At 38.1% G+C, this 108,824-nt stretch overlaps 1 protein-coding gene across 1 annotated transcript; it reads left to right on the top strand.

The window, feature by feature from the left end:
- Nucleotides 1-22,232: 22,232 nt before the first annotated feature.
- On the top strand, nt 22,233-87,874 carry LOC139745228 (mutS protein homolog 5-like; the record flags this gene model as incomplete). Its single annotated transcript, XM_071655635.1, has 20 exons — nt 22,233-22,411; nt 23,330-23,370; nt 26,118-26,239; nt 50,373-50,482; nt 64,319-64,440; nt 65,211-65,256; nt 70,523-70,661; nt 73,533-73,595; nt 74,550-74,621; nt 76,487-76,543; nt 78,037-78,109; nt 78,753-78,862; nt 79,761-79,841; nt 80,251-80,296; nt 81,096-81,234; nt 82,228-82,444; nt 84,249-84,398; nt 85,200-85,418; nt 86,044-86,181; nt 87,683-87,874. Coding segments are annotated over 20 exons (2,316 nt in total), but the record flags the coding sequence as incomplete, so codon positions are not given.
- Between the last annotated feature and the right edge of the window lie 20,950 nt (nt 87,875-108,824).

The following is a 108,824-nucleotide window of genomic DNA, read 5'->3' as shown; positions in this document are numbered from 1 at the left end:
GTATCTGTACGGATTCTTTGTTAGGTGATCCGAGTATCCTCTCGGATCACCTATTGTATCTGTACGGATTCTTTCTTCTTCTTCTTCTTCTTCTTCTTCTTTCTTTATTTCTCCCCAAAAGTTGTGCAGAGGTTAGCTCAGAAAGTACTATGCCTATCAAGTTCAAACTTATACCATGTATGTATCGTGTCCCAAAGGCGGCAATCGAACTAAAATCAAAGTGATCAGTCGACCGTGACGTCACTATGACGTCATTATATGAAAACACATTCTCAATCATATCTCATTAATGGAATGAAGTTTTTCAATGAAATTCACGTCACATTTATTTCAAGTTATGCGCATTCTACTCATATTCTCAAAATTCACATTTTCTCTTGGTACGTGCGCGTACGCGCGCGTTGAAATATTTGTATGCTCAAATCGAGCTCAAATTTTTTTTGCACACGTTTCAGACCATTTAGAGCATTTTTTGAAAAATTGAAAAAATCGGACGGACGCGTACGCGCGCGCGCATATACGCACGCACAGCTCATATGCAATAGAAATTTTCAGTTTTTTCACACGGATCGGATGTCCACAATGTCAAGGAATATTTCTATCAAGTTTCAAGTCGATCCGACTCAATATGACATCATACGGGCCCGTCAAATTCAAAATTCCGCGCGTGCGTCAATGGGGATACACTGTGCAACTATGCCAAAAAACCGCCAATTTTAAATCGGATTTTACTCGTCAGGATGGACGATGACCCCCCATTTTCTTGACATATTCTAAAAGCTGATGAGTTGTACATGTCATTTCATGGGTTGGCGATACTGAAAAAATGATTAAAAGATATCAAATTTCTTAATAAAGTAAACAAAGTAAATTTTCCAAATGACGTCATCAAATTTCAAATTCACTCGAGCGTATCTCACTTAAATTTCGCCAATTTTCACCTAGATTTCAGTATGTTGTAGCTTATGAAATGTTCTTTCATCAATGTGATAACAACATTTTGATTGGATAACGTCATCACCTCGTAAAAATGGATTGAAAGTATCCTTGTAAAATTTGACCAGTTTACGTGTTATCTCTATGGGAGTGCAGTTTTTCTGGCAGTGAAAATTGACATGACTCTCTTTTTCGAGCACTAGCTCACTTATGCTTCGGTGAATTTCTCCCAGATTTTAGTATGTTGTAGCTGAGACTTTGGGCTATCGTAAGTGTGCCCTCAATTTTTTCATACAACGTTGGTATCACATCGAAAAACTTGATTGAAAAATTGCATGTGGCTTCGATGCAGCGTCATTTTGCTTAATACACAGGGCCTATGGAGCATGAAATAGGTCATTGCATAGCGCATCCGACTCGTAATCCTAAGGTCCCTGGTTCGATGCTCACCCCTGCCAGTTTTTTTTTTTTGAACACTTTTTTTCCTTTTTTTTCTTTAGTTAGTCTTAATCTCCTTTCCTAACTTTATCTTTTTCTGATTTTTTCATGCTTCTCCTTCAAATTTCTATAAAAATAACATAATTTTTTCTTTATTTTTCTTTCTTTCTACTACTTTCTGTGCAATAGATGAACAACAACAATGGCTATTAATCCCATATTTTGCACATGTTTTGTTCATGTCACGTACATTATTTCATAAAATAACAATTACTTGATCGGACACCATCTTGGGTATGTAAATTAGGGTCAAAGGTCATAAATGTTTTATCCTGTATCTTGGTGAATACATGTCCTATCTCTCCCATATTTTGCACACACAAAGACCATGTTACAAGAATCATTTCACAAAATAACCACTTTTTGCTCAGATGCCATCATGTCTGTGCAAAGTGGGGTCAAAGGTCATATATTCTTTCTGTATCTTCATTATGACGTGTTATCTCTATGGGAGTGCAGTTTTTCTGCGAATGAAGCTATGACAATCTTTTTCGAGCAATAGCTCACTTATGCTTCGGTGAATTTCTCCCAGATCTTAATATGTTGTAGCTGAGACTTTGGGCTATTGTATTTTACCCTTCGTTTTTTTCATACGATGTCGGGATCACGTTAAAAAACGTGGTTGAATTTAAAGCTTATCTTCAATGTATTGAGATGTTTCTTTTCTTTCTGCAACTTTCTTTGCAATAACTCAAGAAAAACAGCATCTATCACCCTCAAATTTTGCACATGTTTAGTTCATGTCACGTACATTATTTCATAAAATAACAACTTCTTGATCAGACACCATCTTGGGTATGTAAATTAGGGTCAAAGGTCATAAATGTTTCATTCTGTATCTTAGTGAATACATGTCCTGTCTCTTCCATATTTTGCACACGCAAAGACCATGTTACAAGAATCATTTTACAAAATAACCACATTTTGCTTAGATGCCATCCTGGCTGTGCAAAGTGAGGTCAGTGGTCAAATATACTTCATTCTGTCTCTTTATTATGACGTGTTATACGGAATATGGTACCAAAGATGGCAGATCTGACTCGCTTTTCTAAATGAGATTCCGAATATCATACGGCGAATGTCCCTAAACACAGATGAAACCTGTATGGTCATGCCTAAATTATATATTTGTTGCTGTATCTTCGTTATCTAGTGTATACAGAATTTGGAACCAAAGATGACAGATTTGACTCCCTTTTCTAAATGAGAATCCAAACATCACACAACCAATGTCTCTAAACACAGATGAAACCTGTATGGTGTTGCCTATTGCGATCAGACCTCGAATCATTGATTAAAAAAAAATCGGATCACCTTAATTTGTCAGTGATGACAAATTACAATCTCTAGTTGTAATTACTTTTGCTGTTACATTGCAGTGTAGCACAGAGCCCCCACCCCAGTGAAATAATCTTATCTCTTTGTTGAGAAACTGTCATAAAATATGCTTGGTTGCATGTGAAGTTGAAGTTTCTATAATAAAAACTTTGTTGACATGGGCTATTGCTAACACACTCTGGAGTTTGCTAACAGTGAAAAAGAGGTGCATTGGATTTACATTTTGCTGTTTTTTTCTTTTGTCAGACCAGACATAAAAAGGAGTTTCAGGTGTTTTGTTTTGTTTTGTTTTTTTGCTAGAATTTAATCCCTAAAAAATTTCCTATTTGTATGTTTCAACAATAACTATCTACCAGTATTAATTTATGACCTATTTTTATAGGATAGACGTGATAGACAAGCAAAGTAGAGGATTGTAGCCATGTTGTTTTTCAACATTTTACATGCTTTTTACCTGCATTTAGCCATGACAAAGACCCTCCCTTACAATTTCCTCTTCAGTAAGTGTGTAACCCAATACAAGATCCCTGAAATCTCCTGTTTGGGAAAAATCTACAGTGTGTATCCAATGACAAACAAGATTAAAGTACACAACAGGGTGGGCAGATCCGTCAGCAAATACACTTATCACTAAAATATATCTTTTCATAGACACGTGCAGAAATGCTGCAACAATATTTATTGTTCATTGTAAAGAGAGAAAAAAAAAGAATTATAATGAATAAAATTCTACAGTTCTAGCGTAGTCCCGGTTTATGTATGTCAATAGACATGGGATTGATGTTAGCTGATAAAAATCAGGACTGTTGTGTGTGCAACGCAATCTACTCTGGAGACAACACCCAATGTTTGTGCTTCGGACTACACTCTTTTATCAGATGTTGACATCTCGATTTAAAGGGGTTAATTAGAGCTGAATAGGTTTGATGTTTTGTGCCCAGTGTTCTGTAACAGTGTAGTCTCAAATGCATGCATCTGAAAATGCTGAAAACATTTTTTTTTCTTTCTTATGAAATGCACTGTTTTAGTAAGTTATGGTGTGACACAGTGTGTATTTGTTCATCATTGAAAAGAAGTATTCACTCATATTTAAGGGCAAAACAACTTCTAATGTGAGTGAGGAAAATCCTTTTTTTTTTAAACAAACGGACTTAAAGGGATAGTTTAGTTCTGGTTGAGATGGGGATTCAAATTTTAACATTTTTGTGAGATATTTAGAGCGACTTACATGAAATATTAAAGAGCATTCAATTCTAAGAGCAATTAAATGTTTGTTTGATGAAAATTGTTTTTGAAGTGGGTGAGATATCCAAAAAACATAGTGGTCCTTATAAAAGGTGGGTACCACTTTTTATTAGGACCACTTTGTTTTGCTTTGTTTTTTTGACATTTCAGCCATTTCAAAACCAATTTTCATCAAATAAACTTTGAATTCCTCTTACAACCATATGCTCTTTTATATTTCACATAAGGAGATTCTATAATTACCTCACAAAAACGTAAAATCTGAACTCCCATCTCAACCAGAACTATACTATCCCTTTAATTTCTGCACAGCATCTATATCTGTATGTTAAATTATGTTATCATTTTATTATTATTCAGAATGTGTATATATGCCAGGCAGGTTTCATGTATATTAATAGTTGATGTCATTGTACATGTGATGGAAGTTTACCAAAGCATGTGATAAGCGCCTGTGAAACTTAATGAATGTTTGGACGTTGTATTTCTTCAGAGATATAAACAAAAACATTTTGCAAGTTTGATATTCTGTATTCTCAGTGCTTGAGCCAAATGACTCAAATAAAATTTGATTGCAGTTTTTTCTTCTTTACTTTTTTGACTGAAAAGACCCTACAAGTTTACTGCTTTCTCAACAATTATCTACAAATTGTTTGCTCCATGTAATGATATCCTTGTAATTTTTGTCTTTTGTAACAAAACTTCATTGTTGTCATATCTGCTGAGTCCTTCACAACACAGAGATTTTGTTGTGTTCTTCTTGAAAGCGTTGAAACATACCATGCATGTTTTTCTGAGCTCAGAACATCATGCCCCTGATCAAAAATTAAACTTGTTCCAGCCCTATCAAATACAGATAAGCCGAGATTTAATTGCCAATCATCTCCCTCCAAGGGTGGAAACACACACAGAGCAGTCCCTCTTTGCACCCCCATTTAATTAATCCTCCCCCAAGGGAGGTTATAATAAAATGAAGCCGGGGAGTTATTATCCACAGCAGTTATATGGCCCAGTGGTAATGGCTTGTCAACTCTGGGGGTTGTTGACAAGATGGGTCTAGATTGTTGTTCTGTTTAGTCTGTGGTTAGCGGCTGTGACTGTATGGGGGCAGTGTTTGTGTAGCAGTCTGTTATTAGCTACAGTATGGTCTGATACTGTTTACCTCCTGAAGGCAGTTATAATTCTTATGGTACACTGTAGACAGTTACAAGTATGACAATCAATTTTCTAGAAGATGTATAATTAAGGGTTTACTAGAAAAGTTTGGTTTGGAGGAAAGCAGTTAAATGGAAAACAACTTTTTATAAGTCTGAGCAGAATTGGCCAATGATATTAAAGTTGATGTTTGAACATCACTATACTACATACCAATGTTTTCTGATCATCTTTGAAATGGCCAATTTGGTCACATGATTATGGAGTCCTTAGTGTTGTGGTAATCCTCATCTGCTTTTCAGGCAAAATTACTGTTAAAGACCACAATATATTTGGCTGGAATATACTAACTTCGTATTACATGTATGTAAAAAAATAAATAGATAAATAAAGACAAAATATTCAAGGTGTGATGTATGCTCAATTATGGCAAAGATATCTTACCAGAAATACACACCAAGACAAATCACACATGAAACTAATGATATGTGTGCATATACCGAAAATGGTGGTGGTTACTATTGCAACAACATCATCACTGCTACGTGCCTGAAATAGCTGTAGAAGATGAAGTTATATGTCTACAGACTTTCATGAAGAGTTTGTTCTCTGTTTGAATAGTGATGGCCACAATTATCAATATTATGGCAAATTTGATGTGCTCATTAAACAGAGAGAGAGTGAGAGAGAGAGAGAGAGAGAGAGAGAGAGAGAGAGAGAGAGAGAGAGAGAAACCTATCAGAGTCCAATCTTTTTCACCCACTTTAGGATTCTGTAATTGCAAATCAGCAAATGTACAATTTAGGTAGGTGTTATATCCTTATGGTAGCAAAGACTATCATTATTATTCCCATTTAAGTTTCGATTCACTTCTCAAGGTTTTGACACTTTGTCTCTTTATTCCAGCATGAGTTTGCTCTCTAAAGTGTGTCATGGTTATATTCAGCACTTTTTTAAATGATTGTCTTCTAAACTGATGAGGTCCTTCAGGAGTAAATGGATTGTTTGCCATCTATTATCTCCTAATCGACTCATAAAAAGCAGCCATTAGTGAAAAGGTTGCATCTCAATTGTCTGGCTGTTTGCGCATTTGTCCAAATTTTTGATTGACAGCAGGTATGAAGTCTTATTTGTGATGCTCCTATTGTATGATTGTGAGAAAAGCACAAACAAATGCGGCAGATGATGGAAATATTTTTTTTTTTTGTTCAGCAAGAATTTGAAGTATGTCTATTGTTGCTGTTTGTGTCCGTGAAATGAAGACAATGGCAGCTGTTGTAAACAGATTAGTGGTTATATTTGTGAAGATCTTCTTTTACTTTTCTGTGAGTGGGGTTGGAATTACAGTGGTTTCAACATTTTGATTGACACCTTGTTGAAGTTCCTTTGCTGAATTGCACAAACGTGTGATGTAAATACCCTTCAGAATTGTAAATAATGAAATCTGTATTATTGTGTTTTGAAACAATTGGCCTTGATTAGCTTGCTTGTTGTTACTGGTTCTTTTTTAGCGATTATAATGTTCTTTTACTTTTTGACTATTTTGTGACTTTTAATGTTTGCTAACAATGTTGTTTGGTAAGTAAATTTCATTTTAAGATTTTATTTCATTTCATTTTATGATGTGTCTATGTATACGTGCCTTTGATTCATGTATATTACGTAGTTCAAATTCACGTGTGACATTAAATTTAATTGAGTGTATGTATGTACCAGAATGTCTTTGCATGGGTTCTTTGATATTTAATGTTTAGAAAAAAAATATCAGAGCACAAAAATGAGCTGTTTCAGAAGTGAATATTACATTAAAAATGTCAGAGATATTGATATTTGGATGATAGAGAAAAAGAAATTCCAGTCATAATACATTTTCCTTCACTCCAACATCATGCAGCATTTGGAGTGCCCCCTTTTCCTTTCAGGAATTTTGCCCGGTTCTGAGCATGCATGGCTAATCCATCACATTCCAAGTGTTAGTGAGTCCCTGCAAAATGAGATATTTTAAACAAAATTCAGAGATACAAATGTACAAGTGCATGTCTTGTCCCTGAGGGTTTACTTGGACTTTAATCCTTCCATCTTTCTGAGTCCTCCATGAGACACACACACACACTGACACATTTACAACAAGAATTCCCATCATACCACTTTTCATATCTTGTTCACACCGGTACAATCACTCCCACCTCCATGTCAGGATATTATTTGGAAAGCTTGCATGGTGTACCCTTTCAGCATTTTGCGTACTTTGCATGGGGTTTTCAGTCATCATTCTCTTGAAACATCATGAAACACCATGAAACAGTAGTCAATCTTTCAGTTCCATGCACCAAACATGTTTTTTTGATTAGCTGCCTAACTAGGATTCATTGCCGTATTTTCATCATCTTTTTTTTTTTCTCTCTCTCTCTTTTAATGTTGTTTGTTGTTCATGGTATTTATTGAACTGTTTTGCTCAACCTATCCTCTTACCCGGAATTGAGGTAGACGACCGCTGAAGAGTGGCAAACAGATTTACAGCAATGCACACTTAATGGTGTTTGTTCCTCAATCTTCATAATATCAGCTCTCAGATAAATAAGTATTAATGAGGCAATTCATCATGTACGTCTGAATTTCTAAGCACGATCAATACCGACTTGTTTTTTAAAGTTGGGGTATTTTTAAATGCAACTATCTCTCCCCTATTATATCTAATTATTCTTCCCCTTCATTCTCTCTGTCTCTCTCCCCCTCCCCTCCCCTCTCCCACCCTCCCCCCCCCCCAACAGTATTTTTGTACAAGGCTGACTTTACAATTGCGGTATATTCTAAAGATGTCACAGTAACAATAGTTCTGTGGTTTTGACTGCCGCTACTTTGGCAAAGATCATCCTGCATAGCTGGGACTAGACACCAGAGTACTAAACTCTGTGGTTTGGGGGATATCTAACAATAATTGTCATTATCCTTTCTTTTCTTATTTTGGTCCACACCTGGCCCACGGAGGAGTGTACCTCATCCCGGCATTACATGTTTGCGATGGCATTTCCTTTGTTCTGATCCCTGTAAACAAGTATTTGGACGTAAATTGTGCGTATGTCACCGCATTGATCAGGGGGATTGAACCAATAGTGGGGTTTTGTGGTGGTGGCGGCAGTTCCCCCATCCTGAATCCTGTAGGGCTTCTATTCTCCCGTAAGACTACCCTGTCCCGAGGATTAACAGAATTAGATTGTTGTTGTCCCGTTGCACTCACAATGCCAATCATAAACAAAATCCTACATGGTATGCAGTATGGCTGTTCAAAATTGGGACCACCTCACTCGATTTCTTGGCAAACATATGTGAAAAAAAGAAGGCATGTTTTTTTTGTTCGTCCCTGCTCTTGCAATCAATGGCTATAGTTCAATGACATGGATTTGGAAAGTATTGAACAAAAACTATACAATTTGTTATTATTAGCATGAGACGAAGACATCCCAAAGATCGATTATCTGTAGTTGCTATTGTCCTGTATTTAGCAAAATATCGTCTTTGGTGTGATCAAAGTTGGTGCATTTACTTTCGTTCTGAATTGACGAGGATTATATTAGGAAGGCTTTATTGTTGACAAGTAAACGATGCTGTTAAGAACCCAACCAAACATGTTTGTTTCAGCTGCAGCATAGCAGATCCTATGAGAAAAATACCGTGCTTTTGCCAATCCGATTACAGACTTTATTTCAATTATCATCAATGACATATGACATGTTCTTCCAAAGTAAATCTTGAGTGGTTGTAAAGTGGGGGTTTATACCTTTTCATTTCCGGAAAACGTCCCCGCTTCACAAACTTCCGGAACCAGGAAGGAACAAAAACGCAAAAGGGACTTGAGCAAACACTGCATTGTTGGCATCCCAGCGAACTTTGAACACACACGCACACACACACACACAAATCTTGTTGGTGCAATAGGTTGTGAATACCTCATTGAAGAAGTTTTTGGAATTCAACCAATTGTTTACTCGCTTCGTTGCCTAATTGAAAAAAAAAGAAAAAAAGAGGTGGGCAGCTTGAGAAAGGAGAAATGGACTCAGGAGTGTGAAGTGATAAAATTTGAAGTGCTAGAAATTTACCTGTAGGTGTTGTTCAAGCTGTTTTTGTTTTTATGTAGTTGCAGCTGCACATACATTCAAAGTAATCCTTTTGTATTTTTTGCATATTTTTTTTTTCACACATTCCATATGGTATCCAAGCACACAATTTTCTGGAATTGGATGTATAGTTTGATTTTTCCCCCTGAGGTGATTGAACTGAATGGCAGTACTATGTTGGATTGTTTGGTGTGACTTTAAGTATTGTAGAAGTGCAAGATAATCGAAGTTCAGTATCTGTGTTTGATGGAAAGTCAGGCTATTCATCTTAAAGCCACACAATTTTTTTTTTCTTCTGGTACTTTTGTACCATTTCTAGATTTACAACAATATATAAATCAATGGTTTTACTACCCCCCCCCCCCCTGCAGAAAAAAAAAATAAATAAAAAGCTTTTGTCCTGCAAAACTGTGCAGCTGGTAACTCAGGTGATACTGTAGATGTGTGTTCATTAGTTTGGGCTCTGGTGTTAGCACCACCATTGTGTATATGAACACAATGCCACCGAGTTTTTTAGACATGCAGTGATTGTACAGGTGGCCTGGAATGTGGTATTTGTTGAATGTTTTGACATTAGACCAAGGTCCCCCGTTCAAGTGCAAAGCCGCAAGTATTTGATTGTGCATTGTGATAGACAATTTACAATGCACGTCCGGGGAAACCTGAGCTTTCTGTGCAACAGAGGCTCTGATGGAAGAAATGACACTCGGTTCTGAGAAACAGACAAATACTGCAGCCTTGTGGGGTCATCCACCTCATTTAAGCTTGCCTCCGCCCCCCCCCCCCCCCACCAAAAAAAAAGAGAAAAAAGAAGAAAGGAACCTAGCTTTCACACGTACCAAGAGTGCTTAATTTGAAACACAATTTCATTGATGCATCACTAGAATTGTGTTTCAAATTAAGCATTAATCTTACCATGTGAATGCAAGCTAGAATTGTGGAGGGTGATTTTTATCGTAATTCCAATCGTGTTTCAAATGACAGTCCAGAGATGTTTTCTAATCACGTTTCTCCAGAATTAGGTAGCGAAACGACCACGTGAATGTAATTGACTTCCAATTGTGTTTTGGGGTTGAAACTTAATAGGGTGACCTTGCAACCACATCTGCAGAAAGACCGCACTCCTCAAATGCTCGCACTGCAGTCAAAACGCACGCTACTTATAGCTCAAGAGTTTGATAGGAACTTGAAAAGAAGCCAAACCTCCCCTCTTAGCTCTGAAATTAAAAAACCACAGAATCTGTGAATCCTTCCTCGGTTATGTGAATGAATGATGATTCAAATCGTGATTGCAATCGTGTTTGTACGGAATTCAGTGTTTAAATTCAGCACTTTCGGTACGTGTGAAAGCAAGGGAAGACTGGCGAAGTGTATCTGACCTGAGAAGAAAGGCCAGATGCTCCTGGGATTTCTGCCCACCACAAGATGCTTCCATCTTTCATTCATCATGGCCGTTTGCAGGAAGACTTATTTAATTATGAGGCAAAACAGACCAAGAAGAAAATTTCAATCAGCAGTGTTTGACAGACGAGGGTGTCAGTTAATTGGACATTGGTCCTCACTCAACGCGACATTGTGCAAATTTATCCAAGTGAATCAATTTGGTGCAGATGTGTGTGTGTGTGTGTGTGTGTGTGTGTGTGTGTGTGTGTGTGTGTGTGTGTGTATGCGTTGTTTGTTGTACGACAGTTTTCTCTGTGTGTATGTGATGTCACATAATGTCAAATTTTTTATGGTTTTTGTCAGGATAATGTTTTTTTCTAATCTTGTTAGATAGTGCCATTTATCACAGGTTTATGGGCTCTTAGCTAATGATTTTTTTATTATTTCTTATTTTGCAAGGGATGAGTTGTTAAATTGGTTTTACATACAAGCATGATTAGATGCATAATTTTATCAGTGCAGTGAGTTTTAATGTTAAAAACACTTTTATTCGAGCCTAGTAACAAATGATGAAAGATACTGTATAAGCTGTTATTTTCACACACAAATATTTTCATGAATGAGGAGATCATGGACATTTTTGTGAGATGTTGTTTTTCGTGAATTGACAGCGATGACACCGATGCTATTACATGTGCACTATTACCTTAGCACATAGCGACATTTTCGCATAATGTTAAAACCGCGGTCCAACAGTGATACCAAAAATTCGCAAAAATTGAATAGCAGCTTATGCACTACCATCCTGTCCTGTAGAAATTGACTTTAATAACCTCAGAAATATACAATGCCTATGATTAATTACTGTAAAAGTGGAAATTTCTGCACATTTTGCATGACTTAAAAATAGCACAGACATAAAAACACAAGGTTTTTTGTTTGTTGTATGTAGTACTACATATTTTGATTCTGTGGAATTAAAAACAAACAAAATTCATGTACCAGGTTGAGCCCAAAAAAAAAAAAAAAAAATGCATGTGTGAAAATGTCTACTTTTGCATTATTTGGCACCCCCTGCATGTAGTAAGCAGAGGGATAAACCAGCCCATAAGTGTTATTGACGAAGTGAGTAGGTTTTGTTGTATACATTGCAAATTGTGTGGTTCCCTGGGTAGCCAAGAAGCAAGTTTGTTTGCAGACATGGAGCAGTTGATATTGTGTTGGTGATCTTTGTTACAATGTGATAATTTATGAGTGGGCAGAACTTGCCCTGTGTCTGGCAGTCACTGTGGAATGTATTTGTTTGTATTTGTTTTTCACAAATTTTGGCGCAAATAATGAAAAAAACAAAAAAAATACAAGGATAAAAACAACTGGTGTTTTGGATGGACTCTTGTGCTGGGTATTAGTAAATTGCAGTAAGAAGTAATTCCTTATAGTTTATTTGTTTGATGAGTTGCTGCTCGTCAAACTGATAAACTACAAGAAGTTATTTCTTACTGCAATTCAGCCAAAAAGGTCCATCCATATATAAAATCACGGCTATCTTATTAATATTGTTTTTGCTCAAAGTTTCTCATTGTTCACCATAGCCCAGTTTTTTTTTTCTATATTTCTTATTCAAGTTATAGTCAAGATTGATTGTACCTGCTTAAACATATCTACCTGTGAAAAGATAATTGCACACTTTTTTTTTTCACTCCATTAGAAAGACACCAACCCAGATTAAACAAGACGCAAATGTGATTGGCAGTTTTATCTGATTGCAAACACAAACTGATACCACAACCCATGTGGTGCCAGAAACCGATGTTTCAACACACGTCTTGACAAGTTCAGCGTACGATAATGTACTTGAGCTCCAGTGTGTAATGACGTACACTTCGCACACGTATGCACGTAGTACCTCGCCATGAATGAAATTTCAAACCTCGGTTGGAGCATTAATTGCTAGGTTTAAAGTCCTTTCTCAATGTCTACAAGCAGAACAATGCAATTTTCAGAAGTTTTTCTTTGGTATACACTGTGATGACATCACAGGCAATATCAAGGAATGCAGTCATTGTTCTGTGTAGGCCTACTGAACATAATATTGCCATTTTTGTGGGGAGGGGGTGGAACAGGGGTGGGTAATTTCCTTCAGTCAAGGTAGGATACATTTTCTAAATTCCTCAACTATAACCATGTAGGAGAAGTGATTTGCAATTATATTGATGTCACTGTTGTGAACAAATAACATTTCTTATATTTTTTTTATACTGTGACCAAAGCAGGAAAAGAGACCTTGCATTGCTTTTCATGAAATTTCAATAAATTGTAGCATGATGAAGCTTCAAACACAGTACAATACTACTTGACAAATACTAAATATTTCTAATGAATATTCTTTCAAACATGAAACTCAATTTATTTCACAGACAAATGTTCATCAAATGTTTCTATGAGCCTTGTGTGGGTTTTGTAGTGGAGGGAAAGAAGTAGAATGAAAAACATACAATTTTTGCTTTAATTTCGTTTCAGTCTCTGCTAGTGCCTGGGACATCGTCAGGTGGGTGTATAGAGGGAAAACACCTATTTTTCTCATATATTTATTGCATCATATGAATGTTCAGTAATGATTATTTTCACTGGAGTCATCTTTTTTTTGTGGTTGTAATGTACAATATTATGCTGAAGTTATATACTGTAGTGTTCTGATTAGTGGTAGTCTTTGGCATGATAGCTAACAATGGGAGAAATGGCAGAAGGAAGAAAAAAGAAACATATCGAATTGATTGATGGAAACTCTCCAATAATTCCTTGGAATAAAACTTATTAAAGGCTGACTTTAGTCATCACTTGTCACTTCAAGACCTTTCAATCACAGGAAAGGTGATTTTTTGTTGTTGATATCATTCCCTATCTCTTGAAAATGATGGATGATAGAACACAGAAAAATTCCCTCTGTTTCTTTTCATTTTTTTTCTTGTGTTGACAATGTCTTAGTAAATGATATATATGAATGTCTGTTTAAGTGTTTTATTGTCTTAAGAATCAAAAAGTTTGTTAAAAGCTCACTTATAGGCAGTCATGACAATGTAGCACAACAGTGTAATATAGAAAGAGCTGGAATCATTTAACAATTACGTGCCACCATCCACACATGTATCCACTCACTTCCGGTAAATTCCCCTACATCAGGAATGGGTTGGCCTGTACGAGTGATCGTAAAGGACTCGATCGCTTCTCTATTTGGTGCTGTAACTATCAACATGCCTGCAGTGTTTGCCGAGGCGCGGACTTTGAACCCGTGACGACAAACTTTGAAAGCGTCCTGTCGTCGTCGGGACTGGCATTGTGTTGTGATTGTCGGGCAGACAGCATTTGGCAACGAACGAATGAACGAACGAACGAACAAACGAATTCCCGCCTGCTCTCTCTAGACTTTGGACCCTTGTGACGTCGGCACCATTAGGCAACGGCTTGATTTGCCATTTGACGCGGCCAAAAGACATCTGGTTCTGTGACCGCAGACTGAACTTGATGAGACAGAACATTGAATGCCAGAATGTAGGACGGATGAAGGATTTCAAACACAGTTGGCAACAGTTATCCTTGACTTTGAGAAATAGAAGTACCAGTATATAGGTTGGGGCTGTCTTTTGTTGCATGTTCAGAATGGAGGGGTGGGCTTGGGATTGCAGAACTTGAATTGATCGTTTGCTGTGTGTTTAGAATGGAGTGATGGGATAGGGTGGTAGAACTTGGATTGATCATTTGCTTTGTCATGCCTGAAAACCTGTACATAATACTGAATCTCACTGCAAAATGTAGAGTTGGAGTTGACATATGAATAATGGGAAAATAGGACTCGGTGAACAGATCCTCACTATTGTGTCTGCCAGTACAGTTGTATAACTCCAGTATAATATCATTATATCAAATGTTTGTAATAAAATTTGAAAAGCTTATATAATTGTTCTAACTCAAGAGGGTTAGTTGCATAGATGAATGTGCTACGTGCACTGAAACAATTACATTGATACATAGATACAGGAAATATTATTGTTAGAATTCGTATATCAGAGATACTTTTCCATCTAGAAATGTCATTTACAGGCGACTCCCATTATAACAAAGTCCTCTGGACCGGCAGTTTTCTTTCATTGTGTCGAAATTTCATTATGTCGAAATTTCATTAATGTCGAACAGATAAAGTGTAGAAATATATATAAATGTTGATTTTTTTAACATGACCCTTTTTTCATTATTACCAAAATTTCATTTTAACCTTGTTTGTTATAACGGAAGTACACTGTACAAGTTAAACATGCAAATTTCATCACAGTTCACATCCTCTGTCCGAAGCTAGTTCATGGCTGTGCACTGTATCATCTTCACCAAGCATACTCAAAACAGTATACACAGTCTTTCTTGGCATGGAGGTAGATGGCTAAAATTGAGAAATGCTAAATTTTAACCCTTTGAGCCCTGGGGTAATTTTGCTGCAGAAATCAATCCTCTTGCCCTCATTCAACTAGCACCTCTGGATTTCATTGCATATCGCATGTATTGATAGTGGCAAAAGATTACATTGGACCAGTCTTAGGTACTATTAAAGTCAGTGCAAAACTGCAAAGAAAATTACCCCCAAAATGCCAAATTTAGAGAGAAACGGGAAATTTGATTCTTTTTTTTTTTTTGGTGACATTTTACCAATACAAGAATTAGTTAGGAATGTAACAATTACGTAGAGAGATTTATGAAACTTCTTCAACCAATACAGACTATTTCTTATGAACAGCGAAAGGCCCATCTAAAAGATGTAGGCCAATATACATATTTATATATGATATATATATATATATATATATATGCTCTTTCTTGAAAAAAACCAAGTACAAGAAGTAAAGATTGTAATAGAGAGATAAAGTGCCAAACCTAAGATATGTAGTTTCTATGACACAATGGGTTATTGTCCATAGAGTGTGTTATGTGATATGATTATTAGAAGAGGCTGGTGAGTGGATATCAAGGAGAGATCATAAAGCAATGAGAGAGAGAGAGAGAGAGAGAGAGAGAGAGAGAGAGAGAATGTAAGAGGGAGAGAAACAAAGAGATAAAAGAGAAAGAGGAAGAGGAAGAGAGAGAGAGGGAGATAGGACACTATGTCCAAATTAGAAAGAGAAAAGGAGGTGACCACTCTCATGACAAGAACACTTCCGCAGGAAGATGCTTCTTTTAGCTACACTTCAAATGATACGTGATGGCAAGATACTCGTGGTTGGATTCAGTTTAGACTCGTGATAAGATGGAGGCTGTAGAGTAATAAGTAATAAATCAAGTATCGTATATATATATATATATATATATATATATCATAATGCCTCATTCAAAAGAATGAATGAAGAGATTTGTAGATGATTTGTGTATATGGCTTGCCCTTAATGTTCTGAGAGATTAAGATGAGGTATATCCATAGATGTTTCAGATGTGTCATTCAGATTTATTTTTTAATGATATGACATTAAAAAATATTCTCCCAACTATTAAAGTAAACTTAGTACAGCAAAAGAACAGCAGATTTGAGAAAATTAGAAATATTACAGCAAGGAAGTAGGCCTACCTTAATGCTGTACTATAATGGATACACTATCTGCCCCTCTGCTTCACTAATTTAGATCCTATCTCTTTGGTCCAAAATCATTTTGGAAAGTAGGCCTATAGGTTTGATTCTGGTTCCAGCAAATGAAATGTATGAAAATATATATTTCTAACTATATATCACTGTTCGCTCTCTCTCTCTCTCTCCTTATTCATTCATTTATGTATCTGTATAGAACTATATGAATACATATTTCTAACTATGTATCACCTTTATCTCTCTCATTCAATTATGTATCTATATAGAACTATATGAATATATATTTCTAACTATCTATCCCTTTCTTTCTCTCTCTGTTTACTTACTCTATGTTCATATTATGTCTATTTACCTGTCTATATATCCATCCATCCATATACAATGTATCTGTCTGTGTAATTTTGCTGATGTTCTTATTTAGAAGAGAAAAATCACATTTATGTTAGCTCACCCAAGACAAGTCTCACTTAAGTTACCACTGTCACTTGTCTGCTTTACCACATGTTCTTAGCTTGAATGTGTTCACATTATTACATACTGTGCTCACCGGCGGCGTTAGACCTTAACGAAATTTGTTTAGGAACCACCCTGAGGAGATATATCTCAATCAGTGACCCCTCGTAGGTGGGGCCAAGTGTTCAAAACTAGCTAGATATCACATTTCTCTTGCTCTATATCAAAAACTGTTTTAAGCTAATAATATGTCGGTACGTGGGTTGGAATCGAGGGGGGGGGGAGGGAGAGAATGATTTTTTTTTTTCTTTTCATGGGTGGCCTATAGATTGTCTTGGGTGGTCTTGTTGTACTCTTATAGAAGGAGCCGGTGGAGGGGGTTAAAATAAAAATCAGCATTATTTACATCATTGTCATATTCCTTCTTGGTGTCATTGTTCTTCTCCTTACCTACTCTTCTCTTTTACTTTTGCTTTTTAATTATTAAACTTCTCTTTCATGAGGAGGGGAAGGGGTCATCTTTTACTCCGTGAATTCTTCACCACCTCTCACTCTACCCCATAGCTCTTGTTGGCTCTTCTTTGATCCAGCATTAACCACATATCGGTGGCTGCTTCCGCAAAGAGGTGCCAATTTTTTTGTGAACGGCGTGCAGTCCACACTCTCAGAAGACACTAAGCTTTTACCAATCAGGAAGTGAAGAGAATTTGGTCAGTCATGCATGCATTCACCTGAGAGGGCGCTGTAACTCTTTGGAAAACAGATGAAAATGACAGAGCTGATTCTTGCAGTGTCCCACGCAGCGTGTTTGAGTGATGTCCTTTATTTCTGTTTCCATGAAGTGAAAAAGTGTTGTGATGAGATGCTTAGAGACAATCAGATAACTGCCTTTACTCCAACATACTTTTTATGGCAAGATGCCCATGATGCCAATTATCTCTGGTGCTGGAATTGTAATTTCTACATGATCAAAAGAGATGTTGGAGGAGGGAAATGCAAGGGATTTTTTTTAAAAAAAAAGGTAGGTGGTGTTGTTTATGGAACTGCTGACTATAGTTGAATCTTTCACCCCCAGATTACCAAGCAAGAAAGGAATATTTGGAATGGGTGTGTATTTTCCAGAACTAGAAGTTCACCAACATGATAAAAAAATGACAACCCCCTCCCCCCTCAGAGCAAATGATATCAACGAAAACATCTGATGAATGTGAGGGAGTTTTTTTAAAAGGCTCTGGCAGAATATTGTGCATGCATATGATTTCCACCCTCATATTTAACCCTATCTGTGCCAGGGACTTTGGACAGTGCGTACAATGCTATGGGGTTTTCTGTGCCAATCATCACTCATAGCACACAGAGGGTTAAATCATACCAAACATCATGCTTAGGGTAATTCACTTTCCACTTGTGGCCATGTGTGCCATTCCTATTATGCTACTGCAGGGAGGTGGAACACCCAACTCCCTGGATACAGGTAGACCCCTCTTCCATCTACGAATGACCGCCCCCTCTTCTCCCTCCTCCCCCCCCAAAAAAAACAAAAAACAAAAAAACAAAAAAACAAAAACAAAGAAAAAACAGAAATAAAATCCTATGATTCTGCATCCGACTGTTAGGCAGTAGCTTTCATAAGACTGTATCCTTTATTAATCAGCAGTTATTGAGAAACAGCAAAAGGGATATTCTCTCTAATCCTTTAGGGTCAGGCAGATGGTCATTCCATGAAATTATTTTCTCATGCTACAATTATAGATGAATGAATAGATATATAAAGAAATAGATACATAACACATGAATTATTGAATAGATGAATACATAAATAAATAAATAAAAATTAATTAATTGATTAGTTCAATGAATGAATAAATAAGTATATTGTGAAAAACTGGCTTAATTGAGTTAAGTCAAGTTAATTCATTGTGCGGGTGAGAAATTTTTGAATTCGAGGGTGGCATGTATCAAAAGAGGGGATGGTTTGTAAAGCAGATTTTCTATTTTTTTATAAGGAGAATCGTCAAATTTTTAGTTAAAGAGATAGGATTGTCAAAATTTTAGTCAGATTGTTACAGTTTGTAAATTCATGACTTTGCTCCCGCCATTTGCATTCCATCTTTCTTTCTTTGTCATTCTCCTTCTCTTGCTAGCTGTTTCCCACAATACACACACAAAGTAGAAAGCAGTAGCAAAGTTAGTGCAAATGTCTGATGCAAGTATAGGCTTTAATAATTCATTCACAGTACATGAAGAAGAAACTAACATATCCGATAGCATGAAATCTCCTGCTGTACATCAATTAAACTTTCGGTCGCTCAGAAAAGGTCAAGTACATTCAAAGAAATCCCACATAGCCAATTGGGTCAACTCTGGGAAACCATCTGCGTTGTCGAGTCACTTGTCAGAATATTGGGAAAGAGTCTATTGCTGGTTATTTGTTTAACATCGCATGATTGCAGCACCAGCCTCGTCGGATTCCACAATGGATTTTCAGCGCCCCATTCCCGTTCCCTGCCTCATCCGTCGAATTCGCCCCTCCTGGATTGCTTTTGAGATCCCCGAGATCTAATCCAGATTAATCCAACAAATCCAACTAACAAATGCAGGGAACAAAAAAAGAAAAAAGAAAAAGCCCAGAGATGTACACGATAATGATCTGATGAAATATTACTGAGATTAGAAACCCGGTACGGTAATTCTTCAAGAGATATGGAATTCTACTGGTATGAAGAGCTTGGGCGAAAAGGTCAATCCAATGATTTTTGTGATGCTTTCTAGATTAACCTTTTTGCAAGGATATGGGGTAATATCAATGTTTTAAAAAAAAAGAAACAAAGCACCAATAGCAGTAACAACAACAACAACATTAACAAACCAACGCAAACTCTGTATATGCATTTAGTAGAGAGAGGTAAATATGTGGAAAGGACAGTTCCTACAAATATTGTAATACTCAATATAACAAGTTTTAAAATTCAGCATGATTTGCAGCACATGCTTGTTTTACAGATGAACTCAACATTATACATTTTTCAGAACAAATGCTCCACCTCTTCCCCCCCCAAAAAAAACAAACAAACAAAATGCAACCCAAAACAACAACAAAAAGGGAAACTGTAGAGGCCTTCATCAAGCACAACATGTTGTAAAGACAGTTCCAGTATTTGAAACTTGCCTGGGTGCCTTGTTAAATAGACAAAGGTGAGGAGGTATCTTGTTAGACTTGTTGAGAAACTTGACTTTTTGTCTCAAATATGTGCATAGAGGAAACATTTGACAAGTCACCTTCTTTAAACTTCTCTACTAACCAGATTGTTGTAACGCTATTTGAAAAGAACATGAATGACACAAGTAGGACGTTGCACCAGTTCATCAATTTCAAATAATTTAGGCTCCAGTAAAAAAAAAAACAGGTTTGGGAAGAGGCATTTTGGTTTAAACGCTTCTGAGAATTGCCATTCCTGCAATGCCAGATTTTGCACGATGAAAACATCTGAAAATGTTCAGGAAGGTAATTGACATGCCCTTGGTCATGCTATCTTTAAGTGATTAGAGAGGGCACAAATGTTTGTTCAGACGTGAAGGGCACTTTGAGCTCTGGAAAGTAACAAATATAACAGTTATCTATGGTAATTCATGAATTTGGAGAGCTCATTCATTAAAAAAAGACAAAATCACAATGATGTTTTCAGATGGCGAATGCCATATATTATATCACCCCCAGAATGAAATGGTGATTGGCCAGCTAGTGTTAAAGGGACTGTATAGTACTGGTTGAGGTGGGGATTCATGTTTTGAACAATCTTCAGTGAGATAATGAGAAACCTCTTATAATATATGAAAGAGCATGTAATTCTAAGAAGGATTCAATGTTTATTTGATGAAAATTGGTTTTCAAATGGCTGAGATATCCAAAAAAGTGATAATGATAAAAGGCGACATGCCACAACTTTATGAGGATCTCTTTGTTTCACCTTGTTTTTGGATATCTCAGCTATTTCAAAACCGATTTTCATCAAATAAACTTTTGATACCCCTTAGAATTGCATGCTCTTTGACATCTCATAGAGTGGTTTCTGAATATCTCGCAAAACGTTAAAAGCTAAATCTTCACCTCGACCAGAACTGTACACACCCTTTAAGAAGATGAAATGGAATTTTTTTTTTCTGCAACAATTATCTCCTGTTTTTCTGTCTCTGCTGCAATGAGACAATCTGCAGGGTCTGTTTCCGGCAGTGATATGTTCAAGATATTTTGAAGGGCAGGCTGTTAAGATTGGCACTTTTTCCACTTCCATGTAACAGAGGAGAGATACACAAGAGGATAGATCAGGGTAGTTGTCTTTTGTTTTGATGCTATGAACAATGTTAACATAATGACAGGTTTAAGAAGAGGGTGGGGCAGATACAGAATGTTCTATATGCAGGGCTTAGAAATGTGATTTAGGGAGTTTAAAACCTCCCAAAATAAAGCCTCACAAACTTTGAAGTATGAACATATGTCTGTCTATTCCTGAAAACGGAAGTCATCACCTGTTACATGACATGTGTTTAGTCCAATAACTGTTAAAATGCATGAGTACATCCAACTTGAAGTTTTTGATGGTAGTCATTTTTGCACAACCAGCGGCATACAGCTTTTGAGCATGTGTCTCGTGAATAAAATACTCCAACTGTATCACGCACTGTTCCTGACAATCATATTTCTTCATGTGTTGTAAATTTTCGGTTGTTCAGTTTCCAGCAGTTTATAGATAATAAAATGTTGATCTATCATATGCACTTAAGATGTTGTTGTTCCATAGTTTAAGATTGATTTGACATTAGTTTGCACAACATTGTATTCCCATAGAAGAACATAACATAAAAGTTCTACCCATGGACAAAGAAAACAGGTGACATTGTATGATCACGTGATCATGTTTATCCAATCGCTTACTGGTACGTGATTTGATAAACCCATGTGATATGACAGTGTGTCGACCTCAATATCTTGGAACTTCTTTTTGTGATCTACGCATGAAAATCCCGGCATATGTTCGACATTTCCGGCTGCTTCCCACCTCGCAGTGTCGCTCAGACAATTTGTGCTGGATTTACTGCAGGAAGGCGGACATTAACAGGGGCAGGAGTGGGAAACGGGAGCCAAGGCGAGCTAGCCTGCTGCCCTCGAAACCCTTTCCCCAAATTCACTGGATGTTCTGAGGAGCTTGTAAAGCCATCTCTTTAGCATGTGCGGGATTCCAGAGAAGGATTTCCTTTCAGCTTAACCTGTTCTCATGGTTTCAAAGACAATATTGTCACGCTGACCAGTTTCATTGCAGTTCACACATGTCATGTAAAATGACCGAAGAAGTCTAAAATGCACTAGACTACCAAGGACAGTAGATTAAAACAGGTCTTTCCTGCAGGACTAGGGAGGAAGATAGAAAAAAATTACAGCAATTGGATGTATTCCATGCTTTTTGTTTATGGTTCTTTGTTTTGATCAGCACACTGTTGGAGACAAGCATCTAAGCCACCGAGAATTTGGCTCCCGGCACAAGTTGGCCGTCCAAAGAATGAGGTACAGCACCGTTAAAGGAAGCTATATTGAATACATCCATTTCTGTTGGTTAGAAGTCTTCCTGGGTTTGAAAGAGGTGCCGGATGACTGCGCAGATGACATGAGGTGCGGTGTGCCACGTTGATGTCATATTCTCTCGGGATGCTGGGGAGACTCCCGGAGGCTACTAACGCTGGAGGAGTGCCAGTGTTGTATTGCCTCCTAGCAACTGTGTCGTTTAGCATCTGTTCTCTTGGTTGGTTCCATATCAATAAATTCCTCCCTTAACCCCTTGCTTACGGGAACCGACTATGCCATGTATTGACCTCAGCTAGTTCTGTTTCAGTAAATTATTCCCTGAACCCATTCTGTACGGGAACCAATTATGTCGTGTTTAGACCTCACCTAGTCCCGTTTCAGTAAATTCTTCCCTGAACCCACTGCGTACGGGAACCAATTGTTCCGTGCTTAGACCTCAGCTAGTCCCATTTTAATAAATTCCTCCCTGAACCTCTGACATTCGGGAACTGATTGTGCCATGTATTGACCTCACCTAGTCCCATTTCAGTCAATTCTTCCCTGAACCCATTGTGTACGGGAACCAATTATGTCGTGTTTAGACCTCAACTAGTCCCTTTTCAATGAATTCTTCCCTGAAGCCATTGCATACGGGAATCAACTTTGCCTTGTATTGACCTCAGCTAGTCCCGTTTCAGTCAATTCTTCCCTGAACCCATTGTGTACGGGAACCAATTATGCCGTGTTTAGACCTCAACTAGTCCCTTTTCAATGAATTCAGTTCTTTCCTGAAGCCATTGCATACGGGAACCGACTTTGCCATGTATTGACCTCAGCTAGTCCTGTTTCAGTCAATTCTTCCCTGAACCCATTGCCTATGCCTGGGAACCAAGTGTGCAATGTAATTGACCTCAACTAGTCCCGTTTGAATAAATTCTTCCCCCAACCCATTGCTTATGGAACCTATTATGCCATGTATGCCTATTAACCTCAGCTAGTCCTATTTCAATAAATTCTTCCCTGAAGCCATTGCTTACAGGAACCACTATTGCCATATGTTGACTTTAGCTAGTCCTATTTCAATAAATCCCTCAATTGACCCTTTGCTTACAGGAACTATTTGTGCTATACATTGACCTCACCTAGTCCCATTTCAATGAATTTTCCCTGAAGCCATTGCTTACGGGAACCACGTGTTGACTTCAGCTAGTCCTGTTTTAATAAATCCCTCAATTAACCATTTGCTTGCGGGAACCATTTGTGCCATGTATTGAAGTCAGCTAGTCCCGTTGCAATTAGTTTTTCCCTAAACCCATTGCTTACAGGAATCAGATGTGCCATATTTTAATTCCCAAGGAAATCGCAAGATCGTGAATGCAAAGGGTTAAACGTAATTGAGTTTTTTTTTTCTTTTTTTTTTGTGGTGTGTGAAAACCTGTTTTGCAATTGTAAAATAAGTGGTAAAATGTTTTACATGCTGTGATGTAAGCTTTTTACGTGGGTATACATCTGCATTATTTTAATTTTCAACTGCTTAGTATTGTAGTGTCTCCTAGCAACTGACTTCAGCAGACTCTTTTCAATAAAACAATGTGATGTCACTGGTGTACCCCATCCTATTCATATCAAGCTGCCTGTGAATCTACTTTGTATCTGTTACATCAATGCCTTCCCTTTGGTCATTTTCTTCTTCTTCTTTTTTTGTCATGTTTGTAAAGAAATGTTTACACCCATTATCTGCAGCTTGCAATGCATCTTTTTAAATGATGATATTGGTTTTTGCTATTAAATTTTCTTGAACAAAGCTTTTTGTCCTTAAAACCAGTTGTTTTGTTGACCTACAGGATAAATACTTGTATGCCAACAGAGAAAAAAACAACAAACAACCTCACAAAATAAAAATCTGATTGGCTTGCCAGAATTGCCAAAATATGTTTAATAAGTGGAAAGTTTGCAGTGAGATGCTACCACGGAACTATACTCCAAATATACATTTATTATGGGTAGTTGTACCACGACAAAGAAAATGATTTACCTACAACGTAACATTGTAACTTCACGCGACAAAGTATAGCTAAGTCAGTGCCAGTTTTATTTGTCTTTGAGTTCTCATGCACATGAGGTTGCTCATGATCATAGAAGAGAAGAAAGTATCTTTAAATCTTATTCTATGGCAGCATATTTTTGATAGTATGCATTCATGAAATATATTGCCAGCACAATTAAGACTGAAGTGTTTAAGGCTTTAAAACTCTATGCCCTCAGAAGGTTTAAGACCTCACCATTTACACAGACGAAATATAATATCTGTGTTTCCGGTGGTGTTAAGGACTTAATTGCCAGGGAGCATTCAGCTGTAACTGTATCTACCAGTGTTGATTTCATCTTTTCCTGACTGTACAATAAAACTGGTGTGTAATTAACCTTCAACGACATCTGTATGTGCATCATTTGTACCAGTATATTTAACGTTGGGGATATATTCAGTTTACCTTTGTCTTTGCTCGTTTCTCAAATTGTTGGTGCTTTTTTTTAATAATACTGTACAGAGCCATTATTTGTAATGGCCCTATTGATATTAAAGCTCGTCTAGATGAACTGTTTCACTTTCCATTTGACTTCTCTCTTGTGTTGTGTGTTGTGTTGTGTTGTGTTGTGTTGTGTTGTGTTGTGTTGTGTTGTGTTGTGCTGTGTTGTGTTGTGTTGTGTTGTGTTGTGTTGTGTTGTGTTGTGTTGTGTTGTGTTGTGTTGTGTTGTGTTGTGTTGTGTTGTGTTGTGTTGTGTTGTTGTATTAATTGGTGTTTATCCATTGTATATATATCTATCTATCTATCTATCTATATATATATATATATATATATATATATATATATATATATATATATATATATATATATATATATATAGCAAGAGAGAGAGAGAGAGAGAGGGAGAAGGGGATAGATCATGATCATGTGGCCAGGTAACAGATAAAGAACAATTATCATCAGTATTTTTCACAAAATCCAAACAAGGGCCTACATTTTCAGTTCTAGAGCAAGAGCAATGTGGGATAAAATCTCCTAGTCAGCTGTCAGTGTGTATGACTTCTATGTGATTTTCATCATTTCATGCTTTTTCATCATCAAAAGTTCAACCACAGTTTGACATAATTGGAGCTTGTAGTAATTAACATTGCTCCTATCAGTTTTAAAATATAACATTTGAATAGTTCTGAGAGAGGAATAGCTGTTTTCCCCCATTCCCCCCCCCCCCCCCCCCCAGCAACCCCCCAGCAATATAAAGCAAGATAAATCTAACAGCTTTACGATACAACTATGAAGATATTTTTAATTTAAACTTCTACGTTCTTTCTCTCTATCACCCCTCTCTTCCTTTTTCCCCTCTCTTTTCATCCCCTTCATTCATCCCTTTCTTTTGCTCTTTCCTTTTGTCTCTATATCTATCTATCTATCTATCTGTCTATCTATCTATCTATCTATCTATCTATCTATTTATCTATCTATCTATTTATCTATCTATCTATCTATTTACCTATCTACCTATCTATGTATCTATCTATCTATTTACCTATCTACCTATCTATATAAATATATCTATTTCTATCTCTCTTTATATTTATCTTCCCATCTATCTCTCTGTCTATTTCTATCTCTCTCTATCTGTCTATCTCTATCTATCTATCTATTCTATCTATTCTATCTCTATCCTTCTCTATATCTATCTATATATCTATCTATCTATCTATCTATCTACCTATCTACCTACCTATGTATGTATCTATCTATCTATCTCCTATACTTTTCTCCCCCAGCTCTAGAGGTGTGTAAGAGAAGAGTCCTAGCGATGAGTCTTCCCTCCATCCCGGACCACTTCACTGAGGCAGAGAGGACGATCCACCTATCGGCCCTTCTCTCCTTCGATGCTACCTGCATGGTAAGGCCCATGGACTGTGCCGCTATGCATCCCAGTGCTAACCTACTGCATATGCCATATATGTAGTGAGTCTAATTTTTTGCGAGTCGGAACTTCCCAACAATTTCGCAAATGGTTGCATTCGCAATCGTGGCATACAGTTATAAAGGGAGACCCCCATGTACGCATGTATATATGTTGCAGTCATGTCAAGGTAAGAGTTGATAATGTTTGTGTGTTGTTGAATTCACGAATATCACCAGACTTGTGTAATTCACACAAATAAAAACCTCGCAAAATATATGGGTATGCAATACCTTGTGTGTCTATGGTAGCGCTGTAATAGAGACTGGAACATATACAAGCCTATTGCTTCTATGTGTTCAAGTGAACTTTGGTGAATGGAATAAAATCAAACAAACAGAATCGTAAATGTTGGAAAAAAAAAGGTTTTAAGAGAAAGTTAGGTATGCAATTTCAAAATTTTGTGTGTATTCACAAAACCACACCTCAGTCACCTGAAGAGATGATGTTTTTGCCTCATGATATACTCTTCGGTTTCTGCATTAATCTTCAAGAATTTGTCTTCTTCATAAGAGGCTTTAACCTCCTCAAACCCACTATGCCCAAATCCTGTTTAATAGCATAGTATACATTCACACATATGTGTTACTCTGGGGGACTAAAACTGCGAAAAGTCTTGCTCACATGAACACCCGAAACAAACAGTTTTTGAAATTCAATTTTAGCAAGCCCCACAATGTTAAAACCATTATTTCCAGTGTGTGGACACAGTAAATAATTGTAAACATCTCACAATATGTGTTGCAATGCAAAAATTTGTCAAGCTTGATTGTTTTTTTTCCTACTGCTGTCATAATTTGTCTGCACTGTGTGTGTGAGGCAATGACTTCACCTCCTAAGCTTATTGGCACATGTAATTGTTGCAAATGTTATTGTTTCTTGAAAATATGTGAGAATGTATTTCCAAGCTTTCTTTGTCGAGTGTGTAATTCAGCATTTACTGTTCTGCTGCTTAGTTTGATTTGAACTGATATCAAAGAGTCAACTTTGATAAGAGTGGAGTTTCTCCTAACAATTATGATTTTTGTTGCACATGCATGACAACATTTGAGTCTATATCATGAAGTATTTCCATTTCGCAGATTTAGATTAGATTTCTTTTCTTGTGAACTAACCAGTAGACGGTGTCAGTGTTTGAAAGTGGTAATGTGAAATTCTCATTAAAAAATCTCTTTATCCTCACTGCTTAAACCTGACGCTAAATATAGCTCAATTTTGTTTCAGTTGCGCAGGGCTATCCCAGTTGGTTTGATATTTGTGAGAGTTTTTGCAAGAATGGATAAAACAGTGTAAATACGTCCTCATTGGCATTAACCTTGTCAGGAGAAAAACAAAAAACAAAACACAACTAGTAGGCAGCACCGGCAAACTCGATAGGACTATTTGCCATAAGAAAGCGTTCAAGTCGAGGTCACGTTTCAGTTCCAATCCGAACTTATTTGAGTGCATGTTGTATGCGGTTGCCAGAGGCTTCTCAGCTCTCCTGAAACACGAGAGATTAATTTTGTCGTCTATTTTGCCAGCAAGGTCGTTAATTGCTCTGCTGCAATCTCCTTAATTCAAGCCCGTGGAAGGGGGATTCTCCCATGTGCTTGAGAGTCAAGGTAACCACAGCCTTCTAAGTTGAAAGAGAAAGAGATATGGAGAGAGAGAGTGCGCGTGAGAGAGGGATGAACTAACATGTTTTGTGTGAGCTTTAACCCAATAACTCCCTATTTTTTGGGGAGGTATATATTTCCCAACAGGTTCATTCTTCAGAAATCCCTGGCTCAGAAGTCAGAGGGTTAAACAACTTCCCCTCGTATCAGCCTGTCTTATCCGGTGGCTTTACACCATTTCCACACTGAGTCCGTTGCATCAACAGAGCACCAAGCGCCCCCCCCCCCCCTCCAGTGGACCCCATTCAATGATGTTGGTTGCTAGAGGCAAGGTTGTAGGCCCTATCCTGAACCTGTCACATGACCTGAGGGGCGATGTAAGCCGAGACATGTGCTCCGGTAGATTTGGCCCCGTCACATGACCGATATACGATTTGCTAATCTCCCCTCGCTCTCTCTCTCTCCCCTCCAGAGGAAGTTGCCGTTCTCCGCGTGCGTCCCGCGAACTTCGCGGCAGGACCGACTGTCTCTGTCGCGAGTATTTTGTTGAAGTGCTACCCGGGGATGAGACATCATATCTCTGTGTGTGATGGTAACCTCAGTGAATTGCAGTTGTTTGTTGACTCAGCTTATTAGCTTCAAAAAAATGAGCCACTGAAGTGGATATGAAATATGATATGTCAACATCTGATTGAGGCAGTGCATTCCTCACATGAGAAAGTGACATCATGTGAGTGAGCTTTGTTTTGGGGCCATGAGTTAGCTGGATCTTCTAACCGTCTAGGGCAGTTGTAGAAACTTGAAAAAAAAAAAACGACATCAACAATAGCTCAAGTGAAATCAGGCTCCAACACTTTCATCTCCATATACTGTATATGCCATGGATTATAGGTGCTTTAATTTTCCACAAAGTTTCTGAGTTGAATGATGTTTGCAAAATATACAACATGCCAAACTGTTTCTTCTCATTATCTGAATGCAATGTATGTCCTTTCAGAGCCAGGAAATACCAGTCCTTCTCCCATTTGGGGGGTTAAATTTGATACTAATTTTTAACATTGTGTTCCTGTGGTACACAATCACGAATTTAATGATGTGTGATATTGTCCTACAAATCCAGATGGAAAAAAGTATACACATGGCAGGTAGATGAAGCCACAGACCAAGAAAGACATGGAAGGAAGGAAACATGGACTCAACTCTGAAAAATGAAAGCCAAAATGATAGGCATACAAAGAAAAGTCCAGGCAGACAAACAGGCATACATCAGTATTTTTCCTGAAGTGGTGGGAAGATGACCAAAAATGGATAAAGGAGATCATTTGGAGATGAGTTAGAAACAAAGGCAAATGAAATTCTCAGACATTTCTGGGATTTTTCATATCCATTCAAGGACAAAATTTGCACAGAAAACTCAGAACTACAGATTAGTGCTTAATGTGCAAATGAAAACAGCATCTTTACTTTAAAAAGGTGAAGCAGGCAGTAACAATATTTCAAAAGAAAAATTTTGCAGGAAAAGTATCATTGTATGACTGCAGACTTTAGGAAATTAAATTGATATGAATAAATAAATAGAAATGCAGAAAAATTAATCAATATGCGAGAATGTGGAAGTGTTCAAATAACTATTAGTGAGCTAAATGAATAGAGGAAACACAAGGAGAGCATAGAAGATAACTCAGTTCAAATTCAGTTCAAATTTCATTTCATATTTCCATTTTCTCAATGATGAGATTACAAAATTATTGACAACAAAACAAGAATACAAAATATATACAATCATGTCTTTTGATTGTAGAAGAAAAAGAAAAAGAAATATACTTGACACAAATGTACATGGTCATATCATGTGAAAATGTCACTAGTAAGTATAAGAAATATGATGGGGCCTACATAAAAGCTTTAAAGCTTGTAAAACTGTAGGTTCCCGATTTCATAGGCATATGATTTTACACAGAGAACGGATATGTTTGTCTTGACCAACTAAAATTACACCAGTACAAAAAATCGATAAGTAATAAACTAATGAACCACATAGACTCATAATGACTCATATGCCGTGTATATAGGGAACAAAACAAAACAAAAAAATAAGACAAAACAAAGCAACAAAATAAACCCTGTAGGGTTCATTAATGCATGGCGATATTTCAAGTGTACGGGATATCTTCTATCAGTTCCCCCCCAAATCACCACTTCCACACCGTCACACATCACCTGGAGTCAGCTGGCAAACTGTCCGCTTGTCAAGCCAGGCTTCCTCCCTCAACTCCTTGACATGGTAACGTCCTGTTTACGAAAACCATGTGCAAACCCTCAAACAACCAGAGCTATTATAACCCATTGAGGACGGACTGATTTTGCTATAACAAGCATTTCCCATAGACACCTGCCCGAGTATTCTTGGGACTCGTCTTCAACGGGTTAAAGAAAAAAAAAATGAGAGAGAGAGAGAAAAAAAAAACCCAACCATCCCTCATCGCTCCAAAGTTTCAATCCCTGCATTGCATGTATAAATGCTGCCTATAGGGGGCGCTCCACCTCTTACTAAGAGTAGGTGTCAATGTACCCATGGACCTACCTGTTGTAGGTCCATGGTGTACCAGACTTCCATCGCCCTAAATCACGTATCCCCTCTTTGTTTGGTTGTTTGTTTGTTTTTTATCTCTCACTGGGAATGGAGCACTTTCTTGACCCTTATCACTGGTGAAATGAATTATAGACTCGGTTCTGAGTTGGAACAGTTTACCTTGATTTCAGCTGACACCATTCCCACACTGTGATCTTTCATTGATGGAATGCGTGGTAAAAATGGAACCTTGCATCACTAAACCAACCAAGAGTCATCAGATAAGATTGCTCTTATTTCGTTCAGGTCAGGGTTTGAAAGCAGAGATTCTCAGCTCTAGAATTGTACGTCACTCATCAAACTGAGATGTTCCTGAAGTAAGTCTTGGGAAATCGCTAGGAAAGTTACTTCTGAGAAGAGGTGCTTTGTAGTTACTGTGCACAGAACTAAAAAGAGGATTAAAAACTAGATAGCATCTTGCTATGAAGGGATTATCAGATTAAGATAGATAATCATCCTCATTAAGCTCATTATACTAATGATACTTGACATGAACATTGCTGCTCACTGTTTTGAAGAGTTTGTGGGGTGTTTTCAAACAGACTTTTGTGCACCTCATAGTAAAAAATGAAGAAAACCACAGTCACACCCAAAATATAGTATTATAAATACTATAAAGACATTACATGTGTCATACTTCTTACTTCCAAACTTCAGATGCAGATGGAATTGGTTTACTCTTCTAGAGATACACTAGATTATTGAAGAAAAAAAAGGAAAAATTAGTCATGTAAACCTGAGACATGTTTTCAGACCTACTGGAAAACTGTAATATACCCTACTTCTTGTGGGTTTGTGATGCAAGGTCACACACATATGTACACAAATACTTTGGTGGATTTTTGAGGTACAGAATGCATCAGAAACTTGACTGATTTTTCCTCATTTCTTTTTTCAGTTGACATTGTGATGTGGACACTACATAGATTGCGGCAACAAAAGGGTATCAAAGTGTCAGTAATGACCATCTTTCAAAACCTTATGGTCAGTTTTGACCATGACTGTGCAGCGTGCAACCGCAATAATTACTTGATTAATTAGATAATCAATTAGACCAGCATGAAATTTAAGAGAGTTTCAGACAGTTTTTGTTTTGCTTTTCTTATTCGTATTCCAGTGCTGACAATTGTCAGTTGAGCCCAGCAGTGACAAATTCTACACCCCTCCTCCTTCCCCAGTCCACCCCCTCCTCTCCGCGTCCCCCTGTCCTCAATATCATTGAGGGTGAGTTAGTGCAGCGCTTCCCAAGTCCGATTGCATTGATCCTGTCTAGACTTTTGGATTTACATATGAATATATTCATTTCCAGTCAATCTCCACAGACTTTTCAAGGTTGTGAAACATAATATCTTAATTGTCATTGAGTTTTTGGATGCAATGGTTAGTGTTTTGATGAAGAAAAACACTTCCTGAGACGAAGCTATTCTGAAATCCCCAACAATTTCATGAGTGGTTGATTTCACAACAGAGGAATATACGAGTATGCTTGAACGTCACATTCATTTCTGGATCAGAGTTCATATTTTTGCATGTTGTTAAATTTGTGAATGGCACCTGACTCGCGAAATTGAAATATACGGCTTATACAGTACATAAAGATACTGAAGTCTTAACATAGAGAGGTACTTTTGTAGAAAGAAAGATATATTGCTGATTTGGGAGAAAGAGAGAGAGGAAAAGAGAGAAAGATTGGGAGAGAGAAAAAAAGACAGACTGCACTAAACTCTGTATATAGGAAGGAATAAACCGTTAAATTGATCGTATCCATCGTATGTAATCAGCGAGACTTAATCATCCCCGCCAGCTTTCATCATAACTTCGGGGCAGATTCGCAGTAAACGCGCAGTCGCATGTCACGGGGTGTAGGGTTGATAGAAGCATGAGTCTTTTCATCCGAGTGATTAACCCACGGAGCTGAATCATGTGTGTGGTGTCATCAAGTCCTAAATGAAGACTTTTAGTGGGTTTGTACGAGTGCTAATAGTTTTATTTTAAGAGCTGTTTAGGGGGAAGAAAGTTAATCAGAATGAATCACATTCCACAGAGAAGTGACTGTGGTTGCATTGATTAAAAAATTTTGTGATGTTTCTTTCTATGAGTGCATTTTTTTTTCCACAATTAAAATGCACCTGTTTTTGAGTAAAATCTTTGTGTGTGTGTGTGTGTGTGTTGGCATATGATTGACATTATAAATGATTTAAATCGTCACATCTGTTTGAATGTTTGATTTGCCTGTGAAGAAGAAACTTTAAAATCATTTCTGTTGATGAATGATTTTTTTTTTTTTTTTTTTTTGTGCTGAAAACTGATGAATAGCCCGTATTATGAAAGACTGGTGTATTCAGGCAGTGATTATATCTATCCAAAGTCGCTTCAATTACATGTATTCTAAAACAAGTTGATTAGCCATATGTATGATTGATGCTGTAACTTAATGAACAAAGTATGCCGACCAAGCCATGGCAGAACTCGCCAATTATCACCTCCAGGGTCGTCTGTTTGTCTAAGAATTTTAGCCGGGGCAAAAAGCTCGTCCCAGAGTTGTAATTGCCATGACGCATCGCCAGCTTAGAGTCGGCAGGCTTGGAACCTTGCCACGGCTGCAGTGGAGGGGTAGGCTCCGTAACTAAACCTCCCACCTGCGAATTTACGCCGAGTATTTTGGAGATGGCTCATTCAAAGATTTGAGTCAAGTGAAGGAGTATGAGTGTAAGATTCGTTAGATTGTTTTTGAGCTGATTCTTTCTTGAAATCAAGTGTGTGTTCATTTACTGAAGAAGCTTTCAGAAGTAGTATTAACCTATTGAAGACGGACTGATTTTCCAGTAACTCACATTTCCCATTTACCCCCTGGATTTACCTCTAGACTGAGAATACTTGGGACTTGTCTTCAATGTGTCATATGCATAAAGAAATGTGCAACTCCATGCAACCCTCCCCCCCCCCCCTAAAAAAAAAAAAAAAAAAAAATCCTGCTACAACACCTGAATCTTTGATATATAAATAACAAGAAGCATGGTTTTCCATTTTCCGGTCATGGGCCATAAGAAATCTACTTGTGGCGAGATGAGTTGTCATCGTTTTCCTTTTTACATCAGATTGTGATGTTTTTTTCTCTTCCCATAGGCTGAAACAAGGTACTAGGGTATCCATTCATCTGCCATTCATCTCGGTAATATTTAGGCTGTACGTTCGTGTATGGAGGAAAATACTTTCCCTGTTGTACGATACTGGGAATGGAAGATGTTTGACGTCGATGTACTATGCAAGGGTTTGTAGTTTTGAGATTGATGATGCGATATGACGTTTCTTTGTTTGCTGATATCCGCTTTCCTTCTTCGATCAGGATACGGCTGATGGTATTCGAGATAAATGTAGGCCTACGTGATGTCACTGATGTTCACGTAGTCATGACAACGCCTTTGATGTAACAAAAGCACGTCATACCTTAACTTTAGATGTAGGGGATGTCCCAAAAGTTTGAAGTAGCTCGAGCAAGTCTTAACGGCCCTGTGGTATGACGCATGTATGGAACAAAGCTGCGTGGGTATCGGTGAGTATTTTGCGGGATTACTCGTAGTAGAAGGCGTAGGAGATGGGTCTATGGGGGTGAGACTACTTGTCAGTGTATTGTTCTTGGAGTGTAGCCACGGCGGTGGTAGGCAAGTTGCGTGAGTAAGGTTGTCCTCTCGGCCAGTTGCTGCAAACTAGGACTTCCTGAGTTAGGATGCGCTGCCCCCTCCCCCCCCCCCCCTCGTCCTCATGCGCAGACACTTGCCGCCTGCTGACGTAAGCCCCCCAACAACTGGCGAGGCATGAGTCACTGCAGCAACCTGTAGGTGGTTCCTGGCCCTTCCTCTCACTGCTAACTCTTGTCATTCCCCCCTCCTGCCCCCCTTGCCCCCCCCCCCCTTGCCCCCCTCTTCTCTTTCTTCCTCTTCTTCCTCTGCCCCAGAATGCCATAATGATTCGGCAGCTCGACTGCAGTAACTTTCTTTCATTTCGCATTGCTTTTAGACATTTTTATTATTGTTTTTTTTTTATTGAGGACACCATACTCCTTTTTAATGATTTTCCTTGATTTGTTACACTAGTTTTTTAGTTCACACCAACACATCCTTGTGTTTGTTCTTTTGTTTGTTAATTTTTTTCTCACAGTAATTGTGGAAGTGGGAGTAAAGCATAACATGTTGAGTAATGGGTTATTCTTGCTTATGAGGAGCTATTAAGTTGTGTGCTTTCTTGTGAGTTTACGAACTGTATGTGAATGGTATACAAAACTGTCATCACACCCTCTACTGGGCTTAATTACCAATGATAGTCACCTAATTACCAGAAATGGCATGGTTTGACGTTACGCGAGGCTACCATTCACTCTCTCTACCGCTGATTACAGAAATCAGGGCAAATGGAAGAAAGAAATTATTTCTTTTAACACATGATCCCATTAAACTGTCCTCTGATCTTTTTTGTTGTTGTTGTTTTGTCACTCTTTTTTTTTAGTTATTTTGCTTTGGTAAAAATGCCGCGTCATGTTTAGATGGAGCCTCGAAGCCTTCGAATGTCAGATGCCCTCCTTGTAACCTTTGGATAGCGACCCTAGATTCTTACACAAGCCTGTTTTGTGACGCGTCATTCTATTTTTGTGTCAAAGGAATAAAAATTCATGTCACTTTCTTTGTAGTCATTCCATGAAGCTCTCTTTTTTGCAATTCAAGGTAAAAAAATAGAGTATAAAAGTAAATTATTCAGAGAGACAGGGTCAATTCAATCAAGATAATGAAACAAGAGCTTTAGTTGAGAAGAAAAAATCATCCAAAATCGAACAAATAGTGCCAATGTATAACCATTTCAGTGTCAGTTTATCATCTAAAATAAGGTCCAATGGTTGTAACGAAAGTCAGTGATGTAATCATTTGGATGACACCCTGACATAGAAGATGGTTTTCACATGAATATCAAACATACACTTAGCTTGAATTTGAATTGTGTGAATGGTTTGCTCCACGTTGCCACTAAGAAAGTATCTAAGGTTCAGGTTAGGAACTTTGAGGACATTTTTAATGTGGTTGCAGCTCTCAATTTAGTGCAAGATTGTTAGTTATTACTTTACTATTTGGTTCATCAGGCAGTATCTTCATCTGAACATTACCAGCATATAATCATGCTGTTTGATACTTTCATGACTCTATTATAATGTGCTGCAAAATGCCCGGCGTACCAAGATGTGGTGGAGTGAAGATTTTCACTAAAGAAACACTTGACATCATCATGAGCATCACGATGTCAATGTATGCTTGTGTGTACATGTATGTACATGCATTTGTGTATGTATGAATGTGTGTGTGTGCTTGTTTCTCAAAGCTGTATAGGCTGTCTTGTATCATATTTAGAAGCAGATGTGAGCCTGTCAGACCATGCAGATAGAAAGGGGGGGGGGGAGGGGGAGGGGGGAGGTGGAGGTGAAGGGAGGTCATTCACCTGCTGTCTGGTTTAGATGTGAACTTTGACCACATGGCACACCTCCTTACCCTTACCCTGACTCATTCAGCTGGCAACCCTCTTGTTTTAAGGCTACTGCTGCCCTTCTATTAAAGAATGTCATTTATTATGGCAGTTAACATGATATACAGTACTTGAAATAGCTTGGAATCAAATCAACTGCCTCCATTTCCTCTTCTCTGTTTTTTGCCAATAATTTATGCCAATACTTCTTGATCTTTCAGCTACCATGAGGTAGGATGACAGAAGTATTGAGTTTCATACCACCCATGCCCCAAGCCCTGACTGCCATGGATTGGTTCCGACATAACATAAAACAGTCTTTACCCAATCAGCCTTTAAATCCATCTCAACATTTTGCAAATGATAAGTAAATCAGCATACACACCAAAAAGAAGAAAAGAAGAAAGCATATGGTACAAAAAAGAATAATGCATCCTTTGGTCACTCTTTCTTTTAAGTAAATTTCTCTCAGATGAGTAAGTTTGTTATAGGATTTCAGAGAGTGTGATAGCCTCGGAAGTACCATCTGCCTGATCTGATTAAACTGGTCTAATTCACTATTCGTGCCAGCACATAGTGGACAATTTGAGTTACACCCATTTATGGTTTCAAGCTGCCAATATGCCCTCCCCCACCTGCCCCCACCCCACCTGCCCTAACCACCTGCTCCACCCCTCCCTTCCTCCCCCCTCTTCTCATCTTTGATTAAATGTATTGCTTCAGATGCCTATCTTTTCTTAAAGCGGTGACTAGGTGGGGTAATTAAACCCTTACTGAACTCCCCCCCCCCCTTTTTTTCCCCTGTTCCATGTGGCTAATGCTTTGTTCTCTGGTATATCAAGGCAATTACCCCCATGAGTGATTACCCCCCCCCCCCCCCCCCCATACTCGTTAGTGATAAGGTTAGAGTAAAGATTAGGGTTAGGTTTAGGGTTCAGAATTTGGGTTAGGATTAGGATTAGGATTAGGATTAGGATTAGGATTAGGATTAGGGTTAGGGTCATGGGAAGGGTCCTGGGTAATTGCCCAGGGGGGTAATTGCCCTAGACCCAGTGTATAAGGGATGTTCTGAATCTGATTGGAAGAGGACATGGATAACAATATAAGCCACGTCCCTGAAGTATTTATATATTTATTCATTTATTTTTATTTTTGTTTTTTTTTTGTGCAAAGGTCTGCCCATTTGTCTATCACAATGTTGCATCTGTTTGACTTCTTCAAAAGTCGAAAGTTTCGGGGCAAGAACACCTAAATGGAGATCATATAACAAGGCGTTTTAGAAGTAAGGCTGCGATTCCAAATCATTTTGATGCCTCGTCAGCTGACCTCACTGAGGGCAGCAACCTCCAGCTAATGAGGGCCTCCTCCCAGAGGAGATCCTCACCTCCTTGATGTCTCTATCCCCCGCACACCGCAAAGATTTGACGGCTTGGCCGCAAGCACATGTCATAAAACAATATCAAAATTAGCTGTCTTTCATTCGTTGTAACCTTGCAGCCCCCCACCCCTCATTTTTAACCCATCATGTTTGAGGAATTTTATGGCAGAATTGTCTCATGTTCTAATCATCAAATTTGCAACACTGAATTTCACTGCACATCTTGCATTTCCGTAATTGGCAAATTGGCAACTCTGAATTTTAGTACATATCTTGCAGTTCCATGACATTTATATGCTCCTGCAACAGTTGCTCCCATGAAATATCTGCACACTAAGCCAAACATAAATTCAACCCATAAACATTTAACCCTGACTCTAATCATAATCCTCACATCGAACTAAACCTAAAACCCTATTACAACCCTAACCCTAAGTCCTTGGAGAAAATAGGACTGGAGCAACTGTCGCAAGAGCAAATATCATGTCACCATGTCTTTCATCAGGGAAAGATTAGATGGGACTGGTTTTGTTCCTTTCATCTGCACATAATTAGAAAGAAATTTGCAAAGTGTTGTCACTTTCTGAGGGGAAAAAGAACTTAAATCTTCTAAAATATGTCTCCAATTTTAGAATCAGTCATAACTTTAGGAATTGAGCAATTTTGAAAAATCTGCAATGGAAACAAACAAGTACATGTCAGAAATGAAGAGCTCAAATATTAAAAAAAAAAAAAGTTGCTGAACTTTATGAAACACTGAACTGACAAAGAATAGTTTGACTTAAATCAAAAATCATATATGGGACTTGATTAGTTAAACACTGTAGAAAAGTTAGAAGTTAGTGCAGTCATTGCTGCACTCCATGACTGCAAATCTGACCCTTCACAAAATTGTTGGAAAATCTGATTTCCAAACAATAAAACTTCATAAATAATCCAGTGAATTGGTACAAAGGCACTAAGCTCATTGATTGACATTGGGATTTTAAAGGGGCAGACATGTCAGAGAAGGAATAGAGGTAATTCTGGAGTGTTTGAAAGAAGACAAACAAATACACTCAGGCATATCCTCGAGGAGTAGGTTAGAGTGCTAAAAAACCTTTGAGGAAAGGAAAATTTGCTAAAGGAAGAGGATTGCGGTTGAACCTTGGGGAGATCCTGCAACGTGAACACAAATGTGACATGATCATGAAAGTCCTGTGGAGTGACAATCTTTTTTTTTTAATGCAATTTTTAATGATTTTTTAAATGTCTTTTCTGTGGATACTTTTAGCTTTTGTTTTAATGAGCTTCCCCTTGTCTCCCATGCATCCTCTTGCCATCCCAGCAACCAAACACTCTCCGTGGTCTAATAAACCCAGTCAGCATCGATTAGTGGTGACATCTCTGTCAACTCCGCTGGCCCCGCCCCGGACTTGTCACCCAATATTTGATAGCTTCCCCCGCTTTGACCATATTCTCACCACCCTATCATAGAAGGACCCCCAAGAGAGAGTCTGATGCAGTTAAACACACTGATCTTTTGGCCATTTAAGCAAACCACATTGTGAACCGCATCGATAAAAGATGATAAAAGTGAGCCTTTCACCAAAGAAAGACATCAAAACATTGTAGTGAATAGTTTTGTTTATACGTAGCCTTTGAAGCAGGCTCATAGATGTATTGTATTCCGGGGCGGGGTGTTTGCATGCTGTATGATATCTCCTTTGTGCTCCTATAAATACATGTACAGTTTGCAATTCTTCATATGTGGCCACATGTGTATCAAGAAATATGAAGAGTTATCTTTAAATGTCAGAGATCTTTAAATCTTTGAATGTTTTGATACGAAATATGCTAAAATATTGCTCTTGAAGCGATATGCAAATTTGATGATGTAATAGTGTCATTGATTCACAAGTTTCAGATTGACTTGCACCTGGCTAAGCCACTTCCAAATTTCCCCTTTTTAAAGATTTCAAATCTTGTAAATGAAATCATATCCTCTGTGTCAATATATATAGTCATAATAACTTTGCAATTTTGACTATCGAGAGGGAGGGTGTTGAAGTTGCTGAATTTATACTAAAAGTGATTTTTTTTTATTCTTATTTTGACCGTCTAGAAAGCCTATGGACAATTTGTGTAGCAATGACGTATTAATTGTCTCATCTTATGTAAATACTGTAAAACGAGGAATTTTCGCGTGCATTTTAATTTCGCGAATTTCGCGAGCGCCAAGATTCGCGAATTTCGCGAAATTAAAATGCACGCGAAAGTTCTTGTCTACACTATAAGATGCATTGAATGCCAGTGGCAGTTCGCGAAAATTTCATGCCGCAAAAAAGGCTGTCGGCTCCAATTCGCGAAAAATTCATGCCGCGAATATATCATGTTTTGCAGTATATATATTTTGACATAATATCTAATGTGTCTTAACCACATGTGAGACTTTTAATTTTCACTTAAACTACTATGGATGTGTTCTTATGAATTGCACTCTGTTTAACGACAGTCAACTTGAGAATAGGGGTGGTGCGTCACTTTGAAATTAGTGAAGTGGAGGGGCTTAGTAATCATGTGTGCAAGGAATCCACAAAATGTCCATAAAAGTGAACAGGTGGGACTAAACACACATTTGTGGTACAGTATAGGAAGCATGACTTTGCAAGCTGGACAAACCCATTTGTTTCTTTATGCTTCTAATATCTCAAGTGAGTTCTACTGTGTGTATTGTTGTCATATAGCCAAGCAGATCTCTGGGGGGCTCCATAAAGTCTGTTCAGAGGCCAATTTACATCAATATGTCTCTGTTCCGACCCAGACTGTCTGGGCGTGCTGTTCCCATGGTAATTCGTGGTATTGGTTAGTGGCAAAAGGTGCCTGCCTGGGCCAGACAAAATGCTTGTAATTTTGCTTCCAGGTGGAAACCCACTAGTCTATGTAGCCTTTTGATACAGACCCAGTACTTCTCTCATTACCAGTATGATACTGTAAAAGTGGATATTTTCACGTGAGTAATTTTTCGCGCTTGGCCGGGTAAGAAGAGTTTCGCCTGTTTTTAATTCCGCGGAATCAAGACATCACGCACAGGAACATATGGCAAGCAAAATTATTTGTGTGCTTTTATTTTCGTGCTAGTTTCTGGTTGCGCGAAATGCGCGAAAATTTCCACTTTTACAGTACTCCTCTCCTTTTCTGATTTAATCCTTAACCCTTTTTTCCTTTTTTTTTTTGGTCAACATACTGAGCTGAAATTTAGAAGCCTATTTCAGTTATTCAGTTCCTCTTGATATGCATTTATTCCCCCTCCCCTGTTTTAATCCCTTCCCCTTTAACCATTTTTTTTTTTTTAACACACAGAGCTGAAACTTGGAAGCGGTAGCCTATGTAACAGTTTTTCAGTTTCTCTCGATATCCATTTATCCCCCTCCTTCCCTGTTTTAATCCCTTTCCCTTTAACCATTTTTTTTTTCCCTGGGGGGGTCAACATACTGAGCTGAAACTTGGTACGGTAGCCTATTTTACAGTTATTCAGTTTCCTTCCAAAACTTGGCCATGATTTGATGTAGACACATACCTGCAAGTCACATGGATTGACCAATCAAAATCTGCCAGCTTACGGGTATGTGCGTATTTGGAATACCAGAACAAAAAGAAGTGGAGGGAACTACCAATCACCTTGATCTGTGGTAAGATGTGAGACAGTGAAAGGATCGAGAAGGGCTTGATGTGACAAGGAGAGTCTGACTGCGAGACTAGGCATCCAATGTCTACACTGTGTGGAGGGAGTGCTGTGATTGGTCAGAAGTAGGCCCGCTTGGGATAGTGAAATTCACATGGTTCTGTCACTATTATTGTCATCAGTATTATTTGTAGAACTGGTCTAAGTAGCCCAAGTTGAAAGGTATCATTTACTGCTTTGAGTTAAGTATCATTTTTGTCCACAATTCAGGAAATCCTGTAAAAAAGTTGGTAAAATTCCCTATCAGGGCATCACTGCCTGTTATCTTTGCATAAATCAAGAACTCACATCCCAATGATGTTTGGGAATGCTTGATGTGAATTGTGATAGAATTTGGCAAAAGGTAACAATGCAGGAATTGATCCTGTAGGATTAACACAGCTACCCACTGGCTTTCAGTTGCCTACCTGTTAACTAATCAAGGATCATACCTGTGACCAGTCATTCCTCTAACCCTTTATATGAACTAAGAAAAAAAGTATAATCTGTTTTAAAAAGATGAGCTGAGTGTGAATAAGAAGGGCATTAAGGAGACCAATCAAGGTTAATTAAAAGTACAGAGACCTTCAGATGAGTCAATGCAATTTCCTTATCGTGTTAAGATGAAGTGTACATGGTGATATGGAAATCATGGCGTGGTGCAATACAGATGTAAACATACGATGAGCTGCAAGGAACCAATCAGTGAAGGTTTATGGAGCTATCTTTAACCGTGGGGGATCACCTACCGCTACCTTACCCGTGACGGTGTCATTATTGGTCAGTCGGGGTGCATGTGTGTGTGTTTAGACCACCCTCTTGATTTGATTTTGACCCTAACCTGATTAAAGGGTCGCAATTATGCAATTAACAACTTTGAGAAGTTGATGAACTAATGACTCATAAACTGCACCTGTCCGAGGGTCCCCCTTGACGTAAAAAGACAGGTTCATTGTCATGATTGGCCCGGACCCTCCGCGATGACTCCAGCTTAACTCACCCCGTGGTTTAAATGGGGTGTCCCTCCCTTTGGTTTCCCTTGACTTGGCTGTGACAGATGGTGTCTGGTGGTGGGACGTAGGCTGCCGAGGTGTGGCATGATTTGATCTCCCGAGTTGTCAGGAATTATCTGTGAAATGAGTACAAGAGATTTTCTAAGAGACAAGTTCTGTTCTTTCGATTTCTTTCATTTCACTAGGTTTGATTTGTATAGAACGCAATCGGGATCAAGTAGTACAAAACTGGAAAGATTTCTTGTGTAACTGCAATAAACTGGATTTTAAAGCATTGGTAATTTAATCTCCCATGCACATGTTTATATTCATAGACTATCTATCTATCTATCTATCTATCTATCTATCTATCTATCTATCTATCTATCTATCTATCTATCTATCTATCTATCTATCTATCTATCTATCTACCTACCTATCTATCTATCTATCTATCTACCTATCTATCTACCTACCTAGCTATCTACTATGTATCTATATACTGTGTACCTATATCTATCTACCTATCTATCTTCCATCTATCTACATATTGTATCTGCTATCTATCTATCTATCTATCTATCTATCTATCTATCTATCTACTATCTATTTATATTCTATCTATCTATCTATCTATCTATCTATCTATCTATCTATCTATCTACTATCTATTTATATTCTATCTATCTATCTATATATTAGTCTATCTATCTTATTATCTGGATACATTAATAGCTTTATATACTTTATGATAGTGTACATGCATGTATGTATGTATGTATGTATGTATGTATAGGGGCCTATGTATGAATATGGCTATAACTACTAAAGGTTCTATCCTGCTAATGCAAACCCAAAATGAGAATGTAAACTGAAATGTGGCATCGATTCATATCTTATAGGGGAAAATGAGGATACCTTGTTTCATTTTTTAAAGTACTTTTTACGGGAGGAGGCATCAAAAATATACTTAATTCAGTGTACTGTGATCTGATGTTGTGCTTCATGTATTTTGATGTTTGTTGTTATTGTTGTTTTTTTTTGCAGAGGCCTTGAATTAAAAGCAAAACAAAATAAGGACATGATGTGTTACATACTGTAGAACTCCTTTCATATAATGTTGATGAAATATCTTTTCAAAGACATACCTAGTCCGCAATATTTTTCTGTCATGCCAATATACTTATATGTATATTACATAATCAACACTGTATATGAATGTGGTTACCATGGAAACAACAAACAACTAGCACATCAAGTCAAAAGTGAATTAATTTGTTGGTATAATGCTATAGTCTTTCAGAGTTTGGATTACTCAAGCGTGGAAGAAGATCTTCTACAAAAATATCAATATTATGAGTGTTTAAGGGAACATACGAGCTCCTCTTGCATTACAGGCTTATCATAGTTGGGAGAAATGATATGTCCAACATGTAAAATGATTTGTAGCCTTTTCACTTATGTCTAGTTCCCATCATGTCTGTAGTGTCACAAATTAAAGATATGAGTTTGATGTAGCAGCATTCAAACTGTCAAGCATCAAGCATGATGGAGGCGATAGTGGAGAGCAAGGATTAATTTCTGAATCTGATTACATTTCCTCCGATTGTGCGGGGGGGGGGGGGGGGGAACAGAGTGAGAAGAGAAAATGAGACTCTACTAACACCCTTACAAACAAATTGAGATTTCTGTCACTGAGACTGAAGTGCAGATGGAAATATCCAAACACTTGTTGATGCAAAGTTAACGGAAAGGGACAATACGACGTGAGAAAAATAAAGCAGTTTTCCCCACTGCTGCTAGGATGCGAAGGAAGTGGCAATTATTGTATCTAACTGTTTACAGGATGTTACATTTGTGAGCCCAGTTTTATTTTCTTTCACTTTTTTAGCATAAATTCTGATTCTGTGCCAGTGAGCAAGCTGCAACGAACTCTTCTCCTAGTACTCCCGACAAAGATGTTGGGTTGTGGGAGTGATTTGTTTGTTTCTTTGTCATTCATTATTCCCTGACAATGTGATGATTGTTGAATTCCGGTGTCATTCAGATGAGGATGATGAGGATAAAAGGGTTTGTATCACTCGTCTCTTCCAGCGTTTGTGATACCACTGTGCAGGGAGGAAAAAGAGCTTGATCCTACCCCCCCCCCAAAAAAAAAAACCTCCATGTATACCAAACGAAACAAAACAAAGCAATCATGGCTCTTACTCATATGCTTCTCATGTGTACACAAGAGAGTCCCTGGGTATAAGATACAACAATGAGTAAGCCAAAACTTAGTGAGGTATTATCTGTGCTTCGTGAGATCAGGGAGGGCTTTGCAAAGCAAATTTTAACATCTTCCCAATGACAGATGGTCTAAGAAGAGAAAAGAAAGTTACATGATGCGATTAGGATGTCTGAAGGTGTGGATGACAGCATCATTAACGTCTCAAACACAATAAACTAAAGCTGCGTTTCCCTCCCCCATCCCTTCCCCCTCCCCCCCCCTCCCCCCCCCCCCCCCCCCGTGCTTCCCCATGATGTCATTAAACAACAGAGCTACCAATTTGGGAACCCCCCTCCCACGTACGCCGCACCCCCGTACACCACGCATCACCACGTGTGGGTGAGAAAGGGAAACACCCCGTAAGAATCACCAGGTATGACTGTGTTGAGACGGGGGACGCCCCGCGTGTTAATTGGGCTTAGGCCCGATTTAGTCACGTACGGATCAGGTATAATCAAAGTCTGATCGCCGGAGTGGTGACAGCGATACCCTGGCATCTGGCCCTTTGAGGTGGTTGCATCATTACGCTCATTAAGAGTGGAGCCTCTGTACCACCGTGACTTATCACTACCGGTATACCTGCCTCAACGAGGAAATGAGAGGAAAATACTCTCCCATCTTGTTTGGTTAGGAGGAGTGCAAGCTTCTCAACAGCTCATGTAGGCTTTTTGTTTGTAATTACTCTCTTCTTGAAATGCTTTCAAGGTCGGCAAACCTCTAGAAAGCATCATGGGGTTTAATTTGCAGAAGAGATTACATTGCCATTTTATTTCAATATCATTGCTTTATGTGGCTAGCTGACATGGAAATTCTTCCATTATAATGAGAGAATAACACTAGGGGTAGATGTTCATACTGTTAACAGCTAAATAATCCCAACATTGGTTGAAAGCAGATAGGACCATCATACGCAAAGACTGTAGTCTACTTGAGATTATAATTGATAAGAATAATCAAAAGCTCTCCAAATTTGATGCAGTTGAGGGAAGCCAAAATTCCATATGCATGCTATAAAATAATTTATAGTGTAAAGACTAATTTGCCCACATGAGACAGTAATATGGCTCCATTTTCCTTCAAAGAAATGATGGTATACTCTGGTAAAGACTTTTAATCATTTCCAGTATGCAGTCGTTATCTTGTTAGCCACAGACCTACCAAGTCTCTGCAAATCTCCAAACTTAAACATCTCTTCATGTTCTAACAAAAGTACCATATGACCAGAAAATTTAGCATGCTATGAAACTTTCACAAATTTCGCAAGGGCCGAGGAGCCTCAAAAATATTGAAATGCAAGCAAAAGCTCTTGTCTACACAATAGACTGAATGCCAGTGGCAAATCGTGAATGTCTGATTCAATGACATGCCATTGTCTTCACTTTGTGAAAGTTTTATGCTGCAAATGTTTCTGGTTTTACAATATAAATGAAGACTTGCCTGATGTGGAGATTATTTCCACCTACATCTAGATGCATATAACATGCAAGAATATGCCTGATTGCTATTTGGCACCCCCTCATTCTAACGTGTTGATGGTGGCAGCTCTAAAGCAGTCAACTTTTACTGTAACTTCTCAGAGTGGCGTATTGTTTGCAAGTGGCAGAAATAGTTTTTCGTTTCAGTAGTTGTTTTTGTGTGTGTGTGTGTTTTTCATTGATGTAATTGACATGCTTGTCTCACTAATTACAATGGAAATATTTGGTGTTATTTATTGTCACTGGGTGACAAGGCATCATATCTACAAAATGTCAAATGTTCAGGAGAGCAAAAAAAAAAACCACCAAAAAACAAACAAACATAGCATCCAAAGCACTGTATCAAATGAGATAGCCTTTCCTTTGACATGCTGTGGTGGCTTCGTTTTTTGGGGTAAGACAGCTAGGATTTGGACAGGACATCACTTAACTGATTATCTGACCATTAATCCAAAAAAGTCGTTTTCACCAAAATTTGAGATACAAGGTCTTGTCACCCCAGCTTTGTTATGCCACTTGGTTGTATCTATAATCTGAACCCAGCCTGACTCTCTCACAGTAGGATGCAAACCTTGAAAGGGTCTTTTCCCACCCTTCAGAAACTTTTACCTTTGAGTAAAAAACAAACAAACAAACAAACAAAGCAAAACAAAGAACTTGTGTGAAATTCAATCGTCCAAAGGATTATGGCATAGGATGCATTTGTAATCTTGTGACGGCTGCATTTGATTCAATAACCTTACCCATGTTTAATTGACAAATTCAAGTTCTGCTCATTTTGTTCCCACTCTATCCCCCCCCCCCTTTCTCAGCATGTGTTTTTGTGTGTGTGTTTGTGTGTGTGTTTGTGTGTGTCTGTTTGTGTGTGTGGTTTCTGTGACTTCTCACACTCTTTCGAAGGACCGCACACCAGTTTTAGTTTCAGTTGCATCAGGGAAGAGAGAGAGAGAGAGATATCAAATCCTTCAAAAATAACAGAGTTCCAGTTCCCGATAATTGAGTTTACAGAGCTACTGCTGCTTGTCCCTGAAAGCCAGCGTGGGATATAATTGTTTCGGAGAAAAAAAAATTGTGAGAAATAGGTATCTGATATTCAGAGAAAAAAAAAGAATGGTACAAGTGTCAAATCTCTCTTTTTCGACCTGTGTGATTCACATTTAGACCGAAACTTCTAGAGGGAAGCGTCTTATTAGAGTTGTATCAACCTGACGTCAGCAATGAGAGACAGCTAGAATGATGAAGAAACGGACAGACAGACAGACAGACAGATGGATAGAAAGACAGATTTCTTGCTGATGATTCACATTTAAACAACCATGAGCATGGAAGAGGAGATGATAAAAATAAAGAAAAAATGATGAAGAAGGTGTGAATGAGAAGGAAATGATTTGCGCAAACTAGAAAATGAATGAAGTTATGAAAATGACGCTACCTGTGAAAATATTGCATGCCGGTGATTAGCACCATGATTATCCAGTAACATCCCCATTGATTATGCAGGTGAGGTGGTCATGATGTTGACTGTGCTTTTAGAGTTTGATTTGTGAGATATAGCATAATCATATTAATTGCTCAAATTTATGAAATCAATAGAAATGACTGGGAGGGAGGCACAGCTATAATGAAGTCATTTATGATGATTATGGAGATGATATTTTAACAGGAAATAATCCTCTTTGTGAGCAGTCTTGATGCTGAAGATTTTGACACTAATGGTGGTGATGATGGTGGTGATGGTGATGATGGGATTGGAGATGATGATGAAAATAATGATGATGAGATATAGGCGATAATGATAAGAATGGTGGTGGTTATGATGATGATAATGATAACTGAGATGATAAAAGTGTGGTGATGGTTGCAATTCAGTGATGATGATGATAATCGCGAAGAAAATTAACGATTGCCATGATGATGGATACTATGATGGCCAAGATAATTAAGAAGATGTCTATGATTACACTGATCATTTATGACATCTTTGACAATAGAAAGTGATTATGATGAGAGGAAGGAATGTGGCCGAATGATAAAAGAAGACAGTGGCAGAGTAAGGTAGGTTTGTGATCTTGGCATTGTCCAGGTTTCTGCTAAGCGCCCTCGTTGTCCACAATTCTAAAATGACAAACTCAGCTGGACAAGAGGATGGAGAGGAAAAAGAAGAGGAAAGTATCTCCAGATTCCAGTTTATTTCCAAACTGTCCTCGAGCGTGCCATCAATGTCTACTTTTCTCATCCTAGATAGATACAATCTTGTGATGCTGAGTCATTTCGTTTCCAGTTCTTTAACAGAGAAAGAGAGTACCATATTCTTTCTGTTACTTTTTTGTCTTATACTCCTTTTTTTTCACTCGGCATTTTCTGTGATTGAGGGGGCTGGCTGGACTTCCCGTATAGTTTCCCCTCTCCGCTGCGAGTGTGTCACGGCGGATTGCAGGAAGCGTTTCCCTGTATGATGGCGCAATTTAATCGAGAGTTTACACGCGAGCGTCAATCACGGCTATAGCATATGGCCTACTGATGGATCGTGGCAGGAACTTTGTGAGAAAGAGAAAGGGCGGGAAAGAGGGAGAGGGGGAAGTTGAGAGAGGGAGGGGGGGGTGGGACAAGAGAGAAAGGAAGTAAAGAAAAGAGGGAGAAAGAGAAATGAGGATGGGAGACAGATAAAAGAGAGAAAGATAAAGAGGAGATATGTCAAACAGATGGGATGGTTTTCATTTTAATTTTGTTCCTGTGAATGGACTGATCTTTAGTGTGCATCATGAGAAAATCTATCATTATGCTTGTCATTTTGCTGAACTGGAAATTCACTCAATTTCTTCAGTTGACTTTAAGAGACAGAATATAATCAGACACACATGCCTATAAGCCATTTATAATCACTTTTGTTCATGTTAACCCATTGAGAACGGGCTCATTTTGTTCCAACACGCATTTACCATAGACACCTGCCCAAGTATACTCGGGACTAGTCTTCAACGGGTTAACTTTAAACAACATCTTTCATGATTCTGTCAGTTACCCTGTAATAAATTCTGTGTGTCCTGCCTTTATGATATTTTGTTTTTGTTTGTATCTTCTTATGAATGCCACATCATCCCCACAAACATATCGGTTGTTCTTTTTAGGGTCTAACGTAATCATTGGTTATTAGTGTCTAGATAAATGATCTTGACATTTTTTTGTTTTGTTTTTTTGTTTTGTTTATTTCACAGACAGTCTGTGTAGGGAAACATTAATGATAATTACTGTATTAATGCGTGATTGGAAAAGCACAATCAAAGTGTGATTGACTACCAATTTTCAGAATCTGCCTTTGTTTTGTTTTTTTATTTGCAGGGCAGGTTTTTTAAGCGTGGCAACATGAATAGTAGGCCTACTGTTGAGCCATAATTCCCACATATGGATAAAACTTCAACAAGTTTTGTAGAAAGTTGTTTAGTGTGTTTTTTTTTGTCATGATTATTGTTCTTAACTCCTAAAAGAAAAAAAAAGAGACTTCTCTCAGTGTCATGCTGTGCATACTTGAGTATGCCAAATGAGCTGTTTGATTGACTGGCAAATACAAAGGGGCGTTTCTGTCGTGAGACATGGCATTCTTCCGTTGACTGTAGCTACTACTACCTTACTGTACTCTTTGAGGCCAGAATCTTGAATTTGATTGTGCGTTGCTACGAGGGAGAGTTAAAAAAAAAAAAAAGTGTCGGGATTGGGTATTGCGAGGAATAAATGAAATTGAATTATTAGACCCCTGTGGTTTCATCACACGAAGACAGCGGAGGATATGTCAAATTTTGGAGTGATTTACCCAGAATTAGGTACATCTCGTCCGGCTGTCTGCATGGCTAACAAGGATGCCAGCACGGGTGATCACATATCACTGTCACTGTTCTACACTTCAGCCTTGAACATAGTAATCACTGTAATTTGTGTTTGGGATCATCACTTGGCTGAATTGTATACCAGAGCCTGTTCCAGCTTGATCAATTTATTCCTTTCATTGTCCTTGACATTTTTTTTTCGGGCTTCTACTTGGTACTCTTCTCTTTCAGTCTTTTCCCTCTTCTTTTTCGGCATCTGTTTCTTTCTTTCTTCTTCTTCTTCTTCTTTTTTACTGCAACTTGTTCTTTCTTCTTCATCTCTCTTTTTCTTCTTGTAATTTTCTTCTCATTTGCACTTCTTCATCCTCCTTCTGCATTGTTTTGTCTTCTTGTTCCTCTATGCAGGATTTTTGTATTGTCTAGTGTTTTCTGCTTCTTCACATCAATATATCTTTACTTTCTCCTTTTTTTTGGACTGCTTTACAGATCAATCTCTCCTTCTACTGCATAATCATTTTCTTTTTGAATGTGTGTTTTATCTCCCCTCGCCTTCTTTTCCTTTTCCTTTTCTCCTTATATGTTTCGTCCTAATTTTTTTTCATACACCGTTTCTCAAAACTGCAATGTCATCTTTGCGTCAGTATGGGCTCGAATGTGTGAAATTCTTACATTAAGATTGTCTTTGATTCTGCTACAGATCCGAGCACTCGGAGGACTGTTGAAGTACCTAGACACGAGGCGGATCGGGGTGGAACTGGAGCATGCCGACGTGAACGTACCGATCCTGACTGTCAAGACCTTTTCACTGCAAGTATTTCAATTCCCCCCCTTCCAACTGGAACTTTTACAATAACTTGCCATCCGAGTTCATTGCTCTCATGCTTGGCCTGTATGCACATGGGTGAACATGTGTCCTGTCTTCTCACGACATGTTTTGCCACCGTCTGAGAGGGAAAGTCTGAGAAAATCATATTTCCCCCCTCCCTCATCATGTATTGTCTTGGCAATGACGATGGGTAGGGGATGAGATGAACATATTATAAAGAATATCACAGAAGAAAAACAACAACAGCACGAACCCCAAAGCAAACAAAACCCAGGCCATAGTATACCGGGAGGATGCCCAGTTTTGCATCATCAATCTTCAAATGACTTATTAAAACTTAAAATTTCATATGCTAGACATCTGACCTCAAGGTTTCTTTGATAGAAACTGCTCTATGACAAGCATCATTTGTAGAATATGTGTGAATGGCTCCGAGCGTTTAAGAATTTAGTCAAGTGTTGTAGAATGAAGAAAGAAAAGGGGCAATCACACATATTGGAGAGGATGATAGATTCTTATCATTTTATATTGAAGATAATATAAATTGTAGTAATAATTATTTCTTCTATCAGTAATAATGATGATTATCGTAATGATGATGATATTGATAAGAAGAAGAAGAAGCTCTTTTTAAGGTACCATTAACCCTAATTAGTCTCTGTCCTTGCAGAGGGGCCTGCCATTATGATTACCTCAGCATTGGTACAGCGTAGGTAGGCCTACTCATTTCTATGCCTGGGTCAAGATGAACATTTGTGGGCAAAATATCTTCTCCTAGGTTAAATGCACCAGACTAAATTTGAACTTAAAGCCTTTTGCTTAAAATTCTGGGTTATAACCATTACACTGTGGTGCTTGCACTGGAAAATGGCACGCATGATTTTCAATAAAAGTCTGGTTCTAATTTCAGGACACTATAGAATATTCTTGCTTTATAAATGCTGCAGCTAAGTTTTATGTCTTGACGCTATGTGTGTTGTGCATTTTAACTATTGAAATATGATGACAACAAGAGAAAATTACATAGAATGTAGCCAAATGTGTTTCAGTTGACAAACATTGGAGAATGTACACTCTGTGGTGATCTATTGAGAAGGTATTGGCAGTTTAAGGCAGAAGTGGATCCTTCATTATATCCTAAGACAGTCCTGTTATGCTACTGAATAGGAATGTACTGATTTCGCAAATCAGTCCTTTGAACCATTTTTTCCTCTTGACAATGGCCATGTCCACTTTTCTCTGAAGTCTATTCTAGTTTGAAGATTGAATTCTTGAAACGATATCGAGGAGGGGAGTTGAGGAGCGTTCATATCAGTCATTATCCAGTACAAATTGTTGTTCTCTATTCTGTCTGGTTCTAGTTAAGCTAAATTTCAGACTGTCGCCATGCCTGGTTTGTAGTCCCACTATTAAAAGGCCCTGTCCGTCAACAGAAATGGAAGGACATTTCAGATTCTTTGGCTCACATCCACCAACTGAATCTAAGAGTTAAAAAGACCCCCCAAAATGTAACAAAAAACAAACAAACAACAAAAACAAAACTGCAAAACCATCACCATGTGTTATTCTCTCATCATACTTTTCCAATTTTCCCAGTTTGAGAAATTTCCTTTTGAAGAGGCTGCCTCAAATCATACTAAATGAATGACTTTTTATGGTTTAAGATGGAACAGAACTTGGCAGGGGAGGAATTGCCGAATGCCAGCCTGGTAAAGATGAAATAGAATCATCAGCATGTCTGATGAAATTTGTCCAGAGAGACAAAAGTGGCACCAGACCCCTCTCCCACCCCCCACCCCCAAAACTTTTTGCCATCTCATCTTTGAGTAAGGTCGGGGAAAGTCGTTTGGAGAACAGGTGGGCTTGTGTTTTAATCAGATTGATTGACATATTATCTTAATTCCTTGAGAGAATGTCATTGTGATTGTATTTAATGACCCTAACAAGTGATTTGGCATGGATGCTGTAGTTGTTAGGTGATACGCTATCAGCGTATCACCTATTGTGATTGTCAAAATTTCTCTTTTTTTTTATTCTTCTTTCTTTCTGCCACATTTTGTGTCGTCAATATCTCAACAATGACATTACGGAATAACATGACATTTTCAGTCAACATGTCTCATGACAAAATCTAGCCACAATAAGGTTTTCATGACAGTAACATATCTATGACGTCATCTAGGCGCCATTTTGTGATTTTCGGACCTTGTCACATGATCGATCATAACTTCATAACTGGATATCATTTCTGTATCATTTTCGGTGGACATAAAGTTCAGGTCACGCTCTATCTTACTTTTTAACGCTAGTTACCCAGGTCTTCATTACGCGCGCGTTTGCGCGCGTCAAAATTTTAAAAGGCTCAAAACGACTTCCCAATGGGAAATCTCGAAGTTTCAGACAATTTTAAGCGTTTCAAACATTTTCTCGCGTGCGCGTCCGTCCGCGCAATTTCGCGCGCAGAGGGCGTAAGCAACATGAAAATGCATTTTTTTTTGACTGATTTGGATTCCTGATACTTTGAGTAACAATATCCATTGATTTCCGATCGATGTTGACCTATAACAAAGAAATGCACTGGCGTCAAAGTTGAAATTCCGCGCGCGCGTCTTTCTGCAAATATAGTGAAAAAACATGTCTTTGTTTATTTCGGCATAGCTCTTTAAATCGTCCATTGACCCTATATTTCTATTGCATATTACAAAAGCATATGAATTGGAAATAACGTTTCAAGTACCAATATTGCCAGGAAAACTCATGACGTCATCATATCATCATCTGAAATCAAAAAAGTGGAATTAATTTTTTTGAGGTACTGTTTCTGTCATTCATTTACTCGTATCTCTGTTGTTTAAGCTCAATATTATCCCAAATTCAGATATGTTGTACTTTGAACATTTGCCTTTTAAGTCCATATCATGCTTTTGATATTTGATGACGTCATCATACCTTAAATTGTGATTAAAGGTAAAGACGCAAAATCGGACAAGTTTACGTGTATTGTCTATGGGAGGTGAGTTTTTTTTAAACCATGCATTGACTTAACAACGTTTAAGCACCTTTATCTCAGCTGATTTTGTTTCATTTCCTCTGAAACTTAAGTATGTTGTAGCTGTGACAATAAGCTGCAGTAATCATGCATTTTATTCTTTGAAATCTCCTCATGAGGTTGACAATTTTGCAATTTAAAACTGAAAATGAGAATGGAATGTGGACGAAACGATTCCTGATTCATCTTTCACGTACATAAATCTACGTTCCTCTAATTTTCTCGTCGAGACGTATGGCCGAGTGGTTAGAGGCGTCGTCTCAGAAACGTGAGGTTGTAAACGTACGGGTTCGAACCTCACAAGAGCACGAAAGAAAATAATTATTTTTTTAATTTGTTTTTTCTTCAATGGAGTACTACACCTTCGTCCATGTAGAAATCACGTTCGCATGTAAACACAACTATACGCACACACTCACTTAGTATCCCTTTGTTTTGCGTTGGAGACTGCATTAGTTCGACTGCTGCAAAATTTTGCAGGCTGGGCTTTTCAAACTGATTTAAAATATCGTAATAAAATGAAATTTGTTCATATCAATTCAGTAACACAATGTAGTCGTGGTTACTTTGTGCTGATTTATACATGGAACAAGCTATACATTGTAAAAAAGGTATTTGAATTGTTCCTTTAAGTCAGTCTTCTGTATTGATGATTATTTGTCAATTAGTGGTTTTTGTGGAGTTTCAGATAGTGATAAAAAGTATAGATGATAAGTACAGCGATAATTCCTACAGTTAGTTCAAAGTTGTGTTACAGAGGTTTGATACATACATTTAGCATTGTGTGTGTGTGTACGTGTGTATACAGGTTGGCCATATGACACATTCTAGACAATTAATCTTAATTAATTAGCAAACGTGATCAGCTATGGAACTGAATATGGTACTAATGTATGATGTTAATGATTCTAATTAAACTGTGACGAGTTTAAAGGGATAGCTTAACTGTGTGTAAAAATAAAGCAATTATAAGGAAATTTTAGGGGAATTTGATAACCATGCCTATAATAATTTCATACAGGTACTAATAGCTGCCTCATGTTCATGTGATCGATCGTCATGTCAATAGAAATATAAAATGTATATTTAGTAGGATAAGAAGTAGCACTTTGAGTTCTGTTTTGAGGGATTTTCAATATAGATTATTGCATGGAATAGTGTACACAAATTATCAATTATTTCAGTTTAAGTTCGTAAATGATAATTAGGTGATACGCTTTTAGCGTATCACCTATTGTGTTTGTCAAAATCTTCCTTTCTTTCTTTTTATTCTTCTTTCTTTCTGGCACATTTTGTGTCGTGAATATCTCAACATTGACATGACGGAATAACATGACATTTTCAGTCAACATGTCTCATGACAATATCTAGCCACAATAAGGTTTTCATGACAGTAACATATCTATGACGTCATCTAGGCGCCATTTTGTGATTTTCGGACCGTGTTACATGATCGATCATAACTTCATAACTAAAGGTCATTTCTGTATCATTTTCGTTGGACATAAAGTTCAGGTCACGCTCTATCTTACTTTTTAATGCTAATTACCTAGGTCATCATTACGCGCGCATTAGCGCGCGTCAAAGTTTTTAAATGCTTAAAACAACTTCCCAATGGGAAATCTCGAAGTTTCAGACAATTTTAAGCGTTTCGCGCGTTCGCGTCCGTCCGCGCATTTCCGCGCACAGTGCGCGTAAGCAACATGAAAATTCACATTTTTTTGACAGATTTGGATTCCTGATACATTAAGTAACAATATCCATTGATTTCCGATCAATTTCGACCTATAACAAAGGAATGCGCTGGCGTCAAAGTTGAAATTTCGTGTTCGCGTCTATGTGGAAATATAGCGAAAAACATGTCTTTGTTTATTTCGCCATAGCTCTTTAAAACGTCAGGTGACCCTATGTTTTTATTCCATATTACAAAAGCATATGAATTGAAAATAACGTTTCAAGTATCAATATTTCCCTAAATACATTATGACGTCATCATATCATCATCTGAAATCAAAAAAGTGGAATTAATTTTTTTGAGGTACTGTTTCTGACATTCATTTGCTCGTATCTCTGTTGTTTAAGCTCAATATTATCCCAAATTCAGATATGTTGTACTTTGAACATTTGCCTTTTAAGTCCAAGTCATGGTTTTGAAATTTGATGACGTCATCATACCTTAAATTGTGATTAAAGGTAAAGATGCAAAATCGGACAAGTTTACGTGTTATGTCTATGGGAGGTGATTTTTTTTAAAACCATGCATTGACTTGACAACGTTTAAGCACCTTTATCTCAGCTGATTTTGCTTCATTTCCTCTGAAACTTAAGTATGTTGTAGCTGAGACAATAAGCTTCAGTAATCATGCATTTTATTTTTTGAAATCTCATCATCAGGTTGACAATTTTGCAGTTTAAAACTGAAAATGAGAATGGAATGTGGACAAAACGATTCCCGATTCAGCTTTCACATACATAAGTTTACGTTCCTCATATTTTCTCGCCGAGACATATGGCCGAGTGGTTAAAGGCGACGTCTCAGAGACGTGAGGTTGCGGGTTCGAACCCCACAAGATCACGAAACAAAATACTTAGCTATTTTACTTTTTTTCTTCAATTTTGTATTACATATTCGTCCATGTAGAAATCACGTTCGTATATAAACGCACCTATACACACACACAGACACACAGACACACGCCATATCCCTCTTTTTTGTGTGTTGGAGACCACATTGCTTCGACTGCAGCAACATTTTGCAGGTTGACTTTGTCAAACCGATCATAGTATGTAATGACGACGACAGAGGTGTTGTACTTTGAACATTTGTCTTTCAAAACCATGTCATTGTTTTGTAATTTGATGACGTCATCACACTGAAAATTGTGATTAAAGGCAAGGTATCAAAACCAGCCGATTATAGGCTTTATGTCTACGGCGCGTATTTTTCCCAAGTTGCCAGAAATGGCATAGCGACATCAGTCGTTACAAGGCCGCATTTCCGTCTAGCAATGCAATACATGTTCACGCGGCCACGATTGTTGAGTGGGCATTGACTTTTTCCCCCTGTAATATCCATACATTTCTTTTTTTGCCTTACCATTTCCGGGGATGTCCCGTGGCCGATTGGTTAGAGAAACGGTTTTGCATGCACGCTCAATATAACTTCAAGGTGCCTATATCACATTCTTTTCTTTGTCGATCACAGATGACCGACACCTGATGACCCCAAGCGTATCACCTAACTCGTCAGCGTGACGAGTTTCATATCTCGTTTTAATTGATTTTTGCTGCAACATTGGCTTGCATGATGGTACTGTCTTGTAGGTTTAAATGCTTATGCTATAACAGCCCCATAATAATCTTGCATTTGTCTCATCTGTCAGTTCTTCAAGACTTTCATCAAACTTGTTGATATCAAATGTCAAGTGAATGCACCCACTAGGCTCCTTGACAATAGCCGCAGTCACTCTGGCAAAAGATGGAGAACAGTTGGAGAAGTTTCAATATCGCGGTCTTTAAGATCTCGAAGTTTTGCCAGTGTACCTGCAAACTTCTTGCAAAACTTTCCACCCTATCTAGGGATATTTCCGCACCCCCGCCAAACTTCTCAATTTTTTGCGAGTGTGACCACTAGAAACTGAAACTTCGCGATCTTAAACTTCTCGATCTTTCGCCAGTCTGACCACGCCTAGTGAGATACATTATAATGTGGCAGAAAGACCTTCAAAGAGTTGTCGTGGCATAAACCTGTTTCTAGAACTGGTTCCTGAATGGTATACTACAGGAATGCAAATGGCATCTGCCATACTTTGCATGTGATGATAATATTACCCCCCCCCCCCCACCCCCCCAAAAAAAACAAACATGTTATTTAAAACTTTGATGTCTAAGCATGACTGTTTTAGAATCATTTCTCTTTATCCATGTCCAACCCTCACCACCTTCATTGTTTGTTTGGGTTTTTTCTGCTTTTCCTCCATGATTGGGAAAAAATTTGAGAATTCATCCAGACAGGGCTTTTGTCATCCTAACTATGACTGATTTTCTGAGAAATCATAAATCGCTGGGGAGACTTCGTCCAGACCTAAAAGAGAACAAGAAGAAGAAGAAGAAGAAGACGGAGATGAAGAAAAAGAAGAAGAGGAGGAGGAGGAGGAAGAAGAAGAAGGAGGAGAACAAGAACAAGAGGAAAAAAAAAAGAGGAAGAAGAAAGCATGATGCCATGTAGCAGAACTTTTGGTTGTCAGACAAAGTGAAACCCCTGTACAAAGACCATCCAAGGGTGACAGAAGAATTGGTCTTTGTGGGCAGGGGTCTTAATTGGACAGGTACATTAACATTTGTAGCAAGTCTCTATACACAGCTCAGGTGGTCTTATGGATGGGTATCTTAATGAATAGGTAGTTTCCTTGAACAGGTTGTCCTAGTAGGCAGGTGGTCTTTATGGTCAGGTCATATTTATGGAATGGTGATCTTTATGGACAGGTCTCAGTGGAAGGGTTGTCTTTGCGGACAGGTGGTCTTTGTAGACAGGTGTTTTCTGTCAACAGGTGCATTTTATAGATGGTTACAGTTCGCTATTCCGAAGGTTCGTTGTTCCAAAGGTTCTTTAGTCCAAGGGTTTGTTATTCCGAAGGTTCGTTATTCCGAAGATTCGTTATTCCGAAGGTTCATTTATCCGAAAATGTGATAAGGTTTGTTATTCCAAAGGTTCATTAGTCCAAAAATGAAATAAGGTTCATTATTCCGAATGTTCGTTAATCCGAAAATGAAACAAAGCTCGATATTCCGAAGGTTCGTTACGGACTATTTCATTTTCGGATCAATGAACCTTCGGAATAACGAACCCTATTTCATTTTCAGTTTAACGAACCTTCGGAATAACGAACCCTATTTCATTTTCAGATAAACGAGTGTTCGGAATAGCAAACCCTATTTCATTTTCGGATTAACGGAGAGAAGAAGAAGAAGAAGAAGAAGAAGAAGAAGACAGGTGTTTTCTGTCTACAGGTGCCTTTTATAGATGGTTACAGTTCGTTATTCTGAAGATTCATTGTTCCAAAGAATTAAGAAGAAGAAGAAGAAGAAGAAGAAGAAGAAGAAGAAGAAGAAGAAGAAGAAGACAGAGATGAAGAAAAAGAAGAAGAGGAGGAGGAGGAAGAAGAAGAAGAAGGAGGAGAACAAGAACAAGAACAAGAGGGAAAAAAAGAGGAAGAAGAAAGCATGATGCCATGTAGCAGAACTTTTGGTTGTCAGACAAAGTGAAACCCCTGTACAAAGACCATCCAAGGGTGACAGAAGAATTGGTCTTTGTGGGCAGGGGTCTTAATTGGACAGGTACATTAACATTTGTAGCAAGTCTCTATACACAGCTCAGGTGGTCTTATGGATGGGTATCTTAATGAATAGGTAGTTTCCTTGAACAGGTTGTCCTAGTAGGCAGGTGGTCTTTATGGTCAGGTCATATTTATGGAATGGTGATCTTTATGGACAGGTCTCAGTGGAAGGGTTGTCTTTGCGGACAGGTGGTCTTTGTAGACAGGTGTTTTCTGTCAACAGGTGCATTTTATAGATGGTTACAGTTCGCTATTCCGAAGGTTCGTTGTTCCAAAGGTTCTTTAGTCCAAGGGTTTGTTATTCCGAAGGTTCGTTATTCCGAAGATTCGTTATTCCGAAGGTTCATTTATCCGAAAATGTGATAAGGTTTGTTATTCCAAAGGTTCATTAGTCCAAAAATGAAATAAGGTTCATTATTCCGAATGTTCGTTAATCCGAAAATGAAACAAAGCTCGATATTCCGAAGGTTCGTTACGGACTATTTCATTTTCGGATCAATGAACCTTCGGAATAACGAACCCTATTTCATTTTCAGTTTAACGAACCTTCGGAATAACGAACCCTATTTCATTTTCGGATAAACGAGTGTTCGGAATAGCAAACCCTATTTCATTTTCGGATTAACGAACCTTCGGAATAACGAACCTACAGAACGCTACAAATGTTGGGATTAACGAACCTTTTTTCATTTTTGGATTAACGAACCTCTAGGTATACCCGATAGTGAATTTGTGTGTTTCGGATTAAAGAACCTTCGGAATAACGAACCTTCGGAATAGCGAACCTTTGGAATAATGAACAGCACCCTTATAGACAGGTGGTCCTCATATATATAAAGGTGGCCTCTCTGGGCAGGGTGCTGATATCACAGAGCTTGATATGTGCTGAAGTTTCAATATGGTGAAAATAGTCTGTATACGACATCACTGTTTGAAAATACAGCAAAGTGCATATTACAGCAACCAAGAATAAAATGAATCATCAAACTGTATGACACAACATTACAGTCACTCAAGAGTGCAGAATCTGCTATCAAGCTGGCCTAATAAATTGAAACAATGCACTGCAGTGAAACCTGTGTAGAACGACCAAGGCAGGCAGAGAAAGCAGTCATCATTGGCAGGTGGTCCTTAAAGACAGGTTCATGAGCTTGTTAAGTTATCTCAATGGAAACAAAGTTTGTGGTCTTAATGGGCAGATGATCTTTACATACAGGTGGTCACTGAAGTCAGGTTTGACTGCATTAGAATGTGGTGAAAATGTATTCCAATACATGCATTGAGTTTGTCTCACTTTTGGTATCTTCGGAGACATGCTTTGAGGGATAGAATATTAGGCACTACGACACAAGTGCTCTATTTATAATCTACTTGTATATTTCAGTTACCTTGATTAGATGAGGTGAGATAAGTCAAGTGTTTTTTTTTTCCTTTTTTTTGTGACATGCATTTATTTTTGGATCATTGTTATGATGAAGTTATGTTCCCTGTTGTTGTTTTTTTTAATCAGCTTTGCTTGATGTTGTTTTTACCCTGGACTAGTTGTTAACTATGACATTCTGCGTTCTTGTTTTTTCCAGCACATTATGATAGGAGCTACCATCTTTGATAATGCACAACAGCGCGCAAATTTTCTTTGATTTGTTGTTGTTGCTTTGACATTTCAGCTATGAACCCCGTGGCTATTTATGGCTTGCAGTTGTAACTGGTGCCAAGAAAACTGATTGGTTTGTCATTGAGGATACAACAGTTGTTTTGAGATAAAGTTCAGGGAGAAAGCAAACGCTTTTATTAATGATGCATCATATAATTAAGACACACATGTTTGGATGTTTGTGCGATGCATGTCACATCAAAAACATCGCACTTTGCTCGCTGTGAGGTGATTCCACAAACAACAAATAAGAAGATAGCTGAGTGAATGCCAAACGAGTTGGCACACGAGGGCAGTGCTGATAACCTTTCAGTGCCCACTGACATATGTAAGGTGTAATATATATGTGACCCTGCACCTCAAAACAAACAAAAAGTCGCCAGACATGATTTTTTAGTTGAGACCATATTCTGAAAGAGCAGACGTTAAGCTTTAAAATGATGTATAACTCAAATCAAATGGACTCTCCTAACCTATCTGAATATTGGAAAGCACGCACAAACTCAGGAAAAGTGTGAACTGAGAAAAGAGGCTCTGAAGTACAGTGTCTATTCAAGCGCTTAATCTTTACCAAGCCGTGCTGGCTGTGCGATGAATGGGACAAAAAAAAAGGAAGTAAACCACCAGAGTAACAACAATGAAGGGATTATCAAATTAAACTGAAATTAGGCATGCCTCATTAACACCTTCTGTCCATAATTAGTGCCAACTTTCAAAGCAGTAGCACTATCCTTTCAAAAGTGATTAGAGTTGAAAGTGAAGAGTGTGGACAAGGTTTTTCAGAAATGAAAAAGGGATTCTAAAGACACACCTAATCACACTATTCTACCAAAAATATTCGAGGTAAACTGCTAAAAAAACACACACATTCCTGCCCGTTTTATGATACCAAATTTTAGCATAATGTAAAAGAAGACCCGCTGTTTCAGAAAATATGAAAAAGTCAAGTTCGGCTGGGTTGACCCATTTCACTTATTTTCAGTCCTCACGCAAAATCAGTGTGTGCGACTTTATGTTCGTTTTGAGGTGCACGGTCACATATATAAGTCTACGTAGCTCAACATTAGTGGTGGCCCAGTGGACTTGGGGCCTCCAGTAATAGAAGTTGGGCTACCACCTTGGCAACAAAAAATATGTGACCCGCTGCGACAAAAGGATCCAAAAGTCGGGGCGGGGTCAATTTTCTGAAAATGACGTGACATTATTCCCTTACTATTCCTCTTTTATTTCGTATATAACATGACTCATAAAAGTGCTTGGTTGTGGAGATATCGATGATTTGAGACCATGTCAAGTGGTTTAAAGAAATCAGCGTTTCGAGAAAATCGCCTTCAAAGTTTTCTTTCCGACGCAATCGTGATCAGGGAGAGGTAAGACAGATTTCACCTCATGACAATAGAAGGTCTGCTCATAGCAACCTCCGCGATATTCATGCAAGCTTAGCGCCAACAGTCTACGCACGACCAATCAGTAACCAGGATGGCACGCGCTGACCATTAGATCACTCCCTCGTTGCTAGGGGTGGAGTCTATCTGCGGCACTGAATCCAAATCTAGAAATTTTCACACGTTTGTCTTGTCCGTTGAAAGTCAGAAAAACACTAACTGCTCCTCGCAGCTCATCCTTCCGGCATAACAGACGACTTTGATAAGATTCAATTGGAAATTAAAATACAGTGAAACCTGTGTACAAAGGCCACCCAGGGGCAGACAGAGGAGGTGGTCTTTGTGGGAAGGTGGTCTTTATAGACATGTTCTTGAATGTATAAAAGAGATCTGAAGGGAAACAATTTTCATGATCCCAAGGGCAGGTGGTCTTAATGTGCTGATGGCCACTAATGCAGTTCTGAGGTGATTTTGGAAATATATGTTTAAGCTGGAAGGAGTCATTTAAGTGCATATTTCAGTTTCAGTTTCATTTTGATATCATTTCTGCATTTTTCCATGAAAATCATACATAGTTAATGCATGATTCTCTCTGAAAAAAAAATGCAAATGAAATGATTGATTAATACTGCTTACAGTCCCGGGTTGGCCCTGCTCTATACCTTTTGTAATAGACCTCATATACCAGAAACTCTCTGTGAGCATTCAAATAAGGAGGAAGGTAAGAAAAAAGGGGTCATGGTTAATGAAGATATTTTCATTTCCAGAGATCAATACTGCGCTGATGGCATATCAGGTTTTCATGTATACATGCCATTCATCTTAATGTGGGTAACTGCAGTGTTATGACATATCCCATGCTCATGATGTGCCAGTGATGTCTCACATGAATGGATTGCCAACGGCAATGACCGAGTTAAACTTGCAGCCGCTGGTTGTATGATTCAAAGGCAGAAAGAGAGATGAGGGAATCGGGGGTCAGAACCCGCTCTCTTGGATCGACAAAAATACATAGGTCTCTTCTCTCCCTTGTAAAGTTTAGCAAGCATTTGTACAGACGCTAGGAGGAAACAGTGTGGCGTGTGAGGGGAGATTATGGGCGGTAATTTCATTCAGAAATTTGTGCTATTTTTCTTTTTTTTTTAAAGAGGGGAAGGACTTCTTTTTCTTTCTTTTTTTCCTCATGTGAGGAGATAATGTTTATGACAAGTTTGCGAGGGGGAGTCGTGATGGATCATATCCGTGCGTGTCACTCAGCATCGCCGTGGCGATATGAGGGAGAATCCTCCGGTGGGAGACGACTCATGCCGGGAGGAAAGTTTCGTCCCCCCTCGCTCAAACTCCGTAACCTTTCCCGCTTCCCTCTACTCCCGGTTCTCATCCTCCATCTACGCCAGATGCTGAATCAGAATCTTCCTCTTCTTTCTGACGATCCATCCGTCTGTCTGTCTGTCTGTCTCCGTCTGTCTCCTTTATGTTCTGCTTCTTTCTAATTTTTCCCCCTTTCTCTCTCGATCCCACCCCTTCCTACTTCCAGGTCCCTGATTTAAACTGTCTTGACAAATTGGTCACACTGTAATCGTTAGAATTTCACTCGTGGGTCCTTCATCTACTTTGTCTCATCTGGTTTTGTTGTTGTTGTTGTGACTTCTGCAGTTGTAGACACCAGAGTTCTTCTCATCCAATCAGAAGCTACAACATATCAATGTCTCGTGAACTCGACAGATCAAACATCCAAAATGTTTAAATGAATACCGCCATCGCTTGTTAAAACAGGGAGAATGTGAATGTTTTTGGAGGTCATATATGGCATTCGTTTTCCAAGAATGATAGTAATTAAAAGCTTGTTTAGTGTAATTTAAAAAAAAAAAAAGTTTGTACACAGAAACTTTTAGAAAGGAAAGCAGTTCATCATTCAGTAATACAGCTGATTTCATTTCTGAGAAGAGAAATATTGGTTAGATCTTGCTTTGTCAAAGAAATTTATCACCCACTGTGCATCTATTTTTATCTCTTTGTCCTCATAGATTAAAGTTCCTATATATGTTTATGTGTGAGTATATATATCTGTTTGTATGTATCTGTATCTTTCCCTTTGCTTCATGTGTCCATATATATCTATGTGTGAAGGCAGTATAAATGTTTGATCTTCTTTTTTTTTTTTTAGATAGAAAGAGAAAGAAAATAAGAAAGAAAGAGAGGGACAGAGATTTTATATAATGTGGGAGCCAAGTCTACTTTTAACAAAAGTTCTTGAATACCAGTGTTTCCTTTTTTTCTTGCTAAATACAGAATCCTTTTATGGTTTACAGCAATATACGGGTCTGTCCTTTATGAAATAAAATTCTAATTGCAACACTGTATGAATATATCTTAAACATCCCTCCCTGTAGGAGTGACCTGGTCAGTGTGGATATGGACACCTACAGCAGTCTGCAGATCTTCCAGAAGGAGAGCCATCCATCGGCCTACAAGTCTGGGGGCAGCGGTGCCAAGGAAGGCCTAAGTCTCTTTGGTGAGTTGGTCCCACAAACAGTGGTCTCAATACCACCAATAACCATCATTAAAGCACCTTCAATAGCTGGTATTTTTTCCACAGCTACAGACCGATTCGGGTTCGTTGAGGGCAGCAGACAATTTGTGGAACTGGGCACAGCCATGAGCTCATTTTGAGGTGTCTTAGCCAACCCCCCCTCCTCTCCCCCACCCCACGGGCAACATGTTTATCGCACACATGTAACAAAGGTTCGCGCACTAAGCAAGCATTCGCGCACTCAGTACGACATGCCTATTGGCTAAAACGACCATGCATCAGTTTTTCATTCCGCGCGCGGAAGGGGGTGGGGGAGAGGAGAGGGGGGGTCGGTTAAGACACCGCGTTAATGGCGCTGCTCATGCCAAAAATACACATAGCGCGTCACAGAATCGGTCTATAGGGATAGAAATTTTTTTTCAATAGAATTAAAGCATTGTATTTATTCAATTCCTACCACTTTGTGTGTGTGTGTGTGTGTGTGTGTGTGTACTTTTTTTTAAATAGATACAGTGCACCATTTGGGAATTTTAACAGCACACATCATTCCTTGTTTTCCTAGTCTAGAATAACCGAAGCGGAAATGTCACGCAGCACGCAGTGGTTTCACATTGCATCAACTCTGACTGATTGACTAATGATTCCTTTAATAGTTAATCATATCTTCTGGTTCCTGCTTCTGAGAATCACCTTTGAGAAAGGTTTAAAGTGTGTAGATTGAGTCATTGCTTGGTCTCTACTTTTCTCCATAGGGGTGTTGAACCGAACAAGATCTGCCATCGGTAGTAAATTAATGAGGTAAAAAGCCGCCCAGTTGAAATGATTGGCCCAAACTTTCCACTTTGGAGCCCATGTTTTTACCTTGAATTTTGACTTGGACAACATGAAATACGTGTTCGTTTTAAAATATCAATTACTTGGCATAGATAATCTTACTGTGTGACATTTGTGTATAATTTAATGTTCCTATTCTGAAATACATGAGTTTTCAGGAGAGATGTTAAGATTTGCTGATTTTCATCAATCATCCAAATTGTCCATGTTTATATTTAATCATTCTGTTAGCATATCAATGTTTTGTTTCTTAAAAGTGTCCTCTTGTGTTTTTTTTTTCAAAGTTGAACATCTGTATGCTTCTTTTTGCATGAATTCCGCTTTTCAATTGAATTCAACTTTGTGTCATTTATTGAATTTCCAAATTGACATCCTCAAAAATTGAAAGCCAGAAATCATCAGATGGCTCAAATGACATGAAAGGTTTTCTCAGTCACTTCATCTTATAGGATATAATAATTAGATAACAGTGTGCCTCTTTTCATAGGTAAGTGGGCTGAAAGAATTGTTGAAAAGTGTTTTTTTTCAGACAAAAAGAACTAATTAAGTTGTGCATGGTCAAAATAACTTCACTAACTGCTTGAAAAGCGAATATAGTGTGATGAGTACCTGTGTGTAGCAGGCTGACGCAGAATGAATGATGAGTATCGTTTGCACACTGACACATAATGAGTAGCCCATATCATACCGTCTCTTCTTTTTTTTTTTTTTCCAGTCAAGCAAATCCCTCGTCGTTACAACAAACAGAAGGTTCCAGAGTAAAGCCGTGACACCCCTGTCAGCGTTTCTTAGCAAAACTTGGAACTTATTCATGCTGGCTCACAGTGTATGTCCCCAAAGGAAATTAGTAAACAGTTGGGCTTAGCTTGTGGAATTGGTGGGGGGAGGGGGGCAGCGAATTTTAGGGAAAGAGGTACGCAAGCTGTTGACAGTTCCAAACAGGTGAATGAAAATAAAAGAAAAAAAGAGCAAGAGAGGAAAACGAGAGGAGAAAAAAGGTTAAAAGTTTCGTCAACGTTTGTCAGTTCTCATGAAAAGACGCATGTCCCCTGCTGACTCAGCGCTCATTCATTAGTCTACTTCCCCCCTCCTGGTAAACTGGACGCGAGGCACGCGAAAGTGCTCCAGTTGTCTGGCGCCACCTCGCGCATGCAGCCATAATTTTTTCGTCGCCAGCCCCTTCACCTTTCTCGTCGCGGCTGTTGCTGACCTGACCTTGGTATTATTATTCTTTGCTTTGTGTGTTTTTCTTTAAAGCCGCAACCAAGGAGATGGCTGAAATTCCCCAGCTGGCTCATCTATGCCTGAATATCTGTGAAATGGGGTAAATTTGACTTGACTGATTAAATCTCTACCACGGCCAATGATACTGGAAGCAGCCAGTATTGGTGCTCCATTTTTTGAGAGCCCAATAGATTCTGTGCATATTGCTGTCTGATGAAGAAATTACGCCAAAAATAGCACAGCATTCACACAAAGTTACCAGATAGTAGGAAACTGGTATGTTAAGTAGCTAGCTCATGAATTTGGTGAGGGATTCCAGTAACAGGAAGCACTGTGTGTTTGTAGGCTTCAATACAGCCATGGCAGCATCTGCTTTCTTACATGGCTTGTTGATCAGGGGTGGATCCAGGAATTCTGTAAAGGGAGGTGGGGGGGGGGGGGGTTGGCGTGCGCCGGTTGCGCCCCCCTCTGGATCCGCCACTGTTGATGAATACAAAAAGGAGCAAAAGATGGATGCTCTTTGGCTATCATTGGCTATCTAAGACTAGCATAATGGAACAGTTATTCAGCATACTCCATAGCAAAAGATGATGTGTTCTCGTAAGTTGACTCTGACAGCCAGTAGTTTCTGACAAAACTATGTACTACAATGGAAGTAGAGTGTTGGCGAATCCAGTGCCATTTAAACTTTAGGATGGTTCTGGGCTCATTACTATAGGTAAACTTAATACTTACAATAGACCACATTGCAACCCTTAAAAGCTTTTCTTCTATAAGAAAAACAAACAAGCAAGTGCTTGATTCAACAAGAACCTAAAGGAGGGTTTCGTGTCCTAAGAAAAAAAAAAAGACAACAGGATTTTAAAGCAATCACCGACTTCTTTCCAACTAAGTAAATTCCTGAAATAAGTCCATCCATTAGATGTTCCTTGTAACAGATGATTTTGGTTTTTCATGACACTTTCAGCCCATGTATGCTAAAGGATATTGTTAACCTCAGCCTTATTAAACAAAACAAAAATCATGAAGTATCTGGTTGTAATCTGAAAGAAGGAAATGTTTATTTAGATTTGTGTTCATCTCTTTGATATGAAGTAATTTTTGTGCCAAGATATTTGCCTGGTTTTCTGTTCACCTTTAACCAACTGTTTCTTGTTGCTGTTTGAGTGCAGTTTGCGTTTAATGTGCTTTTTGTTTTGCCTTCTAATAATTATGTTTTGGATATTTGCCAATGAGGTTGGTTATAGCCACCTTGATTACACATGTACTGAACTTGCTTTTGCCATGATGGCGAAAAGCCATCCAGTTTGCCACAGGCCTACATTGCTCCTTCCATGAAAAGGCAACCTCTTTGGCCATCAAACTTTCTCACTGAGATTTCTTTTCAGGTGAGAATTCAGTCCTCTTTCTCATGAGAAAGAGGAGACTTTGAGAGGATGATGCAAATATATACATGATTGCTCAAAACCCACAAGAAGTAAGCCCAAATGAATTTCCACTTGTCTACATGGTATCAAAGAGTAAACTCTTAAGCTTCAAAATGTTATGTAACTTGTTAGAACTGGACCATCCTAACCCTTTCAAAAAGTGATCGAAATAAGTGATAGAAGGTGTAAAACATGACTTAGTAGTTCTATTACACAATGAAAGCAGCACCTGTTAAAAAAAACAACAAACAAACTATGGTCCAGAGAAACTTCTAATATCGTGAGTCAACTTATGTTTTAAGCCACAAAATTTTGGCAGTATGTAGAGAAAAGATTAGTTTTCCAGGTTAAGACAAGCTTTACAAATTTGAGTCCGTCAACCCAAATGACTATTCTGGTCCATTATAGAGATTCCTAATCAGCAACTTTTTGTGGGTTTTGAGCAGGGCGGTCACATATGGAATTGTCATGAAACCAAAGATGTTTACATTTTCCATGTGGTAGGCAAGTTTTGTTTTGTTTTGTTTTGTTTTGTTTTGTTTTACGAGTTTTACGAGTTTTTGATTTGGCTACTTACAGTCGAGTTGCAAATTAGTAGCATCATAATCGTATATGGAGTAAGCAGCAACTGCCTGAGTAATACCAGGGAGGTGGGAACCTCCCTGGTAATACAAACAAATGTACCACAGTAATGATATGGTCTTCTATATCCAAGATAGCTTCTTCAATGTTACCACTGCTCTACCAGAGGGCCCTGCCATTATCATGTACTCTAGCACTGCCTCCCATTTATTCACTTTGGTCAAGAGGGAGCAATAGTAGGTAAAAACACCTTGTTCAAGGACGTAGGGATTTGCTGGGATTTGAACTCAGGACCTCCAATGGAAAGGCAAGAGTCTTTTCCACTATGCCATAATGCCTCCACAGTAAAATTTGAACAAATCAGTATTCAGAGCAATTCGGCTTTTCTATTGAATGCATTTATACATCAAATCATTTCATGGGAACTGAGAGAAATGGTAGAGGGATGGACTTGTGCCTTTAACTCTTTGATTACAAGCTGTTTGATTCCCTATAAGGTTGATGCCTTGCTCACCTGTTACCAGTAATGAGTGGGTTAAGTGAGTTGTAAGATATCCCAAATGGGTGAGTCGTGTTCTAAAACTGTTCTGTGGCAGAGTTTTACGTGAGCTTTTACGTGAGCTTTAGGTAGCTTGGTAACATTGATCTAAGCACAACTGCTGTCAGTCTCCTTATCTGATTACCACAACAATAAGAGATTTTCTAGATGTTGGTTGCAACATTGTTAAGTTTGAAGTTATTTTTAACTCAGACCCTATTTTTGCCCTCTTTTTGACTAAAATTATATAAAGTGAGGTAAGCAACTTTCATGGCTTTATTAAGATCAGAAGATAGTCTGCAATGGAGAGATCTTGAGATTGTAGAAAGAAAAGGGTGTGATATAGAATTCAGACCTGACTTAACTCATAGAAGACGGGTGTCGATTATACTCGGGCAGGTGCCAATGGGAAACATGTGTTATAACAAAGTCAGATTGTCTTCAGTGGGTTAAGCTTACTGTTTTCTTTTTATGGTTTCTTTTGTTTGCATTCTCACCGATACCTCAACATTCACTTCACATTTACATTTTAATGTTGTTAACAGCGGAATCCTGCAATTCATTTCTATGTACTTTTTTTGTTTGTTTTGTTTTTTCGAATGAGATGTTGAGATTTTAATGTTTAACGTATTCATTCTTCACTTTTGTAATCATCTGAAACCATTCCGCATGGTGGGTAAAGTGATCCTTTGATTCCAAACCAGGGCCCCATTTCATAAAAAGTTGATATGATAACAACTCTTGCTGGAATGGCAATTGTCATGGTAATGACAAGAGTCCAGCTTCCTGATTGGCTGTTGCTATTGGAAGTTGTCATTCCAGCAAGAGTTGACATCCTAACATCTTTTATGAAACAGGGCCCAGATGTATCAATTGATTTTATAGAATGGATACAACAATCCTTTGTCATCAATGGGGTCATACAAGCATGCACAGTGTAAAACAAAAACAAACACACACTGGAGAACACAGACAAACAAATAACCAGTAAACAAACAAATTCCATTTTTTAATCATGCAAAGATTGGATGAGAGAGGATTGGTATTTTTTTTTTTTTTTTTTTGGGGGGGGATGGAGGCTCATTTTCAGGATGCTGGCATGAATTGGAACAAACTTGAGAACTAAGATCAAACTATTGGTTATAGAGGGCGCTAGACCACTTTTAACTGTAGCCTCATAAAGTTGTCTTGGTTACTACAAACTGCAGTCAATCAGTAGGCTCCTATTGTATTGCCTTAGCTGTATCATAGAAGAAAGTGACAAGTTATATCAACGCCAGTTTTAAAGCAAGTGCACACCAACAAACAAACAAGCAAACAAACAAACACACAAGTAACCAAACAATTCATGAGTTGAGCTTGATTAGTATGATTCACCGTCATATAGGCACCAAAGTGTCTTGCTGATGGTATTATAGTCCTCCAACTTATTTTATTTTTTTATTTTTTGAATTCTCAGGCTGTGGTTCTTACGTCCCTCTCGCAATATCAGCCTCCTAAGAGAGAGGCAGGAGGCCGTTGCGTTCTTCTTGAATCCAAGGAATGCTGAGGTGACGGCCTCGCTTCAAGACTGCCTCAGGAATATCAAGAACGTTCCGGTAAGTGTGCACATCTCAATTATTTGAATTATATACTAGGAAAGGAAGAACTGTGAGAGACTGACACATTGGGAGCAACATGCTTTGTCAATGACACTGTAAGGAATTTTTATGACTTTAACTGTCATTGCTGTCAATGTTATGTTATGATTTCCATCATTGTCAGCATCATCTTCATCATCGATACTACATGTATCTTTAGCATCATCAAGATCGCCATGTCAGTAATTCCGCAGTCATTTCATCATTATTGGGTACCAGTATTTTGTTGGTATTATCATCATTATCATCATTACAATCATCTTCTTCTTCTCCTCTACTGTAAAAGTGGTTTCTTTTGCAGTGGTTTTATTTTCACGCTTTTCGCGCTTTGAGGTTGAACTGTGAATTTAATATCACGCGAAAAAGTCAACACTGATGGAAAAGTTCTGTACGCGAAAGAAACCACTTTTACAGTATCATCTTTATCAATGCAGTCATCTTTGCCATCATTATGACATGACTATTCCCTGGCTATCAATCTTGCTTGAGCTATTGTTCCTTGCAATCATTATCACTAATATCCATGAGCCCATTCATTACAGTGAGTAGGTTATGCCAGGCTGTGGTGTGTGAAGATCCTCCACCCAACTTCCTCATATCCATCGCAGGGCATTAAAACAAATTAAACCAGAAAATTAAAAAAAAACTGTTGAAAATCAATCATTCCGTAAAAAAAAAAAGGACAAACTTGTGAATGTGAAATGATTTTTGTATTGATGTAGATGTCCAGAGGCAAAATCAGTTTATTCTCTGTATGTGCATAACAGCATTTCACAATCTCATAGTTCTCTACAAAGAGAGGTGTCTGTAGTGACAGAAAAAAGCTACCAAACATGGACTATTGATATACAAATAATACACAGGTGAGAGTGCGTTGGTGGAGATGAAGCGCACTCGAGACATTGTAAATACCCGAGAGTGAGCTGCATCTCCACTAACGTCACAAACTCAAACCTGTGTATTATTTGATTTATAAAATGGGTCGAAAACTAACAGCATTTTTCACGTACCTTTGTGGGTCAATACCGGTCAGCTACATGCTCAAAAGTCAAGATGTCCGAAGATGTTCGTCCCAAACATTTGTGACCGTCGACAACGGTTTCAGGCAAAAGTCGGGAATTTTGAAAATTCATTTTTTCACTGAATCACATTGCCCATTTCCTAAGCTTTGCATTGATATAAAACACTTGTATTCTTCGGCACCATAAGTGGGCATAGAAAGAGAAAGAAAATGCACTTTTTAAGTTGTTAGCCTGACAAAATTGCGAGAAAACAGGCTCTGAAGATTCACCTCTTTCTCAAAGACAATGTCTGAGCGGCGATGCGAGGGGAGAATCACCCATCCGTACGATGGTGCCAATCGATGTTAAGCCCCGCCTCTAGCAACCACATCGCCTTCTGATTGGCTCACTGAGAGAGTCAAATTTCCCGGGCACCTTCCTCGGAGCTCAGCGTATGGAGCCGAAAAACAATGCGTTTCGCTCGGTTTTGTTTACCAGTACGTCTTTCAAGATGGCGAGTACGATAATTGCACGTATGGTGTACATGTACATGACGTGTATGGTGCACGTATTACGCAATGGCATCCACACTCCACGACTGTGTGCATAATTATGTAACAGGAGCGGTGGCGAATCCACACATTTACAAATCGTGTTTTCATTGTGGTTGATTTGTCTTTATCATTGGCGACCCTTTTGCTTAAATAAAAAAAAAAAAAAAAACACGACTCATTAGTTTGGTGCGATTTTGATGTGTAGTATTTGAATATAATTGGTCACATGTGACTGCTCCTTTCCTCTTATCTGCCTTCCATTGGGTCATAGACCAGTCTGCTGTCATAATCTTTACTACATGTACAAGTAGACACATTTGAGAATATTTAGTTTTCTTTTCACACGATTATGTCATGCAACACGATTTTTGTTTCACTTCCGTTGTCGAACATTGCGTTAGAATAGTTTGGACAGAAAGCCAAACGAAGAGCACGCACTACAGAGCGAGCGTATAAACCACTATAGCAAGAACAATGGAGCATGTAATCGTGGACGCGTGGACAAAGCATTCCCCACACGCTGCAACTGGTGTCTCCGAAAGCTGAATTATGTAAATGTATGCCACGCACCAGCCAATCGCATGCGAGACCATGCGCCGTAGCAACACTGAGGATATTGGCGCGGCGTTCGAAAGAAGCTCGAAACTGACGAGTGCGATCCAACATAGCGTGCTTAAAATTCCATTTTCGATAGGAGAAACTTAGTCTTATGCTATGAAATTTAGTGTAGATGTAGAAAACATATCAAAGATTTGATTTCTGCAAAAAACCTAAATCGACAAAAATAATAGTCAAAATCTTTGTACCCCGCCTAGAAGGGAATTTGCTCTTGCGACTTTTGCCTGAAACTGTTGTCGCGGGTCACATTTACTCACGTCGCACTCGGAAATCCCGCACATGTAAGTACTGTACGTATAAGCGTATACGTACGCCACATGTTATGCACAAGAAAGGCCGGCTGGCAGCCCGAACGAGAAGTTATTTACAGGATTGACAGCGCGTATAGTAGTGCGTGACGCACTTGTAACAACTGATTGAGTGCGCACTGCTAGTGTAAACATTGTGACGTCAGTGACTTAACGCTTTTTTGCAAGGCTGTGCAGGATCGTAAAAAATCATGCACGCACACGTGACTCATTTCAGCGCTTCCAATTGGCTACATTCTTGAACCCATTTTATAAAGCAACTTATTGTAGTTGTTAACCTTGGTTTGCATTAATTATGAGATGAATTTATCAAATACTGTTGTTTTTTTTCTGTCTGCCATCTGACAGAGAATCTTCAAACAGATGCAGCAAGCCCAGGTGTCTATCACTGACTGGCAATCCCTCTACAAGGTAACTAAACAACCTCCTCTTGAATATTCTTCTCCTCCTCCTCCTCCCCCTCCTATTTTTTTCCTCCTCCTCCTTCTTCCTCCTCTTCTCCTTCTCCTTCTTCTTCTTCTTCTTCTTCTTCTTCTTCTTCTTCTTCTTCTTCTTCTTCTTCTTCTTCTTCTTCTTTTCTCTCTCAGTCTTTGTAACATTGATATGAAATCTGCAAATGCTTTCTTTTTATTGCACCATCTGGATGTTGTTCAGTAAAACTTCACCTTTTAACCTGTTCAGGATGGACTGATTTTGCTACGACGCGCATTTTCCATAGACACCTGCCCGAGTATACTTGGGACTCGTCCTCAATGGGTTAAACATGTTTTTTTTTTACACTTCTATTCGTTGTTGTTGATGTTGACAAAGCACTACTACCACCCTACCACTCTCCTTCAAAATTAGATTGAAATAATAAACTGCTTTGAAATTACCGATAGTGCCATCTTTAATTTGTTTTTCCGTGTAGCAAGCATTCATGTCTGTTTTTTTTTTTCTTAAGCAAGAGACTGTGTGATAAGCAAGAAGGAAATATGAGATTTTTATGAGAAAATGAAACACTAACAGTTGTAAGAGATCATAGGCCTACATGGCTGTGTTGGAAGCAATCTGTACTTGATTTTCCCAGCTTGTCATTAATGTAATTTAGATTATCTGCACTTGAATATACCCAACAACAAATGTAAAACATCAAGGTTACCCAATTGTTATGACTTTTTTGATTTGTTTTTCTGAAAGAGTGAGATTTATTTCCAAGTACAGTCACAAAACCTGTGTACAAATACCAAGACCACCCATAGGAGACAGAAAGAATAGATCTGCATAGGCTAGGTGGTCATTGTAACCAGGTGGTCACTAGATCAGGCTTTACTGCAGATTCTATTCCTAAGGCACATTCTACCTATTTTCATGTGTGTTTTACAGACTGCATACAATGCCATCGTGATAGCTGACGTGTGCAGAGCACAGAGAGGACATGTTCCAATCTTTAGAAAGGTACATTGTTTGATTGCAGACCATCTTACATTTCCATTGCCATTACATCATTTTCGGCCTGAATGATTATTTTCACTCTGAGCATATCTGCAAGTGCTTGTCATTTGAAAATATGATAATGATAATGTAAACTTCAGAATTTCTTACATATCTATATTCCTGTGTTTAACTGCTGCATGTTTTCTGTGAAGATACAAGATGTATCAGATTTTTTATAAATTATAGGATGCACATCGTTCAAAACTGTAGTTTGTGTTGTCTATGCAGAGTAATTTTTGAACTGTCTTAAACACACCTTTGAATAATGTACACTGATTACTCAGTGTACATTATTCAAAGTAAGACTTCGTTGCACGATGTGCATAACTTGTTTTGTGAAACAGAAGTGGAATTCTGGTAATGAGTTACAGAAAGTAATATTGAATGATGTTATTACATCTTGTAAGCTCTGGCAATGTATTCTTGCATGTTTTGTATAACTGATCATTACCTTGTAATTGAGTGAAAATGAATGGCAGGTGATTACCATATTCTGACAGTAGGGCATAATGACTTTGCTATTTCAAGTCATCCCTAAGTTTAGCATTTGCCTTACTAGTTCTTAGTTGTGATTTAAGCACAAACAATGTAGCAGCAGTCACTGTTTTCTTCCATTTGCTGTTTGTGGCATCTTCATCTGAGGAATTGTTTCATATCTTCTTTTGATATGTCATACATTAAACTGTGACCCGCTACAACAAAAGGATCCTAAAGTCGCTGACAGGTGAGCTAAGAAAATCGAGTTTCAAGTCAGATCACCAAAATCTGTCAAAACATTCGGATTTCTGTTTTTAACATAATTTTGTAGTCTAATGTATCTATATCATCTGCCGAAATTTCGAAGCTAAATGATCAAAGGAAAGGCCTGAAAATAGCATTTTTCTGGGCCATGCTTGGCTTGCCCGTCAGCGACTTTAGGATCCTTTTGTTGTAGCGGGTCACAAATTCCTGATGTACAGAAACCGACGATGCTGTGAATGTGATCTATCACTTGGTCTACTCCCACTCCATGTTACCTGTTTAGTCTCAACCCACATGGTCTAATCCTCTTTCGTCTACAACCAGTACGTCTAATGACCATTTAGTCCTATTGCCACTTAGCCTAATGACCAGTTGGTCTACTTCCAAATGAGCTATGCCCATTTTGTCTAATACCCACATTACATTAGATGAATGGGAAAAATCCAAGAAGATAAAATTGCAATGGACTATCTGGTCATTAGATGAAATGATAATTACCCAAACTGGGCATTAGACCAAGTGAGGATTAGACCAAATGAGCATTAGACGGAATTGATTGTAGACCAAGTGAGTTTAGCCGCACTGGTGTTAGACGAGCTGGGAAGTAGACCATCTGATATTAGAACATGTGGTGATAAACCGCTGTGAATAATAATGTGTATGCATACATGCAGTAGGATTTCTGATTTGCAGAACAGACATGAGTTTCAAATATACAGTAGATGGCAAATATTTTGTGAGCATAACATTGTGCAAATATTTTTTTTAATGCAAAAATGTGAATTGAACTGAAATGAAATCAGGACTTGTACAACAGTCTTCTATTAAATTCCATATGTGATGAAATAATCACAAGTTGGGAAGATATAAGCATCGTCCCTCTTCAGAAGCAAATTGAGCAAATTACAGATGTCCCACCATGAACAAGAAATACATTATACGTGTATTACGAGGAGTGCACCTACAAAATATGCAATAGAAGAAAAGAAAAGTATATATACAAGTTGTAAGATAAGACCATTGCAAAACACAGGGCATAATAGATGTTGAGATTTGCATGTTGTCCTATTCATCCCCATGTGCAGATCACAGAGGCATTCACTGAAGACCTCCATCATGTGGCACTGGCCATCAGTCAGTTGGTATGCAGACAATTCTTCTTTTTTAGTCCTCTTTTTTCATCTGTGCTGATTTTTTTTTTTTTTTAATTCTTGTATTATAAAGGGATGGTATAGTTTTGGTTGAGATAGTGCGTCAGGTTTCCAACTTCTTTGTGAGATGATGAGAAACCTCGTATAAAATATGAAAGAGCATACAATTCTAAGAGGAATTCAAAGTTTAAAGGGAGGCAGTCCTGAGAATTTTCACTTTATGATAATTAAGAAGAGTAAAAACTATAACCTTTCATCAATTTATACACGTGGAAAGCAAACACTGTCTCTGTACGCGATTTTTTAAAAAATAATTCCTGCAAGCGATCGTATAAGAGCCTGCAAAAAGGTGCAACATCATTGATGCCCAACTCACCAAGTTGACAGCCGTGCCTCAGAAAACCAATTTAAGTGTTCAAAATGATCATATCTGATTTTGTCATAAAATGTGACAATATGTGGTTTTATTATTTCAAACAAAATATTTCAAGCTTATTTATATATATAATTAATATAAAAATAAATAGTAAACATGAATTTATAAATAACTAGGGAGTGTACGCATGACGAGCAGAACACGGCTGGGAAGAGTTGTGCCTCGGTGACGTCTAACTCTCTGCCAAGACTTGCTCATTAGCATATTCACCATGCAGATTCACACTTTTTCAATCAAAATTTACGAGCTTATTTGATGATTTGAAAGTTTGTTTTTGGTGAAAGTAGTTCATTGGAGGTACCAACAAGAACATATTTTTTTGAAATTTGTGAGGACTGCCTCACTTTAATTGATGAAAATTAGTTGGCTGAGATGGCTGAGGTATACAGACAGAAAATGGTCCTAATAAAAGGTCACGACCATTTTGTTTTACTTTGTTGTTTTTTTTTTTATAGCTCAGCCATTTCAAAACCTATTGTCATCAAAAACTTTGAATACCTCTTAGCACTGTGTGCTGTTTGCTACCTCATAACTGATTTCTAATTATCTTGCAAAAAGTTAAAATCTAAATCCCCGACCTCAACCAAAACTATATCATCCCTTTAAATATACGTATGTGTGTGTATATATATTGTATGTTTACGTAATACACAATGTAGAAATACAAATATTTGTATGTAGATAGATGGATGGATGGATAGATATGTGAAGATGATCAGTGAGTGAAAACTTTAATGTCTTCTTCAGAAGTACATTGTATGAGATAATGATATGACTTGATCTTTAGTTGAATGATAAACATTTTGATATGATAAATACATTTTAGAGCAAGGTGATACAATACGGAAAGTGTCTCTGTGCCAATTGTACCAATAAGCTGTCTATGTAATATTTTATAATAATATTTTTTATAATATTTTATTTCATAATAATGACAATGTTGCAATGTTGCAGTGTTGCAATGTAAATGTATAATCTGTCCATAATCTCTGTTGGACTGTATAACTGAACTAACTCTCTTGTATATGCACGCATATCTTTATTTCAGGTTGACTTTGAAGAGTCATTCAGCCAGAACCGGTTTGTGGTGAAGCCCAAAGTTGATGAAGAATTAGACCGCAGTAAGAATTATTGTCTTTTTTTAAAGTGTTATGTCATGTAATCTTTATCTAATATTACAAGCAAAAATGGAGATTGTGACTTTACACTGTTGTACAATTAGGGATAGTTGAATATTCACTATCCATTTAGTGTTGGAACTTTTACATAAAGTATTTACCGTCGAGATATCTAAAATAACCTCCACATAGGTGAAGTGTGCATGCTTGAAAAGATTTTGGCTTTATTGAGTTATTTCGACATTATCATTTTGTGTGTTATTGTGTGTATGATTCCTTCATTACACTTTAGAGTGCCACTTTGCTACATACAGAAGAGTGAAATATGAAACCTGATGAATAGGCAAACCCATACATGGTGTAGGTCTATTTAAAGGGACATTTCAATAGATGATGACACGACATTTGCTCCAGCGGCAATTGCTCCAGTCTTATTTTCGCAAAGGACTTAGGGTTAGGGTTGTGATAGGGCTATAAATTTAGTTTGATGTGAGGATTAAGATTAAGATTAGGGTTAAGGGTTATGTTTGTGGGTAGAAATTATGTTTGACTCAGCGTGCAGATATCCATGGGAGTAAATGTCACAGGAGCAAATGTCATGGAACCAAATAGACATGTGTCACGTTTGTTTTCCATTGTGTTTCAGGAAAGAGGACCTACAGTACACTGCCCAATCTCATGACTCAGGTGGCCAGAGAGGAGCTGAAGAAACTCAGTGAGGAGATTGAAGAATGCTCAGTCATCTATGTACCTCAGGTGAGAGAGGATGTGGCAGGGGGGGGGGGGGGGAGAGGAGGAGGGTGTATGGGGGTCATTCATTGCATCTTCATTTTTTTTCTTTTTACTGAACTCAGTTTGAAACAAATACAATGTAACTTGAGAAACTTAAGACGTTTCACTCATAAAAATGATACAAAAAGTTATCACATCAAATGATAATTTATCTTTGGGCCACCAACATCATTAACTACATCAGACATTAGAACAATGTAATATTTATGTTATTGCCCCACTTTTGCAAGCAGACAAAGTATGTGGGGTGAAAAATTGCTCATTGCCCAGTGATGAAAGTCAACAGGATTTTGTGTGTGTAAATGCTGGCAATAAGTTGGAAATTTGGATAGACACTGTAAAAGTGCTATTGCATACTTGTAGCAAAAGAGTTGGCTAACTGTGCATCCAGTAATAAGAAGTCCCCTATAGTCTATTTGTTTTCACTTTCTGAAATGCAGTTTAGGATGTGATTACATTAATATTGCCAGTATTTTCAAGTTTGCTCTAGATGTCAGATTTTGTTTATACGATATAATAATGAAAGGGACTGGCTATACTTTCAGAGGATACAACATTAATTGCCCTCAATAGACACACAGGCCTAGTGCCCTAGTCTTTGACTCAGACAATACAATTCTAGTTCAGCAAATAAATGTTGTATTCCCCTCAAGGTCAGTCCATATTATATTATCAAAGTCTGCTGAAAATGAAATTGTTGGTTTTGATTAAAACAGGTACCATCTGTCACTTTTGAACAAAGCCTACTTTGTTTTTAATGTCCTGCTTGCCACCACGTTGGTAACTCAGTAGAATCAGTAACAAATCTTGTATGTGGGCTCAAAATTTAATCTTTCACATATCACTTTGCTCTATGTCACAGCTGGGCTACCTACTGGCAATACCTTGCACCCCAAGAATGCTAGAGGCAAATGATTTCAATATTCCGGGTCTGCAGTTCATGGTAAGATTGTTTGTTTGTTTGTTTTTATGGTGGTTGTATAGATCCTTCTCTTTGTTTATGTTGTGACAAATATTTGCTTGTACAGCCAAGATGTTAAAACAGATTTAACTACTGTTACAGGCTCAGCAAAGAAAATTAGATTTTTCAGTGCTTGACTGTGCAAAGTCCAAGACCAAGACTGTGCTCTAAACTCCAATTCAGACTAATTTTCCATTTTTTTCCCATTTTTCTCTGTCAATAATCATTACTGTCTTCTATAAACCAGCTATGAAATCCTGTGAAATGGGAGAAGTTTTAAAACATTGATGATTCTTTCATTTAGCTTGCTATAAGATGTGTTGGGTTATTCACATTGTAATGTAATCCTTTCTCTGTTGTGTCTATGTGATTTTTTTTCTTCCATTTTTAGTTCATGTCGAACAATGTGGTCCACTACAAGAGTGCAAGCACAAGAGGTTAGTGTAATTATATATTTTTTTGTAGGTTTGTCTTACAAAACGTTTGTTTATTACTTCTTATTTCATATCATCCAAGTTACATTGAATTATACCGACCAGTGGACTCAAAATGTGAATTGATATATGTAAGGAATTGTGTGAATATATACACGACAAAATCCTAGATCAGTTAAAAAAGAGATACGGAACAACAATTTAGGAAAGTAATGTACAGTGTAAATAATATTGTTACTGTAAATATGATGTTAATGATGATGATGAGGAGGAGGAAGGTGAAGAAGGAGAAGAAAAAAAAAAGGAAAAAAAGTAGTAGTAGTAGTAGTAGTAGTAGTGATAGTAGTAGTAGTAGTAATAGTGGTAGTAGTAGTAGTAATAGTGGTAGTAGTAGTAGTGGTAGTAGTAGTAGTAGTAGTAGAAGTAATAGTAGTAGTAGTAGTAGTAGTAGTAGTAGTAGTAGTAGTAGTAGAAGTAGTAGTAGTAGTAGTAGTAGTAGTAGTAGTAAAAGTGGTAGTAGTAGTAGTAGAAGTAATAGTAGTAGTAGTAGTAGTAGTAGTAGTAGTAGTAGAAGTAGTAGTAGTAGTAGTAGTAAAAGTGGTAGTAGTAGTAGTAGAAGTAATAGTAGTAGTAATAGTAGTAGTAGTAGTAATAGTGGTAGTAGTAGTAGTAGTAGTAGAAGTATTAGTGGTAGTAGTAGTAGTAGTAGAAGTAATAGTAGTAGGAGTAAAAGCAGTTGTAGTATAATCATTGTCATATTTTATGTTTCCCTGTTTACTTTACATATCTGTTGTTCATACAGTGCTTGATGCTAAACTGGGCGACACCCACTGCGACATCACCGACCACGAAACTCAAATCATGCATCGTCTCCAGAATGACATTCTTCCCCGTTCACAGGTCTTCTTTGCCGTCATGGACTACGCCGCTGAGTTGGACTGGTAAATCAAAGTATCCATCATACTTGTACATGTGATTTTTTTTTTCACACTTTTGAAGATACATTGTACATTTGTTGTGATACATTTGTACATTTGTTGTGAAGGGGTAAGATTCCCTGTCACTTATTGCACATTTTTTCCCCCCTGATTTGCATAGATGTCTGGAAAATAATTGTCAATGAATAAAGATTACCAGAGCTGCCAAGTGTCCCTGATTCTGCAGGAGTCTCCCTGAAAATGTCAAAATCTGTTCATGTCTGAATAAGAGAATATTAAATTTCCCTGATTTGGGAATCATTTTCGCCCATGAAATGCATCTAACACCCAGATATCTCCCTGATTGCTGTGTGTAATCTCCCTGATTTGGATGTGGGAATGTTGGCAGACCTGGAATACCTAGTTGCTCTAATCTCTTATGTGTCTCCATTACCTTATAGTTGGGCTGAGGCACATCATTACATATACACCTGGGTGGGATTTACTAAATCTATAGTTTTTTTTTCAAATTTGGATGGATTACTGGTAATGAATGCCAATGAAAAAGCTTGGCTAGTTGAGCTAATTGAACAAAGTGCCATGGTGCATACAGGGTTAAAAGATGAATAACCTTTGTGGCAGAGATGTAACTGAGACAGATGCCAAATCCCATTTTGTTTTGTTATTTCTTTCAAATGATACTTCTCAAGGTGATCTTTCCACTTAATTCTGAGTTACAAGACTATACTGAGTACTAGTAGTGTGCAACACTTTACAGATCAGGGACTGATCAGTTAAATTAAACTAGGGTCCCTGTCTACTTCCTTCACCCAAAACCATTTGATAATGTTTGTTTAGATAATAATAATGCAATACATTTATAAGGCGCTTAATACGGATGTTTCTAAGCGCACAGTTTACTGGAAAATCAATACTTAATCCAAAATAAAACAAAAGTAGATGTAAGTCACTGGTCAGTCAGGCTGATGTAACGTCTGTCTCTCATTGTGTCATTAGCTTGATAGCCCTGGCCATTGCTGCCAAGGAGGGGAACTATGTCCGGCCTGAGCTGACCACCTCCGGTGTGCTGGACATCAGAGGTGGACGACATCCGCTCCAGGAGCTGTGTGTGACACCCTTTGTACCCAACGATGCCCAGTTTGGTGGGGATCACACCAGGGTGAAGATAATCACGGGACCCAATGCCAGTGGCAAGAGTGTCTATCTCAAGCAGGTCAGAGCAGTTCTTGGGTCTCTTCTTCCTCTCATATACTCTCATTCACTCTCTTTTTCCCTCTTATCTCTTTCTATCTCTCCCTATCTCTCTATCTGCCTGTCTCTTTGTATTTCTCCCTCTCCTGCTCTTATGTATATATATATCTCTCTATCTATCCCTATTTCTCACTTTATCTGTCTCTATCTCTCATTGTTTATCTCCCTCTCTCTCTATCTGTCTGTCTCTTTGTATTTCACCCTCTCTATCTATCCTTATCTCTCACTTTATCTGTGTCTATCTCTCATTGTATATCTCCCTCTCTATCTGTGCCTATCTCTCACTTTATCTGTGTCTATCTCTCATTGTATCTCTCTCTCTCTCTCTCTCTATCTGTCTGTCTCGTTGTATTTCTCTCTCTCTCTCTATCTATCCCTCTCTCTCACTTTATCTGTCTCTATGTCTTGTTGCATATCTCCCTCTCTATCCTTATCTCTCACTTTATCTGTCTCTATCTCTCATTGTATATCTCCCTCTCTATCTATGCCTATCTCTCACTTTATCTGTCTCTATCTCTCCTTGTATGTCTCCCTCTCTCTCTTTCTGTCTGTCTCGTTGTATTTCTCTCTCTCTATCTATCCTTATCTCTCACTTTTACTGTCTCTATCTCTGATGATATATCTCCCTCTCTATCTATGCCTATCTCTAACTTTATCTGTCTCTATCTCTCATTGTATATTTCCCTCTATCTCTTTCTGTCTGTCTCGTTGTATTTCTCTCTCTCTCTATCTATCCCTATCTCTCACTTTATCTGTCTCTATCTCTCGTTGCATATCTCCTTCTCTATCTATCCTTATCTCTCATTGTATATCTCCCTCTCTCTCTCTCTATCTGTCTGTCTCTTTGTATTTCTCTCTCTCTCTATCTTTCCCTATCTCTCACTTTATCTGTCTCTATCTCTCGTTGCATATCTCCCTCTCTATCTCTCTCTCTACATAAAATACATGTACAATGTGTCTCTCTTTGTCTCCACACTTTCTGTATGTTTCTGCTTTTGTCTTTTTTCACCCTTTGTTTGAATAAATATTCCTAAGTATTTGCGTTGTTGCTGTTGTTTACAAGATGGAATTAGTTGTCTGATTATTCACATGTTTGCCTGTATTGGTGCTTTGCTGGACATTGCATCTGTTTCTGTCTGTCTGAGATGTTCCAATCAAATCTGTCTGTCTGTCTGTTTATCTCTGTCTTTTGTCAGTCTAACCTTAGCTAGTATTACCCAGTGTAATTGGTACAGTAGCTGTACCTTCAGTTACCTTCAGTTTCAGTTTATTTCATACTTCTCATACCATGTTACATAAAAAATAATAACACAAATTCTGGTTTACGTTGTCAATATTGAACAAAGGAATATTCACACATAATGTATGCAGTAATTACAAAGATGACAGGTCAAAATCAAAAGTACAGTTTGGGTTGTACAAGGAGAAGTATGATGGGGTCTACATAAAATCAAACTTGTTTGGCTGTAAGCCCCGAATGATAACTATTCATAAATGAGAAAAAGAGTGGATGAGAAAGTTCAGACCAGATCAATTAATGATTCCAAATGAAGGAAATGAGGTATGCCTATGTGATATAGACTAAACTATTGCGAACGATAATTGTGACTGAGTTTTCATTTGCTTTCAAAATAAAATGTGGTAGTTGTATATTATGTGCTGTTGAGTCTAATAATGAAAAATCTTCAGAAGCCTGCATCCCTTGTGGAGGGGAAACTTATATGTTTGAAGTATTTAAATGCACCTCCTCTTTAATTCCATAATAGGTTGGGCTGATTGCATTCATGGCCCTGATTGGCAGCTTCGTGCCGGCTGAGAGTGCCTGCATCGGTCTGCTGGACGGTATCTACACCCGAGTGCACACACAGGAATCTGTATCAGTGGGACTATCAACATTCATGATTGATCTCAATCAGGTAAGATTTATAACATCAATGAATTAATTGTTGCTTGTATTTCCATCATAAACATATATCCATAGACTTAAATGATAGTCCTGTGATCGGTCATTTACATATATCTTTCTTATTTGAACTTTGAGCTAGGAGAGGCCTTTTATTTTTATGACAAAGTAATTACTGTAAAAGTGGATATTTTCAGGCGACTAATTTTCGCACTTGGCTTTGTGAGAAGAGTTTAGTGTGTTTTTAATTCAGCGGAATCAAGACATCAACTATTGGAACACATGCCAAGCAAAAATATTTGCCTGCTTTTATTTTTGCACTAGTTTCTGGTTGCGCAGAATGCGCGAAAATTTCAACACCGCGAAAATTTCCACTTTTACAGTAGGCCGTACTGCTATATGCCCTTCAGTCTTATCCTTTCCGTCCCACTCTATGCATGGAAATCTGTGCCTCTCTTACAAACCCATTAGATTGTAAATCATGTTTCATGTCTCATCCTGCTATGGCTGTTGATGTGATGTACTCTTCACAGACTTACTCTGATTCAGAAGTTGGATAAATTATAGTTACAGAATGGGACCACATGTCTATAATGGCCACTTTTTTTTGTCTCTCCTGGGTGGCTGATGTAGACAGGTTCGACTGTACTTGGTTTGTGTCAAAGAAAAGACTGATACCTTTGTAGAGAGTCAGTTGTAGCGAGCTTAGATATTGACTAGTGTAGCGAGCTTAAATATTGACTAGTGTAGCAATGATTTATCAGAGAGTACCATGTCTAATTAATCTTTTCCCCATGATGTTCTCATACTACAGCTATCAACAGCCGTCAGGAACGCCACGGAATCCTCCCTGGTCATCGTCGATGAGTTCGGCAAGGGGACAAACACCGTGGACGGCCTGTCCCTCCTGGTGGCTGCTGTACGGCACTGGCTGGCCCTGGGGCCGAAGTGTCCACACCTGCTGGTCTCCACCCACTTCCATGCAGTAGTCCGGGAGGGGCTACTACTGGCCTCCAAACTCCTCTCATACCAGGTTTGGCCACCAATATTATGTTATCAATGGTTGCATACAAAATTAGTGCTCAACAACCTCTTTTAATCGCACAAAAACATTAAGTTTCATCTGTGATATAATTTGCCAAAAGTGACTGCATGTGATGAGAAAATTGGCTGAGTTGCTATTAAATTGCAATGGATTACAGGCTGATATAAGTACATGTATGATACAATTGTGAACAAATGCAGATTAGCCAGAAAATGTTCTCCATATAGGAAGAGTTAATGCTTGTAAATGTCTTGCTTTGTGAAGATGCTTTAAAATCATGTTTTTGTAAATGTCTGATGTAGCTGTGTACACAAGTGAAATGTCATTTGGAAGAGTTTTTATTTTTAAGGTCTTTTGTTTTTCCTACTTTGCAGAGGTATATTGACATGAAAACAGTGATATGACTTGCCTCTTCCATTATTTTTTGCTTGTACTTCATATCATCAGCTGACAACTTTAAGGGCATGGAGTCAAAAGGGGCCTGAGCTTTCGATCCTAGCAGAATCTTCGTCAGAGGCAAAATGATCTTTAAGGGCATTTAAATAGTGCTGACTCTTTCTCGTGGTTTCTGATCTCTTATTGTTTTTTGACCGACAAACATTCTTTTAACCAGACCATGGATGTCCTTGAGAATGAAGGAGAGCTGGTCTTTCTCTACCAGCTGACCAACGGTCATGCCAACTACAGCCATGCCGGCCACATTGCACTGACCGCTGGACTCCCAGAAGAGCTGGTCAACAGGGGCAAGCAGGTATGACAGTCAGCGTGGCTCAGACCGTCTTGTGTCCATCAAGACTGTGTGACATCAAGAAATTTATCACCACAGCGCTGTTTTTCTTTTCTATGTGTATGTTTTAAAACTTTGCCTACAAAAGATATAATTAATTAGTATTCCAACACTCTTTCATCATGCATGAATTTTGAATCCTTTACGCAGTGATGGGGACTATATTCACTATTGAGTTAGTAGACAGTGGTTATGATCAATCATGGCATGAAGTATTAAAAGGATGATCATATCTCAAAACCTCTATAAGAAATAAAAAGTGGCATGAAAAAATGGTGAAAAGGAAAGATTGATGAAATTAAGGAGATAAATTGGAAAGAGAACAAAAGAGCAGAAAGCATGAAGAAGCGTAGAAATGTAATAGGGTTGAAAATATGCTGGGAAATGAATGACTGCAATAGATTTTACCAATCATAGTAGAAAATAGACGTGAAGAGGAGAAAAGAAATTGAGAGGGTTGTATATTGACTCCATCAGTAGCCCGGTTTACACGTACACCAATTAGCGGGATACAAATCTCGAGATTTGCATCGCGATCGTCATCCTGAGTTTTTTGCACGTGTGGACAGAAAAAACCCGAAAATTAGCGGGATAAGCATCGCAATACTAATCCCAAGAAATCTTGCGCTGGTTCGTCAATTAGCGGGATAATTGGCCCCGCGCTGGTACGTGTGAACGGTCGGGATTAGAATCTTGAGTTTTTACATATGTATATCCCATCATGCAATGCGCACATCACAACAGCGAGGCCTCTGCGAAGAGGTTCTTCACATCTTTGGCGCACCAAAACAACAGCGCGCAAACCGCACCACTGACGCGTAAAAGACAATGGGCAAAGGAAAGTGCGCACAGGCAGTGATAGAGAAGGGCGCTGCGTGACCCAGTTTGCAGGCTTTGCTGTTATCTCTATCGGTAATTAGCGGGATAATTCGGTACTTGTGGACGCTTGCCAAATTAGCGGGATACCGATCGCGATCGCTATCCTGCTAATTTGGTACGTGTGGACACTCGCAAAAAAACTTGAGATGTGGATCGCAATCGTCATCCCGCTATTTTGTACGTGTGAACCCGGCTAGTAACAAGAAAGAAGCAGGGACAAATGTTTAGCCACAAACTGGCATTGTACTGTAAAGAAACCAAACTGAGGAATGAGTTCTTGTAAGGTTCCGTTTTATGTAACCCTTAAAGGGCAAGACAGAAGAAAGAAACAAAAAAGGAGTGAAAACAGGTAGCTTTTGTTAATATTCTATAGACTCTTGCATTACATGTATCTATGCACCTGATTCTATCTGATCATAATATGTTTATGTACACTGTAAGTGTACTTTATTTGAAAAACTTTTTGGTCACTGTCTTTGTTTTATAGACAGTGTCAAATCACTCACTGTGAATTGTTATCTGTTCATGAGGCAACTAGTAAATATTGTGACGGTTGTCTGTATTTGTCCCTCGACTCTGTCTCCAGGTTTCCAAACTCCTACAGGAGAACAAGCCCATCCTGCGAGTGGACTCCTCCAGCTCCGAGTCCCAGTTCAGGCGCTGCCAGGAGATCGTCACCAAGTTCCTGGACCTGGACCTAGACTCTGACGATCTAGAGGGCTTCCTGAGAGAACAGGTCCTGGAACCTCTGTCTTCACCGGCTCCGGAAAAATCATGATGTGTTTCCCATTAAACATCATGGACGTAGTTTGTTGCTTTTTATATATTAAGGTATTCAACTCGGAAACAGAAAGAAGTAAACTCCACTGAATGTCAGTTTTGTTCTCATCTCTGAATAATTACTGTAACTAACTCTATCTAATTGATGTATGACATTAAATGCATTTGGCAATGCATTCACTGTATAGTCATGCATTGACCTTAGGCCTCAGTTTGGGCCAGTTTATAACAAAAAAAGCAACGAAATAAAGTTTACACCGACAATCTCACTTTTGTTACAGTCAGAGTTGAATTTAGTGTTAGCTAAGTGTTAGTTGAATGTTAGTTGTGCTATTTTGTAAAGAGATTTGTAGTCATTGCTAGTTGCAATAACTTCAGTTAATTCAGCAGTGGTTAAATTAAAATGCTTGCTGCTGATTGGTTCTGATCATGTTGCCGTGTGCGGTGCACTGTAGTGCTCAAGAACTAGGCTGGAACTTGAACGTTACTTGCCATTCTATGCCCTCTCAAATTCAGAGATTTTATTTTGACATCCCAACCTGCATTCTCCAAAAGACTACCTTTTGCACTTCTGCTACAACATTAACTGTTTGAATGATCTTCCCTTGACATAATGTTTTTTGTTGGTACAAAGTTCTTGCTTTTATTTTTTTTTGACCTCACCCAAACTTAAACACTCTTCAAGTGGGCAAAAAGGTGTGATTAATACACTGTTAAATACTGTATTTCCTCACAAACCTAAGTATTTACACAAAGCATGTATTGCAGTTTGGTTTGGAATATGTTTATAACTTTTCCTGTCATATGAATCATTTATTGTTGTTTTTCTCAGGGAGTATCTCCTTTATCTGCACTGTATGCAGATGTTGTTTGCCAATGACTCACAGGCTTTGATTTTCTGAAAACGTCTAGTATTGCATATGGTACTTTCATTCAATTCTGGTTCATTATAATAGGTGTCTTCCAGCATTTCAATCTATTTATAGTTATTTAGGCACTGAAAAAAAAAATCATTCCAGAGAATTTGACAGTTTAACCCGTTGAGGACGAGTCCCGAGTATTCTCAGGCAATTAAGTGTCTATGGGAAATGCATGTTGTAGCAAAATCAGTCCGTCCTCAGCGGGTTAAAAATAAAGGGAAAAATGCTATACCCTTCTTGTGATGTAACTGGTAATCTCATGTTGAGAGAATTGCAGTATATACTGAATTCTAAGAAATGGCAAGTTTTCTTCTTTTCTGACTTATTTTATCCTCATGTGAGTCTGAATGATTGGAGCACAAATAGTGATGCCAAGAATTTTCATTCCAAGTTGCAGCAACATTTATTGTATTACTGCCGCTTCTCATTTAAAAGTGATATCCCTGAACATGATGTTTCTGTGGACAGGGGTGTGAAATACATTTGTGACTGTGTCGGTATAACTAATAGAGGCTCTCTGCAAGGAAAAAAAAAGATTTGACTCTGTGGACTCAGACTCTTATCAGGTATAGATTTGATATGTTAAATGTCAACTGTTCATGCTGTTTTAAATTGCCAAGTGTATATTGTACACAGGAACATTTTTGAACGTTTACTTTTGTACATTCTGTCTCCTAAGACAAAGTATTTATGTGTTTAATGCTGCAGACCGCTGACATTTTAATAGTTCAATATACATTTCCATGGATTCAACAAGGTTAACGTAATATGTGCTTAGTTTTAGTTCATGAACGCAGAGTGTGACATGTGCAAGAAATTCCATGCTGCCAAATGCTGTGTGTCTAATTTGTATCTGTGATTCATTGTACTCACACCCTTAAATCATTGTGAGTCTTGTTGGAAATCATTTTGTTGAATTAAATGTTTTGCAATTGAATAACACTTACATGCCATTTATTTCTTTGTATGTGTGTGTATGTGTGTGTGCATTTTAGGTGTATATGGGGCTGCGGAACTTCAAAAACGATAAAAAAAAAAAGAAGAAAAGATATCACACCAAAAGCGATCACTTTCTGAGGGTTTGGGGGAGACCAACAGACCCCCCCCCCCCAAAAAAAAAAAAAAAAAATGGAGTGAAAAAACTTCTGCAGCCTCTATATATGTACACAATATGTATGTAGGCATGTGTGTGTTTGTGTATATGTGTATTTGTGTAGTGTTGAGATATACCTGGTAGTACATGTACATATGTTGAAATGTATGGGCAAAGAAAAAATGGAGAGATTAAAAAGAGAAAATGTATTTCCTAAGAGAAAGTGATGGAGAGTGGGAAGATACAAAACATGAGAATTAGAAGTGTATCAAGTTTTGATTTTGTTGAAAGTATGGTGTAAAGAGAGTAAGGTACTGCATGATTAATTGGGTTTTGTCAACTCTTGCTTGTGTACATGTACCTCATCCTAAAGGAAAGAAGAAAAGCCGAAAAACAAAGGAAACTGAAAAATGTGTGCAGTAAAAACTGAATAATGTGTGCAGTAAAAACTGCCTAGCTGCTTGATGGAACTCAAACACACCCTGTACAGCAGACACATACATGTTGTCAATGCCTAACTTGAATTGAATTGAATTGAATTGAATTGAATTGAATTGAATTGAATTGAATTGAATTGAATTGAATTGAATTGAATTGAATTGAATTGAATTGAACTTGCTCTTGAGTTTTGGCCGTTTGATTCATTTATTTTCATGAAAAGATAATGCTCCCTATCTGAGCTTGCTCCTACATCCACACACCAAATGATACTTGCATACACCCACAGATACCATCATACACACAAAATGTGCCATGCACAGTGTACTAGATTATTTCAGAGTATGAAAGTGATATAGCCCCCTCTTGAGTTTCAATTGTGACAAGGCTATGATTCTTCAGTGTAACACACCCCTCAACAAAAGGATAAACAGGAATAAACAAGAGAACTAGAAAAGCACTCTGAGAGTGCAGACCACTGCCAAGCAGCTCATTTCCACCACAGATCTTGTTCTTTCATAGAGATCGGTGGTTTCCACTCATACATGCATGCTGAAAATCACCCAATTTCCCAATATAGATGCTTTTTGTTACGTCATCAACTTCCAGCTGCGCGGCGCACCTGACCCTAACAGAAACTAGAGCATGCACTTTAGTGCGCGTATGCAAACCTCAAATATGCGCAGCTTGAACTCCTACAGTGTAAGTTCATTGACCCTATGTGCCAAAATATCAAAAATCCTTCAAAAATCCATAAAAATTCCTGGATCACTGCCAAAATTTAATCATCTGTTCCTTGTGTCACTGTCGACCTTTCCTGCAAGTTTCATTCAAATGTTCACAATATTTTTTTTTTTCATTTTGCAAGCAGACAAACAAACAAAAACAACAACAATAAAAAAACCAACAAATCAACCAATGCCAATGAAAACATAATCTCCTTCCTTGGCAGAGATAATTGATATAAAATTATATATATCAAAGGCTTGAGCCATAATGTGACAAATTCAACATTTTCTGGTTCCAGGGAAAATCAGCAGAAATCAGAAAAACAAATAAAGCGACAGAAACTTTCAATATTATATGGCTTGCATATATTTTTTTCTTGTAATTTAAACCCCCTTTCTCTCTTTCTCTCTCTACCACACAGCATACACCATGTCAATCACTGATTAGATTTTGTTTGCATGGATCTCTCTTTTATCTTCCCTTCATTTCTCATTTTCTAGGTGAATTTTGATAGCCGGTGGCAAACAGGGAGTCCCACGTAATCAGTGAAGCTGCCCACTCCCGCACAGTCGTGCATCGGTTCATTCAATTTCAATTATGGGGCGTCCTCACCCCTTCAGATTCTCGAGTGGCTCATGACACGACTGTGTTTACACTTTCTCCTTTCTCCCTCACAAGGGCCAACAAACACTCGTTACGCTGCAATTTGGATAATCGGCTCAATCAGATCTTTGTTGATCTACTTGGAATATTTGTATACCTGTCTGTCTATGTATTTGCATTAAATTAGTAGATTTTCGTTAGCATCATACTCAGAACTATTGTTGTTATTTCAGTTGTGATTTAATTCGATGTCATCACTGTGAAAACATCAATTGAAGTTACCCTTGTAAAATTTGACCACTTCAAATGCTAGTTCTATGGTAGTAAGTCTTTATTTCTGTTTTGAATACCAAGTGGCATGCCTTTTTTCATTGAGCAATAGCTCACTTATCCTTGGACGATTTTCTCTGAGATTTCAATATGTTGTAGCTGCCACTTCAGCTGCCACTTCAGGCTATTTATTGTCTTGCAGCCATTGTTTGTTGATTGGATGTGGGGTTCTTGTCGGAAAATAATGTGGTTGTAATTGAAACTTTGGTTTCGATTTAGGGTGATTTTATGCAATACTCATTGTGTATGGGCAGAACCTATGGTTACAGCTCGTTATTCCGAAGGTTCGTTATTCCGAAGGCTCTTTAGTCCAAAGATTCGTTAGTCCGAAGGTTCATTGTTCCGAATTTCATTTTCGGATCATCGGATCTTCGGAATAACGAACCTTCGGAATAACGCCACAAATGTTCGGGTTAACGAACCCTTTTTCATTTTCGGATTAACGAACCTCTAGGTATAGGGAATTTGTGTTTCGGATTAACGACCCTTCGGAATAACAAACCTTCGGAGTAGCGAACCTTCGGAATAATGAACAGCACCCGAACCTATAGCACATCATCCACAACATGCCGAGTTCGAATCTCTGTTCTGTGATGAACATCTCATAAATGACATGGCCAGTCATCCCCAATCAATTCTCAAATCTCTGGGGATTTTTTTAATATCAGTGCAGATTTGAATTAAACCAGTTCCGTGTAATGATTCCCCAACAGAAGCTATACAGTGAAAAAAGATTTGCCAATTTTCTACTGCAAAATTCCTTCAGTACTTGATGAATACACTGTTAAGATTTTCAGGTGACTGTGTTGATATCTATTCTGCCAACATGCAGGAGGAGATCAAAATCACATTATTAACCCTATTTCTTTTTTTTTTCTCTCTCTGCATAACATGTATGTTCATTTATCCCCTTTCATATCTGTCTGTATACTATCACCGATAATCCATCTCATTATCAGCATATACAGAATAGCTGGATAGATGTAGATAAATTGAATGATAGATAGATAGATAGATAGATAGATAGATAGATAGATAGATAGATAGATAGATAGATAGATAAATAAATAGACAGGTAGTTGATGGATGGATGGATGGATGGATGGATGGATGGATGGATGGATGGATGGAAAGATAGATAGATAGATGGATGAATAGATAGATGGATGGATGGATATATGGGTGAATAGATAGATAGAGAGATAGATAGATACAGAGATAGATAGATAGATGGATAGATAGATAGATAGATAGATACAATGGGTAGATAGATACTATTTTATCTGATTGTTTGTTTCTTTACTGTTACTGTACATAGCACTGACCCCATCTTTAAAGGACAAGTTCACCTTCATAAACATAAGGATTGAGAGAATGCAGCAATATTAGTAGAACACATCAGTGAAAGTTTGAGGAAAATTGGACAATCAATGCAAAAGTTATGAATTTTTAAAATTTTTGTGTTGGAACCGCTGGATGAGGAGACTACTACAGCTTGTGGTTTCATATGCGTACAACAGTATAAAGAAAATGTAAAGAAAATTCAACATATTTTCACTTTTTTCGCATAATAAAAGAACACTTGACTTGCCTCTTTCTAAAGACAGGGGGAATAATATTACCCATAACATATGTCGGTAACGAGTCAAGGGAATGTGTACTTTTTTGAAAAGATGAAATTTTGTGAGATTCTCTTTATATTTTCCTTATATTGTTGTACGCATGTGACATCTAAGTTATTCATACACTGCAGTAGTCTTCTCATCCAGCGGTTGCTGCACAAAAACTTCAAAAATTCATTACTTTTGAACGGATTGTCCGAATTTCCTCAAACTTTCAATGATGTGTTCTACTAATATTGCCACATTCTCTCAATCCTTATGTTTATGAAGGTGAACTTGTCCTTTAAATTCAGTCTACAAACTTCTAACCAACCTATTGCCACATATCATTTAAACAACAACAACAACAATAACAAAAATCTTACAGTATTTTGTATGTACTTGACTCTAACACAGCAAGACATGACATTAACAGATTACAAGTAGGTGGATGATTTTTTTTTATTCATTTCATTGCATACATCATTTTGTACAAATCTCAACATAAATTTGACATAAATATATATTTTATTTGGTGTTTTGTCTTCTTCAAAAAAGTTACATGTTATCTCTCTTTTCCCACAAACCAAGGTGCATGACTTTCTTTTAAAAATCTTATTGAGTTGCACATCGTCATTTCTACCTGTGCAAACAAATCAGAACATTCACTGTACTGACATATTACATGGATTTCAAAATGTTTGTATACACTCTTCTGTTTTGAACACAAATAAAAAGCGACATGTCTACCCAGTATGAATACAATGAAAGGTGAATAAACCGATAATTTGCACCGTGTTCGATATTTAAGTCAAAATGGTCTCTTCCGTCTACCATCGCTACGATTGTGTCTCTAATTTGAATATGAATACATTATAGTTGTACATGTACACATAAGGGTGATATCTATCATACAGCTACCAAGTAGAGTGCAGGTACACACATGAATTACACACCGCTCTTTCGGTGAAAATTACAATCAACAAGTATGACTTTACGGACTCAAATTCTGCACTCTGATACTTCTTTTGATAACAACAACGTGCTACATGATGAACAGCATATTTGAGATGCTCTGTTTAAGTGCTTCAGTTTATGATTATTACATTAGAAGGAAATGTCGAATGGAGTCCCTATTAAAATCTTGCCACAGCCGCAGTAAGCTACAGGTATCTATATATAGCATGTTATGAAACACACTGCCTTTGAAGCATTAGCCTGTCACATATTGCTGCATTTTGTCATAAGCAACACTCATTGTCACAATAAAAGATTTGACACACAAATGCACACAAACAAGCAGTGAAGTCAAATGTACACATTGCAAGAGTTATCATAATTTCAAAAACAAACATACGAAGGAAAAACAAACACAAACCATGAGCATATAATTAACTTAAGTTTGTCCTCGTTACATCTGCTCACTGTACACAGAATCTTTATAAAGACACAATTACGAGTACAAGTGTATGTGTCAGTAAACACAAGTGCAGTCATATTTGTGTAAAGAAGGCATGCACCGATCCATTACAAGGAAAAATTCACACATACTGCATTTACACCATAATTACAGCAAAGCCCTATCGGTCACGTCGTACTGCAGTGCCGGAACCGATTAAATCCGGTAATTAAATACACGAGTAGGCGATGCATGTATTCCTGTCACCCTGACACTGATCACACTAAGCTATGCTTATATCGGAGAGCGTATTTACCAACTAAAGGTGCACGCCTTTGCACAAATCAGCAAAGGAAAGGTACACCTGTAGCAAAACATTATGGAATATCTCACCAGCCTTTGAACTTGAAATCTATGTCAGTTGCAGACCCCCCCCCCCCCCCCATTTTCTTTTTTTTCATATTTCTTTCCCAATCAGCATTATGCTCACCGGCATTGTGAGGGTGCATGATAACATGGAATTGAAATGTGTTGACTCATTATCCCTCAAGGAGACTTTTTTGCACATCGTCTCTATGGCAACGGACCTCTTTTCATCAAATTCTTTGCACACAATTAACACTCGAGTCTACCTCAACCTGACACTTGATATGGTTTGTAACCATCCTCCACATTTTGCTTTCTTCAGTATTCCCTACCACTGGTTGATGACCACACATTGGCATAGGTCCTGCGGAATTCATAGTCCTCTGTTTCGGTACACAGTGGCAGATCCAGGGGGGAGTGCACCGGGCACGCACCCCCCCCCCCTTTATTTTTTTGTTAAAAAAAAAATAACATGAAAAAATGGGGGGGGGGGATTGCATGCGCCCCCTTTAATTTGGTAAAGGTGCCCCCTCATCACGGAATTCCTCAATCCGCCCCTGGTACTGGACGCTGTTAACAGACTTCATTACATAGTCAGTCAATAAGATAGATGTCAATAAATAGTATGGTCTAATTTATACATTTCAAATCTGCTTGTATAATAAACATGATTAGATCAGAATGATTTTACATAAAATCTGTATTTAATATGTAATCAACACAAATAAAATGGTGTAAATATATGGAAAGATATTCAATCTCAATAACTTTTTCTCCTAACTGGCCATCTTCCTCACAATAAGAGACAATTTCAGTATTGATCTTTATGCTATTCAATGTTGCATTACTCTCTGATTATCTATTGTATTATTTTGAGAAAAAAAAATCTATATACTAGGCATGTGATGCAATTTAAGTATGTGCCATTCTGTTCATGGATGGATGCACATGCATGCCAACTGAAGTTCAAAGTTCACATTTCTATGCACATTAGGGATGAATGGACTGGGGTACAAAGGACTTCCAGCAAACTAGGAGAGGATAATACAAATATTGTCTGGAAGCTTTCATTTTTCTCTTGGCTACTGAAAGGAGGCTGAGCTTTAGAGAAATTTGCCTTTAAATAGCTGAGAATGGCGGTGAACTGTATAAAAGTCAGTCGAGAAAGCTATATGGGTGCCTGATTCACCTGAATCACACTCCCACACCCACACCCACACACACACACGCACACATATACACAAGCCTCATCAATAATGGCGGGGGTATACCACTGTCATGCGACCTTGTGTTGCAAATCCTGTGGCTAAAGTTATAATTCGAGTACTCATCATTCCACGTTGCATACTAACTCGCAGGAGCACTATCGCTGCAAATTATCTGGCATACGCCTGAGTAGGTGCAATTGCTTTGCAATCAGTGTTTCATGAATGATCATGCATTAACAGTTCCACATGTGTCATGTGCATTCGTTATGCATGCTACAGTGTAATATGCAATCTAATTTCAGGCACTGACTTTCAAAACCTTGGAGTAATTATATCAGGACAACATGGAAGAGGTATTATAGTCTACCTTCCATAATTTATTTTAATTTTTCCCTGAATATACTCATTCTTTAAACATCACACTGCACTAATTGGGTATAGGGCAGAGTTCTGTATTAAAGGCAATCTGATTCTGAATGCAAGCAAGTGTTTTACGGCCACGGGGGTGCTTTGATATTGATACATCTCATGGTACAACTGTAAGTATTACAAGGCACAGGTTTGGGTTTAGACTAAGAGATCAGAACTGCCAGGGTACTGTAAAAGTGGATATTTTGGCGCGACCAATTTTTCGCGCTCGGCCGGGTAAGAAGAGTTCTGCGTGTTTTAATTCCGTGGAATCAAGATATCAACTACTAGAACATTTGGCAAGCAAAAATATTCGCATGCTTTTATTTTCGCGCTAGTCTGGGCAAAAATTTCCACCCTACAGTAGTTGAGCCTGCATTGAATAGCTCACATGCTACACACAAAACAAAGGCAGTTTAGATGTTGGAACAATTGGTAGTTAAGTTCAGTTTTTTCCTTTTTGATCTGTTGTTCTGGTCACAAAGCTCGATCTAACAACAGGGCTGCCAACCTTGAGTGAGAACAGTATGAGAAAGTGGAGTGACCAAGGGGGGGGGGGGATGTTGTGGAAGGGGGTTTTCCCCCTTTCACAGCAGAGAGCTTTGAAAATTTTACATTTTAAATATGGTGCAATCTGGTGCATACTGTAGTCATGATTTCAACATGTATGCAAAGAGTGGATGGATGCGACTGCAAGGAAACCTTTAAACTTTGGACTTAAAAGGCATATCAACTACTAGAATATCAGGGATTATGTAGATTTTTTTTGTTTTACTTCCTATTTTGGGGGGTCAGAGTGACAGAATTGGGTGAATTGCATGAGTCTCACACAGATTGCGTGAGAGTCGGCAGCCCTGTAACAATGGCATTCTGCTTCTAAAAGGATCATAAGGTTCTTATGATCAATCGAGAGTTCACTTCACCACTTTTGATTCGATCCACTTGAAGGTCATGCATCCATTTTGAAATGTCACAAAATTTTGCACGGTTGATAAATAATGTTTCCCAACATCATGTGTGAAATAATATAGTAATACATCTCAGAGCTTAGCACTGTTTTTTTTTTTTTTTTTTTTTTTACAGAAATGAAAAGCTAACCCCATGTCACTCAAGAATACACTCCCTTTTTGTATCAAAAGTGACAGAATTTTTTCAGGGTCAGTATGAATTCACTGGAAATCTAGTAGTATCATTTCCCTCTCCATCATAAAGAAGTATCCACTTTTATTATTCTGAGGAAACTGAGGTCTAAATTACCTACACCTCTACAATATACCAGCTTATGAAAGGAATATAAATTTCCGGGTTGCAAAAAGGGACACATGAACTTTTTTTCCCCCCACTACGAATTCAGCAATGGAGTGAATAAACCCGGAGAGGCTCAACCCATGTGCTCCCAAGAACCAGGGGTGCCATATACCAGCTCTAGGAAATAACCAAACCTGAAAGGCAATGGGTTAAAGTATTTGACGATATACAGAGGCACTGAAATTCTTGAGAGTCGAACGGTTAAGGGCACTGTTCTGCATATTTGTGGTCAAAAAGGCAACTAGTTTCATACAATATATATCAATATAAATCACAACTAGACAACAATCTCTTAGATCAATGCTGTCGACTTTCATGACAGCAACAGCTGTTGAAGATACTGCGTGATGAGGCTTGACTACTTCCGACTAAAATTGTGATGCAGCTCGTTTTGATCATCATTCTCTTCACTTCCTTTACCATTGAGAGGCAGTCTCCTCATCTCTACAATGCCTTGATTCATCGCCGATGCTCAAAAGCCACACCTAACATTTCCATGACGTTCTCAGTACATGTACACACTGCACTGAGCAGAATGAAGATCGTTGTTTCACATTCGTTGACACGACTAGGCATGCCTTTACACACAGGAAAAAACAGCAACTATATAATACAGTGAAGAAGAAAAAATAACTTTATGCTCTTGCACTCATTATATTCATCTCTGCTCTCTGTCAATCAAATATAATTTCCTCCTCTCTCCTCGAATGATATTTTTCTAGGTTCCCCCTATGAATTTGATCAAATGCAATTTGTTCACGACCATGCATATGTGTGTACCCGATATATGTGTGCGCTCATGGGCATTAAGAGCTCCCCTCGCCATCATGTATGACACAATTATGTCCGTCGCATGGCTACCACATGTAATGCAGGCACGCAGTGGGATTGGCATCTTTGACCGTCGGCACTCAAGATGCCAGAACAACGAACATCCAAGGCCACGTCGGGCCTTTGGGTCACAAACAGGAGGAATCGAAGAGGCTTTATACAAAACTGGTTTTAATATATCTTGACATTGACTACATCCAAACAGAACTGATGACGTTTCCTCCACTGGCCAAGTTTTTCCCACATTGCTATTGACTATATAGACACAAGCACAAACAAACACACATACATACATCCACACTCGCTCATTGGCAGGAAATGTGATATGAAAGATTAGAACAAAACAAAAAATTGTTCATGATTACAAATGAAGGCTAGGTATTAAGGCAGGCCTATTGAGTGTGATGAAAGACTACAAACAGCTACTGATATTCTGTACAGCATTGTGTAGAAATTTAAACAACAACATAATGACAGTTACAGCTTCATATACAACCGTAGATTCCTGTGAAAGAAATAATCATCTACACCGTGACCTCCATGGTGATTTTTACGGTGCGTTTATAATTACTATCACAAAAAGCGAAACAAAATAGAAAGGGGTTTTTACCTGCTATCACACACAAACACATCAAAGTGAAATCTGGTTAGTTCTGCTTTCATCCAGGCTGTCGTTATTCCATATCTAAATATTCTCCCCATCAAAGCAGAATTGATCATTCTGAAATTAGAGAGATCATTCAACATTTTCATTAGATTGTCTTTAGCAGGAGTTAAAGTGCAGAAGATTCATAGCACAAATTTTACTTGAGGTCATAAAATGGGCACTGCATGGGTAGTGTTACATGCCAAATTAAGTATTAAAACAAAGTAGATTCAACCATTTGATGCAACTGAGAAGTGCTCACCAATTCTCCAACACAGCTTACTCGCTTTTCTTCAAATATGCTTGTTTTATATAATAACATGCAGAGACTCCAACTCTCCCGTTTTCGACGGGAGATCTCCCGCCGAAAACCCATTTTTGCAAAATCTCCCGTTCTCCCGTTTGAGATTTAATTTCTCCCGCCCTGGCTCTGTGTCTCCCGTTCGAAAGGATTTCTTACTTATTGCTATTGTATGTTGCAAAAAATAAGCCTTAAAGCACCAGAGAGCATCTAGAACCCTGGGAACTTCGCGCTTCGCACACATCAACTTGGAGTCTCCCGTTTGCTAGGGGTTTCAGGCGGGAGAATCTCCAGATCAGAAGGTGCTTTGGGTTGGAGTCTCTGAACATGACTGAATGACGAGCCAGAGGTAGAGTACAATGTTTAAAGGGAATATGTACAGTATTTAGCCACCTCTAAGATTCATATAAGTCCCTTGGCCAAGAGTATGAAACTAAGACACTGGGTAAAATATATTCAATGAATGCAACTGCATACATCTCTCACTTGAACATCTAATTTTAATGTCACCCCAGAATCAATTCTTTTTTGACATGACAGCAATTGAAGTGTGTGAATTCAACAGATTTCTAAAAATGCATCAACAACATCCATGCTAATGTAACTGATCACCTCTAGAGGTGCACAGACCACCCCCCCCCAAAAAAAAAGACAAAAATATGATACATTGAATACATTGGCATTTACACACAAAGGTCACAAAGCAATGCATTCTTTTACAGCATACATGTACATTATCTCATGTGTACAAACAGAGCAATTTGTTCTTGCGTGAATACACATCTAACACGTACAGTGTACGAAATGTACAAGTTGCATTGCTGAGTAAATGTACAAGTGTAGATATACATGTACCATCCCTTTATTGGGTGAAACTATATATCTGTATGTCTTATATTAAAGCAGTGACTTTGCAACATGATGACTGAAAGAGCTGATTCAATGAAAGATTGTAGAAGTTATCAATGACAAAATTTTTCCTATACGGTAATGCACACATACACACAAACACACTGTGAGAGATTTACTGAACACTACAATAAACAAATAGACCTGTTGATATGAATACAAATAGATATTTACACCCTACATCTATACTAAAGTTCACAAGAGTTACCAATAATGAAAATCCATGTGCAGTACTTTGTAGATCTCTGTTGAAATGTGTGGCAACCACTGCAGCTTAGAAATACCCATATTTTATATTTAAGTAGCACTTTTTCAGGCATAAAAGGCGATCCTTATCAATGGTGACTATACAGAATCTTCAATCTGAACAAAAAGTGACCAACATAAACTAGACACAGTTGACCAAACAGGTGTCAAACACTCATCAGGTTTCCATATAATCTATAAATCTGACCATGGCCATATCTGTAAGCTGCAAATTAACAAGATACACAAAACCACGAAATATATCCATCTTGTGGTAATGCTCTTCATATACAATACCAAGCAAAATCAAAAACTAGCTTTGTGTGTGTATCCAGTGGAAAACAAGACATTTCATGATAACACAGAACGAAAAGGAAACAGACCAGACTATAAAGGGAATGATCACTATGATAAATGTATCATTCAAAATGGAAACCAACAAACCAACATAATGACTAATTTCTATCCTGAATTATACATTTTTTTGAAATTCCCTACATCCAGTACAGCTTTGATTCTGAATAGTTCTTTTCTTCTTCAAGTTCGACCTCTTGGTAGTCACCTCTAAGCCACTTAGTCGGCCTGAGCATCTCTCAGGGATAAACTATTTTCACATGTTGTCATGACTACAACTCAGCATCATCCTCTTATAAAAAAGAGAGAAAAAAAATGACTGACACAACAACACAGGTAAACACTGTATGGATACTTTGCATGTACAGTATACACAAAATGACACTTGTTGCATGAGAACCATAACCATAGGCAGGAGACTCCCATTCTAACATAGTCCTCAGGACCAGCAATTTTCTTTCGTTATATTGAAATTTTTTGAAAGCCAAACAAAAGTATATAAAGATATATAAATATAAGATGATAATTTTGGAACCTCAATTTTTATTTCGTTGTAATGAAACTTTTGTTCTCACTGAGTTCATTATAATGGGAGTGCACAGTATACTAAACCTCAGTATCGAATGCATGTTGAACATCTTTTACTCCTCCTATTTCAAATATTTGTGTGTGTGTGTGTGTGTGTGTGTGTGTGTGTGTGTGTGTGTGTGTGTGTTTCTGGTCAAGGTTTTGAAAGGCATTAAATAAGCCATATTCATGTGATGCCCTCTACACTAATCACATACAAAAGTAAATACATATCATTTTTTTTCAATATATTACATGCTCCTCAGGCTTTAAATTAAGTATGTCTTGTAAGGAAATGCAAAAGCATAAACCCCAATGATGCACACCTGATATCAATTCGATGAATATTGAACATTGCATTGGTGCAAACTATATAGTATGTAAATCCTGAAAATGACAATCAATACCAGCTGGTGGGATTCTAGGCTAACCTTGACCACACACAAAAACGCCATTCAAATCATTGACATGGCAGAAGGGCAAAGATGAAAAGAACAGCATCAACATCCTTTTAGCGCTTCGCCCAACAAGAATCAGATACGAGGACATATTAGCCCAGGCCCGGGACGACCCTCCCTAGCTTTGCAAGAGAAAGTGGAGTTTGGATATTGTGGTCAAAGTTCTTCGTCATCTTGTATTAAAGGAGTAAAATTGTAAGCAGGTTCATTTCAGTACAGATCTCTTATCTATGCAAATCTAACCATTCTTACAAGTGTAGATAGTTGGAACTAACTGATTTAATTCATCTACCACAGCTATAAGTAACCAAGATAGATTTTTTTTCACATTTTTGAACATTTTTTTTTTCTATTTGTGACCTTTGTTGAGTATAAACATAAACTCATGCATTACACTGGAATACTGACTATCTTGTGCGAGTCCACATACTTGTATCCCAAGTTTTTCGGGCCTACATTTTCTTCAGGAATAAATGCAACACTCTCATTCCCACAGACATTCCACTATTCTCAGAGTGTACCATCACAGTGCCCAGAGATCCTGTCTCAACAGAATTTTCATCACACATTAACCTGAGACTAAAGTGCCAAGTTGCTTTTCTTTCTTATATTCCTGCCACTAAATACCTGCTGGATTTGAGATTACTTTTTACTGAAAGCTCTACCTGCATTCCACAGACATGAGAAGTGTCAATATACAACCCAAACAATTACCTTTGCACCTGAGTGGGTATTTAAATTCTTGACTACAAGAGCAAAACCGATCAAGCATACATAACTTCCCTATGTGTTCAAGCATTTAACGTACGACCTTTGGTATAAATATGGACAAGCCAATTTTTTGACCTTTGGTATAAATATGGACTAGCTAATTTTTAATCAACAGGCAACTCTCAGACAAACCATACATTGCCAGGTATACTCCCCCTGTATTCTCTGAGCATTGGATTTTATATATAATATCTTCCTCGCCTCTCTCTAGCCTTTGCTGAAAATGGCCTGTCCCCGAGAGGTGGGTTAGTTTCATTACCTGTCAGGGTTGGTACCAGTGTCATTGTAAAGTTAACAAGAGAAGAAGAGCTCCGTATATGGGTGCTTCAGAGGTTAAGCCTATTGTCATTGTTTGAAAGGTGACTGAGTAGAGGTTACAGAGAGGTCTTTTTAGAGCGACTATGGCCTAGCATAAAATCTTCTTGAAAAGAAAGAGGTAAAAATCTGGCCTTGTTGTATTGTTAGAGGACTATAATAATGTACATCTTGTGTAGATCGTCCATATGCATACACCATGCAGAGTAAAATTACACACTGAGCCAAGCGGATTTTGCATACTTCAAGGGTATACATGCACTCAATGAGAACTCATTTGTAAACATGTTCAGAAATGTATTTTTGCCATTAAAAGACTGTAATACTACTCATGGGCAAAGCAAGCGATGCTCTAGTAATAGTGTGTTTCTGAAATCACTATAAGTGGTCAGTCAAAGGTATGAAGGGAATTTTGCAATAGAGTCTTGTATGATTCTGGGTGTGCATTGGTAAACTCAATGTTTTGACCTTAAAAACACGACCTAGTAATGGAGTGTGTGCCTATACGTACGTACTCTTGCCAGAAAGCGTATTTGGGAATTGTGCATTCAATGTACAGCTATGGAGCGTGTGACGTAGCTGTGGTATGGAATGATATTTGCAGATAGTGGTCTATGAGGACACCTCATTAGTAACTCAGAACATGTTTGTTAACGCAATTCAGAAGCATATGATTATAAATAAGATCTTTTGTGAGCCTGAAACTCCTTTATGATGGAGAGAGAGATAGAGAAGGCATGAAATAAAAAGAATGTACTACAATTGGATTGGAAGAGTATAATACTGAACATATTCTCAACATTGATCAATTTTGTCATTGCTTTAGGGAGCGCTAGAAGCAATACAACCATGTGATAACCATGGTGATTTGCAGTAATATTTGACTCAAAGTGAGAAATCATAAATCAATTCTCATCTGCCAATAAATATTATCACCAAAATTTCAAACCACACTTTACGATGATATTCCCCAAAATGACTTAAGCTTGCAAACCTGAATACTGATAATATGAAGAGTTTGTTTGCAAAAACCGATAAGTCCATATTTGTCAAATGGAGATATTTGCGATTAAAGGTCAAGAAAAATAAAGAGAATCATAAGAAAATTTTTGCTTCTTTTGACCATAACTTCAAAAATGTACCTTTAGATGTAGTGAACAATATATCATTTAAATGGTATTATTTTGTACTTTATGACAGAGACCGTACTTCAAAATCTTCAAAAATGGACTTATCGGTTTTTGCAAACAAACTCTTCGTATTTTCTATGCATTTAAAATCTATCAACTTCCATGTCTTGCACATTAACCCTTGTGTTTTGAATGCTGATTGGTACAGAAATGACCACAGCACTGGACACACTGTGTGAAGATCCTAGAGCACTGGAAGGGTTAAATGTAGCCGGCTAGTTCACAACCTCCAGTCAGGGAGGTGGGACCCACCTCCCTGCTCCAGTGTACCACTAAATTGCACCAGGCAATACTGTACATTCATCATGTCAACTGTCACTTCAGATGACATCAAGCATTCTTTGCAAGACCAACCCTTTACAGTAAGATGTGAAGGAGTGCTTACTCCATTTTTGAGCATGCAGTTCAATGGCTCTAGACTCACTCCTTACCAGTAAGTATATCACTGTATCAAGCAATGACAAGATTTATGCAAGTGTACATGCCATATGTATGCAACATATGTTTGTATATCACAATGGAATCCCATTTTCTTTGCTCATTTTTCCACTAATAAATTATATTCATTGCTGGTCAGTCTTCTTCTGTTTGCATTTGCTATATTCATATTTCTCACACTTGGTGTATCTAGAAAGTACATATTGTCGCTGGGGTGACAAGACCTTGCATCTGCAATTTGGGCGAAAAATGACTTTAAAAAAAAATTAATGATCAAATAATCGGTTAAGTGATGTCCTGTCCAAACCCTAACTGTCTTACCCAAGAAATGAAGCCACCACGGCATGTCCAAGGAAAGGCTATCCCATTCGCTATAGTGCTTTGGCTGTCATGTTTTTTGGCTCTCCTGAACATTTGACATTTTGTAGATACGAGGTCTTGTTACCAAAACTAGACATGCTTTGACAACAAAAATTATTTTATATTATGTGATAATCACAGCACAGCCAATATTCCTTCCTGTACCTCTAAATATCGTTTATGTGAGTTAGAGTTGGGAATTTATGAACTCTAATGGGTCAACCAGCACTCTTTTATGAGCCCAGTGCAACATGTGGACTGGAATTGACGTTGTGCTTTGTTATGTTTTTGTTTTGTTTTGTTTATGTTTTTGTTTTTTTGTTTTTTGTTCTTTTTATTGAAGGGGCCAGGTGGGGGTAGAGTAGGACACCAGGGTTGAGGAAGTCAACATCACCTGGTAATGCCTTATTGTTTGATGCTTAATTCATATTAATTGTGTTTCATGCCAGCGAGCTGGAGTTAAAAACTGCAAATAGTCACATCGTACACCATACATGATATTAGGGAGATGGAGGTATGTATACAAATTTCACGGTGTAATATAGGAGACAGATAGATAGGTAGGCAGACATGATATAGAGGAATAGACAGATAGATGGATAGAGACAGACAGACAGAAAAAGAGTTAAAAAAAGAAGAAGATTGAGAGAAAGAGAGATAGGAAGAAGCTGTGAGGAACCAATACTGCAAAATTTCAGTGTGAATTGATCCAACTGGTTAGGGGCCTCCCCAAAATATTTGATACCAGGTTTGACAATGACCATACAACAGACAGCAAATTATATATGGCTCCAACACTGGCATCAAAAGGGAACCCTGCCGTCTCTATAAAAAGCTCCTGCCCTCATTTCTGGTCAATTAAATCTGGCCAACGAATCAGGTCAGAAAAATCAGAAATCGTGTCATCGATGATTCTCATTTTTGGCAGCGTGCGATGAATGAGCCAGAGTAAAGTGAGTGATATGTCTACGACCGGGTTTGTGATTTATACACATACCCCAGTATCCTAAATCATGATCATCTGTATGCCCCCCCCCCCCCAATAGTTGATATTTTTAGTTTAGGTTTCATAGAGGAAGGGTATATGAGCTGGCAGAGTGGCGTGTAAAGGTTGATAGGTTTGCATTGTTTGAGAACAAAGTACAGATTTATTGACCAACACCCCCTATTCTGAATAGTCTAGATTCAGACTGTTTTTGCTATGCACTTGCTTCAAGGTACGATGACACACTGTATAGGAACTGAACATCAGTACCAGTACATTTTCTGTGTCAAAATACATGATATCAGTGTGATGAAATATATAAAAATGGCAATAGCGTGGGCATCAATTTTCTACTCCCTTTGCTACGTGGGATTTCTTTCCTGCCAATCATTTGAAACCTCTGCTTATAATAACATTTTTTTTTTTTATGACAGTCCAGTATCTCATATCTGTCAGTACCTAAAAAATGTCAAGTTGTCTTGAGTGAAGTCTAGCATCTTATCAGCAACATGCATGATTTCTGCGCTTAAACTTCGACCAATACTTTGAGCTGGTTCCCTGCATTGTAATGTGTACATGACTGCACATCACAACCACCACTTCCCGCCATCTCCTCCTCTCTGTATGCACATGCAGTCAAATAACATAAGGTTGGATAGACTGCGGTACCCGAATTCAATTCTGCAAAAAACATTCATGAAAATATGTCTTTCCTTATAGATATGTGGGAGATATCTTACCCAGCATTGATCATGATCTTATGACTGAAAGAATGTAACTTGTACATAGGTCACTACGACTGACTATGTGCATTCTACAGTCATTTTGCCCTTACTATTACACATAAGACGGCACATATGCAGCTGTGATGTAGATGAATGCCATATCAGTTTTGTGTGCAGGTATGATACTATCGCACACAATATTACATGCTCTACCCCTATCCAGTTTGTCTGAACGACATGTAGTGCTACCTGTTTGGATTGCGGAAAGCGGGCGGAGACCGCAGCCACACTACACGCGATACAAAGTCTCTCTTTACATTCCCCATCAAAATGTCATCATCAAGAACAAATCAGATCGTTAATACTGGATGGATAAATGTTCACTTCTAGGAAGAAATGAAATAAAGGTGGCTGTCTGCGAGGCTTGACGGAGCTACCTAGCAACATGGAATCGTATGACATTGAAACAAGAGATTTGAAATTAATAAGAATATCCTGCAATGTGTTGTATATGAAAGCTGAGTATAATACTTTATATGCATAATTGCCTTTCTGCCCTATGTCGTGATAAATCCATCAACAAACAAGTCTTTTACTTACTGCCCTTATATGTGTCACCCAATTTTGTTGGAAAATAAACATTGTAATTTTATCCACTAATGATAAAAAAAACTAAGTGCTTTTGTATATTGTTTTATGTTGTCTATAGTTAGCTATACTGTAGCACAGCTCAAGTTCAGTATCAGGAAATTACACCCAGGAATAAAGGGGGAAAAAAAATATTTGCTTGCCGATTATCATTTCATTATCATTCGATTAACATCATTTCACAAAGTGCAGACCCACAATAAATTTTAACTAACGATGCTTCGGCAGAACACGTTGATCTGTTTTTGAAACTCTGAATTCACCTGTCTTTATCACTATTTTGATATCACTGAAATATAAGGAAGTAGTTCATGGGAACTCTTCTCTAGCTATCTGACATTCTTTTTGCAAAGGGCAACAACTCCTGGCCATCTTTGTTATAAAACAAAGTAAAATCATCCAGAAACTAACACAAAGGAAATCAGGGTGGGAAAATAAAACCAAAAAGCAATCAACCATAATGAACAGCACAAGCCGTTGTTTTTGAGAAATTGCGGACACACGGCTGTTTGCACGACACAAATAAGTCCTTCGTATCTGAATAGAAACTGACTGAGTGTGGAATAAAATCATTTGTTTAAATCATGGCCATGACATAATGAGTGCAACAAGGAACAAGGACTAGGTAATTCCCAGTAAACATAAGAAGAAAGAAATATTGTATGGTTTCAGGGGAGTGATTATTTTCATCGCTTCAGAGAAAAGAAAATTATTTAATAACAAACTGAGATACTACCCACTAGAATTTTTTTATTTTGTACAACTACATGAAATTTGGTATTGATGGCACACTAGCGATGT

Source organism: Diadema antillarum, unplaced genomic scaffold (assembly GCF_040938485.1).
Source record: "Diadema antillarum isolate AM-2024a unplaced genomic scaffold, OU_Dant_1.0 seq00001242_RagTag, whole genome shotgun sequence".
NCBI classification, from domain to species: Eukaryota; Metazoa; Echinodermata; class Echinoidea; order Diadematoida; family Diadematidae; genus Diadema; species Diadema antillarum.
Note: the sequence above shows the minus strand (reverse complement) of the source record. Positions and strands in the feature narration are given on the sequence as shown.